At 47.3% G+C, this 121896-nt stretch overlaps 4 protein-coding genes across 13 annotated transcripts; 3 read left to right on the top strand and 1 right to left on the bottom strand.

The window, feature by feature from the left end:
* The first annotated feature begins 11086 nt into the window (after positions 1-11086).
* On the top strand, positions 11087-12175 carry MC3R (melanocortin 3 receptor). The gene has a single exon (XM_036323425.1). The coding sequence runs from the start codon at positions 11105-11107 to the stop codon at positions 12068-12070; it is 966 nt and encodes a 321-aa protein (XP_036179318.1). The 5' UTR covers positions 11087-11104; the 3' UTR covers positions 12071-12175.
* A 66786-nt stretch (positions 12176-78961) lies between these two features.
* Positions 78962-88997, top strand: FAM210B (family with sequence similarity 210 member B). The gene is made up of 3 exons (XM_036323816.1): positions 78962-79223; positions 86327-86499; positions 86709-88997. The coding sequence occupies exons 1-3, from the start codon at positions 79038-79040 to the stop codon at positions 86923-86925; spliced, it is 576 nt and encodes a 191-aa protein (XP_036179709.1). The 5' UTR covers positions 78962-79037; the 3' UTR covers positions 86926-88997.
* A 1942-nt stretch (positions 88998-90939) lies between these two features.
* Positions 90940-106753, bottom strand: AURKA (aurora kinase A). 4 transcript variants are annotated; one of them, XM_036323815.1, is made up of 9 exons: positions 106602-106753; positions 102506-102552; positions 101411-101627; positions 99963-100017; positions 98216-98407; positions 97007-97145; positions 94454-94602; positions 91724-91898; positions 90940-91579 (listed from the first exon to the last, which is right to left on the bottom strand). In XM_036323815.1, exons 2-9 carry the CDS (start codon positions 102545-102547, stop codon positions 91394-91396), a joined length of 1155 nt encoding a protein of 384 aa, XP_036179708.1. In that variant the 5' UTR covers positions 102548-102552; positions 106602-106753; the 3' UTR covers positions 90940-91393. The 4 variants fall into 4 exon arrangements, with proteins under 4 accessions (XP_036179708.1, XP_036179706.1, XP_036179707.1 ...); XM_036323813.1 differs by having other exon boundaries at positions 101411-101690; XM_036323814.1 differs by lacking the exon at positions 106602-106753 and adding an exon at positions 105926-106455.
* CSTF1 (cleavage stimulation factor subunit 1) lies at positions 106166-119990 on the top strand. 7 transcript variants are annotated; one of them, XM_036323809.1, is made up of 6 exons: positions 106166-106307; positions 109614-109814; positions 111217-111494; positions 111648-111845; positions 112330-112720; positions 117802-119990. In XM_036323809.1, the coding sequence occupies exons 2-6, from the start codon at positions 109646-109648 to the stop codon at positions 118059-118061; spliced, it is 1296 nt and encodes a 431-aa protein (XP_036179702.1). In that variant the 5' UTR covers positions 106166-106307; positions 109614-109645; the 3' UTR covers positions 118062-119990. The 7 variants fall into 7 exon arrangements, with proteins under 7 accessions (XP_036179702.1, XP_036179700.1, XP_036179699.1 ...); XM_036323807.1 differs by having other exon boundaries at positions 106173-106313; XM_036323806.1 differs by lacking the exon at positions 106166-106307 and adding an exon at positions 106333-106483.
* The last annotated feature ends 1906 nt before the right edge of the window (positions 119991-121896 follow it).

A 121896-nucleotide genomic window follows, 5' to 3' on the forward strand; every position in this document is an offset into this window, starting at 1 on the left:
GATCAGCCTCTCCCACTCAATCGGCCTGCAGCCCCTCCCCCTAGCCATCCCCTCCCCTGATCGCCCTCCCTATCCCAGTAGGGGATGGGGCCAGCCCTGCCCCCGATGGGCCCCCACCACCCACCACCCCATTCGGGGACACTGCCCACAGACCTTCCCCATGGCCGGCCCCACTCCTAATCAGCCCCCACCACCCCAATTGGTCTGCGGCCCCTGCCCCAAGCCAGCTCCAACCCCGATTGGCCCCCCACTTCAATCAGGGACAGGGCCCGCAGGCCAACAGCCTTCGGCCCCTCCCCTGGCCGGCCCTGCCCCCGATGGGCCCCCACCATCCCGATTGGCCTGTGGCCTCTCCCCCAACCAGCTCTGCCCTGGATCACCCACACACACACACCAAGTTGGGGGTGGGGCTGGCCAGCCTACCTCCCATGGCCCCTCCCCCGGCCACTGACCCCCATCAGCCCCCCCCACACACACACCATTTGGGGACAGGGAAAGCCAGGCCACCACCCACAGCCCCTCCTCACTGGGGACCTGGCCCCCATTCCGCCCCCCACCCCTATCTGGGCCAATCACCTACAGCTCCTCCCCCCAGCCAGCCCAGCCCCAATCAGGCTTATCAGGGGCCTGGTCAGCAGGCCAATCTCCCACTCTCCTCCTCCTGTCAAGCCCAGCCCCAATCCACCCCAATTGGCTGGCCGGACCCCACCCATGCACGAATTTGTGCAGTGGGCCTCTAGATAAAAATGTTTGGACACTGAGTTGGAAAAACAGAGATAATTTTCTTCTGCATGCCATTTAGACAAAAAATATATTAACTTGTATCTATACTAATAAAAGGGTGATATGCTAATTAGACTGGGAGACCTTCCAGGAGACCTTCCGGACAAAGCCATGATGGTGGATCTGAGGCAGAGGTGGTTAGGGGCGAACAGGCCGCAGGGGGGGAGGGGTAGTTGGGGGGGAGCTGGCTGGCAGGGGGGCAGTTGGGGGTGATCAGGCTGGCAGGGGGTGGCAGTTGGTGGTGAGCAGGATCAGGCTGGCAGTGGGGGCAGCCGGGGGCAATCAGGCTGGCAGGCAGAGTGGTTAGGGGAGATCAGGCAGGTGAGCGGTTAGGAGCCAGTGGTGACAGATTGCAAGAGGACCTAAACCAGCAGTTGGACATCCCCCAAGGGGTCCCAAATTGGAGAGGGTGCAGGCTGGGCTGAGGGATGCCCCCACCCCCCACCTCATGACAAATTTCGTGCACTGGGCCACTAGTATAAATATAAAAATTAAAATCTGTAGATGAACAAAAAGAAAGCGAGAAAGGAAGGACAGGGGGAAAATGTCCAGGAAGTAGTCGCTGACTGCATCACGGCAGAGGAGTGGGTTCACTTGGCCGTGTTGGGTCGGACAGAGAAAGGGTGGGCAAGAGAGTGTGGGAAGGAACAGAAGACAGACACTTGGACAACCACTTGGAAACTGCCCTCCGTCAGTGTTACAGCTAATTAATACTCATGTATCACTTTCCCTTGTCCCTTCCATAAGCAAAAGTAGGGATTTAAGGCCCAGAATAAATTCACATAAAAATGTTAAGATCTCTCGGGCCAAATGAGTAGTTAAAACTCAATGACATACACCCCTCCTAGCAGGCGGCCACGGCAACTCCCCAGTGATATCACGTGGATGTCTCATGCCCCTGATACGAGGTGATGATGAGGCGAATCACTCTGTGGCATTCTTTCCAGAATCCCTTGACCCCAGTCTACCCAGAAACATCAGACAAACCCAACGGAGAGGCCTCTACACAGTGTCTGGCCAGTGCTGCTCAAAACTGTCCAAGTCATGAAAACCAAGGAAAGATGGAAACTGGAAGACACTGCGGCGGACACGACAACGACAACGTGACGCAGTGTGGGACCTCAGATGGGATCCTGGGACAGAGAGGGAAGGGGACATGGGAGAAATCAGCGTGAAATGTGGAGCTTCGTGAGTAGCGCCTGTGCTGGCATGGGCTCCTTACCGGTAACAGAGGCACCGCGATGATACAGCACGTTAGCACCGGGGAAGCAGGATGAGAGGTGCATGGGAACTCGCTGTACCATCTTTTCAATTTTCCTGTAAATTGAAAGCGATTCCAAAATAAAATACATAAATACGGTTTTAGGAAAACTCAATTTCAGCACAGTGGCGGGCCACTGAGTGCCGGGGTCCAGCCCCAGCGGGTCCAGGGGTCCCCAAAGGTGTGGACGGAGTCGGCGAAGAAGAGATGACACAGAGACAGCGTTCAGTTGATCAGCAGCCTAGCCAGGATCTCTAGCCAGGATCTCCAGCCAAGTTCTGGTCTGGATCTCCAGCGAAGTTCTGCTTCAGATCTCCAGCCAGGTTCTGTCCATGTTGTCTCGCTAGGTTCTCCAGCCAGGTTCTGTCACCAAGTTCTAGTCAGGTTCTCTTGCCCATTTCTGTAGTCAGGTTCAGTCCAGGATCTTTTGCCATGTTCTCTCCAGCGAAGTTCTTCCGTCTCTAGTTCTGTGTAGGTTCTGTCTTCTTAGTTCTGTGTTCTAAGTTCTGTGTTCTAAGTTCTGAGTCTTGCTGTCTTGTTACGTCTGTATTTATACCAGTTGATTCAATCCTATCAATCTCTATTACAAAGGTTAGGGCGTTTCTTATCTCCATTCCAGGGAGTAAAGATTATGTAGCTTAAGCATGATTGTTCGTAGTTAAAGTGATTAATTACCCACCTGGCACTTAGTTAAGAGGTTTTATTCCCTCCCTAACTTCAGGGGAAAATCCCTACCTGGGGAAACAACCTTTCTCAGAGACCTTGGTTAAAACACATAGTGCCAAGAAGGTGAGCAAACATATTAAGAACAGTATGCCATATATGCCAGGTCCCTTGAAACAGCAAGCATGGACCGGCTCCCGGCAAATTCCCCCTTTTTTATTTTTTAAAAGCGGGCATTAAAAAGAAAAACCCGAAATGCTCTCTTGTATCCATTTTAAGAGTAGGATTGGCGCTTTCCGCTATTACCTGAGTCCTGATCTATCACCCCAGGGAGAACTTGCCAATCCTGCACTTTCCCGGGGTGGAAAGGCTGCAGTGGGGTTAAGGATAAGGCTCCTTGGGCCTACCTTCTCCCATGACTTTACATTTACCTTTCCTTCCTCAGAAAAGCATGGACATACTTCTTGTATAAAACATTCTGTCTGACTGGGAGTAACCTTAATTCCTCTGCTAGCAAGCATATGAGTTAAGAGATCAATACAGAGTCTTATTTCTTTAGACTCAGTATGGCACATCTTCTTAATCTAAAGATCAATACAGAGTCTTCTTTCTTTGGACTCAGTATGGCACATCTTCTCAATCTAAGTTCTGTACTATCCACCTTCTTACCCTACTTATCCTCTATAGGGGGGTTTGCAGTACCCTGGTGGAGTCCTATCCGTCCCGAGTGTGGGGGTTCTCAATGGGGGGGCTTACCTAAGGGAATCCTGTTCCAGGGGTTCCCAAAGGTGTGGACGGAGTCGGCGAAGACTATCCACCCTATTCCTATGGTGGAGTCCGATCCGTCCCGAGAGTGGGGCAAAGACTATCCACCCTCTTCCTACGGTGGAGTCCTATCCGTCCCGAGTGCGGGGCGCTTACCTAGGGGTCCCTGTTCGGGCGCCATATGCCATGTTCTCTCCACCAAGAACTTCGCTGGAGAGAACATGGCAAAAGATCCTGGACTGATCAACTGAACGCTGTCTCCGTGTCCTTCCTTCTTCGCCGACTCCGTCCACAGAAATTGACAAAAGAACCTGACTAGAACCTGGTGACTGAACCTGGCTGGAGAACCTGGACAGAACCTGGCTGGAGAACCTAGCAAGACAACATGGACACAGAACTTGGCTGGAGATCCTGGCTGGAGATCCTGGCTAGGCTGCTGATGAACTGAATACTGTCTCCATGTCATTCCTTCTTTGCCGAATCCGTCTACACCTTTGGGGACCCCTGGACCCGCTGGGGCTGGACCCCGGCAACTGAGGGAGTGTCGTGAAGAGATGTCAGAAAGTCCTGGATTGGGTTTAGATCATCATAAAGTGTACCCAACCTTCCCACACCACTCGCAGAGGAGCTGTCTTTTTGTTCCCCCGACCCTGGCCCCCGCTGGCAGCTCATCCTTGGGCAGGAGGAAGTAACTGTGCCTCTAACTAACCATTCTCTCTGATCACACAGGCTTCCAGATGCCCACAGACCTTAGTCACAGCAGCTCTGCAATAGGCCCCTCCTGGAGGAGTCCTTCTACGTGGGTTGCCAGGACCACAGACATCTCCTCAACGCTCTCCCACAGTATCAGCCGCACTGTAAAACACACTTCCTGGGCACACACAGTGGAAACCCCCTGTGGACATTGGCCAGTCACATCTCTATGTCGGCACATACTCCCCTGGCCTTTGGGGACCAATTCAGAGCTGCCCCACCCAGGTCTCTCTTCAGTGAAGGACTTGCCCCAGTTGAGAGTAAGAAGCCTGCAGCTATAATTCCTCCCAGATTGGCCTCAGCTGCAGAACCCCATCTTGCCTGAGATAAGCATCCCTTCCCAGGAGCCCCACATCGAGTAACTGAGCACGGGGAGCTGTCCAGCAAGAGGCTGCTGAAACCAGAGGTGGGCTGGGGGCTGAGGATGCAGGCATCAGAAGCAGCAGCTCCTCAGAAACAATTAGGGTCAATGATGCAATCTTATTGTTTTTAATATGATCTCTGGACAACGTGGCCCCCTTTAAGTGGCATGGGGTGTGAGCTCTAATTACGTGGCATTCTGCAAGACACGAGAAGGAGGGAGGAGTGCTGAACTCTGCCAGATTGGGGAGGAGTGGTTGAAAAAGGAGAAATAAACTGCTGCAGAAGATTTGAGGAAAACTATGAAAAAAATTATTTACATTTACCCTGGCCAGTGTTCTCAGTGGTTATAGTTTTGGCTTGAGCACCAAGGGGTCGTAGGTTCCATTCCCAGTCAAGGGCACATACTGGGTTGCAGGTTTGATCCTCAGCTCCAGTCAGAGTGCGTGTGGGAGGCAACCAATCAATGTGTCTCTCTCACATCAGTGTTTCTCTCTCTTTTGCCCCCTCCCTCCTTTCCACTGACTCTAAAAATCAATGGGGGGAAAAAGGTTCCCATTTGAGCTTGATCTTGAAAGATAAGAGAAGTATATGCCAGGCACAAAAGAAGGGAAGAGCTTTTGGGGCAGAGAGAACATCCAGGTGCATGATCTCTTAGGATAAGAATCTCCTTGTTAAAAAGAGGAGCCAAGCTGGAGGCATAGGTCAATGCTGGTATGTGCTGCCTGCCACAACCACATCAAAATCACAACTAAAATACAGAACAACCATCACTCAGAACTGCCTGAAAGCTGGCTGAATAGAAGTACTACAACTAGAGCAGTAAAGAAGAAATCACATTGAGACTGGTAGGAGGGGCAGAGGCATGTAACGGGCTGGACCAACACCCACATGTGCCATTTTTTCAATCTGGGGGGAGATCCTCTCTGTGGAGGCCACCGTGAGGATCAAGGGGTCCCAGCCACACACCAGCCCCCCAGCCCAGGGTCCCAGAGCTGGGAAGAGAACTCCCTGTAACTTCAGGCTGTAAAAACAAGCAGGGACTGTGGCTGCAGGACACAGAGGCTGCTGGAGTCCCAGAAGATCCTCTTGAAGGGCCGGTGTACAGACTTACTCAGACTCAATCCCTCTGAGCTCCAGTGCTGGGTGGCTTTGGGGGACCCAGACACATACAGAGAGAAACTGGATTATCTGGTATCAGGGCAGGAATAAGAAGATGGCTCTCTCCCAGATGGGGGTGTTCTCAGGGGTCATTGTTCCTGTGTTGGGACCTCCCCTGTCACAGAGCTGCCTGGCAGGGGCCATATCTAAGTCTCCACCAGCCTGGCTCACACTATTTGCACCACCCAGGTGATTCCATGAGATCCTGCCCCACCCAAGCTTCTTGCAGCAACTTTTCTATATGAATGGACTGTCATGGATCAGGCTTTAGTCTTTGCTAAAATCTCTCAAACAAACTGAAACTGATCTCAGCATACCCCAAGTCTATCAATAAAGGGCCCAAGACCTGGCACCAGAACAAGCCTGCCTTGCTTCACAGCTGGGCCTCACCTGGGCACTTCCAAGCCCAATAAAAATAGCAGCCATCTGCAGATCTCTCTATAGCTCCTGCCAGGTGGCTCCAGGCAGTGGCTGACTTTGCACTTCCCTGAAGGCCCTAGAACCAGTGAACCTTGTGGACAGCTTCAGACCATACCAGATTACAACTCTACATATCCACAAGTGACACACAAAAGAGGCAGACTCAGTGAGCACCAAAGCCTGCTCCATAGGTGGGTTTCCTGCACAGCAGCTCTCCCACTATAGTTGCAGCTGGTCCTCAGAGCCAATTGGCCTGGAGGTAAATTCCTCCAAGTGACACCAAGAGCAATCAAGGCTCAACTACAAGACTGTGCACACAGCCCACATAGGGGCACTCAGGTGACTGGGGAGGCTGAGCCACTAGGCCCTACAGGACACCTACTACACAAGGCCACTCTACCAATTCCAGGAGACATAGCAGCTCTACATAATAGGTAGAAATGAACACAGAAGCAAGCAAAATGCAGAGACAAAGAAACGTGTCACAAATGAAAGAAATGGAAGCAAGCAAACTACTAGATACAGAGTTTAAAACCATGGTTAGAAAGTTATTCAAGGATCTTCATGAGAGCTTCAAGGGACTTAGTAAGACTTTTAAGGAAATTAGTGAGAATGTCAAAGACATGAAAAATGACCAATCAGAAAATAAGCATACAGTAACTGAAATAAAGAATCATTTGAGGTGTTGCAACAGTAGAGTTGATGATTCTGACAATCAAATCAATGATTTGTAATATGAGGAAACAAAAACACCCAATCAAAAGAGAAAAAATAAAAAAGGATCCAAAAATATGAAGATAGTGTAAGGAGCTTCTGGGACAACTTCAAGTGTACCAGCATTCGCATTATGGGAGTGCCAGAAGGAGAAGAGAGAAAAGAAGATATTGAAAACCTATTTGAAGAAATAATGACAGAAAACTCCCCCTACCTGGTGAAAGAAATAGATTTACAAGTTCAGGAATCGCAGAGTCCCAAACAAGAGGAACCCAAAAGAGGTCCATACCAAGACACATCATAATTAAAATGCCAAGGGTTAAAGACAAAGAAAGAATTTTAAAAGCATCAAGAAAAAAGCAGTTAGTTACCTACAAGGGAGTATCCATATGACTGTCAGCTGATTTCTCAACAGAAACTTTGCAGACCAGAGGGAGTGGCAAGAAATATTCAAAGTGATGAATAGCAAGGACCTACCACCAAGATTACTCTACCCAGCAAAGCTATCATTTAGAATTAAAGGTCAGAAAAAAAGCTTCACAGACAAGAAAAAGTTAAAGAGTTCATCACCACCAAACCAGTATCACATGAAACATTAAAGGGTATTGTTTAAGAAGAAGAAGAAGAAGAAGAAAAAGAAGAAGAAGAAGAAGAAGATTAAAACTATGAACAATAAAATGGCAATAAGTATATATCTATCAACAATTGAGTCTAAAAATCAAAATAAACAAGAAATCTAATGAACAAAGTAAAGTGGTGAATAAAATAGAATCAGAGGTATGAAAACATGGAACAGACTGATGAATTTTAGAGGGAAGGGTGGGAGGCAGAAAGAGAGTAACCAAAGATCTTACCTATGGTCACAAACAGTAGGGGGTGAAGGCCCGGAGCAGGGCAGTAACCTGGGGTGGAGGGGGGCCAATGGGAGGAAAAGGAGGGATATCTGTAATACTCTCAACAATAAAGATTTTTAAAACATAAATAAATAAAATAAAATTCACAGTTAAAAAAATCTCCTTATTACAGTTTATTATAATAGATTCTAACCAGACACCCCCATATGTGCCAACAACATACAATAAACACTGGCAAAACTGTCATGCCTTATGATTGTTATTAATAAAGTAAATTTGGCCTGGGGGTGTGGCTCAGTGATTAAGCATCAACCTATGAACCAGAAGGGTCACCGTTTGGTTCCTGGTCAGGGCACATGCCCGGGTTGTGGGCTCAATACTCAGTGTGGGGTGTGCAAGAGGCAGCTTATGAGTGATTCTCTCTCATCATTGATGTTTCTTTCTCTCTCTCCCTCTCCCTTCCTCTCTGAAATCAATAAAAATATATTTTTAAAATGAACAAATAAAGCCAATTGGTTTCTAGAAGATTCCATTAGGGAGTCATTCTGCATCTGCATGGCTCCCCCAGGTAAGCAGAAGGAGCATTTAGAGAAGACCAAATTGACACTCATTAGCAAGGAGGGTACTCTTAGGATGAGGAGTTGAGGTGCCAGGCCCCACTGCTCTCTGTACAGGAGGCAGAGAATCAGAGAGTGGAGGCATATGAAGGTGTCTGAGCTGGGCACATGCCAGGCCCAAGGCAGGGAAAGCACCGAGCGGTCCTGGTGGCCCAGGTAAGACCAGTGCCCCTGAAACCTCAGACCAAGACACCATAAAGGCACCTCTGGAGGTGACCATGAAGGTGAGGAGGGAGGGTAAGACTCAAACGGATTGAGATTGTGTTTCTCCCCAGCCTGGGAGATGGGTTGGTTTAACATCAGATGCTGCTCTGCTGAAAACAAAAAGAAGTAGAATTTCTCACGCCCTTCAGTTTATATACTGAGATCCACACCCAGGCACGATTTGTACATTGGTAGACACTGGCAAATGGTGAAGCTATCACAAACAACAGGTGTGCCTCAGAGTCCTTCCCCCAATATTCTCTCCTGAGTTTGACATCTTTTTAATTCTTGTCAATCTAACTGGGAAAACAGTATGGAAGTCTTGGTTTGATTTTCATTTCCCTGACTCCCCAGAAGGCTGAACATCTTTTCATATGTTTATTAGACATTTGCATTTCTTGTTCAGTGAATTTCCATTTGTATCTTTTGCCCAATTTTCTAAGAGCTAATTCATCTTTTTCTTATTAATGTGCAGGTATTGTTTCTGTAAGAGACAGTAACTTTGGCCCATGGCAAATGTTTTCTTCCTGTTTGTCTCTCACTTGGCTTATGGCCCTTTTGTTCATACTAAATTTTGGATCGCCCATCTTACTAAGAGCTCTCCACTCCAAAGTTTTATAAATATTCTAAATTTTATATTTCCATATGCATATTCCTCCTGTCTCATACTTACATACACCCACACTCATGTACCCCCATAGTTAGACGATCATGAGATGGCTCATTAACCCACCTGGAATGTGTGGGGGTGTGTCTGTGTGTGCATGCAGCTGTGTGTGTGTGTGTGTGTGTGTGTGTAGGTGCAAGCAGACTCAGTGTTTCCAGACTTTTCACAATCCTTCTGTGCAGCATCAAGCCCGACATGAACCACGTATTAAAGTCAACTGCTCAAATCTGCCTTTTACAGTTTCCAGCTCCCAGGGCATCTCCATCCTCCCTGTTGCTTAAGAAGGAGGTGGGTGTTCCCGCCCACTCCCTTCCCCACAGTCCCATACCCAAGCACTCTGGAACCTCCATGATCCTCCCTCCCACATTCTCTGCCCACTCCTCCCAGGACGCCTCCTTGCTTCTGGCCACTATCATCTGGCCCTGGCTCTTTGCAGCCCTGGCCTGCCTGGCTCCTCACTCCTCCCCATCCCATCTAGTCTCCACTCTGCAGCCAGGAATCCTTCTAAATGCAGACCCACCTCATCCCTGCTCTACCTAGAACCCTTCCTTCCACAGCTCCCACCACTTTCAAACTCCCAAGTAAGGCTGAAATCATCCTTTTTTAAAGGGCACTTCTCATCTTTAAAATAAAATAAAAAACTACAGCCCCATTTCTCAGATTGTGTCGCCCAGCTCCATGCTCCAGGCAGAGCAAACTACTTTTCATTTCTTCAAAAACACCAAGGTTCCCTTTCAGCAGATGGAAACTCTGGCTACGCCCCTGCTCACCTCTTAAAATCACCCACACATGCCCAGGCCCTCGCCTGGGTGATTCTCACTCACAGGCCAGGCGGGACCTCTGCACCCACATCCTCCGGATGGTCCCCACGCCAGCGTGAAGATCCACTGCCCTTCCCTCCGAATGGTGGGCTGTCATTCTCCAGCTGGACCCCTCCTCCAACCCCAGCTCCCACCTCTCCACCCCGCATGGCCTCTTCTTCCTTGGAGTCAAGGCTGAGACGCTCCTTCCTCAGAACTTTCCTCTACCATTCAGATTAGGGCCCCGGCTCATCCACCAGCATCCCCCTGGCCCTCCCCATTCAAGCGTTTATCACCCGGACTTAATTCCCTGATTTCTTGTCTCCCACCCCAGACTCCAAGTTTGGGTGAAAACAAGAAGAGCATGTCTGTCTTGCTCACCATAACCTTATGCGCCCAGCAGCAGAGACCTGACACAGAGTAGGTGCGCAGTAAATGTTTACTTTCCAGATGAATGAATGAACAAGTAAATGGATGAATGGATGCTTGTGGCAGTTTCCAGGACAAATAACAAACTGCTCAGAAAAGCCAGCAAACAGATGCGCAGTCTGGCCAGCAGGGGGCACCAGCCCGCTTTCCGATCCCCTGCCCAAACCCTGGGAGCCTACCTGCTGTCAGTCACAGAGCCTCCGGGTGCTCAGTGGTCATTTCGCAGCGCTGGAGATTAAGTAGGAGTTGTTTGCCACCAGCCAATGTATGAAAAGTGAGTGTTCACCCCTCACTTCCAACAACAGGCACTACATCCCTTGTCTTGCCAGGAAAGGAGCCGTAACTGTAGCAACCGGTGGCAGGTTTTCTGTTCCCAAGTGGGGATGGCGATGGAGTAAGGAGGGGAAAGGAGGGAGACGGCAGAAGAGTCCGCACAAAACTGCTCGCCCTGGAGCAGCAGGGAAAGTTCTCTGTGTGCCTCCCAGCTCGCTCGCTCCCCATCCTTCCATCTGGGAGAACAGAATCCGAGTCCGCACAGGACGAGCATCCCTCACACGCATCTGGAGGAAACTCTTGCCTCCTGTGAGGAGCAGCAGCAGCAGCAGCAGCCTATGCCCCCGGCCACAGCCCAGCTCGGTCAGCCTGTGTCCGCGATGAACGCCTCGTGCTTCCTGCCCTCGTCTCAGCCCGGGCAGCCTAACGGCTCGGAGTGCCTGGACGCCCCCTCCTCCGGCAACCAGAGCAGGTACTGCGAGCAGGTGTTCATCCAGCCCGGGGTGTTCCTGGCGCTGGGCAGCGTCAGCCTGCTGGAGAACATCCTGGTGATCCTGGCGGTGGCCCGCAACAGCAACCTGCACTCGCCCATGTACTTCTTCCTCTGCAGCCTGGCCGCGGCCGACATGCTGGTGAGCGTGTCCAACGCCCTGGAGACCGTCATGATCGCCGTGGTCAACAGCGGCTCGCTGGCCCTGGAGGACCGCTTCCTGCAGCACATGGACAACATCTTCGACTCGATGATCTGCATCTCGCTGGTGGCCTCCATCTGCAACCTCCTGGCCATCGCGGTGGACCGGTACGTCACCATCTTCTACGCGCTGCGCTACCACAGCATCGTGACGGTGCGCCGGGCGCGCGCCCTGATCGTGGCCGTCTGGCTGTGCTGCGGCGTCTGCGGCGTCGTGTTCATCGTCTACTCGGAGAGCAAGATGGTCATCGTGTGCCTCGTCACCCTGTTCTTCGCCATGCTGCTGCTCATGGGCACCCTCTACGTGCACATGTGCCTCTTCGCGCGGCTGCACGTGCGGCGCATCGCCGCGCTGCCCCCCGCCGTCGGGGCGGCCCCGCCGCAGCGCTCGAGCCTCAAGGGCGCCGTCACCATCACCATCCTGCTGGGCGTCTTCGTCATCTGCTGGACCCCCTTCTTCCTCCACCTCGTGCTCATCATCACCTGCCCCACCAACCCCTCCTGCGTCTGCTACGCCGCGCACTTCAACACCTACCTGGTGCTTATCATGTGCAACTCCGTCATCGACCCGCTCATCTACTCCTTCCGCAGCCCCGAGCTGAGGAGCACCTTCCGCGAGATCCTGTGCGGCTGCCCCAGCGTGAGCCTGGGCTAGGACGCGGGCCGGAGGCCAGTCCCTCCGGCCACTGCTGACCCTCCAGCCAGCTAAGGTTTTTAGAGAGAAGAGGGGCGGGATCGAAGACGCCAGAATGTGTGAACAGCCGAGGTTGAGTGCATCTTGTTTTGAAGCTTGCAGAGCCTCTGACAGGGAAATGGAAAGTAACAGGCTCTCTGAAAGGATCCCAACGTGGGTAAGTCTCTGATTTCCCCAACAGCCGCGCGAGGAGGCCGTGCTGCGGCTGCTGTGCGCGCTCATTCCATGAGCCAGGGTTTGCAGCGCCTGCCTGCCCACCCGCCTCCTGGCACGTCCTCGCCCCTCGGGTCTTCCAGACTGAAGGATTCTCATTGACAGGAGGGTGGGTCGAAGCTCTCCCAAGCAAACCTCTTACCCGCCCCACCTCGACTGCCAGCCGCTCCGATGGCTTTGCCCTTATTTCATAAGACACTTGAGTTTCCATCCTGTTATTCTGTTCACAGTGCAACAGTTGCCCCACAACAATGAACTCTTTGTGAAAGAAGCGATGCAGCACGGCGTCCTTTCTACCCTCATACCCTCACCAACCTCCTCTGAAAAATAGCATCGAAATGTGACCCACGATGCCCCTACTTTTGTTATTAGAGTTGTTGCTTTTGTTGTTGGGTTTCATGCATTCAGCCTAAGGCAGCTTTCAAAATTCTAATGAAAAGGAGATCACGTGCTTTGGAAAACCAGAACATACCCGTGTGTACAGTATTTTGATGCCTTGCTCTCCTGAAGTATATGTTTCCCTATTTTAAAAGCCTTTTCCCTATTATTCCTTTTCCGCCTTTAACACAAGAGGGCCTGTTGTATGGGGGGGGGGGGGGGGGGTGGTACGGTGTCTCCAGAGATTGCTTCACAGTGGTTTCAGGTTTGAGAAATTGTAGGATTGCATGCGACTGTCTTGGAAGCTTTGCTTTTGCTCATTGTAACTGTGTCTCTATCGCATGATTTCCTGAAACGTTATCTAGGAAAGAAAACTTGGGGGGATTACTGCTCCTTTTGCTCAGCGTGGTGTTAAAGTCAGGGTGATCCTGTTATCAACGTCTGTACCTTATCAAGTAAAGCAATTCATTCCCGTGAGCATGGGCGAGATTGCTGCCTAGCACTGTGTGCTGTGTGCTCTGCACCTGGTCAGACCCTTTCCTTCCCTGGAGAACGCCACCCCCACACCAGCGGCTCTCCTGCGCTGTGTCTTTGGTGTACAGTTGTGTGTTTTTCTTGTGCCGGACTATATTGGGGGTTTCAGTGTACTTGACAGCCTGCTCATATAAACACTGTCTTTCGTTTCTTGCTTTGTGATGTTTGGAAATAAATAAAAGGCTTTTGTGCCTGCTAAATGTGTGGCATTAAATGGTCCACCCGGAAGGATGCCAGTGACTCCTGCACAGCGTCCGTTACACTGTAATTCTGGTTGTTTTGTAAGTGACAGAAGCATCCATTGCCACAGCGCTCGTCTTTTCTAGGGCAATGCCTTTTAGCCAAACTACAAAACGCTCCCATTTAGGTTCTGAGAACACCAGGCTGTAGCTCCTGGGCCACTGTCACTCTCCATTAATTTAATCGAGACACCAAATAGCAGGTCGCGTCCACTGCCACTCGGTGAGCCACTGTGGGCAACAAGGAGTCAGGCTCTCTGGAGACTGTACTAAAGCCACAGGAACCATGACCCGCTTTTCTAGGTAAACAGCAGGAAAATAACTAACTTTTCACTCTTGGATACCAGCTTTCACATGATTTCATTTATTCTCTCAGCAAACCTCTAAAACAGGTGAGTCATTTTACAGGTGAAGGAACTGAGTCCTGGGGCTGGAGGGTGCCTGATGGGCCACGAACACCCAGCTAGTTAGGCTCATTTGCGTCCTGCGGCTGAAGTCTTTGCACCATGTGGTGCTGCTGACAGGTTTCCATAATGAAAACAGACCCCACGCTCCTTCCTCCACACGTTGGCTTAGAGAAACTTCCCACAGACTCACCCAGGATCTTGCTCAAGGGCAAAATCTGACTCAGTAGGTCTGGAGTAGAGGTTCTATGACAATCTCCCAGGGGCATGACTGCCTCTGGGGCCACCTTTTAAATAGAGAGGGCGTAGAGGGCTTTCAAAAACTTGACACAGTGTGAAGCGCTGGCCCCAGGCCAGGAACTGTGCTGGCTACCTGAGGGGCATGTGCTTCTGAGCCTTGCAGTAACCCCTGAGGCGGGCACTAGAACCACCCTTATGTGGCAGGTGAGACCTCTGCAACTCCGAGGGGTTAAGTCCTTGTCTAGGAAAACTCGGCTCCAAGCAAAGAAGAGAATCAGACACAGGCTGCCCGACCCACACCCCAGTCCAACTCCACCGCCCCTGGGAGCAGTCTGCATAGTTCAGCCAAGACCCAGGGACAGCAGAGCATGGGCTGTCATGGAGGGAGACTCGATGCATAATTCTACAGCTCACCAGTCCAGGTGTTTCTAAGAGTTTCCATCGAGACATCATAAAAACCACGAAGCACGATTAGTCATCTGACTTGGGAACATACTCCTGCAAAGGCTGTGGGCAGCCCTGGGAAGGCATCATGCTGAGGTGGACAGTCCTGCATGTGGGGCTGTCACTGCCTCCTCTGCCACCACTGTCCACTGGATGTTTTAAGCAGAAGGACAGTCAGATTTGAAAACACTTAATTTTTACAAATAAAAGCACATCGTGACTTTAATTCATTTGTTAGGTTACATTCATGTCTCATGGCTTAACCCCAGGCACTATCACTGCAGTGGTTGATGCCCTGGGTCCCTAAAAACCTTTGCCTGTTGTCCTTACTGAAATGAAACTTTTGAGCTTAATTATGCTGTTTTTCTATACAGCGGCTACGAAAACTCAAGCTTTCTTGGCTGAAAACATTGACCCACATTCACCCCCACTAAAATCCATCCTCCAACCTGTTTAAAGTTGTTTCAAAACTATGAAACAGATCATATCACACTCCTCAAAACTCTTCATAGGCTCTGAATAGAAATTCACTTCCTTACGCAGCCCTACAAGGCCGTATGAGCTGATCTCTGGTAAGTCCTCAACACACTCCCCCTTCCCCATACTTCTTCCCCACCCTGGACTCAAACTCACCACACTCATTCCTGCCCCAGGGCCTTTGCACCTGCTGTTTCCCTCATATCTTCCCCTTGATTGGCACCTTGTTATCATTCAAGCTCCAGCCCAATCCTCAGGGATGCCTTCCCTGACTACTCTTTCTAAAGCAAATGCCAGTCACTCACATGAAGTATTGTCTTATTGTTATTTTATATTTTCTTGTTTATTTATTTGTTTAATCATCATCCATCTCTCCCACTAAAAAGCAGTGTCTAACATATAAAACCAGCCAGTAAAAATAATATATGCTATATGAATAAGTGATTTCATTAATACATTTAAATATGAGCTCAAATCTAACCAGAGTATACAGGGTCAGGCAAAAGTAGGCTTACAGCTGTGAGTACATGAAACACAGAGTTTATTCTTGTATTACTATTTATTAATTACTAGAGGCCCTGTGCATGAATTTTGTGCACTGGTGGAGGGTGTTCCTCAGCCCAGCCTGCACTCTCCAATCTGGGACCCCTCGGGGGATGTCTGACTGCCAGTTTAGGCCCGATCCCACAGGCCTAAACCAGCAGTCGGACATCCCTCTCACAATCTGGGACTGCTGGCGCCCAACTGCTTGCCTGTCTTCCTGCCTGATTGCCCCTAACCGCTTCTGCCTGCCAGCCTGATCACCCCTAAACCACTCCCCTGCCAGCCTGATTGACACCTAACTGCTCCACTGCCAGTCCGATTGCCCCAACTGCCCTCCCCTGCAGGCCATCTTGTGGCTGTGGGTGCTGCCATCTTTGAGGGTGGGAAGTCAATTAGCATATTCCCTCTTTATTAGATAGGATTGCATTATTTCCCATACAAACAACCGTAAATCTGCTTTCCTCACCCTGTGTAAGACACCAGTGACCCTCCCATCCTATCTAATAATAGACAAACATGGTAATTAACCATACCTCTGACACGCTTCCCATTGGCTAATCAGGGCTATATGCAAATTAACTGCCAACCAAGATGGCGGCCGGCAGCCAGGCAGCTGAAGTGAACAGGAGGCTTGCTTGCTCCAGTGATGGAGGAAGCCAAGGTTCCCCGCCTGCCACCACCCAGCTCTGAGCTGCACTCTAAGCAACTATGTTGCAATTATAGAAGCTAAACAATCCCCAGAAACCTGCTTTCAGCCAGCCAGGCCTCAGAGCTGGAGTTGCAACAGAGTTTCAATTACAGAAGCTAAACAAAGCCCAGATACCTGCTTTCAGCAGCCGAAGTCTCAGAGATGGAGCCGAGCCTCAGAGCTAAAGCCGGCTCTCAGCTCCAGTGACAGCCACAGAAGGTAAATAAATCCCAGAATAAAAAAACAAAAAGGAAAAAAGGAGAGGTTGGGAGCTTCAGTCACCCGCCAGCCTGAAAACGGCTGTCAGCCCCTCACCCAGACTTGCCAGGCACCCCAGTGGTGACCCCCACCCTGAAGGGGGTGTGACCAGCTTCAAACAGCCATCAGCCCATCATCCAGGCTGGCCAGGCACCCAAGTGGGGCCCCCACCCTGATCCGGGACACCCTTCAGGGCAAACCAGCTGGCCCCCACCCATGCACCAGGCCTCTATCCTATATAGTAACAGGGTAATATGCAAACTGACCCTAACAGCAGAAAGACTGGGAATGACTGGTCACTATGACACACACTGACCACCAGGGGACAGATGCTCAATGCGGGAGCTGCCCTCTGGTGGTCAGGGCGCTCTCACATGGGAGGAGCTCTGCTCAGCCACAAGCCAGGCTGATGGCTGCCAGTACAGCAGTGGTGGTGGGAGCCTCTCCTGCCTCCTCAGCAGCACTAAGGATGTCCGACTGCAGTTTAGGCCTACTCCCCGCTGGCAAGTGGACATCCCCCGAGGGCTGCCGGGCTGCCAGAGGGATGTCTGATTGCCATCTTAGGCCCAATCCCCCAGGGAGTGGGCCTAAGCCAGCAGGTGGTCATCCCCTGAGGGATCCCAGATTGCGAGAGGGCACAGGCCAGGCTGAGGGATCCCCCCGTACCCCTCTCCCGAGTGCACAAATTTTTGTGCACTGAGCCTCTAGTTTATATATATATAAGCCTAAGCGACCATGATGACCGGATGACCAGCTGGTAGCTATGACACACACTGACCACTAGGGGGTATATGGTCAATACAGGAGCTGCCCCCTGGTGGTCAGTGTGCTCCCACAGCCAACTTCCTGTGACCAGCCAACCTCCTGCTTTCTCTCCCCTGGGCTGGCCACCTCCCACAGTCCTTTCCCCTGGGCTGGCCACCCTAACTGGCCCCAATCACTGGCCCCGATCACCGGCCAGGCCGAAGGACCCCACCCATGCACAAATTTGTGCACTGGACCTCTAGTTTGGTGAATAATCACACTCGATGTGGAGTCGAGAAAACAGCTTGTGCTCTGAAACCTGATCCAGTTGGTCAGAGGTAATGTCAGGCACCAGGAATGCTCAACCCCACAGGTGACTATAATCTAGAAGCTGGGAAGAACCAGATGATGAAATGCAGAACAAAAGTGAAAGTTTCCATGGAAGAACTCAGCCTTTCTCATCAAGAACTCTTACTTAGGAACCAGATCAATAAAAATCCTATATAATAAAGAGGCAATATGCAAATTATCCTTGCACAAGATGGCCGCCCCCATGTTGTCAAAAGATGGCCACCACAAGATGGCCAGCAGGGGAAGGCAGTTGTGGATGATCAGGCCAGCAGGGGAGGGCAGTTGTGGATGATCAGGCCGGCAGGGGAGGGCAGTTGTGGATGATCAGGCCAGCAGGGCAGGGCAGTTGGGGGCAACCAGGCTGGCAGGGGAGAGCAGTTGGGGGTGACTGGGCTGGCAGGGGAGGGCAGTTGGGGGTGACCGGGCCAGCAGGGGAGGGTAGTTGGTGGTGATCGGGCCGGCAGGAGAGCAGTTAGGCATTGACAGGCAGGCAGGTGAGTAGTTGGGAGCCAGCAGTACTGGATTGTGAGAGGGATGTCTGACTGCCATGTGCTCCCACAGCGGACCTCCCGTGACCAGCCAACCTCCATAGGGATCGGGCCTAAACCGGCAGTCGGACATCCCCCGAGGGGTCCCAGATTGGAGAGAATGCAGGCTGGGCTGAGGGACAACCCCCCACCCCCCAGTGCACGAATTTGTGCACCAGGCCTCAAGTAAATAATAATAAAAGACAGTATGTGGTATAATTATGTGCCAGGCATTCCGCTAAGCACTTAGACATATTAATGCACTGAATTCTCACCAGTCCCTATGAGGTGGGCACTACTAGTGCCTTGTCCTATAGAAAAGGAGACTGGTGCAAGGAGGGGTAGCGCCGTGGCCTATGGCAATGCTCCCCAGGGTTGCAAGACCTTCAGCAAAGCTCTCCAGCCCCATAGACTTCCTAGCAGAGAACTTAGCACATTATTTAATTTTTCTGTTAACTTTTCTCTCTTTTCTACCAGGCTGTGCAAGCTAAACCGAACATAGTGAGGCAGATAGGGCACTCTGGCCTGGGGTCTTCTTTAGAAAGAGTAGTCAGGGAAGGCATCCCTGAGGATTGGGCAGGAGCTTGAATGATAACAAGGTGCCAATCATGGGAAGATATGGGGAAGAGCCTTCAGGCAGAGGAAACAGCAGATGCAAAGGTCCTGGGGCAGGAATGAGTGTGGTGAGTTTGAGTCCAGGGTGGGGAAGGAGTATGGGGAAGGGGGAATATGTTGAGGACTTATCAGAGGAGATCAGATCATAGGGCCTTGTAGGGCCAGGTAAGGAAGTGAAATTTTATTCAACAAAGGTAAGCAGGAGCCTCTGATACAGGAGTTAGGAAATAAATACACAGAAGCACAAGAAAACCCTAATTTTTAGAGTTCCTGTCTGATGTTGCTTTCCAGTCTTTGAGGTCGGACAGACCTGGTCTGGATCCCGAGTGTTTGCCACTGCCTGATGAATGTAAATTCTCATAAACCAAGTAGAAACCTGGCAGCCACTACACTGGGATTTCCTTTCGTAATCAAATTCTTTCTGGCATGAGCAGGGCTCTCTGGGGAGTTGAAAGCATTCTATTTCTCAACCCGCTTGTCAGAATCCACTGAGCTTTGTTATTTGTGTACTTTTTAATGGAAGTGTAATAATCATACAGAAAAGTGCTCACAAATTCTGCTTTTTGCCATGTTGTTCATTTGTGCACACAGAAAGGGTGCTGTCCAGGCGCCGCAGCCGAGGGGAAGTGCAGGAGCAGCACATGACAAGAATTGCTCAAGCCAAAACACACATTTCCCATGAAGTGCCCGAGTGAGTCGCCCAATTCTCTAGGAGCTTTAGAAGCACCGGTTGGCCTTAGAGATGTGTTCCGTCTGACAGTGCCTTCGGTTTCCAATTGTAGGGAAATGATGTTGATTCGGGTTGTCTTCCTGAGCAGGATGCAGGGTGGTTTCTTTCCCGGGTCCTTGTCCAGATGGATTTAAAGAATGAAGCCACGGACAAAAGGTGGTAGATGAAAAGGGTGGAGCTTTACTGGAAGCAAATACAAGCTCCCACGTAGGGAGAGGATCCCAAAGGGGTAACCCACAGAGCCCCTTCTTCTAAGGTTTATAAAGGCTGCAGTTCTTTGTCTCTTCATGCTCCCTTCTAATTGGACCTCGTCCTCACTGTATGATCCTATGCTCTTCTAATGGGTCACTCTTTTTGCAGAATATTAGCTTCAAAGCCCAAAACCCATGTGGTGCCCCCACGTCCTCACCCCCTTATCTAGCAACATGTCTCTGTCTCCTGTGAACATCTGTTTTCCTCTTTCTCCCCTTGGTCAGCATTTCTCTATCCTTTGTGAAAGTTTGTTTCCTTTATCCCCAAACTCTGTGGTTTGTTTTTTTTTTATCTTCTGTGAATGTATGTCTTCCTCTCCCCTTATCCTGTGGCACCTTTTTATTCTTTGTGAACGTGTGCCTTCGGGCAGCTCCAAGCCCTCACCTGTGCATTCCTCCCCCACGGACCCTCTTTATTCCTAAAATTCCCTAAACCTGCCTATTTTATCCCTAAAACCCCTTTCAATATCATCAGGAATCTCTGTCTCTTGACATTAATTTCCTCTCCTTTGGCTTCTTTTTCTAAATATATATATATATGTTTTTATTGGTAGTGCCAAGCCAGCTCAGCCAAGGGTTCAAAAGCCTGAGTGAGGGTGGTGAAGGATGAAGAAATGACAGACAAAGAGAATAAGGTGGGTCTAGGTCAGGGGTGAGCAACCCCTGGCACGCGTGCCAAACATGGCACACCAGTAACTTTTGCTAGCACGCAAAACCTTCTCTTATAATCTTCCATTTACAATTTTTTTCTTAATATCAACTTTTTTATTTTTCAGATAAATTCAGTGTAGGTGCATCTTAGATAAATAAATGATTTTACATAACAAGTTATCTTAAAGACCATAGACATGGATTGACGAGAGAGGGGAAGAGCAATTTCTATGCCTCTGCCTTAACTCTCCCTGCCTTCCTAGATCCAACCAGTGTTTTGGTTTCATCCACATACGCTTGTGAATCTTTGTTCTCAGTGATGAGTTTTGTTAAGTCTCATAATAGGAGTAGCCTGACGGATGAAAGTAGTAGCTCGTGCATATCTCTGAAGGTCACAAAATATAAACCTGATGTAAAATCTCTGTCATCAGTGATGCAGCAGCAAAAGTCCCACTGATAATGTCAAACGGAGTCATAAAGTTTTCTGTCAGACTATCAGTGTACATGTATACATTAAAAATAAATGTATTTTTCATCATGATATACTGTTTTTTGTCACTCGACTGAATTTTATTATTTCTTCAAATACATACACCTTAAGAGATATCAAGTAGGTGGAACATGTTCTCAAAAAATTAGGGTTGGCACACAGAAGAATTTTGAGGCAGAGATTTTGCTGGTTTTGGCACGCACTCACAAAAAGGTTGCCCACCCCCGGTCTAGGTGGATTTCCTATGCCTGGCTGAGGCCACAGAGAGAGATCCAGAGGCAAGCTGAGCCTTTATTTTATAGCCAGAAGTAAACAAGGTAGTGGTCACCATAGTTACAATGTTCTTGTGAGTTTCACTTGTTTTAGCAGCACTTGCTACATCTCCCTCAGCCCATTAGCTTTCCAGATAAGATCTAGGGAGCATCATAAGGTCAAGCCTAATTATGCTAAGAGGACTATACCCTCTAAGCTGGGACTTGTTTGTGGCTTTGCCAACAGATCAGTCTGAGGTTTAACCCTATAGCCACACCCTACAATTGGTTTGTTGTTTTTTTCTTGAGAGAGAGAGAAAGGGAGAGGGAGAGAGAGAAACATTGATGAGAAACATCAGCGTTGATCGGTTGCCTCCTGCACGTTCCCTGCTGGGGATAGAGCCACAACCCAAGCATGGGCCCTGACCTGGAATCAACCTGGCAATGTCTTGGCACATGCCTGACACTCAGCCATTGGCCACACTGCTGAGCTCCTTTGGCTTCTTTCCTGGGTAGGGTTTTTTCACATGGTGGACCCAATAGCATGAGACTCCCACCAGCTCACCAGCTCCAGCAGGAAGCAGCTGCTCATTCCCAATAGGTCCCTGCCCACACCCATCACCCAAAAAGAAGAAAGCAAACTTCAGCTAACTGAAATCACGTGCCAATCCCTGAGCCAATCGCCATGGCCAGCACATCTGCCCCGCCTGGGTAAGACTCCTACCTTGGAGCTAGAAAGAGGGCACCAGCCACCACCCAAGTAACATGGACCATGAAAGATGGAGAGAAGGTCCCATGCAAGGGGATTGGGTGCTACTTCCAAGGTAAGGTAGGCAGAATCTGTCACTGTCCCACCCTCTCTCTCTCTCTCCACAGCCCTGCCCCAAATACTACTTCCAATATAGCCCTTTAAAAAAAATGGTTTTGTTGATTTCAGAGAGAAGAAGGGAGATGGGGAGAGAGGTAGAAACAATAATGATGAGAGGGAATCATTGATCAGCTGCCTCCTGCACACACCCTACATAGGATTGAGCTCAAAACCCAGGCATGTGCCCTGACCAGAAATGGAACTGTGACCTTCTGGTTCATGGGTCGATGCTCAACCACTGAGACACACCAGCTGGGCCAATACAACCTTTTTATAGGCTCACTTTTGGGGGTTCTTTTGCTTCCCATTAAATATACCTGGTAATTTTTAGGTAAATCTTCAGTACATTCATTTCAAACTACTGAAATAACGTTAAAAGATTCTAGGCAAAAACACAAATGTACACAATAGAAAAGATGCTCTGTTTTGAATTCAATGGTCCTGTGAGTTCATTTTCCAGTTTCTTTGTTTCTAGCTTCAGGGGCTTACATAAGCTCATTTGTTAAATGGCTTGTTCGTCTTCTTAGCATCGCCTGCCCTTGGTTTCACAATACCGCTGGAGGGAAGCCTTGGTCTCTCCGAGCCGCATGCCTCAGAGCTAACCCGGGGTGTGTGCATCATGTGTCATACAGAAATGTAAGTAAACATGGTCTAACTTTTAAAATCATAAATTGAAGATGAGTGGATCATTTCCTCAAATACCACTTTTATCCTGAACCTCTCCTCCTTCATTCTGACTCACACACACACAGATTTTTTTCTAATATATTTGTATTGATTTCAGAGAGGAAGGGAGAGGGAGAGAGAGAAATAGAAACATCAATGATGAGAGAGAATCATTGACTGGCTGCCTCCTACATGCCCCCTACTGGGGATTGAGACTGCAACCCAGACATGTGCCCTTGACCAGAATCAAACCTGGGACCCTTCAGTCCACAGGCTGATGCTCTATCCACTGAGCCAAATCAGCTAGAGCTACACAGATTATTATTAAAAAAATAATTATGTTGTTTGTACAGATGTCCTAGCAGCATTATTCAGAAAAGCCAAAAAGTGGAAAAACCCAAATATCAACCGACTGATGAAGGGATAAACAAAATGTAGCATCTCCATGCAATGAAATATGACTGAGCCCTAAAAGAAATGAACTGCACTTAAAACATAGAATAATCTCAAAAACATTGTGCTAAGTGAAAGAAGCCAGACACAAAAGACTAGCTTTTGTATGAATCCATCTATACAAGATGTCTAGAAAAGGCAACATCCTAGAGACAAAGAGCAGATTAGTGGTTGCCTAGAGGTTGGGGTGGGATGAGGGTTAGCTGTAAACAGTCACAGGAAATCTTACTGGGTGACAGACATACCCTAAAACTGGATTGTGGTGTGAATGTATCTGTGATATAATAAAAAATCAATATTAGGTCTTCGTCCCTGATTCCTGGTACAGGGCTCCTAAGGCCCTTGGGATCTCCAGTGACAAGAAAGGTTTTTGTATGTTAATGAAATGAACTGAGGTGGGGAGAGGAAGGTGTCTTCAGGATGAGAGCTGGTGGCCAGAGAGGCCATGGCAAGATCAGAGGGTTGGAACTTTCAGCTGAACCCCTAACTTTTGAGGTGGAAACAGGGGCTGGAGACTGAGTTAATCACCATTGCTCAATGAGTTACTCAACTATGTCTATGCAATGGGACCTCCATACATCTAAATGACAGGGTGCAAGGAGCCTCATGGCTGGTGAGCATGTCAAGGTGCTGCAGGGGAGCACACCCAGAAACAGCATGGAAGCTCCACGGCCTCCCCACTCGCCTTGTCCTGTGCATCTCTCCCACGTGGCTCTTCCTGTGGTGCATACGTGATAACACACTGGTAACAGCAAGAAAAGCATTTTCCTGAGTTCTGTGAGTCATTCTAGTGAACTGGCAAACCTGGTGACAAAATGTATAGGTGACAACGTGAGCCTGGGCCTGGCCTCTGATCTGAGGCAGTCTTGTGGGATGGAGTCCTTATATCTACGGGGTCTGCACCTGCTCTGGGTACTTAGTGTGAAAACTGAGTTGAATCGTCGGACACCCATGTGGTGTCTGGAGAGTTGGAAAATTGGTTGATGTAAGAGAAAAAGAAACATTTGGTGCCAAAAGTGTGAGTAAAAACGGAACATTGCGTACCTCAGTAAAATTACTAAAACCACTAGTAGTATACTTAAAATTGGTAGATTTTATGGTATGTAAATTATATCTCAATAAAATTGGTTAAAAAGGTAAACCTGCAAGAGAAACAGACAAGTTAAAGGAGGTGCTGTGCATGCTGTCCCAGAATGCAATGTTCAGTGGCCCAGCTACCTGTATTAGCAGGAAGTCCAGACCACCCCCTGAAGATCGTCTAGTGTTTTGTACTTTTATTGGTGTCAGGGAGGGATGGGTCAGTCCTGCTCACACTCATCTCCAAGAAGAATTAGATGCAAGCTCTTTAAGACCAAGAAGGACTTCATGAGGAACCCCATTCCCCCTACACTGTACTCCCCAAAACCTCCCAGACCTCCACTACATAATGGCCCAAGCTCCTGGACCCTTCTCCTCACTCAGCTGCAAATTCCCAGGTCACAGCCCTCCCACAGCTCAGCCTCCTTTTCAGCAACCTACACCCTGGGGTCCTTTCACTCACCCACTATGTAAGTTGCCAGATAAAATAGAGGATTTCCAGCTCTGGACAAAGGGTTATGGGTTCGATTCCCAATCAAGGGTATGTACCTGGATTGTGATCCCTGCCCCCATTCAGGGTGCATGCAGGAGGCCTGAACCAATCAATTTATCTCTCTCACATCAATGTTTCTCTCTCTCTCTCTCTCTCTCTCTCTCTCTCTCTCTCTCTCTCTCTCTCTCTCCCCACTTCTTCCCTCTTCCTCCTTCCTTCCACTCTCTAAAAATAAAATCAATGGGAAAAAATATCCTCACTCCTCAGATGAGAATTAAAAAAAAATAGAGGATGTCCAGTCCAATTTGAATTTCAGACAAACAACCTATGCTTTTTAAATATAAGTATACCCCAAATACTGAATGGGACATATCTCTATATATAAAAGGCTAATATGCAAAGTGACCCCTCGGGAGTTCGACTGGGAGACCGAGCTTGATTGCTCACTATGACATGCGATGACCACCAGGGGGCGGCGCAAAGCAAAAGAAGACCCCGGTCGGTAGCTGGAAGGCCCTATCGGCCCTGATTGCTGGCCAGGCCTAGGGACCCTACCCATGCACAAATTTCATGCACTGGGCCTCTAGTTTATAATAAAAAAAATTACAGGTCATTTATTTTTTCTTACAACACTACATAGGGAACAAATGAGAGGATTTAAATGAGATATATTTTTATTTGTTAAATCCAGCAACCCTGTTCCCATAGCTATTTCATTTCCTGGGACTCTTTCTTTTCTATGTTCCTGGATCTCTATGGGAGCCCCAACCCATACACAAGGCCGGGCACCCCAGTTAAATCCCAGGGAGAGGCAGAGCTGTTAACCTTTTCCTTCCATAAGACTCCAGGGCTTCTTGTGCGAGCGGGCCCATCTTCCCCCGAACTCCGCATTGCAAGGTCCAACAGAAACTCCGCTCCCTCTGAGCGCGGGCACTTCCTTACCTCGCCCTGTGTAACTCGGAGTAAACTGCAAAGACAACGGGGCGTCGCTAACTTTTTCTCTATGTGGAGACCCACTGGCAGCCTCTCTTGCTGAAAAGAAGAATCTGTCTTTGCCCAGGCCCAGCACTTTGCTCGGGAAGTGCCCGTTGGCACTAATAAAGCACCGCATCGCGCCCGCTGCGACGTCGGGGGCCTTGGCGCCCAATGACGGTCACGGCAGGAAAGAGAACTGACGCTTACCCAGCGCCACCGCACGTGCTCTAAGTGTACTGATGTGTCTACCTTAATGCTCATCTCATTCCCTTCACACCCTGGGAAGCAGAAACTGTGTCGTTCTCCCTTTTGCAAATGAGAAAAACGGAGGCGCAAAGTGGGTGAGCAACCAAGGCAAAGACAGGCAACTTCGGAAGTGGCCACACTCTTACTGACCCAAGTTCTGAGAACCAACCGCTGAGGGACGGAAACTGTCCCAGGAAGCACATGTCGTCCTTGGTAAAGAGCTTGTGCTACAGAATCAGAAAGAGGGTGTGCAGGCCTTGAGCCTCCTGCCGCTAGCTAAGCAGCACCCCGACATCATCCCAGGCGCCACCGCTTCCTGGCACTGGCTCCGTCCCTCACTGTGCAAAATGCCCTACACGGACCCGAGTGCACGCTGTCATTTTCTCCTTCCATTTTCCTTCATCTTCAAAACTCCCTGGAAATCGCTCTCCTCTCCTCGATGCTCACACTGAGGCTCAGAGAGGCAAGTCACGTAGCTGGAGTCACACAGCTGGCGAGCGGGGCCACGGTGAGCAGGGGCCTGAGCCCGCTGAGCTGTCTCCTGGTGGCACGAGAATGAGACAGGGCTGGGAAAGGCTTCCCAATCACCCCATGAAAAAAATAAATTGATAAGGATCTCAAAGCTTAAACCACTGTCAAAAGAAAAAGCTAGCATTCGTTTAAAAAAGAAACTTACCAAGCCTCACGGTCTAAAGTGTTTGCCAAATGTCCAAGAGCAATTTTGATAAAATGGACAGGCCTCTTTGAATGCAAAAATCTGAACTTCTGAAAAGAAAAAGACCACAATCTGCCTGGCTTTACATTTCTATGACTGGATAATGGTTAGCTAGCTGTTCAGTTCACTAAAAAAATTAACCAAATTAAGTGGGACAAGCAGTGATTGCTGCTGCCTGGGAAAAATGCCTTAATAATTATACATTCTCCTGCAGAACGCAAGGTCAGACTGTCCTACCCAGTGAAACTGTCAGATAATCCATTAGGTATTAAGCCAGCAAAATTCGTCTCCAGTGTTTTGATGGGTTTCCAAAGCAGCTCTGAGTTCTGGCGCCTTCCTTGTCCGCATCCTATACGTGGTACAGACAGGTGCAGGCCACTGGACCAGGTGAGCCCTTTCAGAGCAAAGAGGCTAAATCTGAGACGCACTTTCCCTTTGTCCCTTGGAACCTGAGCTTCTCCCTCTCATCAAGGGCCCACAGACAGCTGCCCGGAGCAAAACTTACTGACTGAGCTCTGGCCGGTGTGGCTCAGTCGGTTGGGTGTCGTCCTGTGCACCGAAAGGTGGTTGGTTCGATCTTGGGTCAGGGCACATGCCCAGGTTGCAGGCTGAATCCCAGGCCGGGGGCGTGCAAGAGGCAGTAGTTGGATGTTTCTCTCTCACATTGATCTCTCTCTCTCTCTCTCTCTCTCTCTCTCTCTCTCTCTCTCTCTCTCTCTTTCTCTCTCTCCTTTACTCTCTTTGTAAAAAAATCAATTAAAACATTTTTTAACTTACCAACTGAAAGTGTTAATGCCACTCTCAGGGTCACTGCAGTCGTGTGTGGACACTCGGGGATCCCTGGGCTTTTGTTGACCAAATCCCTATCTTGTGCTTTCATCTGAGAGCCCTTACTTAAATGTGTTAGGGGCGAGGGTTCCTTTCCTGGGATTTATCCTCAGACAAAAACGGGCTGAGTTGAGGATATGGGAATGAGGGGAGAGACAGTGCAGAGCAGAGAGCAGGAGACTGAGTTCTGTCCGGACCAGGCAGCGCCAGGCTGTGTGACCTTGGGCAGCTAATGACCTCTGCGTGATCTCAGTTTCCCTGCTTGTCATGAAAAGGCTGAACTTCATCGCCAGCTTTCAAGCTGAGTTCTGGGGACACAAAGGTGAGGTTATTGGAACCCTCATCCCTGCACCATTTCTGTGTTTCACCTGCTGGACTGAAAATTATGGAGCACAGCTCTATCTAAAAATCTACAAATACCTACCTGGCACCCACTACACGCCGGCACTGTGCTGGGGGCTTTGTGTTGGAACTCCTGTCGCCCTCACCCCGGTTCAGGGAGATAAGTTACTCCCTGTCTCCATTTGGCAGAGGAGAGACCAAGTGCCAGAGAGGCCATGGCCAGTGAGGGATTGGAGGCCCAGGACGAGGACCGCTGCCCGCTCCAAGTCCAGGCTCTAACCAAGCTCCTCGGCCTCTCCCAAAACGTCAGGCTTCAGGTGAAAAAAAGCTTGTACAGGCTTTTTATTTTAAAAAATTTAACCACTAAGCTAAGCACAACAAATGCCATTTTCTCCCCATCAGACTGGCCACAATTGAAAAAGTGAATCGCATTCATGCGGCCCCGGCAGTGTGACAGGACCCTCGTTCAGGGGGTGTCGCCGACAGAGCATTCTGGGAGCAGAGTTGGGCTCCATCTGCCAAAATGTCAGTGTGCCCACGCCTGCCTCCGCCCTCCAGGAAAAAGGACACGTGTGTGCAAAGAGACACACGTGGAAAACCTCCTCCCAGCCATGCTCCTAGGAGTGCAGCTTGGGAAACAACCTAAACGGAACCACCAGGAAGCTCTGACTGACCTCGGATTCGTCAGTGCCGTGAGGTATCCCCAGCCATGGATAAGAAATGTGAACTAGGAGCTCCAGTGGCGCAATCGGTTAGCGCGCGGTACTTATAAGAAATGTGAACTAACGTGAAGGCACTCAAAATTAGTGGGAAAAGTTAGGCTACAGAATAAGGTTGACAGTATTATCATTTATGCCAAAACACACGTGAAGAAAAGCTAAGTGATTCTGTATGTGTTTATGAGTCTGAAAACCCATTTGAAGACTCTAAAAAGATACACACTACGCTAATTGGGATAATTACTCCTGAGAGGGGTGAGGCAGGACTCGGCCTTGTTCCTACTGGCAGGAAAAGCACCTGGAATCCCACAGGTGCACCCCGGTGGCTTCCACCAGCAGCATCCCCCGGTGTCCATGGGAGGCAATGATTTTCCCACTGATCCTATTGAAGATCTCTGAAGTACCGTGATCTCTCTCCATGGCAGACAAAAAGCCACCAAGCTTATGTACTTCTCTAAGCTACCCAACATACACAAGCTGTCAAACAGGATTCTGTACCGCCGCAGTCAATGGGTGCGTGCAGGGTGGGTCCCTGTGCAGGGACAAGACTATGCACCAGGCACCCTCCATTAGCCACCTACTGGGTGTCCACCATGGCATCTGGCCGTGTCCAGAAGGGCAAAGACAAATCATCCGGTTTTCACTGAGGTGGGGACCATCAGTGGCATCCTGGGTGAGAACCTGCACTGAGACAGGAAGAGGCGGCACCTCACAGAGTGATTAGATGGACTCTTGGACACAAGAAAGATAAATATTGTTGTGGGGGGGTGATTTTTTTGAATCTTTCTCTTTTTTAATCCTCATCTGGGGATATTTTTTCCATTGATTTCCAGAGAGAGTGGAAGAGAGAGGGAAAGACAGAAACATCGATGTGAGAGAAGCACATGCATTAGTTGCCTCCTGCACATGCCCTGACCAGAGTCCAGGCAAGGGAGGAGCCTGCAACCTAGATACATGCCCATGACCGGAATTGAACCCAGGGCCCTCCGGTCCACAGGCCAATGCTCTATCCACTGAGCCAAGCCAGCTAGGGCTAGTCTATTTTTATTGATTTCAGAGAGGAAGTGAGAGGGAGAGAGCAATAGAAACATCAGCAATGAGAAAGAATCAGTGATTGGCTGCCTCCTACATGCCCCTTCCTGGGGACCGATCTGGCAACATGGACGTGTGCTCTGACCAGGAATCGAGCTGTGACCCCCTGCTGAGCAACCACGGTTGAGCAGGACAGATATTGTTATAAACCCCTTCAGTATCTGGGCTGTTTGTTACTGCAGTACTAGTTGACCATACATGGGTTATCCAATGCCTTTGATTGACAGTGTTGAGAGAGCCTGTTGTAGTCCTACCAGAGAGTTTGGGGGAGCATTAGTGTAAGTACAGAGAAAATTAGACAACCAAAAGAAGCCAATATTTACCCCTGGGAGAAAAACTGTACAGAAAGGCACACTGCATCCTTCAATGGATAATATTAATTAATATAGTCATAATAAGATATACACTTGGAGGAACCAAGATGGCAGCATAGGTAAACACCTAAACTTGCTGCTGCACATAACCACATTAAAACTACAACTAACAGACAAAGCGAATATTATCCAGAACCATGGGAAGACTGGCTGAGTGGAAATTCTACAACTAGAAGGAAAGAGAAAAGCGCATTGAGTCCGGTAGGAGGTGCAGAGGTGTGGAAGTATGGAGGTACAGAGGCATTTGAGAAAGGGGCAGGCAGCTGTTTTCTTTTTCAATCAGGAGGGACATACAAGCTCCAGACTGCTCTGAAATCCAGTTCAGGGCGAGAATCTGGGGACCCAGACTCATACAGGGAGAAACTGGACTGTCTAGCATCGGGCGGGAACATGAGGGTGGCATTCTCACAGAGGTGCTTGCAGCAGTCATTGTTCCTGCATGGGGCCAAGGGACACAGAGACCCAGGGACCTATCCAGGGGAGGGCCAAAGGGCAACCATTGCTGTTTGATCCACCCTGGTGATTCCCTGAGAACCTGCTCCACCCAATTTACAACCCCACCCAAGCTGTGCGCAGAGACTTTTGTATATGAATGGCATGGCCTTTCTCCACCTAAAAACCTGTCACACTGCAGCTGGATCAGAGAACCCCAGAGCTTCCAAAAGAAGGCCTAAGGCTCCTCAGCAGTCTGCCTTGCTTCACAGCTGGGCCTCATCTGGGCACCTCCAAACCCCAAACAAAGAGGAGGAACCTGCAGATCTCACTGTAGCTCCTGCTGGGTGGCCTCAGGCAGTGGCTGACTTTGCACCTCCTTGGAGATCCAAGAGCCAGTCTACCCAGTGGTCAGTGTGAGACCATACCAGATTACAACTCTTCACATCCATAAGAGACACACTCAGGGGGCAGACTCATTGAGCACCAAAACCCCACTGAAGCAAGTCCTGCCCCATAAGGGTGTCTCCAGCACAGAAGTTCTCCCATTGTAGACACAACTGATCTTCACAGCCAATTGGCCTGGAGGTCAATTCCTCCCAGTGATACCAATAGTAATCAAGGCTTAACTACAACAAGACTGTGCGCACAGCCCACAAAGGGATGCACCAAAAGTGTCCACCTCAGGTAATTAGGGAGGCTAAGCCACTAGGCCCTATAGGACACCTAGTACACAAAGTCACTCTATCAACACAGAGAAGCAGCCAAAATGCAGAGACAAAGAAACAGGTCACAAATAAAAGAAATGGAGGAAAGCAAACTACTGGATATAGAGTTCAAAACCACGGTTATATAAGGTTACTCAAGAATCTTCTAGAAACCTCTGAGAAATATAGTGAGACCCTCAAGGATATGAAAAAGGATCAATTAGAAATTAAGCATAAACTGACTGAAATAAAGACTAATATATAGAGATCCAACAGCAGACTAGAGGATCCCAAGAATCAAGTCAAAGATTTGAAATATGAAGAAGCAAAAAACACCCAACTGGAAAAGCAAAAGGAAAAAAGAATCCAAAAATATGAAGATAGTGAAAGGAGCCTCTGGGACAACTTCAAGCATACCAACATCTGAATTATAGGGGTGCCAGAAGAAGAGAGAGAGCAAGATATTGAAAAACTACTTGAAGAAATAATGACTGAAAACTTCCCCTACCTGGTGAAAGAAATAGACTTACAAGTCCAGGATGTGCAGAGAACCCCAAACAAAAGGAATCCAAAGAGGACCACACCAAGACACATCATAATTAAAATGCCAAGAGCAAACGACAAAGAGAGAATGTTAAAAGCAGCAAGAGAAAAACAGTTAGCTACCTACAAAGGAGAATCCATACAACTGTCAGCTGATTTCTCAACAGAAACTATGCAGGGCAGAAGGGAGTGGCAAGAAATATTCAAAGTGATGAATAGCAAGAACCTACAACCAAGATTACTCTACCCAGCAAAGCTATCATTTAGAATTTAAGGTCAGATAAAGAACTTCACAGATAAGAAAAAGATAAAGGAGTTCATCATCACCAAATCAGTATTATATGAAATGCTGAAGGGTATTCTTTAAGAAGAGGAAGAAGAAAATGGTAAAGATAAAAATTATGAACAACAAAGTGACAACAAATACATATCTATCAACAAGTGAATCTAAAAATCAAGTGAATAAAAAATCTGAGGAACAGAATAAACTGGTGATTATAATAGAATCAGGGGCATAGAAAGGGAGTGGACTGACAATTCTCAGGGGGAAGGGCATGTGGGGGGTGCGGGAAGAGACTGGACAAAAAACGTAACCTATGTACGAGGACAGTGGGGGGTGGGAACCAGGTGGAGGAGAGCTATGTGGAGGGAAAGAGGAACAACTGTAATAATCTGAACAATAAAGATTTATTTAAAAAATTAAAAAATAAAATAAAATAAGTAAAAATATATACACTAAAAGGGCTTTAATGAAAATTTGTGATAACTATATGGTTATAGTTACCATAACTATATGGTAATGGGGTGACAGAGAGAGAAGAATGCTAAATCCTCGTCTTCCATAGTAGAAAGTCCAAAGCATCTAATATTAACAAATCAAAAATTAGAACATAGGCATGTTATTTGGAAAGATGGAAATAAATACCAGGGGGAAAAGCTAAGAAGAGTCAGAAGTAATTGTTTCTGTGAGGACTTGAAGGTAAGAAAGTCACAGAATTGCCTTTCTAATATAAAAAAAAAAATCAGTAATAATATACACTGAGTGGCCAGATTATTATGACCACCTGAAGTTTGTAGGCAAATTAGCCATACGTATACTTCATCGTATGGGATATGGAAGCCGAAGGCCTGTTCGAACACCTTTGCTGTCTGCAGTTACCAAGATAAAACTTCTCTAATTCGCACAGGAACACAAGGACTGGACAGTCGAGCATTGGAAAAAAGTCATGTGGTCTGATGAATCACGTTTCCAGTTGTATCATGCAGATAGCAGAGTGAGAATTTGACAGAAACAGCATGAAAGCATGTACCCCACATGCATGAGTACATCCCTTCAAGCTGGTGGGGGCAGTGTTATGGTTTGGGGCATGTTTTCCTGGCATGACTTGGGCCCTTTAATTCGTGTGGAACAACGTCTGAATAGCACAACATACCTAAGTATCATTGCTGATCAGGTTCATCCCATCATGTTGATGGTGTATCCCAATGGAGACGGCTTCTTCCAACAAGACAATGCGCCATGCCACGGTGCTCGTATTGTGCAGGAGAGGTTTCAAGAACATGAGGGAGACTTTACCTTGTTTAGGTGGCCCCCACAATCACCAGATCTCAATCCAATTGAGCATTTGTGGGATGAAATTTAAAAAGCCATCAGGCAGCTGGATCCACAACCATCAAATCTCACAGAACTGGACAGTGCTATTAATCAGGCATGGTGTCAGATTCCTCGCATCGCCTTTCAACATCTCGTGGAGTCAATGCCAAGAAGAATCGCCACAGTATTGAAGGCAAAAGGTGGCCCAACAAAGTACTGATGGGGTGGTCATAATAATCTGGCCACTCAGTATATATATATATTATTACTAATTTTTTTTAGAAAGATAGAAGAGAGAGAGCGAGCAAGAGAAACATTGATGTGAGAGCAGAACACAGGGATCAACCCTGCAAAATGGGCATGTTCCCTGACCAGGAATCCAACCAGCAACCTTTTGGTGCACAGGATGACACCCAACCAACTGAGCCACATGGGCCAGGGCAGGACTGCCCTTTTTGGTTACAATCCTTTCATGCTGAGGGAGCTAGTCTTTAACAAGAGCTCCAATGAGCTGTGGTTCCTGGTGCTCGTGCCCTGTGTACTGCTGCCCCCTAGAATCTGGCCTGGTCCTGTAACTCAACTTAACCAGCAGAAGGTGGAGGAAGTGATGTTCTGCCAAGTTTAGCCCAAGGACTTTAGAAAGCCATCCACCGTCTGCTGTTGTGCTCTCTGGAACTCAGATGCTGTATAAAAACTCTGACCACCCTGCTGGGAGAGAAGCCACATGGGAGATCTTGAGGCAACAGACAAAAGGAAAGAGAGTGTGGACATTCCAACCCCATGGAACTGCTATGTGACTCCAGCTTCAGCTACCATCTGACTGCCAGTGTGTGAGAGACCAAAAGCAAACCCAGCAAAGACATCAGGTGAGCCCAGCCAGCCCAAAACATTGGGAGGTATGGTAGTGAAGTGTTGTTTTCACCCATTAATAATTGGCGTTTTGTTACACAGCAGTAGAGGATCGTGACCCAAAATGGCACCTAGAAGTGGAATGCTTCTAAGACAAAACTTAGAACAGGTGTACTAGGGACCAGGTAGCAAGCGATGGTCAGAAAGGCTTTAGAGAGGTGGAGTCTGCAAGAACTGGGAAGACATCATTATTGGAATGAAGAGAAGATAAGCCATTATTTTCAGTGGCAGAAAGTTAAGCAACATACTCACCTGCAATAAGAGAAGAAAAAAATATCTGTGTAAGGGCCCCCTTTGGTCTGGCCTCATGGCAGGTGAGCACTGCATGGGGTGGGCTGCAAAGTGGGCTGCAGAAGAACTCCTCTGCAGGGCTCAGGTCCCAGCCCAACAGGAAAACCACAAGTCTGTCTAGAGAGGAGATCCCTCTGCCCTGAGACCTGCAGCAGGATTTCAGGACAGAGCCCAGGCTCCCAAGAAGTGTCTCAAGGTTTGGGAACCTGAACCTTCCCTTGATCCTTATGTCAAAGAAAGGATGACTGACTGCCACAACCTTTTACATCTAGGGTTCAGGATCTGAAGAAGGGGCCATGCACAAATTAAAACACTAGACAAGAAATATGAATTTAGAAGGCATGGGGGGCCAGGTGGAAACCTCTCTCTTGGAGAAGCTCACTGAAACCTGGCCTTACCTGCTTTTTATTCAGTTTTAGATACACATCTTGCCCTCAGTAAGCATGGCAAACAGGTAGCAGACAGACCATCTCAAAGGTCAGTAAAGATTTACTTTGAGGCTATCAGGTCAGGAAATTGCTTTGAGCCATCACTATCTCAACATGGAGCAATCGGTGCATAGCCTTAGCCCTGCTAAAACTCAAGGTTCATCAGCCTTCCGAGTTCCTTGATGCACTCTCATGATAGTATTGACAATGGACAGCTTCCTGTAGATGACTTCAATGATGTCTCCACGTCCAAGAGCAGAAGAGAATTGTAACAATAGAGGGTTTAACCAAAGTGGAGGAGCTGGCCACACTTTCTCTGGAGTATTCACTTTCCTAAGAAGAGTCTGGAAGATGTAACTTCCAAATTTACTCCTCCAAGAAGGAAAACAGCCATCAGTGACTCACTTAGAATGAGCTGATCTAGACTCGGTGGTTCATGAGAGAAAGTGCCCACGGACAAGGTCCTCTGCCTGTACCACAGGTGGCACATGGTCCCACCATGGGGCAGCGACACTGAGTGGAGCAGACCCCTGTGAGTGTTGTCACTGTCTGAAACCTTCCGTCAAACTCAAACTTCATCATACTCTTTGGAATTTCTAGTAGAGACAACCACTATGAAAGTAACGAATCCCAGGGGGAAAAAATCAGTGCTACTCATCTCTTACCCAAGAAAAAACCCATGCCCTGGTGAGAGCCCTGTGAGGGCGATCCAATGGGAACACCTTAGGCAGGAGTCACATCTCGTTGGGTGTCATAAGAGTCACACCCAGGAGAAGCCTGAGGGTTGCAATCACTGAGGGAAACCTGAAAGGCATACCTCATTGTACATCACAGGTTTCATATGGAAAAATCCTCTTGCATGTGACCACGGTGGAGGCACCTTCAGCTGGAATTCACCCCTCGACAGACACCACTGTGGATTCCACATGGAAAAGGAACCAGATGAAGGTTCTGAATGTGGGGGGTTTACGCTGGGGGTGCGCATCAGAGTGAGAGTGGATATTTATTATGTGCAGAGACCGATAGTAAGGTCATTCAGGAAGGATTTATTTGCAGAGGCACAATGCATTCAAAAGCGTAGATGGATGGGAAACCACGGGTAGTATATTAGCTCAAGGGCCTGGACTGCAAGAGTCAATGAAGAGCGAATGGTTAAAACTGGAGGAGAGCCCTGGCTGGGTGGCTCAGTTGGTTAGAACGTTTCCTGAGATGCCAAGGTTGCGGGTTCGATCTCTGGTCAGGGTACATACAAGAGTCAACCAATTAGTGCATAAATAAGTAGAACAATAAATCAGTGTGTCTCTCTTTCTCTTTCTCTCTTAGCATGTCCCCAGGTGAGAATTTTTTAAAAAATGAAATGGACAAAGTGCTCTTGTGTACTATGAAAGAAAGTAGCAGGGAACAGATGCATACAAATTGCATTCTACTTCTAATTATTGGCATTTGTGCTCTAATGGAAGATGAAAACCCTTCTGCTTAACACACGAATTCTTCTGGAAAGAGGAGTAGAAAATCAGATCTGCCTTGAAAACCAAACTACATTCTCAAACAATCTGAATTTCCCAGGAGAACTCACATTTCCAGGAAATCTGGGAGATGATTTTGGACTGTGAACAACTAACTCCCTTCTCTTTCTTAATTAAAAATTGAATTAGGCCCTGGCCCATGTGGCTCAGTTGATTGGAGTGTCATCCTGTACACTGAGTGATGGCGGTTTGATTCCCAGACAGGGCGCACACCCAGCTTGCAGGTTCAATCCCACGTCAGGACCCTTGTGGGAGGCAGGCAATATATGTTTCTCTCTCATTTCTTTCTCTCTCTCTCTCTTTCTCTCTCCCTCTACCTCTCTCTAAAATCAATTTTTTAAAAAGGAAAATCTGACTTTTAGGCTAAAGGGTCCCCTACTGCTAGAAGCATGTGCTGACTGCACCAGGCATGGATGACCGATGCCTCCTGGCTGCCTTTAGCATTTATTACTAAATAGGCAACTTCGTTCATTTTTATTTTAACCTCCAGTTTTTATTTTTTAAACATTTCAACGGAAAAACATTCAACCAAATTTTTAAAAGTTAAGATGGATTAATTTACAATAGATCTTTCATCAAATAAACAATACATACAACCAGTATGTGTAGTTGTCAAGGACATGGGCTCTGAAATCAGATAAACCTGGGTTCAAATCTCAGCTAAGTCACCTGTAGGCTGTGACCTCAGGTGAGTTAGGCCCAAATGTCCCTATCTGAAAAATGGCCATGAAAATATTACAGTCCATAGGGTCGTTTTGTGATATCACTTTTTTTTAAGTGCAAATATATAGGTAAAAACGTTGGGAATATGTCTGTTTTAAAAAAGTGCTTCTGGCCCTAGCTGGTTTGCCTCAGTGGATAGAGCATCAGCCTGCAGACTGAATGGTCCCAGATTCAATTCCAGTCAAGGGCACAGGCCTGGGTTATAGTCTCGATCCCCGGGGCTGGGGGCGGGGGGGGGGGGGGGCGTGCAGGAAGCAGCCTATCAATGATTCTCTCTCATCGTTGATGTTTCTATCTCTCTCTCTCCCTCTTCCTTCTTCTCTGAACTCAATAAAAATATATATATTTTTAAAATGCTTCTGTGTATTTTCCATACTGCCTATGTATGACTTTAGGAAAAACATGATTGTAACCAGCTAAGTAAGTGAAACATGTATGCGTTCCTATAGAAAGACCTAGAAGAATAGACACTAAAGGGTTCAGAGGGGTCACGTCTACAGGGTGGGACTGGTGGGGAGGGAGGAAGTAAGAAAACTTGCACTTTTTGCTTCCTGTGCAGTGATGTTTGAGTATTCTGACAAGCGTATATATGTTACTGCTTTTCTAATTCCGAAAAGATGAAGGCAGCTCGGGAAGAAATGTAATTAGCATCTGTGGCGGGGCCGCGGTGACCAAGGGCATTTGCAGCAAATGACGGCCTTGACCGCACTGCCTCCGGTAACTCAATTCTCTGCCGGGCTCCCCATCACTCAGGCCCTCTCCTCTCCGAAATGCTCGGCTTTAACAACATTCTGAGTCGAAGCATGACCATGAGTCACAATTCCAGGAAGGTTTTATAAATATTATGTCAAAATTAGCTAAGGTGACTTGACTGAAACTTGCGCAAGCAGGGATGATTCATCCAAAACAATTACGGGGCCCGGGACACAGAGCAGACACCCCCGAAGGTCGTTTTTTCAAACACTTTCCCACCTGGCCCACGTCCGGAATGTGTGGGTCAGTCTCCGCTTTCTGGTCAAATGAGGTGACATCTGCCCCCACGGTGGCATGCCGGTCCTGCGGCCGACAGCGACGCCAGGAGGCGAAGATCAGTTCCCCCCGCACCCAAGCACATGTGGAAACCGACAGAAGCCGGATGTTGTAGGGACCACAGAAAAGCCCAGCGGAGGACTGTCTGGAAGCCTTTGCCGAGAGAGTTAGATTTATAACTACGTCCATCCATCTCACCCTTCTCCGCAGTATTTTCAGTAAAATCCCATTACATCAGACTCCACCTCAGCTTGTAGTCCCTCCTCAGACCTCCAGCCAGACTCCGCCGGTGGTCTCCCTGCCCGAACACCCCAGCCTCGCACCGCACACAGGAACAAGCCACTGCCCGAAGCCAGGACTTGCCCTTCCCACTGTGTACATTAGACCTGCCCTTCCCAAGTGTCAGTGGCTTTGGTTTCTCCTCCACGGGATTGCCAGATTGCTCTCACAGCTTGTCCTAGAATCCACTCAACATTCCTAAGGGGATGCGTTTTGAAACTTAAATAAATATTTTAGAGGACAAGTGAATTTCGATTCCTAAAGATGATGGATTCCGAAACACTACCTCCCTGTGTTAGTCATGACGTGCTGGGTGCTGTGGCAGGAACAAACAATCCCAAAGTCTCAGCAGCAGTACCCACCAGGAATTCATTTCATGAAGAGCCCCCCGGATTTAACTGGACCTCGAACTTCCAAGCCCATGTTTTTCATCAATTCATTACAGTTTCTCCCTCTCCCCATTGTCCCAGCTGCACCCCTTTTACAAGGGTCCTGCAGCGCCCAGCTACCTCAGCAAACCTGCTCGGAGTCCCCCGCTGACGTGATCGGCTCAGCCCCGTGGTCTGTGACGATGATCAAAGTGGGATATAAGCACCTCAAAAACTCTGGGCCCAGCCTTAGGGGAATCGATTTCCAGGTTCTCAATTCTCAATGGGTCCTTCCTAAGATCTGAGCGCATTCCCGGGGCCCACCCAGAGGAGTGCGGAGCATCCTGCTCCGTCTCCTCTCCTCCCACCCCCACCCCGTCTCTCCCTCCCCTCTACAAGAGAAAAGCCCGCCCTCCCCTCTGACCTTCACCACGGTGCAGCGTGCCCACGTCCAGACACTCTGGGAGCATCACAGCAGAGGGCCTTTTACATAGCGGGGTGTGTGCTGAGAAAACGAGTGGCCCTGTGGTCTGGGGGTGCACCTGTGCGCAAGCCCAGCAGCTTCGCTTTCTTTGCAGGACCTCACTGAGCTGTCAGCTCCTGGATCGCTGGGCGTACATTTTCTGACAGATCACCATGTGCTTGTTAGCGTATAACTCAGGAGGACTTTAAATCATTGAGCGGCATCACTGTAGCAAACCTCTTCGTTTCTAGTTATTCCTGTGTGGTCACGGTTTCTCAGAACTTACATCCAGAAAAAATTAAAAACAAGAATGGAATTAATGCTGAACCCTGTATCATTACGGTAATAAGCCATTTCCTCCTTTTGAACAGCCTTATTTAAAAGCCACTTTATTAAGAGATAAAGTCCAATAAAACGCTGCTTTTTATGCTCAATGATTATTTCCTCTTTTTTAGAATGAATTTATGCTATGTGCTCCAATTATATTAATAATAATTCATCCAGAAGAAAAATGTTAAGCCCTAAAGGCCTTAGGACTCCAGAAAACCACGTTTTTGCTTCAATGTATATGTGTGCTTGCAGAGAACCATGATAAAAGGGTCAATAAAAGCCTCTGCAGCATAAATATATGTTTTATTAGAATAAAACTCTGAGTGGAAATAAAAAAGAAATTGTAAATTCAATGAGAACTAAAGGGAACCACGTATAATTTCAAAGGATTTTTTCATCCGTGTTTAAATGAATAATGGTAGGCATCAAATCATTATGGTGCTTAGATTCCATTGGATACAATTGTTTGAACATGTAACATTTTTCTATTTTAAACACCAATGTTTATAACATACCAGAAGTAATATTCCTTGCAACTATTAAGACTTAAAGCAAAATTTTGAATGTCAACCTCAAAATGTATGAGGGGAGTTTATAGTTTTTCAAAAGACATTTAGGGTGGTGTGCCAGCAAAGAGACGATCGAAGCTCCTGGCCTGTGGCATCTGCTTGGTCCCCATCCCGACCGCCTGGGGATGTGCTGGGCTTCCCCAGCTGCCTCGCTGCTCTATTGCTTGAACTTCTTCACAGCAGCCGCGTCCTCCACCTCCACGTGGAGCAATGAGTCGTGCGATTCTGCGTTCCTATCCCCAAGGCTGGCAAAGCGTTAAGTAAAGCCGAGCCCAGACTCCGACAACTCTCGGTCCAGCCCTTGTGACTCACACAGGAAGACCCAAATTTAAATCTCACGCCTGCCGACCATGGCACGTTCTCCGTGTTCACTTCTGAAGCCCTGTGGGTCTTAATTTTCCCATCTGCAAAACAGGGTCAAGGCCACACACCTACGGCATCTATGTTATAGGGTTTTTATGAGGCTCAGATAGGATCAATGTTCCTCTTAGTTTTCACTCGTTTTTCAAGTATTACCTTGCAGCCTACTTGCTGGTTCTGAGCTCTCAAAAATAATAATTAAAAATTCCCTCAAAATTCAATGTTGCTAACCATCACCACCTCAAAAAAGTAAACCTCTTCCACCTTTCTTAAGAGCCCAATGAGCCAAATATGACACAAAATTCCTTTACAAAACCCACCACAATCTAAGCACCACCAACTGATCTCCCAGGCCACTTTTCCTCTGTGTTTGATGATTGGCTACTGAGAATTGTTGTGTTGAATACTGAGCTTTGGATGGCACTCCCTCTAGGGCAGGGGTGGGCAACCTTTTTGTGAGTGTGTGCCAAAACCAGCAAAATCTCTGACTCAAAATACTTCTGCGTGCCAACCCTAATTTTTTGAGAACATGTTCCGCCCCCTACTTGATATCTCTTAAGGTGTACATATGTGAAGAACCTTGAAGGAATAATAAAATTCATTCGAGCAACAAAAACACAGTATATGTTGATGAAAAATACATTTATTTTTTAATGTATACATGTACACTGATAGTCCCACAGAAAACTTTATGACTCCGTGTGCTATTATTACCAGTGGGACTTTTGCTGCTGCATCACTGATGACAGATTTTATATCAGGTTTATATTTCGTGACCTTCAGGGATATACACGAGCTACTACTTTCATCCATCAGGCTACTCTATAGGAGACTTAACAAAACTCATCCCTGAGAACAAAGATTCACAAGCGTATGTGGATGAAACCAAAACACTGGTCGGACCTAGGAAGGCAGGGAGAGTTAAGGCAGAGGCATAGAAATTGCTCTTCCCCTTTCTCGTCAATCCATGTCTATGGTCTTTAAGATAACTTGTTATGTAAAATCATTTATTTATCTAAGATGCACCTACACTGAATTTATCTGAAAAATAAAGAAGTCGATATTAAGAAAAAAAAATTGTAAATGGAAGATTATAAGAGAGGGTTTCGCGTGCCAGCAAAAGTTACTGGCGTGCCATGTTTGGCATGCGTGCCAGGGGTTGCCCACCCCTGCTCTAGAGAATTCAGCTGTCCCAAGATAGAGCCTCCACTCTAAAGGCCCACACTCTCCCAGCAAGGCCTGCACAGTGGGGGACCTGTGGGGACCAGGGAAAAGGAAACTCAGATCCATGCCCCACCCTCCCCCCTTAAGGAGAAGCCTACCAAGGCCCCCACATGACTGAAGGCGCTCTCTGCAGTGTCTCAGCTCAGTTTGTAACATCCCCTCAGAGCCAGCCAGCGCCATCTCACAGCTGCTTTCCTTTGGCTGCTGCAAGGACTCAACTAAGACAGACTCTGATGCTCTGCTCTGCCTGCTGCTCCTGTTGTGCACAAGGCTATTTTACTCATGGAAAGACACTCTCATCCTGGGAAGGCAGGAAAGGCAGCCGAGAGGAGCACGGTGACTCAGTGGGCAAGCGGGGGAAGATCCTCAGCAATTGTCCCGGTTCACCCAAGCGAAGAAGACACACCAACCTGAGCATCCCAAGGAGACAGTCTCCAGCGCTCCGGAACGGATCCTCAAGCCCACAGCCGCCACCCACAGGGAAGAGTCAGGCCAGCGTGGGCTCACACGCCACACCTGCTGTCTCGGGGTATTGCCATCTCAGTCCCGATGGAGAGGAACAGGACTGCACTGTCCCTTCCCTGAGTCGTCTTGCTATTTGCAAACTCACCCACACTGGGCTGTACTGCAACTTGAGCCTTAGTTCTAATCAACACAGAAGCCACAGGATGGAGGGTGGTAAGGAGCCCTGCAGGACCAGCTGGGAAGCTGGCAATCCTTGTTCAGCTGGAAGAACAGAGCTGGCTACACTGCCGCCAGCTGCCTGAGACCCAGACCCCGAGCCTCCCCAGGCCACAGCCTGGAAGGTGTGGAAGGACCTAGAGCAGGGGTGGGCAACCCCTGGCACACGTGCCAAACATGGCACGCCAGTAACTTTTGCTGGCACGTGAAACCCTCTCTTATAATCTTCCATTTACAATTTTTTTCTTAATATCAACTTCTTTATTTTTCAGATAAATTCAGTGTAGGTGCATCTTAGATAAATAAATGATTTTACATAACAAGTTATCTTAAAGACCATAGACATAGATTGATGAGAGAGGGGAAGAGCAATTGTTATGCCTCTGCCTTAACTCTCCCTGCCTTCCTAGATCCAACCAGTGTTTTGGTTTCATCCACATACACTTGTGAACCTTTGTTCTCAGTGATGAATTTTGTTAAGTCTGCTAATAGGAGTAGCCTGACAGATGAAAGTAGTAGCTCGTGCATATCTCTGATGGTCATGAAATATAAACCTGATGTAAAATCTGTCATCAGTGATGCAGCAGCAAAAGTCCCACTGATAATATCAAACGAAGTCATAAAGTTTTCTGTGGGACTATCAGTGTACATGTATACATTAAAAAATAAATGTAGATTCAAGAAACCAAGATGGCGCCATAGGTAAACACTGGAGATTGCTGCCTCGCACAACCACTTCAAAAATACAACTAAAAGACAGAACGGACATCACCCAGAACCACAGGAAGGCTGGCTGAGTGGAAATTCTACAACTAGAAGGAAAGAGAAAAGCATACCAAGACTCAGAGGAGGTGCGGTGCTGAAGTAAAATAGTAAAGTGCAGAGGTGCATGCGGAGAGGGCTGGCGGCTGAGGACACGATTGTCTTTTTCAATCGGGAGGGAGTCTCAGGTTCTGAGCTCCAGTTCCGGGCGAGTCTCTGGGGACCCAGACTCATACGGGAGAAGCAGAACTGTCTGGCATTGGTCGGAACTCGAGGGCAGCTTTATCTCCGAGGTACTTTCAGCAATTGCTGGGACACTGAGAAGTGGGGCCTCTGAAGGCAGAACTGAGAGCAGTCATAACTGCTAGCCCTGCCCTGCTGATCCCCTGGGACCTGCCCCGTCCAAGCCTTGCACGCAGGCATTTGGTGGATAGCCTCAGGCAGAGGCTAGATTAGCACCTCCCTAGAGATCCAGGACAGAAGTTCTCCCACTGCAGACACAGCTGATTCTCACAGCCAATTGGCCTGGAGGTCAAATCCCCACCAGTGTTACCTACAACAATCAAGGCTTAACTACAACAAGACTGTGCACAAAGCCCACAAGGGGGTGCACCAAGAAAGCATAAAAAATGGGGAGACAAAGAAACAGGACACAAATGACAGAAATGGAGGAAAGCAAACAGCTGGATATAGAATTCAAAACCACACTTTTAAGGTTTTTCAAGAACTTGCTAGAAGCCTCTGATAAATTTAGTAAGATCCTTGAAAAGACTGGTGAGACCGCCGATAAATGTAGTGAGATCCTCAAGAAATCTAGTGAGACCCTTGATGTTGTGATAAAGGACCAATTAGAAAGTAAGCATACACTGACTGAAATAAAAAATACTATACAGACTCCCAACAGCAGACCAGAGGATCAAGAATCAAGTCAAAGATTTGAAATACGAAGAAGCAAAAAACACCCAACCAGAAAAGCAAAATGAAAAAAGAATCCAAAAATACGAAGATAGTGTAAGGGGCCTCTGGGACAGCTTCAAGTGTACCAACATCCAAATTATAGGGGTGCCAGAAGAAGAAAGAGAGCAAGATATTGAAAACCTATTTGAAGAAATAATGACAGAAAACTTCCCCTACCTGGTGAAAGAAATAGACTTACAAGTCCAGAAAGCGCAGAGAACCCCAAACAAAAGAAATCTAAAGAGGACCACACCAAGACACATCATAATTAAAATGCCAAGAGCAAAAGACAAAGAGAGAATCTTAAAAGCAGCAAGAGAAAAACAGTCAGTTACCTACAAGGGAGTACCCTGTCAGCTGATTTCTCAACAGAAACTTTGCAGGCCAGAAGGGAGTGGCAAGAAATATTCAAAGTGATGAATACCAAGAACCTACAATCAAGATTACTTTATCCAGCAAAGCTATCATTCAGAATTGAAGGTTAGATAAAGAGCTTCACAGATAAGAAAAAGCTAAAGGAGTTCATCACCACCAAACCAGTATTATATGAAATGCTGAAAGGTATCCTTTAAGAAGAGGAAGAAGAAGAAAAAGGTAAAGATACAAATTATGAACAACAAATACACATCTATCAACAAGTGAATTTAAAAATCAAGGGAATAAATAATCTGATGAACAGAATGAACTGGTGATTATAATAGAATCAGGGGCATAGAAAGGGAATGGACTGACTATTCTGCAGGGGGGGGGAGGATGTGGGGGATGTGGGAAGAGACTGGACAAAAATTGCGCACCTATGAATGAGGACAGTGGGTAGGGAGTGAGGGCGGAGGGTGGGGTGGGAACTGAGTGGAGGGGAGTTGTGGGGGGAAAAAAGAGGAACAAATGTAATAATCTGAACAATAAAGATTTAATTTAAAAAATAAAATAAAAAATAAATGTATTTTTCATCATCATATACTGTGTTTTTGTTGCTCGAATGAATTTTATTATTTCTTCAAGGTTCTTCACGTACGTACACCTTAAGAGATATCAAGTAGGCGTAACATGTTCTCAAAAAATTAGGGTTGGCATGCAGAAGAATTTTGAGTCAGAGATTTTGCTGGTTTTGGCACGCACTCACCAAAAGGTTGCCCACCCCTGCCCTAGAGGGTTCCCACAAAGGAGGGTATTGGCACTTCCGTGCCAAGCAGTGATCCTGGTGCCAGGGATAGAGCAGTGAACCACAGATAAAACTCCTAGTGGGGGACATGGGTAACAAACAACATAAATAAAACATACTCTCTGTCCCATCGTACAAGGAGACAAGGGGAAGAAGACAGCAGAGGAGGGCATGGCTAGGGAGTAATGAGGTGCAATCTGAGACTGTGAGGTCAGGGAAGACTCACTGAGCTTGACCAGTGAGTTCACACTGGAAGGAAACAAGGAAGGCAGTTTCCTGGAAAAGAGCATTTGGGATGGAAAGAACAGTGAGTGTGAAGGCCCCAAAGTAAGACCCTTCCTGCTTACCTTGGTCACAAAAGTTAACACTGCATCAAGTAAGTGAACCCTCCCTCCTCCCCGCCAGGCCCTACAGTGCATGTACTCATTGTTTTGCAAGAAGATGTGCTGGTACAGCCATCACTCCTCTGGTGAGCATTTGCCTCACTAAGAGACGTACCCCTGCTGTTCGTCTCCAAGCCTTTCCGTGGAGCTTCTCACCTCCACGCCAAATCACGGTGTAAGTGTTCTGAAGACATTTTAAATGGCAGTTACACCTGTGGTGACAACAATGCCATCACTCAATGCCACTGCTCAACTGACAACCCTGTGAACGGTGAAGACCAGGTTCAGGCATATTGAGACAATAACATCACACCTGCTGCCTGGCTAGTAGCAATTCTAAAACAGCAGCTCAAGACAACAAAACTCATGCTTTCAGAGATTTGAAATATGACATGACTGATTATCAAGGGGACTGAATAAAAGATTAATATACAAAAGCCAGCCCTGTTCTCAATGACCCAAACCTGGAAACAACCCCAACAACTGGCCATCAACTAGAGAGTAGATGGGTAAGCTCTGGTGTATCTGTACAATTAAATATTAGGCAAAAGTAAAATATATTCATCAGTCTCATGAAATAATATGGCCAAAGCATGACATAGCTAAGTGAAAGTAGTCTAAAAAGTTATATAAGGCACCTTTTTATAAAGTTTAAAACTGCCAAAATTAAAAATATACTCCCTAAGAGTATATGTCGATGCAATAAAATAGCATTTAAAAAGAAATAACAAGTAACACAAGATCAAGGAGATGGTTATGGGGACCGTATGGTTAAAGGAGGCCTAGTGTCAGGTGTGAGTACTTGTTATATTGTTAAAAAGAAACAATCCTATATAATAAAAGGCCACTGACCGTAACGACCAGAATGACCAATCGACCAGTTGCTATGAGGTGCATTGACCACCTCTCAGTCCCTCCCTCCATCCCACAGGCTCCAATCACTGGATGGCCAATGGGGAACCATGGGGGAACTGGGGTAGGTGGCAGTGGGGCGGGACTGGAGACTGGCAAGTGGGTGGAAGGCAGACCTCTTGGTCCCTCCCACCGGCCTGCATGCTCCAATAGATCGCTGGATGGCGAACAAAGAACTGGGGTGGGTGGCAGTGGCAGGGCGGGACTGGGGACAGACAAGCTGGTGGAAGATGGCCCTGATTGCAGGCTAGGCCTACGGACCCTACCCATGGACAGTTTTGTGTGCTGGGCCTCTAGTAAACAAAAGAAGTGGTCCATGATTGAACCGATGTGAGAGTGTTTCATGGGCTAACCCAGGGGTGTAAGTGCCTCCTGCAGTTATTATGTCCAAGATACCTTAGCATTCCCTCTTTACTCCTCCAGGCACCTCGGCAGTAATTTTATACTGAGTTAGCTCTTTGTTTATGGTTAACTATCTCTGTTCAATAACTACTGTGGCTTCTGTCTCCTGACCCTGATCAGTACAGGCCCTCCCTGCCTGCCATTTAGAATCTATGTCAGACAGCCTGGAATTCTGCAAGATCCAAAGCTGAACTTTCTGCCCCAAAGTGAGGCTTGTGGGAGCAGAGCCCTTCAGGCACGGACCACAGCAGGAGGTGAGCCTAGAAGCCTAAACTACTCCTCCTGCTATACCCTCCTTGCCCAGAAGTGAAGACCATTACACTCACATGGAAGATGTCCTGCATTCCCCTATGACCTGGAGAATCAGGCAAACTATATTCACCATAGATGATCCCTGGCTGATCATACCCACATCTTCATGGAGCACCAGTGAGTAGAGGTCCAGACCCGGGCTAGTCCTTGAGGTGCCTGCCACGGCCCCTTCCTGGATGGGCTCCAAGTCCTGCTAGGTCTGTGGTCCTGCTCCCCACACCCTAGCATGACGCTATCATATGCCTCTAAGACAGCTGGGCACCCCAAATCCAGGCAGGAAGAGGGTGCCTCTTCTATAAGAAAGCTGCTGACTCTGGAGCTATGAGAGCACAATCCCCACAAGCACGTAGGGCTTCTTGTGAGATGGGACACAGGCTGTCTCATACTCTAGCATGATCTGTACAGCCAGGCCCTCCCCTCTCTTGCCTGTGCATTATCATTTCCTGGTTAGTCATCTATTACTGCAAAACAGACTACCATCAACCTCACCTTTAAACAACAAACATTTATCACTGCACACAGTTCCCGAGGGTCAGGAATCTGGTGAATAATTTAACTAGATGGTCCTGGCTTGGGGTCTCCATGAGGGCTCCATGCTCTGAGGACCTGGCCAGGGATGGAGAGTCTGACTCCAGGCTCACTCTCACGCCTGGGGGGGGGGGGGGGGGCTTCAGCTCCTTGCCATATGCTCCACCCCATAAGGCTGCTCACAGCACGACTTCTTCCCCCAGAGAGAGGGAGGGATCCACAATGGAAGCCAGTGGCATCTCTAACCTACTCTTGGAAATGATGTACCATACTTCTGCCATATTCTGTTGGTCACACAGACCAACCCTAGTGTGACATGGGAAGGGGGTATGATTGGTGCTGTCTCTTATCCACTATTGTATCTCCTGGACCTGATGCATAGTCTTATCCTCTAAGTCAACAATAGATACTTAAGACACAAAGCCAGGTACCATCTTATTAATCTTCATAGCCACTATAGGGCCTGTTTATGTCTCCACCAAGGGGAAAGTGACAGAAAGCAAAAAAGGCTAAAGCCAGGAAAGAATCAAACTAGACAAGAAAAAAACACCTTCTCCATAGGAGACATTCGGAATAGCTTCCTACTGTGGGGAGACCCTGATCTCTGTGGCAGGTCATGTGGGATCATCATTGTAGCCAGAAGACAAATTCATGCTCAGGATCTCTGCCCTGTGGAAGGCAGGGAGGGGGTCCTCTTTGAAAGGGGAACTCATACAGAAGAGCATCCAAATTATTACTAATAACATTCATAGCTGTAAAATGGGGTAACAACATCACTAACTTCACAAAGTTGTTGTGAGGCTCCATTGAGATCAATGTTGTGACTGGCACAGTGCCTAGCAACCAGGACATCAATAAATGATAGCTACTTTCGGAGACCCAAGATGGTTGCATAGGTAAATGCCTGTATTCGTTGCCTCCCACAACCACATCAAAATTACAACTAAAATACAGAGCAACCATCATTCAGAATCACCTGAAATCTGGCTGAATGGAAGCCCTACAACTATAGAAGTAAAGAAGAAAGTACCTTAAGACTGGGTCTTCCATTGTAGTCGCCGCTGGTCCTCACAGCCAACTGGCTTGAAGGTAAATTCTTCCCAGTGATGCCAACAGCAATCAAGGCTCTACTACAACAAGAGTGCACACACAGCCCACACAGAGGTTCACCTAAAGTGCCCAGTTCAGGTGACTGGGGAGGCTGAGCCACTGGGCCCTAAAGGACACCAGCTATACAAGGCCACTCTACCAATTCCAGGAGACATAGCAGCTCTACCTAATACACAGAAACAAACTCAGGGAAGCAGCCACAATGTGGAGACAAAGAAACATGTCACAAATGCAAAAACAGAAGAAATCTCTAGGGAAAAAAAACACTAAATAAAATGGAAGCAAACAAACTACTAGATACAGAGTTCAAAGCAATGGTATAAGAATGTTCAAGGATCTTAATGAGAGCTTCAAGGGACTTAGTGAGAATTTCAAAGAAATTAGCAAGAATATCAAAGACATGAAAAAGGACCAGTCAGAAATTAAGCATACACTAACTGAAATAAAGAATAATTTACAGCCCTAACTGGTTTGGCTCAGTGGATAGAGCATTGGCCTGCAGACTGAAGGGCCCCAGGTTCGATTCCAGTCAAGGGCATGTACCTTGGGTGCAGGCACATCCTCAGTAGGGGGTGTGCAGGAGGCAGCTGACCGATGTTTCTCTCTCATCGATGTTTCTAACTGTCTATCCCTCTCCCTTTCACTCTGTAAAAAATCAATAAAATATATTTTTTTTTAAAAAGAATAATTTACAGAGCTTCAGCAGTAAGGTAGAGAATGCAGAGAATCAAATCAATAATATGGAATATGAAGAAGCAAAAAACACCTAATCCAAAGAGCAAAAAGAAAAAATAATCCAAAAATATGAAGATAGAGTAAGGAGCCTCTGGGACAACTTCAAGTATACTTTCACATCTTGCGGGGTACCAGAAGGAGAAGAGAAAGAGCAAGATATTGAAAATCTTTTTAAATAAATAATAACAGAAAACTTCCCCTACCTGGTGAAAGAAGTCCAGGAAGTGCAGAGAGTCCCAAACAAGAGGAACCCAAAAAGGCCCACACCAAGACACATCATAATTAAAATGCCAGGGGTTAAAGACAAAGAGAGAATCTTAGAAGCAGCAAGAGAAAAGCAGTCAGTTACCTACAAAGGAGTGCCTATACAATTGTCAGAAGATTTCTTAATAGAAATTTTGCAGGCCAGATGGAAGTGGCAAGAAATATTCAAAGTGATGAATAGCAAGGACTTACAACCAAGATTACTCTACTCAGCAAAGTTATCATTTAGAATTGAAGGTCAGATAAAGGGCTCCCCAGACAAGAAAAAGCTAAAGGAGTTTATCACCACCAAATCAGTATTACATGGAATGTTGAAGGGTATTCTTTAGGCAGAGGAAGAGGAGGAAGAGAAGGAGGAAGAGGAAGAGGAAGAGGAGGAGGAGGAGGAGAGGGAGAAAGATCAAAATTATTAACAATAAAATGGCAATAAATACTTACCTATCAACAATTGAATCTAAAAATCAAAATAAACTGATGAATAAAATAGAACCAGAGGCATGGAAACATGGAACAGACTGACAAATCTCAGATGGAAGGGGGATGGGAGGCAGAAAGAGATTAACCAGAGAACTTATATGCATTACCTATGGACACAGACAATAGGGAGGTGAAGGCTTGGGGCAGGGTGGAATCTGGGTAGAGGGAGGTAATGGGGGGGGTGGGCATCTGTAATACTCTCAACAACAAATTTTTTTAAAATGATAGCTGCTTTTTTCATTGAGTTCATATGACTGCCTAGTCCCAGCCAGCTACAACCTCCACCAGCCATGAAAAGGGGCAACAACCTCTTCTCCAAGGAGTTCTGCTAATTCTTTAAGACAAATGAACAAAAGAGGAAAACATGAAAAAAAAATGAGAAAAACCACTAGATCTGGCTGGCTACGGGGAGAAATGAGATTATTTTCTAATTAAGTGGCTGCTAGAGAGATATTGCCTCTGAAACCTACCGCTTGCTTAGCCAGTGCTAGTCTTCAATGAAATACAGCTGCCCAGAAAAATAAATAAAACACCAAAATGTCAGACAAGAAAGCCATCCCATTTACAAATTTACAAGACTTGGGGGGGAGGAGCATTTCCATCAAAAGTGAAGATAAGGATGTCACATCCATCAGGATCCACACCTACCCAAATGGAGTAATCCAATGAGGCATTAATAAAAGACCCACATGCGAAGGTGAGGGAAATCCCAAAGGGTAGGGAAGTACCCCATTGCTAGAGAGGGTACACAGATACCACCGTTAGACCCGAAGGAACATGAAGAAAGAATCGTTATCAAAGCCTGAAGGGAGAGCGTCAGGTGCAGAGGCTGCCTGATGCCTGGCTGGAGCCATGTTCCTTAGTCAAGAGATGCAGCCTTCCCGACTGAACCTTCAGGCAGGAATGAGCCCGGATGAGAAGACACCCTGACTCCAGTCCTCACTCTCATCCCTCCCTCCAGTCACTCTGTGTGGAAACCCAGCCAGAAGCCAGAGGGAATGGAGCCCACTGATAGAGGAGAGTACAGAGGTTAGAAGCAAGGTGGAAGGGTGGAGAGGGGATCTGGAAGGTCAAATAGAAAACATCCAATCCACAAATTTATGAATTTATAAAGAAAAACAGCAGTAACACATATAGCAAACATATATGTTTATGTAAATACTAAAGGCCCAATGCATGAAATTTATGCAGGGGGAGTAGGAGGACCCCTCAGCCCAGCCTGTGCCCTCTCACAGTTGGGGACCCCTTGCTCCTTACCGCCCACCTGCAGGGGAGGTGAGAGAGGCTCTCACCACCACCGCTGTGCTCACCAGCCAGCCGTGAGCCCTGCTGCTGGCTGAGCAGAGCTCCCCTGTGGGAGCGCACTGACCGGCAGGGGGAAGCTCCTGTGTTGAGCATCTACCCCCTCATGGTCAGGGCATATCATAGCAACCAGTCATTCCTGGTGGTCTGTGGTTTGGTCAATTTGCATATTAGGGTTTTATTACATAGGATATCATGCCATCTTTCTTTTTTTCAATCCTCACCTGAGGATATGGTTTTCCTTTTATTGATTTTAGAGAGAGAGGAAGAGAGAGAAAGAGAACGAGAGAAACATTGATTGGTTGCCTCCTGTATGCAACCCAATTGGGGGTCAAACCCACAACCTAGGTATATCATGCCACCTTAATAACAACTTTCTAATTCCTTAGTACCATCATCATTTTACAGGAAAGGTAACTGAGATTCAGAAATATCAAGACTAGACAGTGCTTTCTTACACATTGCTTAGCAGTTAATACCTTGTTGTGCTACCCACAATCAGATCTGAGCAGCATGTCCTCAACGGAGAACTCTTCATCAAGACAGCCCTTAGGCACCCATGTTTGGTACCACATGACCTCCACAGCCACAGTTGATTGGACCACTGGTAAGTATCGTTCACAAGGAAGCCAATCCATAAGCTGACCAGCAGTCCCCACCACAGTCTGACATAAGCGGGCCAACCAGAGACCCTACTCACAAAAAGTAATTATTAAATGGGGGGAGGGGAGGGGTGTGAATGCAGCAATTAATAAACAGAGATTAGTAAGTGAGGTTCTTATGTAAAATAACTCACCTTTGCTTCTCAATTTCTCCTACTTTCCTGAAAGGTCTTTTATTCTCAAAGACCCTTGAGGAGGATATATTCTGCATCAGCTTTGCCCACATGTGTTTCGTGAAACATACTCTTTTTTCCAGAGATGCCAGAGGGGAAAAAATAACAGTCTGTGACCAGGTAAATTTAAGACAGACATCATATGACATCTTCCTCCAGACCTGCCCTCTCCAGTGTGAAAACGCTAACCACATGTGCTGATTTACATTTAAGTTAATTAAAATAAAACTAAACTTAAACTTCAAGTGCTCAGTAGCTGTAGGTGGCTAGTGACATCCACTCTGGGCAGTGCCAAGGACATTTCAATCTGCACGGAAATGGATCTACTGGGCAGGGCGGCTCTAGATCATTCACAAGGCACATCACCATGTCCAAGTCTCGGGGACATCCAGGAGTGAAATCATGTGCTGAAATGTTTAACTGTTTCTCATACTTATTTGGTCCTGTCACCCTATAACATTACACAAGGTGACCCCTCACTCAGCCATATTTTTTCAGGACATAATTTTTAGAAGGAAAGCAAATCAGCTGGTTTTCGGGCCTGGCATCTGACCCCAGGAAGTTCTTCTTGTTTCGCTGACTTCCTTTTTGCTCATCTCCTCTGCCTATCAATTCTGCCATTTGATGAGTGAAATCAAAATCCCAAGAAATAATTTAAGAGAAAGATTATATTGGCAAAGCTGTTATATTTGGGGAACACATAGGGGACAACTGATCTATCCAGATAGGGTAGAAATAATAAAGTCAATTCTTATATATCTGCTGGCTAGAATATTATCTTACCCTAAAACTAATGGTTCTAAACTGTGTGATAAATTGGAAACGTTTAGGACCTAATGTAAGTGAAAAAGAGGACACCAGCCCAGCCGGTGTGGCTCCATTAACCAGGAGGTCACCGAGAGGTCAGGGCACATGCGGGGTTGTGGGCTTGCTCCCCAGTAGAGAGTGTGCTGGAGGCAGTGGATCAATGATTCTCTTCATCATTGGTGTTTCTCTCTCTCTCTCCCTCTCCCTCTCGCTTTCTCTCTCTGAAATCAATAAAAACATATTTTCAAAAATGAGGACACTAAAGAGCCCGTATGTTACGATTCTGAAGGGAACGTTCCCGAATATGATCATGCTTGTGTTTCGGTGGTGGAACTGCGGGTATTCTTTTCTGCTGTCCTTTACTTCTCGAATATCTTCTAAAAGCACTTAGTGCTTCCAGAGCCACACCACAAAGTACTGCTGGGAGAATGAACAGCCCAGGTGTGCTGGGGGACTGCAGCTGATTCATTCTGGCCCCTGGGTTTGCTGATAGTGTGCCTGTTCCAATCAAGCGGCTTGGAGGTTGCCAGCTCTGGATGGCACGCTGGGGAAATCCAAGCATGAGGCCTCCCCTTGCACCCCCACTGCTCTGAGCCGTTCTCCATCTTCCGTGGCAGAGCGCTCAGAAGTGGCAGAGACATTGGTCTCCAGGCTTCCCTGTCAGTGGTCTCCCTGTGACTTCTCCTTCTCTGTGGGAAAGCCACCCCCACATGGGAACCAAACCTTAACCACCTCTCTAATCCCATCTCTGAGGCCTCCTCGCTGGAGACATCTTTCCCTTCCCCCCACCTACATAAAATCTCACGCTGATGAAATATATGCCCAAATACCTAGCCCTAATTCTGGCAGATGACGAACAATAATTTAATAATAATTCCTCTCCCTCTTTTTTAAATTAACATACATTTAATTAAACAAACAGAAAATAATTTCTTTGCAAATGCCAACCTATAAATGCTTCTTTTGATTGATTTTTTTTTCTTTTTTTGGCCAGTTCTTCCCTAATTTACCCCGGAACATCGGCAGTTCACTCTCCCTATGCCTCCCGCCCCCGCCCCCACACCTCAATTGCTATGACTTGGTCATAATTCAGAGGCCAGCACCGGGCTGAATTAGTTCCAGCCATTAAGCCAAATGCAAAAGTTAAACCAAAGCCCTGCTGGATAACTCAGCTCTTTCTACAGTTGAATGGAAGCAGCTTTTATTAAATTATGCAGCCAATGTTCCTTTATTTCCTTAATGAGAATGTGGTTCATAAATTGCTCTGTGGATTACTTGAATCAGTTAATTTCAACCATCTACGACCTCGAGGAGGCAATTTCAGTGCATTATGTAGAGTGGACTGAGCATTTCAGCTTTTGAGAGGACAGCAATTTGGGTTTTGAGCCCCGGACAATCCCTGTGTCAGGGAACACACTGTATGGGCATCTGTACCTGCCCAGGCCTTTGGGGGCTTTGTCTACCTAGTGCTGGGTCACTCACAATGTTCCCCTCTGCGGAGCTCCAATTGTGTCTCCTAATTGCAAGAGCTTCCTGTGTTCTGGGAGGAAATAATAATTCAAATAGCTCCTGGTTATACTCGCCAGAATAAAGGGACACAGGCCTGAGCAGGCAGTGTGGATGCAGCGGCTTTGGTGGGGGTACTTTTCTAGAAAGGTTTCAGGACATCAGTTGTAAGTGGCTGGGCCAGGCGACCTGACTGGGAGAAAAATTCCTCCAAGGCCAGCAGTGAAGGGTCGCCACCTCTGTATTTCACCAACATTTCTTTTGAGCCTACTGTGTGCTGAGGACAGCAGGGATGCAGGGATGGATGAGACCCAGCACTGGCCTGCCCTCAAAGGGCTCACAGTCCCCAAGGCACAGTGAATGACACTAAATAGGCCCCTAATGGTGTCTGAGTATAGAAACCCCACAATTCAATAAGATAAAACAGTGAGAGAAACTAAAAAGATTTCCACAGAGACTGGTGACCTGGCCCCTCTACCTCCTAGCTCTGTGACCCTGGGAAAGTTCCTTAGATTTCTCAGATTCTGTGGGAAGCCACCACTTGCCAATACTGTCAGTGCACCAAGGAATGCAGAAGGCGTTAGCAGGGCTGACGCTAAGCACCTCCTCTGTTGAGATAGTGGTGGCTCAAGGCAATTCCCTTACCTGAAAATCCTTTTACTGTTTACCAAACTTTACCTTTGATGTGCCTGTATGCACTGCTAAAGGGCAAATGTGTATTCAAGTAAATAAATAGCGGACCAGGCCAGAAGTCAGTGTGTCTCTTCAAGAAAGAGGCTCCACCTGGCCCCCAATGCCTTCCAAATTCATATTTCTTATATAGCATTGTCATTTGTGCGTCGACCCCTCCTTCAGATCCTGAACCCTAGCCATGCAGGTCGTGGCAAGATTCCTCTACTGGATAATGAGGATAATAAAGTGCCCACCCCATGTGGAGTAAATGACTCAAGGTTTTCAAAATGCCAAAACTAGTGGCTGGCTCAGGTTTAATTTCTGCATTCTACTTAATGACTGGGAGATAAATTGAGGCAGGTACTGATGTCCAATTATATTACAAGTCTGGGAGTTGGAGGGGTGGGGGATAAACTGAAGATGTTCCTAGAGAAAATTGTGGAGAAACTGCGCCCCCCCCCAAAAAAAAAAAAATCAGTCAAAAACACTTGTGCAGACTGGCGCAATATAGAAATAAAGATTTACCATATAATTGATAGTTTAATTTAATAAATAATATTCAGATATTAAACATCACCATTTCCACAGTCCCCAAGGGAAGGCTCTTCATCATTAAGGTAGCTCCCACTTCTAGGAATTCTCACACCACAATTAATACCAAATCATTACATTAATATAAAAATATTAAAAGGGCGCTTGGGAGAAGCAGCTATTGGGGAGAAAAGTCCTCTGTCGTATCTTTTCCTAGTGCCCCACACTTTTCCGTAATAATTGTCATAGTCATTACATAGCGATTTGTGGGATTTTTAGCATTATCGTCCTTTGCCTTAATAGACTCCACGTTCCATGAGAGCAGGAACAATGTCTGTCTTTTTAACTTGCATATCTCATGTCTAACACAATGATTGCCACATACTTGGCATTCAGTGGATATTTCTTGGATGAATGAATAGATGGGTAGGTAGGTGGGTGGGTGGATGGATGGATGGAAGAATAGATGGGTAAATGGATAAGTATACGAAAGTTAGGTAGGAAGGAAGAAGGAATATGTCCCCTGATAAAAAGTTGAAACATTACAGATAAGACTAAAGTCCCCTTTGATTACCTGCTTCCCAATTTCTTTTCATCCCCTTTCCTGATGGAAACCTCAGTCAATTGGGATTTAGGTCTCCAGAACTTTTTCAATGCACATTCATATGTAAATATGGATCTGTAATATGAGAGAAAGAAGAGCTGGGAATGATTCTGATGTTTTTATCTTGAGCAAGTGAAAAAACGATGTTGTTCTTTCCCGGATTAATAAGTCACCAGCCTGTTCCTTTTTATTGATTTATAATGAAAAATTCCAGGTTTTGATCTGGACTCACATCAAAGCTGGTGTGCACTGGTCTTCTACACCACCTTTCCACTCATCATTTGGCAATTAACCTCGGTCCCTCCCCAACAGCCTGGACACCATGCCTGAGCTAATAACTCAGTCAGCAGCAGCACTGAGGACACTTCCCACTCAGCATTCATTGCTAGACTCATCAAGATTCAAGTGATTTCCCAAGGGCTCAGCAGCAAGTCAGAGCTGGGCTTTCATCTAGTACAAACTCGCCCTGCTTGCCAAGGATAAGGCTCCATCTCTAAAGCAGCACTTCTTGACCTTTTTGAGCTCCTGGACCACTCTGAGAACCCGATGAAAATTGTGGATCCCACCATTTGAAAATGCGTCCAGGCACACACAGCTACATAGACCTCCTCTTAAAGTGCATCTGCAAACCCACTTGAGGCTACAAATCCTGGTCCTAGAAGCAAAGTTGAAAATGGCCAAGTTATTGCCAAGATACTTTTATTGAATTAATAACTAGGTTATAGGGGGAAGGACTAAGATGGCAGCTTAGATAAATGCAGTACTTGCCACCTCCCACAACCACATCAAAATTACAACTAAAATACAGAACAACCATCACTCAGAACTGCCTGAAATCTAGCTGAATGGAAGCCCTACAACTAGAGTATTAAAGAAGAAAGCACATTGAGACTAGTAGGAGGGGCAGAGGCACAGAACGGGTTGGTCCAAAACCCAAGTGTTGCGTGTTTTTAATTGGGAGGGATATCTAGGCTGCAGAGGACTCCTGTAAGGAGCAAGGAGTCCAAGCCCCACACCAGACCCCCCAGCCCAGGGTTCCAGAGCTATGAAAAGAAGCCTCTGTAACTTTGGGTTATCAAAGCCAGTGGGGATTGTGGCTGAGTGACATGGAGGCAGCTAGAGACCCAGGCAGTTCCTCTTAGGGGCCAGTGCACAGACTTACTTGAACTTGCTCCCTCTGAGCTCCAGTGCTGGGGCAGCAGCTTGAGGGGAATCCAGGGACATATAGAAAGGGACTGGATTATCTGGCATTGGAGCAAGAACTCAGGGGTGGCTTTCTCCCAAATAGGGGTAATCGCAGAGGTCATTGTTCCTATGCTGAGACCTCCTCCATCGCAGAGCTGACTGGCAGGGGCCGTATCTGAGTCTCGGTTAATTAACCTGTCTCACACTGTTCACTCCATCCCAGTGAGTCCCTGAGACCCTGCCCCAGCCAATTTTCAGCCCCACCCAAGCTGTTTATGGTGGCTTTTCCATATGAATGGCCTGTCCTGGCTCAGGCTTCAGATTTTGCTAAAATCTCTCAAACAAGCAACAGCTGGTATCATGCCACTCAATAAGAGGCCCCAGGCCTGGAACTAGCAGCAACCTGCCTTGCTTCACAGCCTAGTCCAGTGATGGTGAACCTATGACACGCATGTCAGAGGTGACACGCGAACTCATTTTTTTGGTTGATTTTTCTTTGTTAAATGGCATTTAAATATATAAAATAAATGTCAAAAATATAAGTCTTTGTTTTACTATGGCTGCAAATATCAAAAAATTTCTATATGTGACATGGCACCAGAGTTAAGTAAGGGTTTTTCAAAATGCTGACACGCCGAGCTCAAAAGGTTCACCATCACTGGCCTAGCCTCTCCTAGGCACTTCCAAGCCCAAAAAAAGGTAGCAGCTATCTGCAGCTTGCTCTATAGCTCCTGACAGGTGGCCCCAGGCAGGGCACAGGCAGGAGCTAACTTTTCACCTCCAGGGGCGGTCCCCAGAGCCAGTGGACAGCTTTAGGCCATGCCAGATTACAACTCTACACATCCACAAGCGACATATTCAAGAGGCAGACACAGTGAGCATCAAAGCCCCACTGAAACAAGTCCTGCTCCATAGGGATGTCTTCTGCACAACAGCTCTTCCACTATAGTCACAGCTGGTCCTCACAGCCAATTGGCTTGGGTCAATTCCTCCCAAAGGCTCAACTACAAATCTGTGCACACAGCCCACATAGGGATGTACCTAGAATGTGCAACTCAGGTGAGTGGGGAAGCTGAGCCACTGGGCCCTACAGGACACCTGCCACACAAGGCCACTCTACCAATTTCAGGAGACATAGCAGGTCTATCTAATACATAGGAACAAACACAGGGAAGCAGCAAAAATGCAGAGACAAAGAAACATGTCACAAATGAAAGAAATCTCCAAAAAAAGAACTAAGTGAAATAGAAGCAAGCAAACTACTAGATACAGAGTTCAAACAATGGTTATAAGGATGCTGAAGGATCTTTTATTTTCCCATTGATTTTTAGAGAGAGTAGAAGGGAGGAGGGAAAGGGGGAGAGAGAGAGAGAGAGAGAGAGAGAGAGAGAGAGAAACATCCAAGTGAGAGAGACACATCAATTGGTTGCCTACCGCTCACACCCAACCAGGGCCAGGAATCAATCCTGCAACTGAGGTACACGCCCTTGACAGAGAATCAAACCCACAACCCTTTGGTCTGCAGGCCAGCACTCTAATCACTGAGCAAAACTGGCCAGGGATCAAGGATCTTAATGAGAGCTTCAAGGGACTTAGTGAGAATTTCAAGGAAATTAGTAAGAACATCAAAGACATGAAAAAGGACCAGTCAGAAATGAAGAATACACTAACTAAAATAAAGAATAATTTACAGTAGAATGGAGAATGCCAAGAATCAAATCAACAATTTGGAATATGACAAAGCAAAAAACACACAATCAAAAGAGAAAAAGGAAAAAAGAATCCAAAAATATGAAGATAGTGTAAGGAGCCTCTGGGACAACTTCAAGTGTACCAACATTCAAGTCATTGGGATGGCAGAAGGAGAAGAGACAGAGGAAGATGTTGAAAACCTGTTTGAAGAAATAATGACAGAAAACTCCTCCTACCTGGTGAACGAAATGACTTACAAGTCCAGGAAGCACAGAAAGTGCCAAACAAGAGGAATCCAAAAAGGCCCACACCAAGACACATCATAATTAAAATGTCAAAGGTTAAAGACAAAGAGAGAATCCTAAAAGCAGCAAGAGAAAAGCAGTTAGTTACCTACAAGGGAACACCCATACTACTGACAGCTGATTTCTCAACAGAAACTTTGTAGGCCAGAAGGGAGTGGCAAGAAATATTAAAAGTGACGAATAGCAAGGACCTACAACCAACATTATTCTACCCAGCAACACTATCATTTAGAATTAAAGGTCAGATAAAAGTTTCACAGACAAGAAAAAGCTAAAGGAGTTCATCACCACCAAACCAGTATTACATGAAATGTTGAAAGGTATTCTTTACAAAGAGAAAGAAGAAGAAAAAAAAGATAAAAAATATGAACAATAAAATGGCAATAAATACATCTCTATCAACAATTGAATCTAAAAATCAAAATAAGCAAACAAGGAATCTAATGAACAAAATAGAACCAGAGGTATGGAAATATGGAATAGACTGATGACTCTCAGAGGGAAGAGGAGAAGTGGCAGGAAAAGATTAACCAAAGAACTTCTATGCATGTATGCATTACCTATGGGCATAGGCAATAGGGTGGTGAAGGCCTGGGTCAGAGTGGGAACCAGGTGAAGGGGTCAACGCTGGGGAATGGAGCATCTGTAATACTCTCAACAATGAAGATTTTTTAAACATTTTTAATTACTTTTATTTATTTTAACTAGATGATAGATAAACATGGAAAAAATCCTATATAATAAAAGGCTAATATGCACATTGTCCCTACAGGCGGGAGTTCGACCGACCAGGAGTTAGACGTGCGCTGACCATCAGAGGGTGGTGCAGAACATGGCGGGCATCAGCGACACAATTCTGGCAGCAGGCAGCAGTGGAGGCGCTGCTGGCCCTGATGGGCCCGGACAAGAGTGGGACCGCAGTGGGATGGTGGAGCAGGTGAGCGGACGGCGCCAGGCCAAGGCAGGTGCAAAGGGAGGCCTTGGCCATCAGCTGGCAGCCGCTAGGGACCCTACCCATTCACGAATTTCGTGCACTGGGCCTCTAGTACTAATATAAGAATACAAAAGGGCTTTAGATGGTCTCCCACCACTTCTATCTTTTAGCACCTCAGTTCCTCTGACCAGATGCATTCACTCTTTTTTAAAACATATATATTTTATTGATTTTAGAGAGAAAGGGAGAGGGAGAGAGAGATAGAAACATCAATGATGAGAGAGAATCACTGATTGGCTGCCTCCTGCACGCCCCCTACTGGGGATCGAGCCCACAACCGAGGCATGTGCCCTTGGCCAGAATCGAACCTGGGACCCTTCAGTCCGCAGGCTGACGCTCTATCCATTGAGCCAAACCAGCTAGGGCATGCATTCGCTCTTAACAGGTCTTCTATAGACATCCAGAGATAGGATGTGGGGTTGTGTTTGTGTGTACACATGTGCCTTTCTTTTCACACAGAAAGCAGCATCCTGTATGCATTATGCTGTGTCTTAGTTTGGAGGCCATTTTGTAATGGTATCTAGAGGTGCCTTGCACTCTTTAATGTTCCCTTAAGCTTCTGCCCTTGTATAGCTGTCTTACTGATGAAGACTTGGAGATTATTTTAATCTTTTTCCATAGAGAAAATACTACAGTAAGTAACCTTGAACGTCCCTATTGGTGCTCATATGGGTGTGTGTCTGTAGCAAAAGCTCCTGGAAGTGGGATGAGGGTCAAGGACATGTGTATTTTACATTTAATAGGTTTTCCAACTTGTCTTTCAAAGGGGTTCTACCAATTTACACTCTCCCCAACAAAATCACAAAGTATCTTAATGACACTGCCAAACTTTTCCCAGATCTGTAACTATTAAATGTTTTATAGCTTAAAAAACGAAATCCATTACATGAAACGCTTTCTGGCTGCTCTTGACTAGTCCAAATTCATTTCACAAATCCCCCTCACAAATCAAAACAAACTCTCTAACCCATACATTCCCCCTGAGCTCAGGCCAAAAGGCAAAGGCAGGCACTCAGGTAAGCCTGCAGAATGCTTATCGGCTAATGAGGGACTATCCTGATACAACCCTTCCACCCCACTGTTAATGGACAGACAGAACTGATGTCATATCAGAACTGAAGTTTGTTTCAACTCCAAAAGAGCCTTTATATGAACAACCCAGAACAGAGAGAAAAGTTTAAAAGATCAAAATCCCCAGGGAAATGAAAATTGCTAAGGCCAGAATCCGTTCCCATTTCAATTAGTCAAAGCAAAGAACTACCGAGTCTCAGTTGCCAATGCTGCCAACGCCGTTGCTCATCAAGACAAATTGAGACCAGGCTCAACCCTACTGTTTTCCCTTCACTCTGGTCAGAACACCCGATGCTTTCAGAACCAGACATATTGTACCAAGCTTATTTTAAAATGAACAAGAAATTGTATTAAAGTATATGGCACAGAAAAATAAATTTGAAACTGGATATAGGCTGTCAAGATTCTGTCTAGGAGTTGCAAGGGACTGAAGCTCAAAGTGGCTTAAGGAAAAGAGAGAGAGAGAGAGAGAGAGAGAGAGAGAGAGACTCATGACTCCCTGGCCTATATCTTATGATGCTCCCCAACTCTTGCCTCAGGGTAACCCCTGGGGCCTCTGGCCCTGACTGACATCCCAAAGTGACACAACTCAGCAATAGACATAATTATTACCCCACTTTACAGATGAAAAGGGTGAGACACCGAGAGATGAGAGGCACACAGCTTCCTAAAGAGCCAAGCCACCGTTTGACCATGCTTCCATCTGACTCCAGAATCCACATTCCTCCCACTCTGCTGGTGGTCTCCGGGCTTCCAGAGAAGGCTTCCTGCGGAATCGTACGCCTGAGCACTTGCAGCACCCAGTCCGCGCCGCCCAGGCAGAGGAGCAGGGGGTCAGAGGAACCTGGCTGAAAGGAACCAGAGGCAGGTTACAAAGCGATAGACAGAGGAGTCCCCACCGGAGAAAAGCACTCCCTGCAGACGAGGGCTCCACACAGACAGGCCTGATCGTGTTCCCTGCTGCAGCTGCAGAGCCCAGAACAGTGCCCAGTGCCTGATGGGCACTCAGTGAACACTGTTGGAAGCTTTCAAATGCTAATGTAAAATATCAGGAGCTCACAGGTAGGGACATAGCAGGGAGTGGAATCCCGCACGCACGGGCCTGCTTGCCTAGCAGGCTTCAGTTCTCCTGGGGCTTCTCCACCTGCATGATGGCATCTGGGGCCCCCCACGCTGTGGTGAGACTGCCCTGTGCCCTGTGCGTGTGAGCAGCATTCCTGGTCTCACCTTTAGCTGCCAGTACACACACACACACACACACACACACACACACACACACACACACACACACACACACACGCCCTGGCCGCACACGAGCGCCTCCGGCATTTCCAAATGTCTGCCTGAGGGCCAAGGCCTCCCCCAGGTGCAGACACCAGTTCCACGCAGGGGGCTGCTCCTCACTGAAACACAGTTTTCTGCAGAGTTTTGCTGGAACAAGGACATAAGCTGCCAGGATGCTCTGCGTGTCTTCCTTTCTGGTATTCAGTTGAGACACTACTGCGGGAGCAATAAAGGGAAGGGTCAGGCAGCTCCTGCAGTTGGCAGAGGCAGGGCTGGCTCTGGACAGCAGGGCTGTGGGGAGGCCTTGGAGTGGCGCCCACCCTGAAGAGCATGCCAAGCTCAGCTTCCCAGGGAATGGCCAGGTAACGTATTTACCATGGAAATGGGGGGTTCTGGAACAGGAGGAAGGCGCCCCGTACACCACAAGAAGTGGGGAAGCAGGCTCCCTCCCTCAGAAAGGCTGCTGAAGCGAAGAGAAGGAGAGAGCAAGGTTTCCCCAGCACGGACCTGTGACATCCTCCGGGAACAAGCAGTGCCCACAGCACGCATAAATCAGACATTTCTCAGCGGCACCCTGAGACCTCTGTGCACTCCGCATCTCCTTCCCCGGGGAGAGCGCCTTTTCTGAATGGTAACACCCCCTCGTCTGAGCTGCTACGACCTTCCTCAGGAGCAGCCAGGGTTGTGGGGGCACTGAGCCCCACGCCCGCCCTTCCTCACCTCTCCGAACGGAGGGAGGAAGCAACACGTTCCACCGTAATGTCAGGCCTTCTCCGTGGGGGCTGCTCACGCGGCGGCTGGGGGGAGCCTCAAAGGCAAGACCAGTCACGAGAATCTTCCATCCCACGTGCGAAAGCGCAGGTTGGAGTTCAAGGAGCATTTTGCTTGAGCGAATTGCTTGCAGACGAGGGGGCACGCAGGGTTCGAGTGCTCTGCAGAGTGATTGTGTAACAGGCCTCTAATGCACAGAACATTTTCTTCCGGCACAAGCTTAAGGGAAATCTAAATAAAAAGCAGGTACCAGAGGAGCCTTTTTCAGAGAAATGGAAGGTCAGCACTGGGTCCGGAAGCTGCCCCAACACGCACCACGTGCTGCCAGGACGACACGGAGCTCTCTGCTCTGGGAAACGAGGTGTTTTCTCTGGCATCCGGCTGCTCCGCGGACTTCCCGCTGACCGTGCTTCCTCTTGAGCTGGTTGCTCTGTCCACCTGCTGCCCGCCCTTCTCGCCTTCACCCTGCTGGGTGGCCTGGGACTGGCTTGGTTTGGCCAGTAGGAGGCACACAGGAGACCAAGGGGCAGGGAGGAGAGAGTGGTCAGGGCATATCTTCCCACAACGCCCACACAGTGCGCACAGGCGGCTCTGAACTGAGGCTCCACAGCCCCGGGTGCCGAGTCGGGCTCTATTGCGAGCAGCCCGGTTTGGATTTGGGGCTGAGAAGTAGGGTCCCTGATGCCTGTGAGCATCAAGTCCAGGCCTTCCCTGGAGAACTCACAGTGTTTTAGCTGCAAGTGCAATCTAGTCTGTGGGCCGCCTGAGAGACAAAATGCTTTGTGCTGTTTAAATGTGAAGAGGACTTGGGTGCTTTCGGCAAAAAGCCTGTCTGCGCTGCTCTGAGTTCCCTGCCCAGCCTCCCAGGCCCACAGGTTAGGAAGTTCCCTTCCATTAGAAAGTTCTTCGGAAAATGAAAGGATGAATTTTATTTCTATAAATTTCTTGCTGTGCTTTCTGCCAAATCCCAAATTAATTCCAGCCCCAGGTTTAACAGATCGGACCTGCGACGTCACGGTGACATGATTTTGTATATTAATCCTGACCAGCTTTGCGCCAAGCCTGCTCGATTTAGTCTCTAACCCTCCCACCCCCACGGGCCGGGAGTTACTCCCAGTGAAGAAACTGGGGCTCAGAAAGAAGTGAGGGCACTGAGGAGAGTGAGAATCCCAACCGAAGCCTGTGCTCCCGGAGCCGGGGCCTCTCCCGGAGCGTGAGGCCTCCTACCTTTCACCCTCCAGGGAGCGGGGGTCTCGCTTTGCCAATGTCCACTTGTGGAGGTTGACGTCATCGTCCTGCCCGAAGTGCTCAGCGTGACGTGGTCTACAGCAACCTCCACTTCACTTCTCCCCCGGGCCTGCGGAGAAAAAAAGCCTTTTTCACAGCTCATTTTATTGACTTGTTACTCTTGGAAAAGACCTTACCAAGTGGACAGAAGAGGGTGGGTATTCCAGGCAGTGCACAAAGCGTGTGCAAAAGTGTGGAAGCAGAACAGAGGGCACGCTGGATGACTTGCAATCAGCTGAGTCCACAGGAGAGCTGGTGTGGACTCAAGTCAGCAGCGGCTCTGATGGAAACAGTGAACGCGCTGAGGGTGTTGGAGATGGAGTCAACCAGACTTGAAAATGGATAGGACGTGAAGGATGAGAAGAAGGGAGAAAGCAAAAGAATCTTCCAAACCTTTGACTTGAGAAACCAGGCAGTTGAAGGTGGTTTTTACAGAGATGGAGAAGAGTATAAGAATAGTTTAAACTGGGGTGTAAATCAGAAGATCTGCACTAAAGGTTGAGAGGGTGAGAGAGGAGAGGTAGATACAGGGTGGGGGAGTTTTGTGAGTGTGATGTTTCCTTATTTGCTGACTAGTGTTGCTTTTGTCCATATTGGATGCCCCCCCCCCCATGGCATGTAGAAATGCCTTCACTTGTTATCAATAAATTAATTCTTACTGTGGGCTCTTGGGCCAGATGTCCCGGGTTCAAACCCAAATTCCACCTTCTATGAACCCCGGGTGCAGTTCTTCCTTGGGAAGCGATGGATAATCATAGTCTACCTTAGACTTGTAATGAAGATTCAATGAGTAAGTATTTTGTACACCTGGGCAATGACAGTTAATAGGTACATTTTACCACCCTAACATTTTCAGGGTGAAAATGTTCTGAAATTAGATAGTGATGATGCTTGTACAATTTTCTGAATATACTAAAACCACTGAATTGTACACCTTTTTGAAAAGGGTGAATTTTATGGTATATGAATTGTATCTCAAAAAAAAAACAACCACATTTCAAACACCACTTAGAACCATGCTTGGCTAAGTGCTAAGGAAGTGTTGATTAAATAAACTAAAATAAACTGCAAAAAACAATAAGTTATTTTATATTTAAATATAAATATGCTTATACAATTATTCCTGAAGTTAGCCATGCATCGCCTGCCCACCAACAGGAATCAGCTCAGAACGCCCTTCTCTGTCCCCTTCCTCTGCAAACCCTCAGCCACCTGCCATGGGAGCTTCCTCAGAGTCCGATCCACTCCCTCGGAGCCCCCACCCCCTCCTGCCATGGTTCCTCCAGTGCCCGCCCTCCTGGTTGCCCTCCTGCTCCAAACGTCCCTCTCCTGGTACAGAAAGAAATACCACTCCCCTGCGGCCCTTCGCCCTGATTCAGCACCACACTCCTTTTTGTGTGTCCAAACCAAGAATCGCACGCCTTCCATTTAAGAAGATTCTGTCCTAATTAAAAGGTAATTGTGGTTTATATTTCCCTTTTCTTACGCCATAACCATAGAGATGATATATGATGTGTGTGTGTGTGTGTGTGTGTGTGTGTGTGTGTGTGTGTGTGTGAAGAATTCAGAGGACAGAGTGAAAGAAAACTGGGTCCATAAGCCAGAGGTTGAGGAAGCACAGATGGGTCTAAACATCTACTAACTTCTTTCTTCTTGGCCACCTTTCTTCACCCTCAATGGCAAACTTCAGGCACATTTTGGCCTCAGACCTTTGCATTTACCGCTCCCTCTATACAGAATGCAGCTCCCCAGGTGGCCACGTGGCTCACTCCCAGACTGCCTCAGGCCTCTGCTCGCCTGTCACCACCTGGTGACACTCCCCAGGTGCCCTGCCTGTCGATGTCAGATGGCACTCTCGCCTCTCCCGCCTTTTCCCCTCTGTAGCGAGTATTCTGCTCTGCCACCACACACAGGACAGTGTTTATTGGGGAAGGGTCTCTCATGAATGTCAGCTCCCTCGGGACAGCACTTTGTCTTTCTTATTCGCAGCGGTACCCCAGCACCCAAACCGGGGCTGGCGCACAGAAGACGCCCAGTCAATATTTATTGGATGAATAAATGAACGAACACACGGATGAATGACCCAGGACGCTGCTTTTCAGCAAGTGTTCTAGACAAGCGGTCATGTTCTGCACGCACAGCTGGTAGGTATTGCTGTACATTGCATGGTATTCAGTTGGGTCTGTATTCTTCCCCTGGGTACCATGGAGACCTCTAAGAAGGCAATGTCCTGGAATAAAATTACAGGAGAAAATTAGTCACTGAACTCAAAAGTATTCATGCTCCTATGTAGTAATTCAATGTGAAAGAAAAGGCATGGAAGACACTATTGTCAGCACCCTTTCTTCTCTCACGTTTTTTGAAAGTCCAGTGTCCTCTGTGCTGTTCTGTCATTTTCCCCGTCAGGCCGAGAGCCCCGCACGGGGAGGGCCAGGGTGGTGGGGGCTTCGGAGCAGGCTGCGTCTGGGCAGGAGTGTGTTCCCTGTGTTCTGTGAGCTGTCCTGGCAATTATCAAACCCAAGTGGGCAAGAAGGCTAGGGAACTCCTGTTTATAGGCAGTTGGCCAGCAGCCCAGGGGACAACCTGGACTGGTGATTGGCATGTGAAGTGGGGTTGGTCTTGTGGGACTGAGCCCTCCACTTGTGGGATCTGACGCCGATCCCAGGTAGATGGTGTCGGAACTGAGCGGAACTGTGGAACACCCCTGGTGTTGGAGTGGGTCACAGAGGTCTGTGTCGGGGAGACACGGGAGCATTTCTCTTACTCCCCCCAGGACTGCTGCAGCAGGAACTCGGGGCACCGGCCCAACAGCCAGGTTCTAAAAAGCCCAGCAGGTGGTTCTGTGAAGTTCAGGTTTGAGACCACTGCCCGCTTCCCCGGGGAAGTCCCTGAAATGTCTAACCCTCTTTCTCCTAGTCTGGCCTCCATGTCTTCCCCTGCAGAATCACTCTAGTGGGGCCCATAGCACCAATTTCCAACTAACAAACCCCAGTGTTCACCTGCCCAGCTCTAAATAACATGCTTATACGGATTCCTGAAGTTAGCCCTGCATCGCCTGCCCACCAACAGGAATCAGCTCAGAACGTCCCCTGTCTCTGTTCGATACTCATAGCTCTACTCAGTGACTCTCAACCCTCTATTTCTTGTTCCACCAACTTCCCACAGGATCCTTGAGGCCCTGCCTTTGCAGGTTGCTCACTAGCTCCCACATCCTTCTCTCCAGTCGCCCCTCCCGTCCACCTCACAGCATCTGTCCTCCCTCCTTTCCAGTCCTCCCTCCTGTTCACTTCACAGTATCTGGCTTGTATGTTTCTAAACCGTTTTTATTTACAATTCCTTCTGAAATCTGAACTTACACCCTAAGCCTTTCATGCTTGGCTGAATTACTTCTAAATGTTAAAAAACCAACGAACAGCATTTATGTGCATGAGATTCTGTGTGTAAAGAGCATGGCACAGGTCTTAGCCCATAGTCAGCCCTCCATCTATACTAGTTACTATTACTTTTGTGACACGGTGAATATTGTTCATGTGGCAGCCAGCCTCCAAAGTGGTCCCCAATAATCCTCACTTCCTGGAATTCACATTTTGGCGTCACCCCCTCCCACCTTGAATAGGCTTGACCTCTGTGACCAAAAAGCTATTGCAGAAGTGTGTGGTTTCCAAATCTAGGTCACAAAGAACACCACAGCTTCTCCTTTGTCTCCTGAGATCACTTGGCCTGGGAAAGCCAGGCACTGTAATGTGAGGACCTCAAGCTGCTCTGTGGAGGGGAAGTTCCCGCAGCCAACACCAGTGGGCCTGCCATGCTATGGGCCGCCTTGGAATGGACCGTCCAGCCCCAATCAAACCTTCAGATTACTGCAGCCCACATGTTGACTGCAACCTCATGAAAAATCTTGAGGTAGAGCCACCTAGTTAAGTTGTTCTGAATTCCTGACCCACAATAACTGTGAGTGATAATAAATGTTTTCTGTTGTGGATGAAAGGGGCCACATGCTAACCTGACAAGCTCAGGGAAGGCCTGCATGACAGTCTTGCAAACTCAGAGACCTAAAGTAGCCACAAAAGATGGTCTGAAATTAAACTTTAACTAAAAGCAGTTATGGCGGGTAGTTACATCCTAGGCCGGTATCCTCACTGACAAGGTCAACCTTTACCTTAACTGAGCCTATCTGTCTTTGTGCATCTATAATAACAGACCCTTGAAATGTCTGGGTAACTTGTAACTTCCTTTGTTCCAGACCCCTTGGGGTACAACCTAATGTGTGGGCGCCAGGACAGAAACGACAAATTCCTTCATTTCATGTTAATTGTTCCTGTACCCACCTAAGTATGTGTCTATCATTTTACTTTTTATCCAGTCCCAGGGGTTTTCCTGCTTTGCTTTCTCCTGCCTCTCTAGTCTATCACCAATGGGTTTCATGTAACCCACCTATGTCCCTTCCTTTGATTGCAATGTATAAATACAGATGTACCCTGCCATTCTCCAGAGCATTATCTCGATTCATTGAGGTTCTGCTTCCCGGCATATGTCGACAGTTTGGCTCAGATAAACTCACAAAAATTCTTTACAGGTTTCAATGGTTTTTTACGTTAACACTGTTGTTTTGAGCCACTGATTGTCGGGGTGATCAGCAACGCAGCGATGGGCAACTACCGCAGTCCACACATGTCGCCTTCCTGCCGAATGGCCAGTTCCAAGCGGAAGTATTCTGAGTCAGACACAGAGATGGGTGTCCCTCAGCAGGAGCTGGGCCTTTGACCCTGTGCTAAGACATGGTCTTAAATATCTGGAAAAGTCTCTCCTGATCCTACTGGCAGGACTCCAAGCTGACTGTCTGTACGTTCTAGGCTTCAGGTCAGCATCTCACTGAGACCTTTCAGCTCAGACTTTGGCATAGGGGACGTCTTTCCGGGGCTCACCCGTGCCCCACATGCCTGCTCCCCACACCTCTAACGCGCTGCACAAAATCACCTACATAGCTTGTTAACTTTATAAAACCCCAGGCCCCACCCCAAGGACTCTGAACCAGTGGCTTTCGCCTGGACCCAGGATCTGCTTTTTAAAGAAACCATCCCCAGGAGATAACAAGTGCTGGCAACGATATGGAGAAAGGGAACCCTTCTGCAGTGCCCGTGGGAATGCAAAGTGGCACATCTCTGTGGAAAACAGTACGGTGGCTCCTCAAGTAATTACAAAGGGAACTACCATGTAACCCAGCAGTCCCCAGCCTGGTATATATCTGACGGGATGGGAACCAGTATCTCAAAGGGATAGCTGCACTCCCATTGCAGCATTTCCCACAATATCCAAGATATAGAAACCATTGAAGTGTCTGTAAACGGATGAATACTAAAGATGCGGCGTACGCACACGACCGAAGCTTTACGACTCAGCCAATCCTGCCATTGGCGACAACATGGATGCCTTGTAGGCATTATGCTAAGCGTGGTAAGTCGGAAAACAAAAGACAATTATTGTGTGGCATCACTTACACACGGAATCTACAAAACACTGAGCTTGTACAAACAGAGTAGCATGGTGGTTACCAGGGCCTGGGGTGGGAATGGGGAGAGGACGCTAAAGTGTACAGACTTACAGGCAATGGGTCAATGAGTTCTGAAATCTAACGCCCAGCATAATAGCTACAGTCAACAGCACTGCTATACGCTTCACAGTTGCTAAGAGACCGTCCTAAGTATTCTCAACTCAAAAGAATGGTAACTATGTGACATGGTACAGGTGTTAGCTAATGCTACTCTATAATCCTCTTGTAATATATAAATGAAGCAAACCAACACCTGCACACTTCAAATTCACGCAATGTTACATGTCAATTATATCTTAATTTTTACAAAAGGAGCTGCCTCCTGCCCACCCATGTAAAGTGATGTAGGGGAGTCCCCGTCTTCACTCAGAGAAAAGATGTTCTGAACACTGGGGCCTCCTCTCCACCGATCCATTAGCTGGAGTGGTCGCAGCTTATGAAATGGGAATAATGTTGGGAGCATCTGCAAGCACAGATGAGCCTCGAGTCCGAAGGCAGAGGACGGCACACTGGGCTCCATTGTGTACAAGATGCACCACCCCATCCTTCCTGTCTCATAAAAGACCCATCAGTGAATAACTCAGAGAAAATTCCCCCGCAAGAACCCGGGGCCCCTCCTACCTCCCGGACGCTTTCTATTTTCTTTCCCAGTTTTGCAAATCTGAGGGAATTACATCTGTTTCATTATGTCAGACATTCAGAACCAAGATTGTTTTTAGTGGCTCTTTAAAATTTCACAGACGATGCAGGCAAAACAACTTGGAAACCTTGAAAATCTGAAGTGCAAAAGAAGAATCTCTAGCTCCATCTTGCTACCACTTAGCTGATTCCAAACACCCGTTTCCTTGCCCTAGTCAATACCCATTGATTTCTCACCACTGAAGTTATTAAAACAAGCTGATGGGCAGAAGCTAACTCTCTGCTGGTGCCCAGGCCCACTGCAGTAACAAGATCAGGGCTCTGTTCATTACTGAAGCTTAAAGATTCTGCTTTTAACAGGACCAGAGAGAATCTGGAACAAAGAAACCCATAGATACAAAAGTTGAAACTCCATACCCCAGAGGAAAGCCCAGGCAGATGAGTGCCAGTTGAGGGTAGTCCCAAGTCCTTCTCTGCATTAGCATTCACTTAGCATTTCTAAATTCACATAAGTCTGCACGCACCAAGACTGCTGCAAGCGGCAAGAGTCTGTTCCACAGGCTCCATGGCACCTTTTGGGAACTAGTGATGCCTGCAGCCAGGGAACTCAGAAATAGTTGGTTCAACCTGTAGAGGTTTTGGTTGGTGGGTTTGTTGTTATTGTTTGGTTGTTCGTTTTCATTCATTTTCAACATTTAAAAATCAGGAGATTTTACATTCTTTAAATGCAGATGGCCAGCTTGGATCAGTTAGCATTTTCTGTGCAACAACCATTTGTTGTCTCATGATGCTGGGGTCCAGCAGTTGGGCTGGTCAGCCAGGCGGCTGAGCTGGGCTGGGCTAGCTTAGCTGATCTCAGTGGTGCTTGGTCACAGGTTTGTGATCAGCTGCTGGACTAGATGGGGCCAGCTGCTCAAGGCTGGCCTCAGCTGGATGCCTCACCATGCTCCCCTTGGTCTCCTCCTCCAGCAGGCTAGTTCTAAGAGCAAGAGCTGAACGCACAAGGCCCCTTGAGGCCTGGGCTCCAACACACCCCATCACTTCCACTGCGTGCTATTGCCAAAGCACGTCACAGGCCAGCCCAGATTCTGGGGGTAGAAAACAGACCCCGCCCCGCCTCTGGGTGGGAGGGAGGGACTGAGCCACGGTGGCCACTTTGCACACAGCTTATCTTACGAAATCAGTAGATGTGTCCACGTTGGGCACATGATGTGCTGGAGCTAAAGGCAGCTGCCCCTTAGATGGATATGGCACTGCCCTCCTGCACCAGCCTTGCCCTGTCTCATTTCCTGATCCCAGAGTGATGCGCACCCCGTACCTCCCAAAGCCCCGTCCCAGCCAGGAACACACTGGCTGTGCAGGGCCTGGACTCACCCTTCGCTCCTCAGGAAACAGCGCCTTTCCATTCACCGTTTCCTTCCCCCCAATAAATATCCCCTTTTCTGCTCAGGGAATCAATGGGGGGAGGGGGGTAAAGAGGGAAAGGAGGGTGATTACTCAGCAGCTGGAAGACAGAAAAAGGGCAGCCCTGGAGCCAGACCCACCCGGGTTCCAGCTGCTGTGTTTGCGTACTTCTCCTTAGAGACTATGTCAGTTGAGCCATATGTTTTGCATAAATGTCGACCCATTTTGATCTAACAAATAATTTAGGCAAAAAGAAAAGAAAAAAAGGCAATAACAACCCAAAAAGCCCTAGCCGATTTTGCTCAGTGGATAGAGCATCCGTCTGCGGACTGAAGAGTCCCAGGTTCGATTCTGGTCAAGAGTACGTGCCTGGGTTGTGGGCTCCATCTCCAATAGGGGGCGTGCAGGAGGCAGCCAGCCAATGATTCTCTGTCATCATTAATGTTTCTATCTCTCTCTACCTATCCCTTCCTCTCTGAAATCAATAAAAATATATTTTGTAAAAAAAAAAAAAAAAACCCAAAAAAAGCACTCAGTGAGTGGTTAAGATTATTTTCCTGTTCGGGCTTCACAAAAGGCAATTCGTAACTCGAGTGCAGAAGCGATTTGCTGAAAGGTCCAGAAACTGCTTTACCCAGGAGACTGTCTCAGGTCCTTGTATTTTCAGATTGTAAAACTCGCCCCAAACCTAAGAAGCAGGCTCTGCCTCAGCTCTCCGTGGTGGAAGCCTCCCGAGGCCTGCAGCGCCACCTGCTGGGCGAGGGCACCTAGGACAAGGCTATCAGTGCGCAGGGCAGGACTGGTTGTTGAGAGTAAGTCAGGCTGTCCCTGCAGGCATCACCCAGCTGCAGCCAGCGGGCCCCTATCGGCTGCCTCTGAGGCCCAGCTCCCCAGCCCTTGCCACCTTTGGGACCCAGATCGCCCTCTCGCACCAGGCGAAGTCCTCAGCCACAGAGAGTGCCTGAGATGCTGACCAAGCAGCCTCTGTCCTCCCACGGGCTGGGGGCCCAGGAGCCCAGACCACCCTCCTGTAACCTCTCTAATGCCATCATCTGCACAATGTGAATGATGATAATGCCAGCCCCGTGGGTTTGTTCTTAGTTCCACGGGAGGCACTCAGGGCCTGGCAGCAAACCCTGCAATAAGGAGCAGCTGCTCACGGGGCGGAATCTCCTCTGAATGACCCAAAATGACAACAAGGATAATAAGTGGGGTCCTCCTGCCAGGAGTAGGTGGGCAGCAGGTGGGTTGCTGCCTGCCAGGCTCTATTCTAAGGGCCTTACTGGACCAACCTCCAGCATTCCCACAGTCAGTAACATCATACCCCCACTTTACAGATAAGGAAATACACTCAGCAAGATTCAGGTCAGTGGCCAAGGTCAGCTAGCAGCAAGTAGCAGGACTAACATTCAAATGCCAGCAGCCTGCGTCTAGAAGTAACAGAAAATATTCTTCCCGGTAGATATTGGGAGGTCATATCTCTCCCCAGCCCACCTCCCACCCTTTTCCTTGGTAATCTACTAAAAGGGAAAACAGCGAATCAAATGGCTTTGTTTCCTCTGCGCGCGCGTACACACACACACACACAGAATGCTTTCACTGCCTGCCCAGTTCCTCCTCCGCATGGGGCCTGTGTATTTGTCTCCATCTTACCCAGAGAAACGCAGAAGCTGTGTTAGGCTAGTGCAGTGGTCGGCAAACTGCAGCTCGCGAGCCACATGTGGCTCTTTGGCCCCTTGAGTATGGCTCTTCCACAGAATACCATGTGCGGGCGCGCACGTACAGTGTGATTGAAACTTCGTGGCCCATGCGCAGAAGTCGGTATTTTGTGGAAGAGCCACACTCAAGGGGCCAAAGAGCCGCATGTGGCTCGCGAGCCGCAGTTTGCCAACCACTGGGCTAGTGAGTTCACATCTCTTGCTTGTCATCCCCAGAGCCGGTCAGTGGAGGGGCCAAGCTGGAGCCGGAGTGCTAGTCCACAGTGACTGAGTCACTGACTTGAGACATTATCATTAGCAACCATTTCAAACATCATAAAAAAGAGAGAACATCACAGTCCCAGCTAATCCAGATCCTTCCTAAGTATTGAGAAGTTTCTATCTGTTTCTATCTCAAAGGCAGTTGAGAAGAGATTCTCAAAATGCCACATCAGCATCTCCATCCTCCAACCAGCTACCACTTTTCTCAGTGGACGCAATAAAGCCCACATCACTTCTCAGGATGAATGCATGAAGTTGTGCTCACTACGACTAGATTTCTGGAGGGTGCTGTATGTACCAAGCCCTATGACAACTACCTTAGGTTCATGATTCCTCTTAATCTTCACAGGAACCTCATGAGGTGGGTGCTGTTACTATTCCCATTTTACAGATAATAAAACTGAGGCTCAGAGATGTTGAATGACTTGCCCAGTCACACGATTAACGCACAGTAAAGTGGGAACACAGCCCCAGGTCATCCATAAAATGCCATTAGTCCCAAAGCATTGGACCAATTTTCCACCTTATTTGTGGAAAGAAGAGAAAACCCAACAAGGCAGGAACCCGGGGCAGGAGGAATCAGAATTCCTCTAATAACTCTGAGCTCCTGCCATGAGCCAGGGACTAGGTTAAGCACCCTAAAGATGTTATCCAACTTAAGCCTCACACCAAACGAAGGTGTTTACTATTACTGTCCCCACATCAGAGATGAGGACTGTGTGCTTGCCAAGGGGCCACAATTAGTAAGTGGCTGAGTCAGAATCAAATCCAGGTAGTTCTGTCACCACGGCCCATGTTCTCAGCCATGATTCTTTCTCAACATGATGCAGAAAGCAGAGATCCAAAATCAGACCCAGTTCAAACAGGGACAAAGCTCCCATGGGGTGGGCCAGTAGGAGAAAGGGGTCACTCTGAAGTGAGTGGCAGCAGCTACCACGGGTGACATTTGGATCACGAGGGTTCTTTTGTGTTTGTCATCTCCAAGACCAGGGAGGGACCCTGGCCTGTATTTCTCCTGTCTCCCTTTGTGCCTAGCACAGCACCAAGCATGACACTGATGCTGGATGAATAGTTGCCAAGCAAATTAGCTAACGCATGTGTCTCCTTTTACAAGAGACTATAGCTCTCGCCTTCACGGTTTCCAATTCAGCGGTGGTCTGAGAGGCATGCATGATGCCCCACAAGGCCATGTTTATGGAGATGGAAGGAAGGGGGATGGAGAGTGAAGCTTCTGGGGCACTGACTCCGCGCTTGTGGTGCACACATAGGATTGCTTTTCATTCTTTCAGGAAGCCAGAGAGGTGGGTGCTGTTATTCCCATCCTCCTAAATAATAAAGAGGCAATATGCAAATTAACCCTCATGCCCTCAGGCCGGCAGGGGGTTAGTGAGGGACAGCCAAATGACTGAACAGCTGGCTGTGTGGGGCGACCAGTCTGGAGGGGGGGGCAGTTGGGGGCGACCAGGCCAGCAGGGGGGGCAGTTTGGGGCAACCAGGACAGCAGGGGGGGCTGTAAGGGTTGGCCAGGCCAGCGGTGGAGGAGGGGAGGCAGTTAGGAGCGACCAGGCTGGCAAGGAGGGGGCAGTTGGGGGCAATCTTGCCAGCAGTGGGGGGCAGTCAGGGGCGACCAGGCTGGCAGGAGGGGCAGTTAGGGGTGGTCAGGCCAGCATGCAGAGGCAGTGAGGGGCAATCAGGCCAGCGGGGGTGAGGGAGGGGGCAGTTAGGGGCGACCAGGCAGGCAGGCAGGTGAGCGATTAGGAGCCAGTGGTCCAGGATTGTGAGAGGGATGTCTGACTGCTGGTTTAGGCCTGATCCCCAAGATCAGGCCTAAACCGGCAGTCAGACATCCCTCTCACACCAGGATCAGGCCTAAACCGGCAGTCAGACATCCCTCTCACATCCCCCAAGGGGTCCTGGATTGGAGAGAGTGCAGACTAGGCTGAGGGGAACACCCTCCCCCACCCCCACCTCTGGTGCACAAATTTTATGCACTGGGCCTCTAGTATTATAGAAAAAGAAAGCTGAGGCTCAGGGAGGTTACACAGCTAATTGTCGCGAGCTCCAGAATGTTAACTCTGACCTGTTTGCCTCCAAAGACCCTGTGTCACAGAGCGAGAAGCATCAGTAGGTGCTGTGTGATGGAAGCAAACCACACACATGCAGTCGGTACCCGTAAGCACATGTTGAATGAGCCAGTAAATGAGTGGATGAGACAGTTTCAAAGAAAGGGTCAGCAACACCATCTGTTGCTGCAAGATGCCACGAATGATGGGAACTGGAAAAGAAAAAAAGGCTGGTGGATTTGTCAGTTAAGTTCAAGTTATAATAGCAAAAATGGGGGGAACCACCTACATATCCATTATACAGTGGGGCCTTGACTTATGAGTTTAATTCGTTCCGAGACCAAGCTCGTTAAAGAGCTCGTTAAGGAGCTCATTAACTCAAATTACTCTATCAACTCAATGCAAAAAAATCGGCAGAGAGACAGCTGGTATCTCAAAAAACTCGTTAGTCGGGACACTCGTAAGTCAAGGCCCCACTGTAGTCTATATTAGTCAGCTCAGACAGCCATAACAAAAGATCATAAATTTGTGTGGCTTAAACAAAAAAAATGTATTTTTCTCATGGTTCTGGAGGCTGGAATTTGGGGTCAGGGTACCAGCATAACATCATCCCATACACCAGAAAGTGGTGGATCAATTGCGGTCAGGGCACATGCCCAGGCTGCAGATTCAATACCAGTCCAATGAGTGCTGGAAACAACGGAACAACGTTTCTCTCTCACATCAATGTTTCTCTCTCTCTCCCTTCTTCTCTCTGAGATCAGTAAAAATGAACAATAAATAAATAAATAATGTTCTATACGTATGGTTTTAACAGGAAAGACATTAGTGATCTATGAAGTGAAAAACTTATTATAATGCATATGTACAGCATGATCCCATTTTTTAAAAAATATTGTTTTCAGAGGAAGGGAGAGGGAGAGATAGAAACATCAATGATGAGAAAGAATCATTGATCAGCTGCCTCCTGCATGCCCTCTCCTGGGGATCGAGCCAGAAACCTCACAGGGAATCAAATCATGACCTCCTGGTTCATAGATCGATGCTCAACCACTGAGCCCCACCAGCCGGGCCCCATTTTTATCAATACCAGGCACATGAGGTACATTGGCAAGATCTCACTCCTAGACTAAAGTCTGAAATTGCCCAAACTCTTTTGCAGCTAGGTTTCTGGATATGAATTCGTTTCTGCCCATTGGACGCGCTTGCACGATATTTTGAAGGCAGAAGTGGGGCAGAGGCATCTTCCCCGGGGCTGTTTGCTGCTGGTGATCATGTTTGCAGAGATGTGAGGTTTTCTGCAGCGGAACCCAGGCTGTGCACAGGCAGTTGTGGCAGAGGCAGTGCCCAGTGACCTGTTTTGTGGGAGCTGGAGGGCACTTGCGGGGGCAGCAGTTTCTCGATCCCCGGGTCACAGATGTGCAGAGTGTCCTAGAAGTCAGTTGTGGCTGAGGGGGCACCTCCTCCCACTGGGCAGGGAGTCTTTCCTGGGGGCCCAGCCTAATACCCACTCCTCCAGCTTTCTGATGACTTCCCAAGCACCAGCTCCCTGTGCTAAATTCCTTCCTGCCTAAATAGCAACGATCTAAAAACATTTGGAGCCTCTACTTTCAATGAGAACAATGCTGCACAGGGTCAGGTGTGAGAGGTGGGTGGGGTGTTGGGGTAGGCTCCCTTCTGACCACAGATTATTATCTGTTGGTCGTTCCTGAATAGGTGGCCGCTGTGTTCCCCGAAGATGGCCACAACGTTTCCCATCCCGCCTGGGCCCTGCCACTTCCCGCCACTCCCCTCTCTCGGAGCCGGGCTGGCCTGTGACCCGCGGGTAGCCAGTGTACTGGTAGCGGGCAGAATTCCGCGGCCCAGGCAGAAAAAGCGCACGTCTGCACCCCCGCCCACCCCGCCGGATTCCCAGCTCCGGCCCCGCCCACCCCGCCGGATTCCCAGCCCCGGCCCCGCCCACCCCGCGCGACTTCTGGGCTCCGACGGGGCGGGGTCGATGGGCGGGGCCAATGAGGGCGCGCGCGTTCCGGCCCCGCCCACGCCGCTCGGGGCGCCGGCTCTCTTTCCCTCCGGTCGGCCGCGCGACCCCAGCGCCTCGCCGCGCGCCATGGCCCGCCTGCTGGTGCTGCTGGGCCCCGCGGGCAGAATTAGCGCCCGGGGCGGGCCTCGCGCCTCCTGGCTCCTGGGCGCCCCGGCCCCCTGCGCCCCGCCGCCCCTGTTCCTGCCGCTGCTCCGACCGGGGCCAGACGCCCGACTGCTGTGCGCGGCCCGCGGGGACTGCGGCGGCCACCAGGTAAGCCTCTCCACCCACCCCGACTCCGGCGCCCTGATCCCGGGTCCACTTCCGCCAGAGGAGAGCTTTGCCCGCGAAGTTGCCCGAGACCAAGCACCTCCAGGGCCCCGGACCCCACATTTCTGCCCGCCGAGGCGGCGATCCTCCCAGCTGACGGCTGAGAAACCGACCGGCAAGTTTAGCGATCTGCCCGGGTCGGCGTCTCCAGCGGAGGGGGCCCGGGTTCCCAAAGGGCCGGCCGCCGGGCAAAGTGTAGGTGAGGCCTTCGCGTGGGGTAAGTTGGCCCTGAGTCGTTCCCTTTTGAAGTCACGGTAGGGCCTCCTCACTGGGAGTTGTTAGAGACCAGCTAACCTTGTCTAACCAAAAGCGCAGACTTCAGGCAAGACTCCCGCAAGAGCTGGTGTTATTTCATTGCTGTTGCCTTCTCGGTATAGTTAGTGGAAACCGGTTCCATTCAGAATGGTAGTAAAGGCATGTATATATATATATTATATATAAAAAGCAGTTGTTTTTCCTTTAAGTGTGTCTCCTTAAAGAAAAACAGTCTAATGGAGAGAGGGGACTAACAAGTTGTGTTGGGACATGCAGAACCCAGCCTCCTGCCCCACCAGGGTCTCAAGCTTGGCACCCAGCGGTCCCTTTGCCTGCGTACCATCAGGACCAGCTCTCACCAGTGGTGTGACCTCACCCCAAGGCTGAAGACCTCTGAGCCTGCGGGCTGACCTTTCAGGGGGCTAATAATAGCACACCCCCAACCAGAGTTTAAGGGACAAGTCTATGAGCTGATGCAGGCATAGCATGGTGCTAACCTAGCTAGCACTTGCTGAACAAATGTTCGGTGGGCATTGGACCCATGTCCTTACCATGCCTCCTGCACAGATGGAGAAACTTCCTTCCCTGCCTTCTCCCCCATCAGACAGATCTTGTCTCTAAGTCCTGAGCCCAGTTTGGGGGTCCTCGGGGGTCTGGCACCCTCCACGCACACCCAGCTGCTTCCTGTGATTCTTCATGGCTCAGCCCTTCCTCCAGGAAGCCTTCCCTGACCACCAGTGATGCCCTGGATGCCTCCATTGGCCCCCTTAAACCCCTGGGTGTGGATCTTTTCTGCACTCATCATCTGGAATGCTCTCCTGACCTGCTTGTCTGTCCCAGCAGCCACATCAACCTGTCCCCAGTCCAGGTCCTGGCACTGACGTGTATGCACGCATGTATGTGTGTGTGTGTGTGTGTGTGTGTGTGTGTGTGTGTGTGTGTTAGAGAGAGAGAGAGAGGGAGAGGGAGGGAGAGGGAGAGAGATGTGTGTGTACAGCAAGCATGTCAAACTCAAAGGCTAACACGGGCCAAATAAACATGGTTTAAGTTTATGTGGGCTGCAAAAAAATTAACAAAAGCTTCAATAGAAACATAGGTTTATTTCGATAGAGACATGCTGAATACAAAGGGCTAAAATAAATGAGTAATTGTTAATATAAAATAATAGAACATTTTAATAAAAATTAATATTTTTTCTTGAACATTAACTTATCAGACACTGAATAACTGCACAAATTAATAAGCGTCATGCAAATAAACCTATTTTTCTTGTTCTCCAAAAGCAAACTATTTCCTGTTGTGCACACCAAACAAGTTAGTCCAAAACTAATGACGTGGCGATCGGCTGCTAAAATATTCGCTGCTGGTATTAGTGGAGAGAAGTGGTGCGCCTGCGCGTAAGGCGCGTAAGGGAAATGAATGCAACACGATTATAGTCATCAGTCATTAGTGAACGTAGTTCGTTATTAATAATTATGTATAACAGGATATTATAAAAATTAAGTTACAAAATTTTTATTAAAACGTTTCTTACATACTGTTATATTGCCTGGGCCGCAAAAACATTTGTTGTGGGCTGCATGCAGCCCGCGGGCCGTGAGTTTGACATGCTTGGTGTACAGTGATGGTGTAGTCCCAGATTCCCTGTATTCCTGTCTCTACTCACTAGCTCTGTGGCCTTGATCAAATTCTCTCACTTCTGTGTCTCAGTTTTCTCATCTGTAAAATGGGATATTAATTCATATTTCATAGAGCGTGAGTGGGAAACAAGGTAATGTCCCTGGCATACTTTCTACCTTTCTGCTCTCCTCGCTGGTGTTTCTCCACACCTGCCTCATTTAGCCTTGCTAGTTTCCTTTTCTGCTTATTGTCCCTCCCCTCCAACTAGACTTGAGGCTCCCAGAGGATGAGATTTTGTCTGCTTTGTTCATTACTGTACCTTCCACACTCGGAGCAGTGCCTCGCACGGAGCCGGCACTCGTGAGTAAGTGAGGAGCGTAGACAGGCAAAGGCCTTAGAAACAGACTCAGGTTTGATCCCAGCTTTCACAGGTAATCCCTGTGTGATCCTCGGAAAGTTACTCAACCTCGCTGAGCTTCCAGGATCCCCTTCTGTTAAGTGGGGGTGACAGTAGTGCCTAACTCACAGGGTTGTGGAGAGGATTATATGAATTAATATTTTCAAAGTACTCAGAACCGGTACAGGCTAAACACAATATAGTGTTTAGTAGTAATATTATTTATCAAATGAGTGAAAACAGGTGTCACCCCAAATAATGTGAGCAACTTGTGAGCAAGATCTTTGGTTCATTCTTCAAACCTTCCTGCTCCTTCTAATACAGACTTTTGTACTTTTATGAATAGTGGAGGGGCATCACACACACACTCACACAAGTATATGAAAGCACTCTGTCTAAGTATCTATCTACACTAATAAAAGAGAAACATGGTAATTGGCGTACGACCGCTACCCTTTTCATTGGCTAATCAGCGAGATATGCAAATTAACTGTCAGCCAAGATGGCGGCCGGCAGCCAGGCAGCTTGAAACTAACATGAGGCTTGCTTGCCTCAGTGACGGAGGAAACCAACGTTCCCTGCCTGCGGCTGCAGGCCTCTGAGCGGGCAGTTTAAGAAACATTGTAACAAATACCGCTGGACTTGCAACATTGTAAGCAAAGGCCAGAAAACTACTTTCAGCTGCAAGGAGGCCTAAGAGCTGGAGCCAAGCCTCAAGGTAAAGCTGGCCCAGAATAAAAAGAAAAAAAGGAGCGGTTGGGAGCTTCAGTCACCCCCAGCCTGAAAACAGCCCTCAGCCCCTCACCCAGACTGGCCAGGCGCCCCAGTGGGGACCCCCACCCTGAATGGTGTGTGACCAGCTGCAAACAGCCATCATCCCCTCACCCAGGCTGGCCAGGCACCCCAGTGGTACCCCACCCTGATCCAGGACACCCTTCAGGGCAAACCAGTTGGCCCCACCCATGCACCAGGCCTCTACCCTATATAGTAAAAGGGTAATATGCCTCCCAGCACCGGGATCAGCGTGACAGGGGGCAGCGCCCAAACCCCCTGATCGCCCTGCGGCTCTGTGTGTGATAGGGGGCGGGGCCCCAACCCCCTGAGCAGCCCTGCTCTGTGCCTGATAGGGGGGAGCTCCCCAACCCCCCACCCCCCCGCAGGCCCTGCTCTGTGTGTGACGGGGTAGAGCCACAACCTCCCCATCGACCCTGCCTTGAGTGTGACAGGGGACAGTGCCCCAACCCCCCAATTGGCCCTACCCTGAGCGTGACTGAGGGTAGCATCACAACCTCCCAATCTGCCCTGCTCTGTGCATGACGGGGCGGTGCCCCAACTCCCCAATCGGCCCTGCTCTGAGCCCGACCAGGGGCTGCACCTAGGGATTGGGCCTGCCCTCTGCCACCCGGGAGCAGGCCTCAGCCAGCAGGTCGTTATCTCCCGAGAGGTCCCAGACTGCGAGAGGGCACAGGCCGGGCTGAGGGACCCCCCCTCCCCACCGAGTGCACAAATTTTTGTGCACCGGGCCTCTAGTAGGGATATAACAGTGTATGCATCCTAGGCAGTGCCTAATGTGTAAGGTGATATTTCACTAAGAAATGAATGTCTGAAAAGTCTCCATTACTTACAAGTCACCTCTTCAGAACTTCCTTTAGCTTTAGTCTCCTCCAGGGTAGGAAGAAAAATGCATGGCTCACAGTGCTTAAAGATTTTTCCTCCTACCCAGATAGAAGGAAGAAAATTGTCCAGGTCAGATTCTAACTCAGAAAAGTTAAAAACCATCCCTTGTGTCTGAATATTGTCCCACTCCCTTGCAGCAGATGCTGGTTATTTTGTAGCTGGAAGCCAGACTGCCTTGTTATGTCTCTTTTTGGGCCAAAGGCCTTTTGCCAAAATAGAGGTGGTTAAAAAAGGGGGGGGGGGGTGCTCCACAGAGACAGCTGCGCTCGGTCCAGTGCGTGGACAGATGGGCATCAGTGGGCTTGGTCGGGGATCCCAGCCGACACCAGCCTCTGTCAGAATGTCGGTTGTCACTTGGAAGTGCAGTTCGTGGGTGGTTCGTACTATCAGGACCCAACACCTAGCAGCTCTCCCATCTGCAGTGTGATAATGAGGGGAGCAGCCATTCGGCGGGTGGGCGGCAGTGCGAGGAAAGGGGGCCAACCAAAAGGAGGAGACTGATCACAGCTTTCCTCTCCCCCGCCCACCCCCCCCCCCCACACACACACACACACACACACGCGGGGCGGGGGGTGTGGGGGGGCGGGCTTGAAGGTCCCGGAAGTGTCCTCCTTTAGGAATATTCCACTCTTAGGACAAGATGGGGAGCTTAGAGGAGCTGAGGAGCTTAGAGGCCGTGTGGCTCGGTGGTGACCAGCACTGTAACCAGTCCAGGCACTGCCAGCCAGCTCATCGCCCCCCGCCCTGTGTCCTGCCTGTCAAAGCTGGAGCGACAGGGTGGCCACATGACAGGGTTTGGGGGATTGTTATGAAATGACGCCTTTTAAGCGCCAAGCCCAACGCGGGACTCAATAGGACACCGGTGGTTTTCAAACCTTTCCAAAAACGCTCTGCTTACCACCTGTCAGAATTCAATCTGAGACTCCGTCGCCCCTCACTGGCCCTCCCCCTTTGTAAAGTGTTCCTTTTAAGTCTGAAAAAAACATGCAAGTCAAACAAAAAGGCAGTGAGAAGTACTGTTCGTCCCCACTCCCACCCCCGTGACCTCAACACAATTCCCAGGGAAGCAAATAGCATTTAGTGAAACAGAGTTCATCCAAGGCCCACCCTTCTGGGTTTTGGGGGCTGTGTTTTTTCAGCTCCAACTGCAGTTTGGGACAAAGAGGGTGCTCTTTCCGTCGGGAGTAAAGACGAGACTCTTTTAACTTATAAATCGGAGTTTTGTACAGGGGGGAGGAGGGGCAAAAATGAGTAGCTGTTGTGTGTGATTAAAACTCAGGGAAGATTCTGGGCAAACAGAGCAGCAGCGTCTGGGCCCCTGGGGCCCCCGCAGAGGTCCAAGCTGCTCCTGAGCAGGCTGGGCAGGGCTGGGACGTGCCCTCTCTCCGGCCGGCACACCTGGTTGAATGTGGGGGCCTCTGCCGTGTGCACTGCTGCCCTGCACTGTTTCATTTTCACTCCAGGGGTCCTCCCCTACCTCCTGGGGATTCTGGGCTGTCTCGCTCGTCCCTTTGAAGTGCGGCTCTAAAAATACAGGGAGGAAGGCGTCCTGGCCTCTGCCAGGCCGTACCTAGAGCCGACCCAGATACTACCTGCCGAGAAGAGCTCTGAGGTCTGTCCAGGGCTAAAGAAATCTTCTGATAAAAAAGGCAAGCTCCATTTTGGGCGTTTTCGTCTTTGTTGTCTAATCCAATGCTTTGGGCTTTTTTGTTTCTTCCAAACATTGCAGACCCCGTAGTTCTCCGTAGATGTTAGCAGACACCACGCGCAGTGAACTGTATCTGTGCCAATCCCAGCCAGTGTGTATGGCCCGGAACTGGGTCTTCCTTTATCTGCGGGGATCGCAGGGTAAATCTGGATTCTGGACGTAAATGTGCCATCGCTTTGCTCTGGATTTTTGGGCCCCACGTGCTTGTTTCATAGCGATTAGCATGGTTGTCGAGTGCTCAGGCTGTGCACTCAGGCCACCTGAGTTCCAGTTGTGTGGCTTCGGGCTGGTTCCTCGGCCTGAGCCGGTTCCTCGGCCCGAGCTGGTTCCTCGGCCTGAGCTGGTGTTGCTCCTCTGGAAAGTGGAAAGAGCAACAGTATCTACTTCCAGGTTTTGGGAAGATGAAAGCAGACAGCGGATGGACAGAATCATGCGAGCGCTACCTGGCCCAGAGAACGTGCTCAATATAGTGCAGTGATGGCAAACCTATGACACGTGTCACCTCTGACACGCGAACTCATTTTTTTGGTTGATTTTTCTTTGTTAAATGGCATGTAAATATATAAAATAAATATCAAAAATATAAGTCTTTGTTTTACTATGGTTGCAAATATCAAAAAATTTCTATATGTGACACGGCACCAGAGTTAAGTTAGGGTTTTTCAAAATGCTGACACGCCGAGCTCAAAAGGTTCGCCATCACTGCTATAGTGTCATCATTGCCCCCAGGTCTGAGCCCTAAGGCGTTAGTGCCTCTCTCGGATGGAACCACAGACCGGGGGCTTAAAACAACACACATTTACTACTGTACTGTTCTGGGGCTCAGCAACCTAAACTGGGTCTCACAGAGGTAAAGTCAAGGTGCCGGCTGGGCTGGTTGCTCCTGGGGGCTGCGGGGGAAAGCCCACTTCCTGTCCAGAGGCGCTGGCAGTCCTCGCTCTGTCCTGTCCTCAAGCCAGCAGGAAGCACCTTCCAGCCTCAGGCTCTGCTGCTGTCCTCACACCTGCCCTCTGGCCCTCCTGCCTCCCTCGCAGGGACTCTTAAGATCACATGGGTCCCACTCAGAGAGTCCAGGTTGACCTGCCCATCTAAATCCTGAACCTAATCACACCTGCAAGATCCTCTTGTAAGGTGACAGTCTCAGCTTCTGGGGACTAGGACTTGGACATCTTTGGGGCCATCATTCTGCCCATCCTACTAGTTCCCAGCCTTTCACTGAATTAGTGGCTAAGTGGGCATTAATTAGCCTCCGCTCCCCAGGTAAGACAGAGGGTAGCTGGGCTCCCACTGCGGAAGGACCCGTGGAGCACTGTGTGATGTGGAGGCTGGTGACCACCCGACATCCCTGCTCCTGACCTGGAGGCTCCCCCTTCTCTGATTTGTGCACAGAACCCCAGCAAAACCACCACAACAGTCAGCGACCTCAGCAAAACAGAGGAGAAAAAGCAAAGCAAGTCACAGCAGCTGAAGAAGGTGTTCCAAGAATACGGAGCCGTCGGCGTGTCGGTGCACATTGGAATCTCACTAGTCTCCCTGGGCATGTTTTACATGGTTGTTTCAAGGTGAGGTTGCTGTAACAAATGTAACAAATGTTTGTTTTCTACTGTCACGGGAGGGTTTTGGGAATAATTACTTTCTGTCCAAGACTTTTTATTCATCTAGCTACTGTCATCACATTTTTTAAAATAATGTAAATCTCAGAGCCAAATCGTTGTCTCAGTGTAACCCCTTGCTCTAATAATCGTTTTGTTTTTGCCTCTTTGCCCTCCAGTGGTGTGGACATGTCAGCCATCCTGCTTAAGCTCGGATTTAAGGAGTCATTGGTCCAGTCAAAAATGGCCGCGGGCACAAGCACGTTCGTGGTGGCCTACGCCATCCACAAGCTGTTTGCACCCGTCAGAATCAGCATCACCTTGGTTTCCGTGCCCTTGCTTGTCAGGTATTTTCGGAAAGTGGGATTTTTTAAACCTCCCCCTGCAAACCCTTGATGAACTCTTCAACTATGGGCCTGGAGACCCCTTTCTGTTAAATTACACAATTTGGATTGCTTTTAGGGTTGTAGGGGTTTGTTTGTTTTGGGGGGCAGGGGCTACTTTCTATGTTCTCATGGATAAGTTTTACTTTTGCCAGCAAAATTCGAGTGTTTAAGTAATTGTAATTTGTCTTGCTTTATCAATTTTGTTAGGACTACTCACCATAGGGCTTATATGCATTATCTAAAATGTCAGCAAAACATCACAAGTGAGTCGTCATCGTCAACTGTTAGCTTACTAGCTTACTTTAGAACTGTTCCTCTGAAAGATGGCCCTAGGGGTCCATCTTTGTTCACATTCTTAAAGAGCAATGATTCATTAAGCTAATTTTAAAATTCCCTTTCCTCCTGTATTTGTGGTCAGGCTGCCTGCGGTTTAATATGCAGTGTTCTGCAGAACAGCTGCCAGTGCTGCCATTAATGAAGCAGAATTGAAGACTTAACAATATGTAATAATTAGCATCAACACCTTTACATTCATTACACTTGTCTGGGGGAAAGGAAAACAAGTATTTCTGGTGTGTTTCCTTAGTCCCCAAATCCCGTCAAATCCAGACAAGCCGGGGCCTAGCTCAGGTTGTTTTTCTCAAATTTCATGAGAGTAGGTCAGGGTCATTTGTCTCTGTCCAGCGGTAATGGCGTCCTGTGGCTCCTGCAGCCCAGGTCCTCAGAGGATGTGGACATGGCACATATGGAAAACTGAGACAGTCCTGGCCTAACCCTGTATCTCACACTCCAAACATTCCAGAACTGTCAGTGTTTACATTCTGTTGCTGCTTCTATTTTTCAACTATGTTAAAATTATGTACAGTAACAGAAAGATTTTGAATCTCGCTCTAAAAAGGGTAGTAGCACTTGCTAGACAGGGAAGACAACTGTGAAATACAGGAGGCGGCGAGGGAAGGAATGTCTCCATTGCCTGCCCTGGAGGAGCCGGCCTGTGGGACTCGGCATCAGTCCACGCTGAGCTCTGGCTCCACACTCTGGGAACCGCAGTCTAACTAGTTCTGCCCTGGTCAAGGGAGTTAGTTGTGTTTCTTTCTGGCTCCCCTTTTTGCCCCGCATCTCCCAGTTCGTTTCATTACACTTGGGACAATCAGAAAACTAAAGGTACTATATAACCTGACAGTCCTGATTTTATGATCTGGCTGTTGACGGTTCCCTAGTAATCCATGTCAATCACTTCAGTTTTACAAATGTCATTATGGGATGAATTCCCCATTTATAAGATCTCTAGAGTGGATCATTTTGTTGTATTCCTTTCAAAGCATCTAGCTCAGTGCCAAAAGGTTTTACCAGTTTCAGGTTGAAACAGTTTTTCTGGGACATCCACAAAGCGGATGGAGATGCCCGATACTGGTTCGAGGTCACTCTTCATGTGGATCAGACCAGCATTTTCTTTTCTTTTTAATATGTTTTTATTGATTTTAGAGAAAAGGATAGAAACATCAGTGAGAGAGAAACATGATTGGCTGTCTTCTGCACGCCCCCCACCGGGGATTGAGCCCACAACCCAGGTATGTCCTGACAGGGAATCAAACCCGTGACCTTCTGGTTCATGGGTTGATGCTCCACCATTGAGGCACACTGGCCTGGGAAACCAGCATTTTCATCTCATCTGTCTTTATTTAAACCATTGGCTTCGGGCTTCTAACCCCTTTCTATATCAAACAGATCCCTCATAATGCCTATGCAAAAAAAAAACAACAAAAAAACAAAAACCTGACTGACTCCTACAGATTTAAGGGCTTAAATTTTAAACTTTGATTCTGTTTGGAGTGATGGGAGTGGACTGAAAGGGCAAGCAATATAACTAATTATCACATCAAATAGCCATAGAGTCTCTTCTAAGCCCTGACTCCACTCCTCTCCCATGGCCAGTGGTCAGAACAGAACAGCAGAACCGAGAGGGTGAGGAAATTAAAGGATCATTATGTCAGCTTACCAGCAAGATCTACAACTGGCTTGTATTTTCACTGTTTTTATGCAACTAGAAATAAAACAGATGATCTATTTTTAACATGTAAAGCCATTGTTCACCTCTCATTTTTTTATCTAACAAAATGAGCAGCTTAAGTGCCATGAAACAAACCTCTCTGTAGTTTATGAAACTTTGATTGCTCTTCTGGTGAGCAATAATTGATGCTGCTTATGAAGCAGCACTGTGTGACTATAATGGGCTATATTCTTGCTGTGTGCGATTCTGGTTGGGGAAACGGCAGAAGTTTAGCTACTGTAACAGGTAAAGTTAGTCACATCATATTAACTATAGCTGGAGTGAGGGTACCTGAAGTATTACTACTTTGGAAAGTGGGTTCAGCTCAAAGCTCACTGGACACTGCAGTTGTGTTTTAAAGTTGCCATGACTTCGTCATCAACATTGATATGGAAGTGGGTGTTGGCCACTTCCTTATATTTAGGACATTTTTGATATTTAGTCTCTTGCATTGAAAGTTGGCCATGAAAGCATATTTGTCTACTAATTCTCAGTAAGTTCAACACTTCCACCTTTTCCTTCGTCCTTGTCAAGTTGACCATCTTTGGTTGATGAGCAGATGACGTTGGCAGCTAGAAACAGATATGTAACTCTGCATGTTAGGCACATAGAACATGAGACCAAAAATGGGACAGACCTGCTTCTTGTGGCACCTGCTTATTTCCAGGTGAAGTCACCCCCATACTCCAGACCCATGTTTGTGTATTTGTTTCAAGCGTACACATATGCTGTAACTCCAGTGTAATAGAAAAATAAGCCCCCCAGGTGTGCCATGGAGCAGGTGACGGGGAGCACAGAAAGAAGCCGCCAGCTGTGTGGAAGGGGCTTCCACTTTTATAAGCCACAGTGAACAATGGTCAAGCCCAGATCCCTGTTTGGGGAAGAATGAGAGATTCTGGTTAAGGGAACATTCCTTCACCAGAGAATCAAGACAGAGACCACACTTGGAAAGTCAGCTTGCAAAGAACCAGCTCACCCGTGTATGGGCTCTTTGCCATCCTGCTGAGACCAGGTCAGAGCCCCGAGGTGGGCAGGCGGGGATGTGGATGCCCATGACTCCTCCTCCCCCTGTCTCCTGACCACCTGCAGCACTGGCTCAGAGCCCTCCTCCGCTCAGTCCCTGTGCCAGCCCGGGAGCACCCACTTCTGCTCAGTGACTGTCAGTCGAGTCCCCGGGACGAGGACCACCCATTGAGGAGTCCAGCTCCATGAGCTGGGCTGTCACCGAGCACTGCACTGCATGTGCACTGCCTAGAAAAGGAACTAACGCTTCATGGGCACACGGCACAGTTGAAGGATGGAGGGCGCACCATCTGCCACACGGTCACAGCCATAGCTCCCCACTCCCGTGCCATGTTTCCCGCCATCCTCCTTCAGCAGCAGGACTTCTCGCCACACCAGCCTCCAACCTTTAAATCCTCCATGTCCTTCAAGTCTCAGATGCTACCTGCTGGGCACCTCTCCCAACTCCTAATTACCCCATCACAATCTGCCCCCTCCTGCCCCCCGCCCATGGTCAGTGGCCATTCTCCCAAGCTGTGTCCCCCACCACTGCAAGTGAGAGAATGGAGGTGTTCACATGCCAGCCTGGCTCCAGAACCTCAGCCTTGACACCACAGCCCTGCACAGGCCTCTGCCTCCCCCCACCCCCGTCCCAAGCCAAGCCCAGCACTGCTCAAAGGGTACACTGTGAGCTCCTGGAAAACACTATAATTTCAAGGTTATACACGAGAACTTGAAAAAGAGTAACCATTTTGTATGTCTTAATGTATTTATAAAAACAATATATAAACCATGAAAAAACATTTTTTAAAAGTACTTAACATTTAGAACTGGCTGAGACACTTCTCAGCTGTGTTTCAAGCAAGTCCCATGATGGAGGAAGAGCCTGTGGTCCTGTTTCATAGTCTCAGGCAGGATGAGTGGTTGAGGAGGACTAGCTAACCGGCCCAACAGGGGAGACAGAGCATCCAGAAGGGACAAAGTCTATGCACATCTCTTTATTTTAACATTTAAAAGAATCACATATTCATTCTGACAACTTTACCAGGTGTGGCCACCCAGGAGGTTACACGCCACGCAGGTACCTGGGAGGTTATTGCACAGCTCCTGAACTGATCGGGTCAGGACGAAGGGGCCACTCTGCCCACAGCCAATTCAGAGTTCACCTTCCACAAGGACCCTTATTCCACACGGGCTGCAGGGCGGCGGCACTCGCACCTTGCCTCTGGAGGATAAAACCAGTGAAGTGAGCACGATTCTCGTGGCTACTTGCGCTTCCGTGTCACGTTTATTGAAGTGGAACCTTCTATACTTTTCCCTAGCGCTGCGGATTGCGAGCAGGCAGTCGGTAGTAGATTATGTCAGGAGTGTATTCTGACCACTGACACAGCAGCCCTGGCTCAGAGGCTCTCCCCCTGCAAGAGTCTTAAGATTGCTTGCTGGTTGATTCTTTGGATTTTTGGCTACTTGATGGTTTTGAGGAATTTGCCGTGATCCAGGGGTGTTCCAGTACTTCTTTCAGGGTCAGCCTTTGGTTGGGGTTATGCATCAACAGTCTTGAAATCAGGTCCCTGGCCCCCTCTCGTACAAAGTCAGGGAATGTGAATTCAACCTGGAGTAAAGTAAATGACAGGCCGTCACAAAACGTGGTTTAGAGAGAACAGTACAAACATTCCGACCGTAGCCTCAAGGGAAGGCTGAGAAGGACAGAAAGGGCTCTAACAGCGGTGCTGGGCCCCTTCCCATTGTGTCTTACCCGAGATATTCTTTTGTAGGTCTCTTGGTATGTGCTTGCCTCAAAAGGAGGCTTCCCAACCAAAAATTCATAGCAAAGAACTCCGAGGCTCCAGAGATCCACCTTCTCATCGTGCATTCGGCCTTCGATCATCTCTGGGGGCAGGTAGTCCAGGGTGCCACAGAGGGTGGTTCTCCTGGAATAGGGAGGTGCAGGTTGCCGCGCTCGTTTCCGTGATCACAGCAGCTGCTAAAATCATCAACAACTACCCTACCATTGACCGAGTGCTCTTCCTAGGCAGAGCCTGTGCTCTGAGACAGGTGCTGTTCTAAATCCCCACTTTTTTACAGGAAACAGCTTCAGAGAGCTGGATTAAGATCACAAGGCTAACCTCCAAGCCACACCCCAAATCTGTCCAACTCCAGGAACTCTTTAAATGATGTAAAAATAAGAAATTTTAAGTATCACTGCTATATAAAGGCAGCCATACAAAGTTCTCTGTAAATACAATGTAGCATTTCTTACATCACAGATATGCTAAGAAGCTTAAGAGAGGTGACATTGATGACAAGAAACTAAACTGTCCCACTGTGACAGCACATGCTGCCTTCTGATACAGCACTGGTACAAGAGACACTAAAATTGGAGGGCGGCCTATGAAGTATTCTTGTTAAAAATATTCTCCAGGCCCTTTGGCCCAATTTCCAGCAAATACAGAGGATGAAAGACAAAACTAAGTGTCATCACATGCAGAAAAATCCATTTTAAGTTGTGGGGAAACTGGTCTAAGTTTAAACGAAAGAGACACAATCAAATATAATGCATGGTTCTTGGTTAGATTCTGATTTAAAAGAACAGCTATAAAATTTTGTGGACAACTGGAGAAATCTGAACATGGACTAAATATTAGCTGTTACCACAGTTATTCATTTTCTTTTTTTTAATATATTTTTTATTGATTTTTTACAGAGAGGAAAGGAGAGGGATAGAGAGTCAGAAACATCAATGAGAGAGAAACATCAATCAGCTGCCTCCTGCACACCCCCTACTGGGGATGTGCCCGCAACCAAGGTACATGCCCTTGACCGGAATCGAACCTGGGACCCTTCAGTCCGCAGGCCGACGCTCTATCCACTGAGCCAAACCGGTTAGGGCGGTTATTCATTTTCTTAAAGAGTGATGATGGCTGGGACCAGACAGGACAGCATCCTTATTTTTAGAAGATGCACACTGAAGTGCTCGAAGGACAAAGCATCATGATATATGCAACTCATTTTTGAAGATTCACCAAAAAAAAAGTTGACACAGCCCACATGGCAAAATGTTAACTATTGAATGTAGGCTCTGGGGAGTGAGGTGAGCAATCAACTATCAATTCAGCATCTCTGTATGTTTCAGTGAGTTTCCAAAGGCTGGAAATAAGCTGGTGGGGCAGACAAACCTGGAGCAAAGACCGTGCTGATGTTTATTGCTTTACATTAATTATTCTTTGCCATAGAAAAGCTTGTGCTGGGTCATGCCTGGAGCCCAGCGAGCACACAAGTGTTCACTCAACTAAATGGTGACTGGAGACTAAGGAGCCAGCTCCCTAGACAGTCCGTCCCTCTCATCACCACTGAGGTGCAGTAAACAGCACCCAGTGACCCGGGAACCACTATGGTTATTACTGTTTGGGAGGCAGGGCAAAGTGACCAGCATTTACACAGATGTCCTTTTCAGAAAAGAGTAAGTTATCTTTCCTGCCACAGTGATATCTTGGATAGTTAAGGTATAGTTTTAGCCCTGTGATGCCACAAAGCCTACAATTCTTCATTGTTTGCCTCAGCAGGTGCCAACAGCGTCCAGTGGTGACAGGCAACCAGATTTTTTTTAAAAGCAGATTCGATGCATTGCTAGAAACAATTTACAAGTGGTGGGTAATAAAAACAAAGCCCACCCCATCCCATGGCACCTATTTAGGCTAGACAATTTCTTTTAAAAACTAGATTTTTTAAATTAAAAAAATAAAGTAAAACAGTTCTTCGAATTTTTTTAAGTAATCGGGCTATAGCTTTTTAAGCCCTACCTCAAAGTGGACAAACTTCTATCAGTAAATATATGCTTGTAAATGTTCTACTTCACATGTGGTTTCAAAGGCTTATTTAAACCCAAATTAAATTTAAAAGAGTAGAGAACTTTGCTCTGGTTTGCAAAGTTCAGTTAAGATTTAAATTGTTTCCTTAGGTTGATCTCTCTGCTTTAATTTTAAGAGAAAACAAGAAAGGACTGTTCTGTTGATGACAGCAGACCAAAGAGCATCTTTAACCCCCACCCTGAAAGTCCCTTCAAACCCATTTGGTTGTTGGCATTCCCGCAGAATTGTGCCCTCAGATCCAGACCTTGGCAGGTGCTGCCCCGCCCCCAAGAACTTGTCGTAGTATGTCAGGCGTACTCCCCTCTACACATCCTGTATCTCTTCTGTCATAGACCTGTTGTATCTGTTTACTTACCTCTCCCATTCATTAGCCGTTAAGGACATAAAATGTCTTTAATCCCAGGCCTAGGACACAACAAATAGTCGAAGTGGTTGCAGAATTAAAATGTCCTCGAAGACACTATTTTACTATCGGGGCCTAAATTACTCCAAAGTATTATGTCAGTTACCTGTCCCAATTCAGCACAACACCTATGCTTAGGTACTTTACTCTCTAGCTCATGCGTGGCCACTGGGGCTTTTGCTAACCCCAACAAGTTCCTCCTCAAGTTACATACCTGGAGGATGGGGCATGTACAGACCACCCAAAATCTGCAATCTTAAGCTCTCCAGTTGATCCAAGGAGCAGATTCTCTGGCTTGATGTCTCTATGAATAACTCTCTTTGAGTGGCAGTATGACAGGGCATTTGTCAATTCTGTGATATACTATCAAAAAAAGTATTAAAATCGGAGTTTTAGATTTTATATAACAAGTTAATTTTAGACATGTTTTCTGAAAGAAAACCCAACATAGACTTTTAACATGTTTTGTAGATTTTAAAGCAAAAACTAGAACCAACTGATGACTCAAAAAAAAAAAGAAATCAATTGAACCAAATTGGTGTTCAGCATGAAGTACAAGTTATTCAGCGCAAGGTTATTTATTTGCTAACACAGCAGATGGGACATCGAAAGACAGGAAAAACAGTGATGGGCTATAACTACATCCCCACATGACAAATTATGGCCCAGCAATTAAGAGAATACTGAACAACCAGTACAAATGAGGGAGTCATAAACAATGTTTCCAAAACACCAAAAAAAAAATCTCTCAAGTACAGTCTATTCCCATTTTTAAAACCAAGATCAATTTGCAACAAAATGATTTGTTTGAAGCTAAACATTTGCACTAAAAATATGGGGGGAGGGGAGCAAATAATTCTGAACAACAGACAGAAACTAGAAGCAGGTATAGTATTGGCATGTTAAATTCAGGATAAACTAATTCATTAATCAGCTTAAGAGTCCACAAGCTGTCAGTCCTGTTAGTTACCACCTCAACCAGAATGTGCTTTAACAGATAGATAAGAACTGTTATTAGTACTGTATACTGAGAAAATGTATTTAGCTCTGGCTAAAGTTTGAGAAGCCTTTGTTTTCCAAAAGCTATTGCTAAACAGGACTGAACATTATTCCACACCAAAAAGATTTATTAAACAAATGGGCAAAAACCAAATGTCATTATCAGAAGATACTTTTCATTGTTTCAGCCAAAAGCCCAAGCCAAAATTTACATGATAATAAATTGAAAGTAAAGACAGAAACTCTTCTACACATTAGAATTGCAGAGGGCAATGGGCTTTCCTTTCAGTAAGTGAAGGGATACCTGAGGCATATCCATACAATGAAATACTATGCACCAATGAAAAGAAATGAGCTATGTCAACCCCTGAAAAGATACAGATGAAATCTTAAATGCACACACTAGTTGTTTCCCACAGGAGTAGCTGGCTAACCATTCTGATACTGCCATCCATGTACACAAGCACTGAATAATTAAATGGATGGAAGACGGTGGAATCCAGGTTTCCCAACACCGGAGTGGGAGGTTACAGAAAAGCAAGGAGGGTAGAATGATCCCCACGTAATGGACAGGTACTTTGCTGAATACAGATACAGATGGAAAATGTAGATGTACTAGTAGACACATGTATACACACAGATTAGTTTACACATGCTTCCTTGTCTCTGTCAGCTGAAGTAATGACACCAGTAGCATGAGCACACCCAGCACCCAGATCTTGGTTTCTAGTAACACATTCCAATAAAAGGAACTAGGGCTCCTGGGAGAAACGGTAATTCTGGGCCTGGGATAGGAAATATGAGGCTAGAGCATCTTGTAGTGTCAGAAAGCTTAAAATAAAAATAAAATAAAAAACACTGCACCCCACAATGATGAGGGATGTCAAAAACACAGGAACCATGTGAAAGAGCTCCCAGTGGACAAAGCTGGAACAATTTGAACAACAAAATAGTATTGGATTGTAACTCAAAGTATAAAAAACTGATGAGTCCATACTAACAAGTGACTCAGTGAATACATAGGAGAGTTCAAAATAATTTTTGTAGATGCCTGCCCCATGGGAGGTGGAACATGACCCCGCTGCTTAAGTGTGGCTGTGCATAGAGCCTTCCTGTGAAGGAGCACAGCATGGAAAGGGAGAAATGTGACAAACACGCCCTCAGCCAGGTGATTAAGGCCAACACCACCGTGATGAGTTCGCTGTGTACCCTTGATATGGAATGAGAACACGTTTACCTCCATGATCTTCTCAAACACCCACTGACCTAATCTAACCATAAGAAAAACTGAGGATATCTGAACAAGTATGAACTTCAGTTAACAGTGATGTATCAATATTTCTTCAATTAAAAAAAAATTAAAAATATATTTCTTCGTTATGATGAATGTACCATACTAATGTAAGATATTAATAGGAGAAATTAAGTGTGTATTACTAATACAGAAAACAGATCTGTACTATCTTCTTAATTATTCTGTAAATCTAAAACTATCCTAAAATAGCTCATTAAAAACAAAAAAAAAGGCCACTATTTATATACATTTCCACAGAAAAACAGCTTTGAAAACAAACCAGCCACAACATTCTACCTGGTACCTGATTTTAACTGTATATATGGTACAATGATTGATTTTTCCACGTCAGATATTCAGTCCTATTAAGCTATCAGTGCATTCAGTAGATCCACTCTACTGTAAGAGAAGGCACATGGCCATGCAGGACAGGCAGGGCACATGGAACTGGCTGGACAGTAAACAAGCACTTACAGTAGCAGTTCTCTGCTCATCAAACCTGGACAGTTTCTGAAGTTCTCTATAGACAGTTCCAAGAGGTGCGTATTCCAAAATTAGGTACACTCTGGTGGCATCATGGAAATAACCATACAGCCTGAGAATGTTTGGATGCCTGCAACAAAAGGTGAACACTCAACACCTGGTTTTAAAGCAGATACAAGACATGTGCTCAATACCAAACTTTTTTTCTTTTAATATATTTTACTGATTTTTTACAGAGAGGAAGGGAGAGGGATAGAGAGCCAGAAACATCGATGAGAGAGAAACATCGATCAGCTGCCTCCTGCACACCCCCCACTGGGGATGTGCCCACAACCAAGGTACATGCCCTTGACTGGAATCGAACCTGGGACCCCTCAGTCCGCAGGCCGGCGCTCTATCCACTGAGCCAAACCGGTCAGGGCCAAACCAACTCTTGGTGTAAAATCAGTGGTAAAAGCTGGTTCTGGTCACAGGACCCCCCTCCTCACACTCCAACTTGAGAATCTGAAACTATAGACTTCACTCTAAGAAAAATACACATATCCACATATCCGTTTACATGCCTTTCAAGGGGTTCGTGGACCTCAGGTTTACCCAAGACTATTATTTCCTTCCTTTAAGCTGTCTTTATTCTTAGGGGGGAAAAACTTGGCTAACGGTCAATTCTCTGCTCTGCTAATTAAAAGAAAGAGACGCGGCATTCCCACAGTAACTGGATACCGAATGCTACAACAGCTATAAAAGCGGTCTTCAAGAGTGACAAACGTGTGCAGCGGAGAGTAAAGTACAGCCCATCAGAGCCATCAGTCCTTCTCAACCCTAGCCAGGTGTTGCAAAGTAGGGATGCAGGCATGATACAGATTTTTAAGTATTACCAACTGATTCAAGTTTGAAAAAAACACTGGGGGGGAAAAAAAAGACTCTGGCCAAAGTCAAGCCTGCAAACTCTGCTCACAATTCCGAGTAAGAGGTATCATTCCCCATATTACCCACCCAAAAAAATCACTCCATTAACATAAACCTCCAAAACATTTTTCAGGCCCACAGCACATAAGTCTACAAAAATCTTCGGAAAATGACATATTCCATCACCCTCTGCAGGACAACGAGGCAGGCAGGCCTCCTAAGAAGCAGTTCACAGCCATTTATCTTCACTTGGGGTCCTGTGCACCACTCTTTGGGAGATCCCTGAAAACTCACCTAAGGTGGGACTGTATCTCTACTTCTCTTCTTATCTGATGCTCCACGCCTGCTTTCTCCAGCTGGGCTTTGAATAAGACTTTCAGAGCCAGGATGAACTTGCTCTGTTTTTCCCTCGCCAGGTACACATTTCCAAACTTTCCTTTACCCAGAGGGCGACCAATTTCAAAATCTTCCAAGGTCCATTGCCTTCTAGGAAGAAATGTGATCATTTTAAAATATCAAGAAAACAAATCTCTTCTAACAATTAATGAGTAGTAGACACACCCCATATATAATTTTATAGTTATTTTTCAGACTGTACCATCTGCCAGAACCAAGACAATACCATGATTAATGAGGCACCACAGACATTGAGTCCCTCACACCCCCACCTGCCTGCCACTGGCTGTGAGTCATTGACAAGGAATAATGTAGACATTAGTGCTGAAACACTCAATGGCATTTCAGAAGGCATACAGACCTCTGAACAACACTGAGACCATAAGAGGGATTAGGTTACAGAAATGGCCAGGGAAGAATGCCTCCACACCATCTTGGGCTGCTTGCAAACTAACCACAGCCTCCTCTCAACCCCCTGGGACATGCTAACACTCTCAGGGGTGGAGAACCACTCTGGTAAAGCAAGAGGGATGGATCCCACAGGGCATTTAGGGGGGAACCATTAGATTCTCAGAAAGTCTCCGCTAGGCAGCTAAAGCAAAAAAGTATGTGTTCATTCCTGCTCCTACCACGTTCTAGAATCTGGAACCAGTGGTTCTCAACCTGTGGGTCGCGACTCTTTGGGGATCGAAGGGCGTGTTTGTCACATTTCTCCCTTTCCATGCTGTGCTCCTTCACAGGAAGGCTCTATGCACAGCCACACTTAAACAGCGGGATCATGTTCCACCTCCTGTGGGGCAGGCATCTACGAAAATTATTTTGAATTCTCCTTATGTATTCACTGAGTCACTTGTTAGTATGGACTCGTCAGTTTTTTATACTTTGAGTTACAATCCAATACTATTTTATTTTGTTGCTCAAATTGTTCCAGCTTTGTCCTCTGGGAGCTCTTTCACAAGGTTCCGATGGTCTTAGGCGACCCCTGTGAAAAGGTCGTTCGATCCCAAAGGAGTCGCGACCCACAGGTTGAGAACCACTGGTCTAATCTGTTTTTGTGATTAATCACTATACTTTAATTATGTTCAATTTGTAACAATGAAATTGGGGGTCACCACAACATGAGGAACTGTATTAAAGGGTCGCGGCATTAGGAAGGTTGAGAACTGCTGATCTAGACAGTTCAAAGATTGACAGCAGGCTTTTAGAAACTATCTGGGAAAGATACCATAGCCATACTTTGTTATAAGGAACACAATAATTCTATGAACACTGTCAAAATACACAATCATATATAAACAGTCTTACAACATGACCCCGTTTTTTAAAAAAATTTGCATATATATATATATATATATACAGAATACACAAACCATATGCAGTGGTTACTTCTGAGGGTAGAAAGAAACTATTTTACACATTTCTGTAACAAATTCACACAAGCTTTTTCTAAAGTTGAAAAACTTGAGTTTCTAAGTTAACTTCCATCATTAAAATCCCTCCTCTTTTATAATTAGAAATATTTATATTTTCAAAGTTACAATATAAAGATCTCTTTATTTTTAGAGTTCCCAAAATTAAATTTGCAGTGAAATGGTGTTTTCTAATAGAATGATAGCACAAAACTTCGTAAATAAGTAAAGCTTACTTTTTTGATTCTTCGTTTTTCTGTTTTGAAGCCACTTCCTTTTCAGAATTCTTTCCTACACAGAATAATTTAAAAAAACCCGTTTTTAGGATAACTATACAGAATAAGTAAAAAACCTGAGAACAGAAGTAAATCAAACAATCATCACCAAAATATTCATGATCTGGCCATTTTTAGTTTTCTCTATAGAAAAAGACTACCACAGCATAAGCCGACTGCCACTCTGTGAAGTTCACAGATTTCTAGAGTAAAGATGAGCAAACACGTATAGTTAGGCCTTCCGATAACGTGAAGGCTCCAGACTGAAGATTCCCCCCAAAGCCTGTTTCCAAATGAAGAGCTTCTAAGGCAGAACAGTCTTCCATCCATGACAAGCTCCCCCTGGTCACCTTTCTCCCATGAGGTGGGACAGCCAGCTGTCCACATGCTGCATACAAATAAGATCAACAATGTGCACCCAAACCTAAACCGCTACCTGCCTTTCACGCTACTCCTTGTCAGGGGAAACACAGAACTAGAAGCCACCAATTCAGCAAGATGTACGACAAACCAATGGCACAACAGGGGGCTCACGTCCCCATTTCACCAGCCAGAGGCTGTGGGACACTGCCTCTTGTCTTTCTCTGGCACTTCGAACTCTAGCAGCAGCACAGCATGGTCTGCTCAGATATTCGAATGCAGGGCCCAGCTGGCTTTTCCTTCCATGGTTCACCATCTCAGCTCATGCCATCAATATAACCAGCCTCTCCACGTCCAGTTTACTTAATGCTTCTGCGTCCCAGCTTCCTCCTCTGTAAAACTGGGTTAATGACTCTGACTACCTTCCTAGACTGGTTATGAGGATTGAAAAAACAAGGTGGATGAAGAAAGCACTCATCTCAGAGCTTACTGTGTGGGCACTCAAGAGATGGTAAATAGGAACCATTACTATCCATCCTGCCCCTACCTCCCCCCCTACCCCCCACCCCCAGTTCAGGCCTCCCTAGCATCCTGCACCCCTGGGTGCAGCATTGCTACTCCAATGCATTCCACACCCCCAGATAAGCTCTCTACAAGGCACGTCAGTCCCTCCTCTGCTCACAAACCTTTCAGCAACTTCCCAATGCACAGGGATGAAGCCCCACTGCTGAGCACCACCAACAGTGCCCACAGTGACCTTGGCCCAGCCTGCCTCAGCCCATCCACTTTCCCCCGATTTCCTCCATGCCATGAACTTGGAACTTGGCTCCTCAAATGTACCATGAGGGTAGGAACCAGGTCTTCTTCCCACAGGCCTGGCCCACCAAGAACTGTTACTTCAACCTGACATCAAGTCTCCTCCCCAATCTCAATAGAAATTATATGAAGGCTGTATCAAACAATATAAAATACAAGTCTATACACTTGTCTTTTTTTTTAAGCTAACTAGAAAGCACGACTACACAATGAGTCTCAAAAAGCTGATTTACCAGGGGCTGGTGGCTGGGGCTGCTCACTCTTTTGCGTATTATTCAGTGGTCTGGACACAGGGCAAGGGCCACTGGTTGCCTGCAACTGCTTCTGCTTCAGATTCAGAACCGGTTTATGGCTGGAGACAAGCTTTTGTGCTTTTGAAGGAACTTGCTGGGAGGAATTCGAAGGACACAAGACCCGCTGAGCCTGGCCACTATTTGCAGGTAACGGATACTGAGAAGGAAATTGCTGAGTCACCAAAACACGTTTTGGACCATCACCAGATGGAATTGTAGTCTAGGTTAGGAGGGAAAAATAAAAGAAGCTTCAAGGTCTTCATAAACAAAAGCTGAATATCCTGAGAATTTGTTTCTGGTATAACAAAATAATGAGTGTCAGGGTAAGAGATGGAAGAAAAAAGCTATTTTAATCAGCACTTCTAAAGGACAAGGTTGGTATATGGCTGAAAGGAATACCTGAATGGCACTTCCTAATCCCTCTCCAGCCCCACCCTAAAACCATACTCCCATAAACCAATGTTCATTAACTCAACTTCCATTTAAAGAGGAAGACAAACACTTCTAAGAATTCCGTGACTTGGGAATTATGATTTAGCAAAAAGCTGCAATACAGAAACTTTACTAGTATACCAAAATCCCATTTGCACTGAAATTTCTTTGACAATACATGTTTAGAAAAAAATGGGGGGCGGGGGGAATACATCTGACCCAGAACCCGGCTCAAAGTGGAGCCCTAGGAAACATCCACTAACATCTGTTTTGACATTCCTCTGAATTTACACTCCCTGAACTGAGACCAGACCAAACTATGGCAAAGAAATTAATTTCTGGCCAGCAAGTACAGGCAAGCATTAGGCTTCTATTGTGTTCATTATGCTGCATACAATGGAAAATACAGACTTGAATAGGTAAGTATAAGACAAAATAGAACAAAACAGATACAGTGAGAGAATCAACAAAATGTTCCTGAATGCTGAGAAAAGTGGTCTAAAGTTACAAATCCAAAGTGAAGGTGAGAAGAATTCCAGATAGAAGACAGATCCCCATTTGGGTTTTATAAACGTGACTGAGGTTACAGATTATTCAGTTTACCTTAAACAGCCCTGAAATGCCGTTTTCTTTAGATTTGTCCATGATGCCTGAAAAGAAAAAAGAACCTTTAATTTATACCTGTTCTGCTAGATCGGGGTCCTAGCCTCAACAACACACAGAATTTTACACTTTTTCTTTGTCCCAATGAAGCTGACAAGAGGGCACTGTTTTCTCATGTGACAATGTTCAGGTGTGGGCCTTTCCCATAGACCAACCTCTCCCCTGGTACTGTGCACTGCGTCCCATCCCGTCCCAGCCAGTCTCCTCCCATCACCTCCCACCCTCCCCTCCCCTTCTTGGTACGCAAACTTCACTCCTGAACTGACTCGCCCCTCTGCTCCATCATCTCCTCTCAAATGATCACGTTCATCAGTGTTCAAGCCTACTTCTACACCTGCTACCTTCATAAAAAAAACAATTCTCTTTACACTCTAACTGAACTCAAGGTATGACCACATCTCCGCCTCCCCTTTCAACAGCAAGTCTCTGGAACAGCTGTCCACACTGATCATCTCTGCTACCCACTACTTCTCTCATCCTCCTGGGGCCCACTCCCCTTCGCCCACCTCATAACTAGCCCCTACTGTCCAAATGCACAGGTCAGTTCTCCGCCTCCATCTTACCTGCGTTCTAGGCAGCATGACAAGCTCACTCATTCATTTCCCACTCCTTTCTTCCCTTAGCTTAGATGCAGGCCTACTAAGTCCCAGAATGTGGACCCTGACCACCTCTCTAACCATATCTCCTCTTGTCCATTGCACACCAGCCATACAGAGTTCCTTCCTTTCCTCAAGTCTCCTGCCACAGGGCCTTGGTACTCCCTGTTTCCTCCACCTATAAAGCTCTTCCCCCAAATAGAAGTGTAGCTTGTTCCTTCGTTTCATTCAGTCTCTGGTCAGATGTCCCCTTTCAGACCATCTTTCCTTCATAACATCTTACTTGTACTTGTTTACTGACTGTCTCTCCAGACTCAGATATCCAGCTACCTACTCAGTATTGCCCAAAAAAAAAAAAAAAAAAAAAAAAAGCAAGCTCTATGAGAACAAGGGCTTAGTTCCATTTTGTTCAAGGTCTCCCCCAGAACATGCCTGGCACATAGAATGTACACCAATGTTTGGGGACTATATTAACCCATTAACAAAGCAAATCAATCATAAAAATAGTTTACCCTGACCAGTTTGGCTCAGTGGATAGAGCCTTCGGACTGAAGGGTCCCAGGTTCAATTCCGGTCAAGGGCATGTACCTTGGTTGCGGGCACATCCCCAGGAGAAGGCATGCAGGAGGCAGCTGATCGATGTTTTTCTCTCATGGATGTTTCTAACTCTCCATCCCTCTCCCTTCCTCTCTGTAAAAAACTCAATAAAATATATTAAAAAAATAGCTTATAACATTTACTAAACCCATCGAGTCAGGCAGCGACCTATCACGTAAGTAGAACATAAACAAGAAAGCAGAAACCTTTTCTGTATTTTTCATACCCAGTGCTCTCTGAATTCCAGCATCCAATCAGAAAGCACTCCCCTCCCCAAGCTCTCATAGCCATTCATCAATATGCAAATCACTCCACCTGGGAGATGGGCCACTAGAGCAACGGTTCTCAACCTGTGGGTCCCGACCCCTTTGGGGGTTGAACGACCCTTTCACAGGGGTCGCCTAAGACCATCGGAAAACACATATATAATTACATATTGTTTTTGGGATTAATCACTATGCTTTAATTATGTTCAATTTGTAACAATGAAATTGGGGGTCACTACAACATGAGGAACTGTATTTTTTTTTTAATATATATTTTATTGATTTTTCACAGAGAGGAAGGGAGAGAGATAGAGAGTTAGAAACATCGATGAGAGAGAAACATCAATCAGCTGCCTCTTGCACATCTCCTACTGGGGGTGTGCCCGCAACCCAGGTACATGCCCTTGACCGGAATCGAACCTGGGACCTTTCAGTCCGCAGGCCGACGCTCTATCCACTGAGCCAAACCGGTTCTGGCAGAGGAGGAACTGTATTAAAGGGTCGAGGCACTAGGAAGGTTGAGAACCACTGGCCTAGAGACTTCACATCAGTGAGTGAGTAGAAACAATAGGCAAGAGGTGAAAATATATGCTTGTCTATGCGAATGCCAATTCCTCACAGGCTCTGCTTTCTTCACTTTCCCTCACAATTACAAGCTGCACACTAAGATTATATGGATTAAAGGACATAGAGTTAACAGTCTTCAACAAAGACTACAGACATTTGCTCCAATTTCACAAACTTTTCCTTCCCAGGAAGATGAATAACAAGCAGAACGGAGCGAGATTCTGATCCAGAAATTCTGGAGGAAGCTCAGGAAGACTGCTTCTCAGGAGGCTCTGCTCTACAGCCAGGGCCAGGAGTCACGCAGCCAGATGACCGCCACAGACTCCTGCAGCTCAAGCAGGAAAAGGGTTGACCTAACAACACTGTGGGTCCAGGTGTCCCTTCTTCCATGGAACCTACCAATGCCATCGCACGAATGAAGAGTGGAGAGGAAATGAAATGGGTGCTGCCGAAGAGAGTGAAATTCAGCCAAGGACATGCAAAGTCAAGCGCACAGCTACATCCACACCTGGTGGGGAGGGTTAGGACTAGAGACAGAAAGGGAGACTTCCAGGCCCAACCGCAGACCCAGCACATCAGATGCGGCATGTGAACCACGTCCCCAGATGACTAGCCTGCGCTGGTCCCACCCCTAGTTCTCGGGGAAACAGCAGGATCACCTGGAGAGCTCGATGGACGCAAACACCTGAGTCCGCCCAAGGGATTCTGATTCATCAGGTGGGCGGGCCTAGTGCCGAAAGGACGCCCCAGAACCCCACATGGGCAGGCTACGGTCTGAACGGCTCCAGCCCTCCCAGGGGGCCTCTCCGGGGTTGTCATTCATCCACACTCATCCACCTAGCGCAGGACCAGGGCCTTCCCTGGCTATTCCATCCCCCAGGAACCCACACGTTTCTTTCACTGTTGGAAGCTGTCTTGCTAGGTCGTCGTCTGCCTCCTCGCCCCGACTAGAACCTAAGCTGCAAGACAGCAAAGCCCTCGAGTCAGCTCTCTCACCCAGGTGCCCACTAACCGGGACCATCCCATCAGAAAGCACCCCACCCCACCCCCAGCCCCCCATTCCGGGTGTCTAGGACACACCAAGCGCAAGGACGCCTTAGTACCCGGTGGCGGCCGGGAGGGCGCTGGGAAAGCGGGGCTGGGGGAGACGGAGGACAGGGAGGGGGAGGGGAGGAGGACAGAGGACACGGGACCCAGGGACGCCTGCTCACCCCGACTCTTCCCTCGCCAGTCCCGCGGCCCCACCCCACCGCCCGGCGGGCCGCTCGAAGGCCACGCAGGCCTGCCGCCCTCGCCCTCCCGCCTCCCGGAGCTGCCCCCCCCGGCCTGGACACCTGCTGGCTCCGGCTTCCGACCCACGGCCGCAGAGTCCTCCGGAGAGCCGAGCCGTTAGACTCAGAGAGTCATTTTAAATGGGAGTTAAACTCTCTGGTCCGAACGCCGATTGGCCTGGGCTAGAGAGGCGCTGCCTTCCCATTGGTTCACAGCCGCGCGACGGCCCGATCAGGTCCAAGGAGGGCGGACGCGGCGCGCAGGCGCACTTGCTCCGCCAGGCCCCGGAAGTGCGGAGCCAACGGCCCGGCTCGTGGACCCACGCTGTTCTGGCGCCAGCGCTGCTCTCCGGGAGGGGACGTCTGTCTGTGAAACGGAAGCCTCTTGGCGTCTGTGTTGTCGCGTAGGAGATAAAGTCGGAGCAAGTGAACGAACCTCTCGGAGGTGCCAGTAAGCAAGATGGCGAGACGGGCGGGGCCGAGTGGGCCGATCGACCGCGCAGCGCTCGGCGCGGCGGCCTTTTCGCGTGCGCAGTGAGTGTGCGCGCGGAGCGGTCGATCGAGCCGGAGTCGTGCCTCCATTTTTGCAGAGGAGCGGGAGACCGGGAGCTGGACTCGCGGGTACCTGGGGCCCGGGGTGTGCGCAGAGCGGCTGGAGCGGTCGGGCGGGGGGCTCTAGGGGACCACGGAAGGAGGGGAACGGGAGCATGTGAGCGGGGAGGAGTGCGCGCTGACTTGCCAGGCTGGGCCTGCTTCCTCCTCTTCAAGGGCCTCGCTCCCTTCCTCCAACCCTAGTTCACCTCTCTGCCGGGTGGGAGCGGAGCGCACGGCGAGGGGCCCTCTCCGCCCTCCCGGTCCTTCTTCCAGCCCCGGGCCCAACCGGTCCTGGTTGGGTTCTTCTGTTCTCGGGCCTCGGCGTCCTCACCTGCAAATCGGGGTTGCGATTAGGCGCTCACTAGCCCCGCGAGCCCGCGCTCTATGCGCTGAGAACGCAGCTCGGCCTCTTCTTTTTAAGCTCTCTCTGCATCCCATAATGCTCCTGGCATGAGCGAGGAGACGGGATGGAGTAGCGGTTAAGTTCTGGGCTCCCGTGTGGACAGTCCTGGCGGCCACTTTCATGTTGGATGAGTTCCTCAGCCACATGTTACTTTCAGTGGGTTTCCTAACCTCTTTGACTTGGTTTCGTCCTCTCTGTTGTGTCCTGGAGTTGTCTCCGCAAGCATAGAATTACATGCATTTGCTTCCACATGTCCTTACTACGTCCACTGAGTGAACTTATGCAGTGAGCAAATGCTGCCTTATACAGTGCGCAGCACGGTGTCTGGCGAGTGCTCAGTGGATGTCAGCTGCTGTTACTAACACCCATCAGTACAGCGCATTAAGGACTCGGGCTCCGGGGACCAGTAGCCTGGGTTAGAACCCAGGCTTTGCCATTTACAGGCTGTGTGAACCCGGGTGAGTTAGACCTCTCCGGGCTTCAGGTGGCCCGTCTCCTAAAGAGGATTGGGTGAGGATTTAGTGAAGTAATGCGCATAAATTGCCTACCCGATGTGTGTAGAGTATATAGCAAGTCTCATAACTAGTGCCTGGAGCACTTGGACATCTGTAAATCTGCGTAAGTGCCCAATCCTTCAAGTTTTGCCTCCCTCCTTTCCTGTTGTTTTGGCCATGTTATTTGCCAATATTTTATTAAGCAATTCACCTTTGACTCTTTCCAAAGCATTCGGCTTGATTAAGTTTTCATAGCACAATAGGTGTTTTGCCCTCATATCTTGACTTATTATCCTATCCTATCTAATAAAAGAGAAACATGGTAATTGGCATACGACCACTACCCTTCCCATTGGCTAATCAGGGTGATATGCAAATTAACTGTCAGCCAAGATGGCCGCAGGCAGCCAGGCAGCTTGAAACTAACATGAGGCTTGCTTGCTTCAGTGAAGGAGGACTCCAACGTTCCCCGCCTGACTTGCCGGCCTCTCAGCTGCAACTCTAAGCAACTATGTTGCAAATATAGAAGATAAACAAAACCCCAGAAACCTGCTTTACTCAGCCCGGCTTCAGCCAGCCAGACCACAACATTGTATCAAATACAGATGGTAAACAAAGGCCACAAACCTGTTTTCAGCAGCCTAGGCCTCAGAGCTAAAGCTAGCCCAGAATAAAAAAAGAAAAAGGAGCGTTGGGAGCTTCAGTCACCTGTCAGCCTGAAAATGGCCCTCAGCCCCTCAGCCAGACTGGCCAGGCACCCCAGTGGGGACTCCCACCCTGAAGGGTGTGTGACCAGCTGCAAACAGCCATCATCCCCTCACCCAGGCTGGCCAGGCACCCAAGCGGGACCCCCCCCACCCTGACCCAGGACACCCTTCAGGGCAAACCAGCCAGCCCCCACCCGTGCACCAGGCCTCTATTCTATATAGTAAAAGGGTAATATGCCTCCTGGCACTGGCACCGGGATCAGCAGAGCCGAGAGGCCTCCCGGCACCGGGATCAGCGTGACAGGGGGCTGCACCCAAAGCCCCTGATCGCCCTGCGGCTCTGTGTGTGACAGGGTGCAGCGCCCTAACCCCCTGATCGGCCCTGCTCTGTGTGTGACAGGGTGCAGTGCCCCAACCCCCTGATTGACCCTGCTCTGTGGGTGATAGAGGGTGGCGCCCCAACCCCACCCCCCCCACGGGCCCTGCTCTGTGTGACGGGGTAGAGCCATAACCTCCCCATAGGCCCTGCCCTGAGTGTGAGAGTGGCGGCGCCCCAACCCCCTGATCCGCCCTGCTCTGTGTGTGACGAGGGGCGGTGCCCCAACCCCCCTGATGGGCCCTGCTCTGTGAGTGACAGTGGGGAGCTCCTCAACCCCCTGATCGGCCCTGCTCTATGTGTGACAGTACGGAGCCCCAACCCCCCTGATGGGCCCTGCTCTGTGCATGACAGGGGGCAGCGCCCCAACCCCCTGATCCGCCCTGCTCTGTGTGTGACGGGGGAGCTCCTCAACCCCCTAATCGGCCCTGCTCTGTGCGTGACAGGGGGGAGCTCCCCAACCCCCTTATCAACCCTGCTCTGTGTGTGACAGGGTACGGAGCCCCAACCCCCTGATGGGCCTTGCTCTGTGCGTGACAGGGGGTGGCGCCGCAACTTCCCTATCGACCCTGCCTTGAGTGTGACAGGGGGCGGTGCCCCAACCCCCCAATCGGCCGTACCCTGAGCATGACTAGGGGTGGCATCGCAACCTCCAGATCCTCCCTGCTCTGTGCATGACAGGGGGCGGCGCCCCAACTCCCCAATCGGCCCTGCTCTGAGCCCAACCAGGGGCTGCACCTAGGGATTGGGCCTGCCCTCTGCCACCCGGGAGCAGGCCTAAGCCAGCAGGTCGTTAATCTCCCGAGGGGTCCCAGACTGCGAGAGGGCACAGGCCGGGCTGGGGGACCCCCCTCCCCCCTGAGTGCACAAATTTTTGTGCACCGGGCCTCTAATCTAAATAAATAATTTAACAACCTCAGTTGCTTCAAAACATGTATTAAGACTGAACATATCTGATACTAGTAAACATACACTCAGCTAGTGGAAACAGTAGTGTCTGAACATATAACAGCTGAGGAACCTGATCTCAGGCAAACGAGTCATTGACCAAAGATAAGGCAGGGAAGGTAGCAGAGCTGGGATTTGAGCCCTGCAAGTCAGATCCAATTTCTGTGTTGCTTCTGTGATTTACTGGTGCCTCTCTTCTTCACCATCCACCCTTTTTCTCTTTTTGCAGCTGGCAGAGAAATTGTTTTCCTCTTCTCCACGATGTACAGAACCAAAGTGGGCCTGAAGGACCGCCAGCAGCTTTACAAGTTGATCATTAGCCAGCTGCTCTATGATGGCTTCATCAGCATTGCTAATGGCCTCATCAATGAAATCAAGCCTCAGTCTGTTTGTGCACCCTCAGAGCAGCTCCTGCATCTCATCAAATTAGGTAGCTGTGAATACAGTTCATTGATCCCTTGACAAGGTTTCAGTGTTCTCACCCATCAGAATTTTTCAAGATTATTTCCACTTCTTTAGTGTTAGTACATGTCAAGTACAGTGCTGGATACTGAAGGAGATAGCATAGTCCAGGTTATGAAGACTTGGAGCTGGTTCTAGCCTCAGGATCTTTATACAAATTATCTGGACCCTTCAGTCATTAGATTATTGACTCTTCAAGTCTCAACTCACATTGTCATCCCAGAGTCCTTCTCACCTTTTCTAAAACAACCTCACTATTATCCCCACCCCTCCCCCCCCCCAACACACACACACACACACACACACACACACACACACATGCTCTTAATCTAACACACAGTCCCATTTCCTTCCTAGCACAAGTACTGTCTGAAATTTTCTTCAGTGTTTTGGGTTGTTTCCCACACAACCTATACCTCTCCCAACAACAAAAATGGCAAGCTCCTCAAAGATCAGGACCTTTTCTTGTTCATTAGTATGTGCTGGTGCTTGCCTGGGTCACAGAAAACACTCAGTGAAATACAGAATTATCAAACCTGTTTATACCCTCTGACCTGGCAGTGCCAGTTGTGAGAATTTTTGTTTTAAGAAGTGAAACAACTTTATGCATGGAGAAGGGTCCAGAAGAATTTATACGGCCATGTTAACAGTAATCATCTCTGGGTGAAATAGGATCCTTTTTTATATTTTTGTTCATCTGCATTTTTAATTTTTCCTATGCTAATAAACATTGTTTATATGATGTGTGGAGCTTTTTAAATTTAAAACACATTCTTGATAAACTTCAGTTTATTTAAATAACATTCTTTCAAATGTTTCACTAGTGTTAATATATCTGACTTAATGAGCTTCAGAGTTTATATTAACAGATCTCAGCACTAACGATACAAGCTGGAGTAGGAAAAATGAACAGTTTAACTATAAAACTGCTTTTTGTTTCCGTAGTTGTAGTTACATAGAACAGTTTGGAGGCAAAAATCAGCAGAGGTGACTACTTACTGAAGCCTGGCCTTCTACAACCTGTGTTCCCTTACAGTGTGGTCACTGCATGCACCCTGGTCAGTGTGCCTAGTTTCGGAAAGTATTAAGTGTCATGCACCTCCAAGAAGTAGTAAGTTGATATGGCAAACATCTTTCCCAGTTCAGATCCCAAACTTTGTCTTGGCCTTACTTTTTAGGGAGAGAGAACCATTGATTTTTGTTTCACTTATTTATGCATTCATTGGTTGATGCTTGTATGTGCCCTCATGGGGGATTGAACCCGAAACCTTGGCATATTGGGCAACACTAACAAACTGAGCTACTCAGCCAGGGCCTGTCTTGGCCTTTAAAATAATACTTTTCATGCCCTTAATTTTTATTCCTTTCAGGAATGGAAAACGATGATACTGCAGTTCAGTATGCAATTGGTCGTTCAGATACAGTTGCCCCAGGCACGGGCATTGACCTGGAGTTTGATGCAGATGTCCAGACCATGTCCCCAGAGGCTTCAGAGTATGAAACCTGCTATGTCACATCCCATAAAGGACCATGCCGAGTAGCTACCTATAGTAGAGATGGGCAGCTAATAGCTACTGGGTCTGCTGACGCCTCCATAAAGATCCTCGACACAGAAAGAATGTTGGCCAAAAGTGCCATGCCAATAGAGGTAAAATCCTGTAACACTGTTACTGTTTGCCTTTGTTCCTTCACGGGAGAAGGGGAGAGTGGTTTAAACCAGCTTTACTGAGCATAGTATCAGAGTGCACTGTGAGTTAGACAGATTTCACACTTTGCATATCTCCTTATCTTACTGGTCTAGGTTATGATGAATGAGACTGCACAACAGAATATGGAAAACCACCCGGTGATCCGGACTCTTTATGACCACGTGGACGAAGTCACATGTCTTGCTTTCCACCCAACGGAACAGATCCTTGCCTCTGGTTCAAGGGATTACACCCTTAAGTTATTTGATTATTCCAAACCCTCGGCAAAAAGAGCCTTCAAGTACATTCAGGTTAGGAATGTTTGGGAAGAGCTTTATGTTTTTTCTTAAATACAGTGAGCTGTCGTATGGCTATTCTCTTTTTAGAAGTAGTCTCAGTGATCATACATGAAATGAGAGTATAGTAAGAAGGATGTATGCCACAGGTGGCACATGGTTCACGTGTTGTCATGCACCCACATCCTCTGGCGGGTTGGCACTGCTATGAGTCCAGTTCATGCAATAAGGATTCAGAGTCCATTTCACTCTAAAGGTTGCAGATCCGTTTGAAAACAAACAGTTCATTAAAGTCACTTATGGTAATAAAAAGTTACTCAGTTAATACTGTCAGGTATTTGCTGGAAGTCACATTTGGTACCTTAAAGTACTTTGTTCTTTCTCATACCTGATCCATTGTTTAATGGATTCTTTGCATCATCCAAATATTGTCCACATTTCCTCCGGAAATAATTGTCCCACAGGTGGTCATTTAACGTTCATGTCTCTGTCCTAACAGGAAGCTGAAATGTTACGCTCCATCTCTTTTCACCCTTCCGGAGACTTTATTCTTGTGGGGACTCAGCATCCTACTCTTCGGCTCTATGATATCAACACATTTCAATGTTTTGTCTCTTGCAATCCTCAAGATCAACACACCGATGCCATATGTTCTGTTAATTACAACCCTAGTGCCAACATGTACGTAACTGGTAGCAAGGACGGCTGCATCAAGTTGTGGGATGGCGTCTCGAATCGGTGCATCACAACTTTCGAGAAGGCACATGACGGTGCTGAAGTTTGTTCTGCCATCTTTTCCAAAAATTCTAAATACATTCTTTCAAGTGGAAAAGACTCTATAGCTAAACTTTGGGAAATATCAACAGGACGAACGCTGGTCAGATTCACAGGTATGTGAGAAATTGATATTACTGAAAACTTACGTATATCATTTTACAGTTCCGAGAACTCATTTTAGATAAGGGAAACAAAGGCTTAAACTAGGTAGGACCAAATCGTTTAGCTAACCCTACAGTTAGTAAGAGGCAGAGCTGGAAATAGAGCCCTAGTTTCTTACCTTTGCTTTTCTCAATACATAATAGCTTAACTAGATCTGATTCCACGCAGGTAGCATTTGAGAGCTGGTGGTCTGTTTGCAGGCTGACTGCCTGCCCTCTTCTCTGCAGTCCAGAGAAAAGCCCCCATAAGTGTACACATTAGGACAAGGAAGGCTGAGAGGGAAGATCTTGGCCCATTCCTGAGCGAGCAGAGGTAGCCCCCAAGGGAGACCACAAGTGTTCTGAATTGAACCTAGATAGAAAGTGGGTGCTTCAGACAGAAAAAAATTGTTCTTCTGCTTCTCATTAATTCATGTAGGCCTCTAATTGGTAACAGTTGTGGCTGTGAGCTCTGTGATGAGATTTAAATTTATCCTTTCACAGTAGTCTGTTCAAGTCTAGCTATTTATAGTGAGTGTTGTTAAAATATTGTGTCTCATTCTTCTGTTCCTGTAGAAGCAAAGGCTGTTGTGTGATAGAAAACCTCCAGTAAACTTCAGCTAGTTTCCTCCTCTGTGATATGCTTGTGTCATGTGCTGAAATTGCATGACTCTAACCTAAAAGCTCCCAAAACTGTTTTGAAAGGGGCCCTGCTATGGTGTTAAGATAGTGTTGCAGAGAAAATTGAAGAGTTGGTGAGATCTTGACCACTAGGGAGCGGCATAGCCTCCTGCAGTTTTAGTGCCTTGAAACCTGAGTTTCCTTCCTGCTGTCTTTCTGGTTTCTGGTATAGCAAGTGTTGGGAAAAGTCATTTTTTATTGTAGTTCTTGGTGACTTCTTTGAGCACTTTTGTATGAAGCTTGTTTGAAAAATATTGGATTATTGCTATGAAAAGACTGTGTGTGCTGCAAAAGGGATGTATAAAAGTGATCAAGTAAAATGGGAAAACCGCCCGGCCGGCATGGCTCAGTGGTTGAGTGTCAACCTATGAACCAGGAGGTCACGGTTCGATTCCCAGTCAGGGCACATGCCCAGATTGGGGGCTCAATCCTCAGTAAGGGGCATGCAGGAGGCAGCCGATCCATGATTCTCTGTCATTGTTGATGTTTCTGTCTCTCCCTCTCCCTTCCTCTCTGAAATCAATTTTAAAAATCTTAAAAAATGGAAAAACCTCCTCCCTCTTGAGAAGATACACCAGACTGCTGACAAGAATTTATTATATTTGGATTTTTTTTTAATGAATGTTTGAAATGTTTTATGGTTGGTTTTGGTGGGCAGTTGGGAGTTGATTTTAGATAAGGTTGTACTGAATTTATATGCAAATTTCAGTTTTCCTAATTCACAGGTTAAGACCCTTTGTGTCGGCAAATTTAGATGTTTCCAGTTTTAGTGTTTAGTTAGAATTATCTATAATAATAAAAGAGTAATATGCTAATTAGACCAGGTGTCCTTCCAGATGACCTTCTGGACAAAGCCAGGGCTGCAAGGGAAGCCCCGGTCCCGGGTGCCAGAGGGAAGCCGGTGCCAGCAGCTGGGGGAAGGAAGGCCTACTCTTGCATGAATTTCATGCATTGGGCCTCTAGTCTTAAAATAATGAAGGAAAAGAGAAAAGTACCAATTAAACAGTAGAAGTTTTGATGTTAAAAGTTAATTAAAAACACTGTAAACAAAATTAAGGAAGAGACGGAGGTACGGGGGCTTTGTCTGATTGCGGGCCTCTGAACCGAGAAGCGGCGTTGTTTGAGAAGCCAGCAGCTCGGGGTTCTGTGGTATCGGCCCCCTCGGCCAAAGTTGGGGGCGTGGAGCCCCGAGCGCATGGGGTTGAGGTGGGGGTGGTCCTGGTCTTTGGCTTCTCAACTCAGTCCTGATTCAACAGCGAACGTGTCTCGGCCTGTCAGAAATGGGAAGGTCGTTGATTATTCAGTTTCAGGACTCTGATGATGCTGATGAAGATTACGGAAGAGATTCAGTCCTCCAGCTAAGAAAATGCGATCATCTCCACGAGAAGCTAAAGATAAAAGGCGATCTGGAAAGAATTCACAGGAAGATAGTGAAGACTCAGAAGGAAAAGATGTGAAGACTAAGAAGGATGATTCTCACTCAGCAGAGGACAGTGAGGATGAAAAGGAAGATCGTAAAAATGTGCACCAGCAGCGGCAGGAAGCCTCTAAAGCAGCTTCTAAACAGAGAGAGATGCTCCTGGAAGATGTGGGCAGTGGAGAAGAACCAGAAGAAGAGGATGAGGCACCACAGTTCCAGGAGAAAGATTCCGGCAGCGACGAAGATTTTCTAATGGAAGACAATGATGATAGTGACTATGGCAGTTCAAAAAAGAAAAACAAAAAGATGGTTAAGAAGTCCAAACCTGAGAGGGAAGAAAAGAAAATGCCCAAACCCAGGCTAAAGGCTACAGTGACGCCAAGTCCTGTGAAAGGCAAAGGGAAAGTGGGTCGCCCCACAGCTTCAAAGGTATCAAAGGAAAAGACTCCTTCTCCCAAAGAAACGAGGAGCCGGAAAGCCCTCCAGAGAAGAAAGCCTCTGCCAGCCTCCGCCCGAGAAGTCTGGGGATGAAGGGTCCGAAGACGAAGCCCTATCTGGGGAGGATTAAAAGTGATGGTGGTTTCGGAGAGATTTTATTTAAAAAAAGAAAAGGAAAAAAAAAGAAGGAAAAGGGGACAAAAAAAGAAAACTACGTAAGATAGAACATGGTTTTGGCTATGGCTTTGACTCATGGGCTTTCAGTGCTTTTTTCCCTTTTGTTGAAAATAACTTTCTCTTTTTTTTAATTTTTTTTTTTTTAAGAAAATCTTTGTATGTTTAAATTACCTTTTGTCTATTGGTTTTTTCTTTTCTACCACCCTCTTCTCCCGTCCTTTTTCAATGAAAGCCATGTCAAATTAATTGCTGGATTGACTGCTTCATCTTTTTTTTTTTAAAGGATGGTATACCACAGTTGTAAAGCAATAAGATTTGAGATGAACACTATGGAAATGTTGCTTTTTGCTAAGCAGTAGCAAGTTGAACAGTAATCAGAAAACAGAAGGATTTCAGTTAAAAATGATTGCTTCTTTCTCTACTTGGATTTTTACAAAATCAGTTGTCATCTAATACAAGTTTATTTTTTTACCTTGCGGGCAGGGCAGGGAGTGGGTAACCTGACCTTGTGTGAGAGTGTGGGTTTTTGTTTGTTTTTTTATTTCATCACTGGTTATCTCAAAGAGATTCAGAGCCAGCGATCCTTTTATTCTACTACGTCTTTAAGGAATTAAAAAAAGAAAAGGAAAAAACAAGGAGCACCAAAACTTAAATCACGCTTAATTTTCTATTTTACTCTCTGATGGTTCATGTTTTAAAATATGTATGTATCCTGTTTCTTGGATAAATTTTTACCGAGGGTAAAAAATAAAGAAACCTAGAATTTAAATGGCAAGATCTATATATCATAGTGTATTTCTTCTCAAACTGACAATGTTTAGGTTATAAGCAAATAAACTGCCGGTTAAACATAAAATGCTGGATTAGAGGGGAAATAATCATAGCATATATAATGGACACATGTCAGACATTGGTCAGTGAACACAGAAAAGATAAATGACCAACCTCACTGAAAAACTAAGAAATGAAAAGGGAAGTATTATTTTGTGCTCACCAGATTTCAGGAATTTAAAAGGTTGGTATTATCTAATATTGATAAACATTTCAATAAATACATTGTTACGAGTATTAATTAGTAAAATATTTCTGAAGGGCAATTGGTGTCACATAACAAAATTTTAAATAAATACACAGGGTGAGGCAAAAGTAGGTTTACAATGGTTTATATGAAAAATAACAATAAGTAATAATTATTGTACTTAAAATTGTAAACCCACTTTGGCCCCACCCTGCATCTTTTGACCCATTATACTCACTCTTAGAAATTCAACCTAAAAAGACCATTGAGCAGCATGTGCAGGCACAAATGAAGATGTCCCCACAGCATTGTCTGGAGTGGTGGAAAGTTAGAGGCAGCATGAATGTCCACCAGAAGCCCGAGTAAATTGTGTAGGAACAGTTGTTGAACAGGTTCTCCCTCATTTGATCCCCACAGCAGTGTTGGGGTGCTGCTTTAATAATCCCCATGAAACAAGAGAATTAAGATGGGGTGAAGTAATTTGTTCAAGGTCACATCGCTAACAAGTGTTGACTCCAGCTCAGACACCAAAGTTTGTATTGTTATTCATTACCCTATGTTCCCTTTTTATATGGTCTCCACTACTGACTGTGGAATAAAAACAGCATATGATATATGCTCTGGCTTACGTAATTTCAAATGAGTACAACACAGATATGTGGGAAGGATAATCATCAAAATATTGACTATGGGTGTAAAATTATCAGGCAGTTTTTATTTTTTATACTTTATATAGTAGTTTAAACAAACTATATTTTTTTCATGGTCATAAAACAGTATAATGCTTTCTTTTGGAGAGTAGATGTTCCTACATCCCAGTAATTCTAGTCCTAGGAATTTAATTCTAAGGAAGTAATGTGTTCTGAACAAAGAACGTTTATCACCACGTTGCTTACCATTGGATACAGACTAAATGCCTAGCAGGAAAAGAACTAAGTAATGATGTTTCTAAACGATGGGGTAGAAACATTTGCAGACAGTAAAAATGATGGAAAATGTACCCAACAGAAAGTTGGTTTAAACTATGATAGAAAAGACATATATGATGTGGCACCAGTTTTGTATTGTTTTTTAAAAGGTTTCTATACCTCTACGTGCATCACAGTTAGCAGTTGCCTAAGGGATTGGGCCCAGAAGTGATTCTCTTTTTCATACTTTAGAGTTCCCAAAATTGCACAATAGATGTGTAATACTTTAGCAATTTTAAAATGCTCTTTTTACATCTATGGAATTAATAGCCAGAGTAGAACAGTCAGAGTGAGGGTCTAAGGTGTGAACTTGTAAAGCTACCTGGCCCTTAACCTCTCGGTCTGTGCGCAGGTGCTGGCTTGAGCGGGCGGCAGGTGCACCGGACACAGGCTGTCTTCAACCATACAGAGGACTACGTGCTGCTGCCAGACGAGAGGACCATCAGCCTGTGCTGCTGGGACTCACGCACAGCTGAGCGCCGAAACCTGCTGTCCCTGGGCCACAACAACATCGTGCGCTGCATCGTGCACTCGCCCACCAACCCCGGCTTCATGACCTGCAGCGATGACTTCAGGGCCAGGTTCTGGTACCGGAGGTCAACCACAGACTAGAACCCCCCCGCCTTAAATAGGGTTCTTTTCTAGAGGACCCTGCCCCTCCCTCCCATGTGTCCCATCACCAGCCTCAGTAGAAAGTCGTGGTACCATCTTTGGCAGTCGGGCTGCCACCTCTACATCCTTCTTGGATTTTGTACAAAAGGGTCCTTTTTTACCTTGATGTGGAATCATGGTGGAAAAAGTGGGAAACGCAGACCCCTGCTCTGCACTCACTGATTATTACAGTGATTTTCATCGGTTTTGTAAATACAGGACTTGCCGTTTCTCTGAACTTGATCTTTTGAAGAAGGGTAGAGTATTAAAGTGCTTTCCAGATCTCGTGTGGATCTGTCCTGAGGAATTCTCATTGGGCTCTTTTGTCATCTTCTGTGCCTGTTCCACATCTTCTCTGTGTTTTCCTTTCCAAATGCATTTTGACCGATGAGTAGGCATACCTTGAGAATCGAATTTCGTGCCCTATTAAACCACTTTAGAGAATCAGTTCTCTGAAAGGACATCCTAATAATAAAGCTCAGACCTGCAACTTTACTGTTACACATTTTCACTTCAGTAACATCAACGGCCAGTTTTCCTGAAGATTACAGGAGCATCTTTCATCAGACCTCCCACATTACCTTTCATACCTGCAGTGTTCGTCTTCAGTAAATGCACTTCCCATCAAATGATGCCATTTGATGGGAAGCTTAGATTTGGAGATTATATCCCAGCTAATCGGAATTAGGTGGTCCCACCACTGCCCTCAGGTGTTGCTTGTCTTCATGAATGGCTAATATTGATTGGCTTTGTTCTTATGTAACTTTAAATCTTATTTTTCAGCCTGAACCTTAACTACTCATCGTGGACACACAAGGCAACTGTGTTCTCAGAATATATTTGCAATTAACTGACTGATACAAGTTTTCTTTTTCTTGAAATTTTTTTAGAAGGTGACAGTATTTCTTTGTGTTGAGCTCTAACTGGGTCAAAGAACCCAAACTTCCCTCACTAAGATATCTTTAGTTTATATTTATCCCCAAATACATATACCTCATGATCTGGGTGGGAGCACCTAAAAGTATAACCTGGGAACATTAGGTAAAAAGTATGAAATAGAGTAATGTAATTATCTTATGTTACAGGAATTTTAAAATATGATGATGATTGCATAAAAATTCTGCTTTAGTCATCATCCTTAAGGATCATTTTAATTCTTTATCAAATGATTTTAAGCATTCTTAACGAGTTATATCACAGCTTTTCGTTCAGGTTTACAAAGACCTATATTTTGTGCTGCATAGTGAGTAAACTTATTTTATGTCCTGATTCCCTGGTATTTGAACTAGGACATCAAAGGGTGCTGCTTTTGTAAGATTAAAAGAAACCAGTTGACTAGGAACAAAGATAACCAGTTCTACCAAAAAAATTATCAAACATGGCTTCCCACTTCTTTTCCTGGCTTTTCTTTTTCTTCCAACCTGTGAAACTAAAGGAGAGGTTGGCATTTCCGCATTGTTCTGCTCTGGCACACGCCCTGGGATGCCCACTCTATACTCTGCATGTAAGTCCCGCTGGATCCTTTAACTGTTCGTGCATTAAGATACTAATACCTACTTTTTCTAGTTTTTGGAATAGTCTCAGCAATGGGATCTGTAGTTTCAGGACTTCTGTTTACAAGATCAAGATACTTTTGTGTGTTTCCAAAATGAACTTTCTAACATAGGGTTTTGTTATTTTTTCTTTTAAAAATTACCTTAATGTTTTGAACTGGTATAAATGCCATGAGTATTTCATGAACTTGGTATCTGCACATAATTAATTGTACCACACCACCCTGGCATTCAAATGGTGAATAATACCCAGTCAGGATAAGAATTTAAAACTATGTTATTTTTTAAAGATATGTGATTTCTAAAATAAACTTTTTGTATATAATGATAATTTAAAGCTAGTTCATTGTTTTGGAGCTTGCTTGCTTTAAATGTTTTTGTAATTATGACTTAACTGTTACTTTTCACACTTTAGTGCTTTGTTCTGGAAGTCAGGTTTTTGTAGTTTAATCACCTTTAGCTGTGTATCTTTGCTCTTCTACTCTATGAATTTAAAAACTTGGGTATAGTTCCATTTATTTAGGTCATTCAGAAAAACCTGCCTTTTGCCTTAAGCATTGGTTTCCCTTGTTCAAGGGGTGGGGGTGTGTGACGTGCTAGGTAGGAGGGTAGCCTGGGGAAGGAGGGGAGATAGACAGGAAGGCAGCCTTTCCTCTTCAAGACCTCAGCTTCCTTTTCTGTGATGAAAGAGCTTCATCAGAACCATCCTCAGCGTGCACTTGAGTCAGGGAAGCTTCTTTTATATACACATCTTCAATTATTCTATATAATCCTATATAATAAAAGGGTAATATGCAAATTGACCAAACAGCAGAACAACCGGTTGCTATGACACACACTGACCACCAGGGGGCAATGCAGGAGCTGCTTCCTGGTGGTCAGTGCACTCCCACAGGGGGAGGGTCAACCAGAAGCCGGGCAAGCGCAGCGGCAGTGGCAGGAGCCTCTCCCACCTCTGAGGCAGCACTAAGGAGCAGCAAGCCCAATAGTAAGGAGCAGCAAGCAGGCGGACGGTAAGGAGCAAGGGCTCCTGGACTGTGAGAGTGATGTCTGACTCTTGGCTTAGGCAGTCAGACATCCCTCTCACAGGAAGTGGGCCTAAGCCAGCAGGTGGACATCCCCCAAGCGGTCCTGGACTGTGAGAGGGCACAGGTGGCCTGAGGGACTCCTGCCCACCCCACTCCCCTCGAGTGCACGAATTTTCGTGCACTGGGCCTCTAGTTATATAAAAGGCTAACATGCAAAGTGTCCCCTTGGGAATTCGGGGAGAACGGGAGTTCGATCACTCACTATGACACGCACTGACCACCGGGGGCAGCGCAGAACACGGTGGGAGACCAGCAGTGGGTGGTGGTGGTGGGGCGCTGAGGGAGCGAGGGAAGGAGGAGGCGGGGAACCTGATCAGCCCTGATCACTGGCCAGGAATAGGGACCCTACCCATGCATGCATCTCGTGCGCCAGGCCTCTAGTCATGACATAAACAGATGGGGAGAGGGAAGGCATGTACTCTGAGGGGGAGACTTAGGTCCCTGAAAATATGGCAGGCAGACGCTCTGAGAACTTTTTTGGAACAAACCTGGACAGAGTTTATTTTTAAGCTATAAATAGCTGAGCTAGCAAGAAAATAAGGGATTCCTGGGACAAAAACAACCAGAATGCATAAATCCAGGAAGTTAACAGGACAGCTACCTGTCAGTTACGCCAAGGACATTTATTAATCCCTCTTAGCCTAATTTCTGAGCTGAGTTTTCACAGGGTGGGAACTTTGATCAAGACCCAGAAAGAAAGCCCAGAACCCAAAAGGTGCCCCCTCAGCGAAAGGGCGAACTTGACAAAAACCCTGCTTGGGAGAAGGAGGGTTCCTCTGAGACTCTGCACGTGCCTAGGTTTGCAGGGAGGGGTGTGGAGTTGGCACAGGGCAGGGTCTTCTCGGAGAATCATGTCCACAAGCTGTCGGTCCAAAAAGGCTGGAACAATTCACACGACCTGTGTGACTGGGAGAAACACAAGCCAGGAATTTTAGGCAACCCTAGTTGGCAGTGGCCTCAGGTACCCGACAGAAGCCAGCACAGATTCTCTGGAAGAACACATGGAACCCCAGGCCTCAAGCCTCCCCATAAAGCTCTAAGACTCACGAGGCCACAATCCATGAACAGCTGGAGAAACAGCACTGTGATGAGAATCAGTAGAAACTAGAAACCAGTCAGACTTGGGAAGACTGATTATCAGATGCAGAGGAGAGG

The sequence above is a fragment of the Myotis myotis genome, unplaced genomic scaffold (genome assembly GCF_014108235.1).
Source record: "Myotis myotis isolate mMyoMyo1 unplaced genomic scaffold, mMyoMyo1.p scaffold_m19_p_9, whole genome shotgun sequence".
In the NCBI taxonomy this organism is placed as follows: Eukaryota; Metazoa; Chordata; class Mammalia; order Chiroptera; family Vespertilionidae; genus Myotis; species Myotis myotis.

What these genes read in the sequence shown, in the direction of transcription:
- MC3R (XM_036323425.1), top strand. Translation starts at nt 11,105, where the DNA reads ATGAACGCCTCGTGCTTCCTGCCCTCGTCTCAGCCCGGGCAGCCTAAC.
- FAM210B (XM_036323816.1), top strand. Translation starts at nt 79,038, where the DNA reads ATGGCCCGCCTGCTGGTGCTGCTGGGCCCCGCGGGCAGAATTAGCGCC. An exon ending in GGGACTGCGGCGGCCACCAG is followed by an intron (nt 79,224 to 86,326) that starts GTAAGCCTCTCC and finishes ATTTGTGCACAG; the next exon opens with AACCCCAGCAAAACCACCAC. An exon ending in TTTTACATGGTTGTTTCAAG is followed by an intron (nt 86,500 to 86,708) that starts GTGAGGTTGCTG and finishes TTTGCCCTCCAG; the next exon opens with TGGTGTGGACATGTCAGCCA.
- AURKA (XM_036323813.1), bottom strand. Translation starts at nt 102,547, where the DNA reads ATGGACAAATCTAAAGAAAACGGCATTTCAGGGCTGTTTAAG. An exon ending in GAGATACAGTCCCACCTTAG is followed by an intron (nt 97,146 to 98,215) that starts GTGAGTTTTCAG and finishes CTTTTGTTGCAG; the next exon opens with GCATCCAAACATTCTCAGGC. An exon ending in ATGAGCAGAGAACTGCTACT is followed by an intron (nt 94,603 to 97,006) that starts GTAAGTGCTTGT and finishes TTTTTTTGATAG; the next exon opens with TATATCACAGAATTGACAAA.
- CSTF1 (XM_036323804.1), top strand. Translation starts at nt 107,411, where the DNA reads ATGTGTGTAGAGTATATAGCAAGTCTCATAACTAGTGCCTGGAGCACT. An exon ending in TTGGACATCTGTAAATCTGC is followed by an intron (nt 107,478 to 109,613) that starts GTAAGTGCCCAA and finishes CTCTTTTTGCAG; the next exon opens with CTGGCAGAGAAATTGTTTTC. An exon ending in CCTGCATCTCATCAAATTAG is followed by an intron (nt 109,815 to 111,216) that starts GTAGCTGTGAAT and finishes TATTCCTTTCAG; the next exon opens with GAATGGAAAACGATGATACT.